The 144179-nt window shown below is 36.1% G+C and overlaps 3 protein-coding genes and 2 non-coding genes across 10 annotated transcripts; all 5 read left to right on the top strand.

The window, feature by feature from the left end:
- Positions 1-4074: 4074 nt before the first annotated feature.
- LOC18050033 lies at positions 4075-10745 on the top strand. Of its 6 annotated transcripts, none has more exons than XR_002906689.1 (7): positions 4075-4622; positions 4899-4962; positions 6355-7015; positions 7955-8032; positions 8804-8958; positions 9073-9463; positions 10337-10745. XR_002906689.1 is itself a non-coding variant. In XM_024189547.1 (5 exons), the coding sequence occupies exons 2-5, from the start codon at positions 8020-8022 to the stop codon at positions 10404-10406; spliced, it is 363 nt and encodes a 120-aa protein (XP_024045315.1). In that variant the 5' UTR covers positions 7493-7852; positions 7945-8019; the 3' UTR covers positions 10407-10745. The 6 variants fall into 6 exon arrangements, 2 of the variants coding, with proteins under 2 accessions (XP_024045315.1, XP_006441756.2); XR_002906690.1 differs by having other exon boundaries at positions 7945-8032; positions 9334-9463; XR_002906688.1 differs by having other exon boundaries at positions 7945-8032.
- An 8901-nt stretch (positions 10746-19646) lies between these two features.
- Positions 19647-21499, top strand: LOC112099700. Its single transcript, XM_024187142.1, has 5 exons — positions 19647-19802; positions 19854-20095; positions 20363-20499; positions 20585-20880; positions 21254-21499. Exons 1-5 carry the CDS (start codon positions 19647-19649, stop codon positions 21497-21499), a joined length of 1077 nt encoding a protein of 358 aa, XP_024042910.1.
- An 11741-nt stretch (positions 21500-33240) lies between these two features.
- Positions 33241-33344, top strand: LOC112100537. The gene has a single exon (XR_002906905.1). It is a non-coding gene; the product is annotated as a small nucleolar RNA R71 (small nucleolar RNA).
- Positions 33345-46624: 13280 nt separating this feature from the next.
- On the top strand, positions 46625-132902 carry LOC18050031 (TMV resistance protein N; the record flags this gene model as incomplete). Its single annotated transcript, XM_024187141.1, has 2 exons — positions 46625-47127; positions 131723-132902. Coding segments are annotated over 2 exons (1683 nt in total), but the record flags the coding sequence as incomplete, so codon positions are not given.
- Positions 70906-71047, top strand: LOC112100581. The gene has a single exon (XR_002906949.1). It is a non-coding gene; the product is annotated as a small nucleolar RNA Z247 (small nucleolar RNA).
- Positions 132903-144179: the final 11277 nt, after the last annotated feature.

Raw genomic sequence — 144179 nt, 5'->3', positions numbered from 1 at the left:
CATGATCAAGAAAACAATGGATGCATTCATCATCAAATAGATAAGATTGTATTAGAGAGCACGTATTAAAGAAAGACAAATACCTGAAAACGTCTTTCAAATGTGCATAAAAGAAAACCCTAGAATTCTTTGCTTTCATACATTTATTTAGTTAAAGAGTTTTAAATTATAAGGAGATAGGAAGAATTTAAGTTTTATAGAAACACTTGCTTTTATAAAAATACATTATACGATAAACATGATAATCCCTTATAATTTATTTTAAAAAATAAATTAATTAATAAATAAAAAGATATTAAACTTTATCTCAAATAATGCTAATTAAAATAAATTCACTCAAACAAAGATAAACAATTAAATAGATAAGTATAATTAAATTCAAACAAACAAAGAACGAGTGTTACAACAACATCTATGGTTAGAAATCTTCTAGAAATTAAAAGAGGAAAAGTGTGAATGATCATAAACTATAAGCATTTGAATGATAATACATATGAAGATCAATAAAAAAATCCTTGATAAAGATCAGTTACTTAATTGCATCCAAAATGCAAATATATTTAGCAGGTTTGATTGTAAATCAAGATTTTGGCAAATTAAGATCAATGATAATTCAATTCCATGGATTGTTTTCAGTTGTCCTAGAGGGTAGGATTGCTTTCAGTTGTCCTAGAGAGCATTTCAAATGGATTGTTATGCCATTTGGACTAAAAAATACCCCTTCTACCTTTTAACGTAAGATGGATCTAATATTTAGAAAATAGAGTAATTTTTGTGTGGTATATATAGATAACATATTAGTTTTTAGTTAGAATTTAGAAAATCATTATAATCACTTGCTTATAGTACTACTTATAGTCTTAAATGAGTTTGTTAATAACGGACTTACAATTAGTAAGAAGAAAATGGGTATATAATCTTTAGGAATGAAAATAGGAAAACGAAATATTAAATTACAAGAACATATAGTAAAAATGATACTAGATTTTTGTTAACATTTATGTATCCATAATGTTGATTTTGATGATAACAAACAAAATTAAAAATGATTAAGTTTTTAAAAGCTCAAATTATTTTTCATACATTTTAAATAAATCATTATTTTCACATTATAAAGGTTTTATATTTAATGGAAAAATGATTTTATGAAATTAGTTTTTTTTCAAGTTTATGGTCTAATTGAAAGAGTTTTGAAAACTTTGAAATGAACAAGTATTGTGTTTGAATTCTGGATTTGGACCTATTTACAAATATTTAAACATTTTGGGCCATAATGTAATTATAGAAAGTTTTGGGGTAAAACTATAATTTATGAAAATAGTTCACTGTAGCAAAGCGGCTAACTGGATTTTGACAAGCGGCAAACTGGATTATAGGCAGTAGCTCACTAGAATGAAAGCGGTTAACTGGATTCCGAAAGCGGCATGCCGAATGTGCAAAAATTCAAATATTTACTGTAATGGTAACATAAAAGTGGCTAACCGAATTCAGAAAGCGGCAAGCCGGTTATCACTAAAAAGTGAATAATGACTAGTCTTTGGGCTCAAACTATATATCCAATTCATTTTTAGCAAGCTTAACTAGTATAAACAAGTGAATACAACATATATTAAGCTTCCATTTCGCAAATCATCATAGATTAAATTTTCATCGAGTTATTATTTGTATATCCACTCTTAAATAGAGTTTTTGTTGTAATATTTATTTTCTCATCAAATTTGTGAGTGTATAAGTGTGAGAAACATTTGGGTGAAGAAATTGGGAGATAATCTCTTTGTTGTAAAGATCCATTGACACCTTAGAAGTCAATTGTAAGAATTTGAAGTCTTGGGAGGCTTGGATAGTGAAATCCTTAAGGTTGGTTTGCTTGGAGGCATGGATGTAGGCGGGGATTACCGAACCACGTAAAAATTCTTGTGTTTATTTTTCTCTTCCCTTACTCTTTTATTATTGTGCTTTATCAAATTTATTGTTTTTAATTTCATTGAGGCAATAGATTGAATTGTTGTGCGATTTATTTAGCTTAAGTTTTAAAATCTCAATTCAACCCCCCCTCTTGGTTTGCCTAGTTAGTATTTCAATTTTCTGGTTAAAATAGAAGGTACTAAGAAATTACAAGCCTTTTTAGGAATATTAAATTATGCTAGGATGTACGTAAATGACCTTAGTAAGCTAGTATGACCTTTGTACAGTAAAAGCAAATTAGGAGGTAAAATATTCTTTAATTCATCAAATATAGAATTAGTTAGAAAAACAAAGAACATTTGTAAAGAACTACTAGCATTAACTTTACCATTAGAAATAAGATAGACTGATTTTAGCGTTGTGTTCAAGCTTGATCGTGATGGAACTACTATTTTAGTTCAACAAGGGCCAAGTTGCAGAAACTATAAACTTAAATAGGCTATAATATAAAATTAGTAAAAATTGGGGCCCAAAGATGATGACTTTAATGGAGAAATCATAATTTTTAGAAATGAGGGGTCCGAATGCAAAATATTCATATAAATTTATAAAATTTCAATTCTATATCCAGAATTTTGTGAAAGCTTGATGAGTCTCCGAATTAGCATTCATCCATAATCTCTAGAAAATCTTGAACTTTGGTTGAGCTCAAATTCTAGGAAGTTTCCGGAGATCTCATCATGTAATATAAATCTTGCTAAATTCTCCTGCATACATTGTAGATGTTTTCAATCATAAAATTAAAAAAAAAGTAGATTAAATCTCATTTTGAAATAGGTATTCTTTGAAGGTAATTTTTAGTTGCTTCTCTAACAATTATTAGTTTGCTGCGCTTTTCAATGTAGGTTGATTTAGAGTGGGTCTTTATAATCATCAACTTTGTCTTGAAGCTAGGACTGGGCAAAAAAACCATGGCCTCAAAAAAACTGAACCTAGTCAGTGGTTTAGTTCCAATTTAGACCGTTTTAATTTTAAAAAATAACCAAAATATATAGTTTGTAAAAAAGGGGAATGCAGGTTCGGTTTTCAGTTCACTCAGCTGAACCGAAAAATCGGGTTATTCTTGGGATTTTATTTAAATCGACATGTGTTAAATTTTAATTGGTTGCGTAAGATAATTAAAATAGGCATGCACACACACAATTACAGGTATATATTTGTTACAATTTCTGCACCCAAAACAAACCCTAAAGGCTAAAATCAAAATTGAAATCAAATCACCCACCCAAGAACAGCTATGCTCACTGTGCAACACCTTCTTCCACTGTGCGACAACCATTATCTTCTTCTCACCGCGCGAAAGCACACAACTTCTTTTCACCGTGAGATAGCTTCAACTCATAGGCAACCGTGTGATAGCTTCTGCTCTGCTCGCCAACCACCATGCACCAGTAGGTATGTTGCATTGTCCTTGCTAGCTTAAGTATTTCTTGACAAATTCTGTGTGGTTGTACATGGCAGTATATAACCCTTTAACCTCTTCTAATCATGATGTTATATTATTAATATAGGGTAATATTTTCTCTGCCCTGGTCCCCTGCTTTAGTTATTTCTTTTCCTCTGTTTGTTATAGTGAGAAACACTCAAAATCAAAATTTATGGAGAAATGGCATATGTATGATTTTATCATTACTTGATCAGATTCAGAGCTATTGATCACCATTTTGATGATGCCATATTTTGTTATTTTATCCATGATAGCAGCACTCATTGATTTATCAAAAGGGAAACCTAAGAACTGTGATGATATATATGCTTGTTTGTGTGTGTGTGTATGTATACATACATATACAATTTTTTTCTATTTTGATGCGATTAATAATTATTCAATTAAGTAATTTAATCCATTTACAAAGCATATATGTTGTTCAATAACAAATGTCTACAATTAGTTGGTGTGTGAGTGAGAGAAAGCAAAATTTTGGCTAAGTGGAGTGCTGGCTTTTTTGAGTGAAACGTAATGATGTCTAAAATTGTGTGTATTATTCATCAAATTTAATCTGTTTAGCTGCTGATTATGTTTATAATATGGCTACCAATTGTTGTAACACCTGTGAATGTAAAATGATATGAGGCGGTTAAGGAGTTTTTAAGCAAAGGAATAAACTATAAACAGAGGAAACTTATGCACGTGTAACACAGAGAGAGAGAGAGAGAGAGAAGCTGTCAACTGACCCAATTTCAGACCCGGAAACCCGACCCGACCCGCGACCTTGACCCGGCCATATCTCCCATTTCCGGCCACCGTTTTGGCCGAGCTTGGTACCGATCTGAAACTTAGAAGCCGACCGTCGTTCCCCTCCCATCCTCGTTGCCGAAAACCAACCGGAACGCCGGCGATCGAAGCTTGAAACCCGCGACTGTTTCACTTTACTTCGTCGGGATTTTCACCGGTTTTGGGTGACACCACCGGTTGGAATTTGTTCCTCATGACTTCCTCTTCTATTTCCGATCATCCATAGGCACTGAGACTCGTTGTTTTGCTGCCGGTCGATTTTTGGAACTCACGGCTGTCGAGCTAGATTCCGGCGTCGTTGTCGCGCGTTGAAGCTCACCGCCGGTACCATTGAACTCAGCGTGATTGACACTTTGAGATTTGAGCTTCCTGGCCAGTGTTGACCAAATTCCGGTGACCGTTGACCGGCAAGGGCATTTTGGTAATTTCACACTATGAGGGCAATTTTGTCATTTCTGAGCCTGTAGATATTTTAGTAATTCCTAGAATTGAGAATTGGGTGTAATTACGATTCCGAGGGTAATTCGGTGATTTACGATTTCGGAGCATGTTAATGATTTACGGACTCAAGGGCATTTTAGTAATTTTATCGACACGGGAGTTGTAATTATGGATAAATGTTCGTTTCGAGTTTATTGCATATATTTAGTCGGAATTCTGACTTACGGAGAATAATTATGTCGTTTCCTTGATTTAGGAGGATCCGCGAGAGAGAACCGGTCCACGGACGTGGACGATAACCAACCGTGAACACCGTCACTGTGAGTGGAATATACGAAACCTATTTTTAGAGTTAATTATGATAGTAAAGCATGTTTGCGAAATAAGTATTTTAAATGTTCTGATTTAATGATTTCTCGAAATGTTTGGTTAATGATTTTGCGTACTGATTTTGAATAAAGCATGATAGTATTTTAAAGATAAGAAAAGTGGATTCAAATGTGGTATGATTTGAAATATGGTTAAGAGGTATGTGAATATGAGTATCATGATTGTTTTTGAAATCATTAAACAGTACCCTTCCCTCCAGATACAGTGATACATATGAGATGAGATAAGATAGAGGCCTTTGGGGCTTGTCTAAACACACATAGAGGCTTTGGGCCGTGTGTTTGGGCGCTTTTGCCTTTTTGGGGGCATATGCATGCGGTATGATTACAGTGATACATATATAAGATACAGACAGACATTGAAATACAAATGATACAGCCATGAGATACAGACAAATATTGTAATACAGATGATATAGATGAGATACAGGCCTTTGGGGCCCGTTTGAGTACACACAGAGGCTTTGGGCCGTGTGCTTGGGCGCTTTTGTCCTTTGGGGACTAGATTATGCATGCAGAGATATGATGAGATATGAGATGGTATTTCCCTGTCTATCCGTGTAGCTCCGAGGTGTGACGTTACCCAGATAGTACGTCATTGCCTGTCCGTTGAGGTCCGGATATGACGAGATTGTTTCCCTGGGTACTTGTTTGGTGATGATTTTCAGATTTGTGAATTCTGTATGATATGGTGATATGATTTTTATGGTTGGTAATATGATTTAAATGATTAATGATTTATCACTGGTTTTTCGCTTATGGTTTAATGAAATCGTGTTTGGAAATGAAATTATTATTTCTTTTAAAGTAAGATTTAATTTTCAAACCTACTATCTACTCACTGATCTCACTGAGTTTTAAACTCACCCCCTTTTTATTATATTTTTCCTCCCTCACTAGGAGGTTGCAGGTACACCAGACCGACCCAGCAACTGTATATATATATTTTGAGTCTTGGCCACGTGATGGTGCTAGAATATATAAATGTTTTTGTTAGGACATCTTGGTCATCTTGTTCTTTTGGGATTGTATAATATAAGACTCGGCATTTTGGTTGAGGATGTTGAGCACTGGAGTTTATTGTATATTGGATTGTATTGGGAGTGTTATATTCATATTTGTAGTTTGGGAGTGTTATATATATAAAGGAGACTCTGCTGAATTTTCGGCAAACTCTTTACGAATAGAATTATTTTCAAGTCTGTTTTGATGAGATTAGATAGACTCGCCTGGGGGGATTCGGGGCGGGTCGTTTCAATTGTATGTTAGACAATGGCTATATTTAGATTTTATTTTGACATTATGATTTTTCTAATTTTGTAGGATGGTTGACAATGTTGGTGAAGTACAAAAGGCTAATAATGAAGTGCAAGAAATTAGTGATGAAGTGCAACAAGTCAGTAGTGAAGAAAAGGTCAGCAGGAGTAAAAAAAGAAAAATTGAGTTGAGATCATTTGTGTGGAAGCATTTTTCGAAGCTACCTGGAGGACAAAGAGCTAAGTGTCATTATTGCAGCAAAAGTTATGCAGCCTATAGTAATTTTGGAACAAGCCATTTGAAGACTCATTTGGGGTGATGTAAAGTGCGCAAAAAATTAAAGGCTGCAAATGATGCAAAACAACATACATTAGTTCGTAAAAAGGGTAAAGGCAAAAATGATAGTACTGCTAAGGTTATACACGTATTATTTAATAGAGAGGCTTGTAGAATGACACTTCTGAAATGATAATCAAAGATGAGTTGCCTTTTAGATTTGTAGAGGCTGAAGGGTTTTTGGAGTTCATGGAAAGGGCTTATGGTGTTAGACATGTCGACTCGGTAGAATTCAACATCTTTGATGTTAGAAAAATCGGTAGCATTTGAGAAAGCATTTGATAGGCTAAAAGGAAGATGATGGCCATTATACAAACTAGTTTGATGAGGACGAGAGTGAAAAAAGGAGGGTGGGGCCACCGACTGATGAGGATTGGGAAAATGAAAAAAGGTTAGTCAAGTGTCTTTCAATTTTTTATCATGTAACTTTAAAATTTAGTAGCTCTTTAACTGTCACTTCCAATAATTACTTTAATGAAATGTGGAAAGTTTATATTCATTTGAAGTCACTTGTTGATTCTAATGATTTTTTGTTAAATCAAATGGGTTACAAGATGGAGGAAAAGTTTGTCAAATATTGGGGTCATTCTTTTGAAAAGGTTAACATGTTGTTGATTGTGGCAAATGTGCTTGATCCTCGCTGCAAACTTGACTTTGTTATATGGTGTTTTAGTAGCTTGTATGATACTAGAAAGGTTGATGAATTGAGAGTTAACATTAAAGAGTTGTTGTTGAAGCTTTTTGAAAGCCATGGTGGTGAGAGTAATCCAAACAGAGGTGAGAGAAGTAGTGTTGTGCATGATGGTGCTAGTAGTAGTTATAGGTCATTTGATCCTTTTACACAATTTAGAAAGATGAAAGAAAGTTCAAATGATGACATTAGTGAAAAACTAATGTTGAAAAATACTTGTCAGAGACTTGTGAGAGTGCTAGTAATGCCCATTTTGATATTTTGACTTGGTGGAAATTAAATGGGCCTTGATATCCAATTTTGTCTCAAATTACAAAAGATGTTTTGGCAATTTCGGTGTTTACTGTGGCTTCTAAATCAACATTTAGCACAGGAGGGCGCATTCCTGATCCTTTTAGGAGTTCTTTAACTCATAAAACATTCGAGTCATTAATCTGCACTCAAAATTGACTTCGCTCAACTCTATTAGGAGAGCGTACAATACAACCAAGTCAGGAGGAAGCTGAATTCTATAAATTAGTGGAAACAGGCAATATTGTAATTTATTATGTTATTTTTTGTGATTTCACTTATAACATTTTGTATATTAGAATTAATTATTTTAATATAATTGTTTCAATTTCTTGAAGATTTTTTTAGGCCAATGCAATCTGACAATCTCAACAACAACAACAAGTCGCTGAGGAGCAAATGATAGTTGATTGATGTTGCTGACCAGTAAGTTTTCTTTTTAAAAAAAAACTAGTATCTTATTTATATAATTTTTTATTTAATTATTTATTGTTTTAATTTTTTTTATATATCCAAATATTGAGTTGGAAAATGCCTAAAGTTGATGCTGATAGTGATGAAGATGGGAGAATGTTGTTGGCGTTCGTTTGCATTTTATTTTTTTTTGTGAAGATGGGAGAATGTTGTTGGCGTTTGTTTCCAAATTTTCTTTTTATTTTGTGTTATAAGTTGTAACTGTTGTTATTTTTATTTGTCTTTGCAACATTATGTTTATATAAATGGAGTATTGGAGTTTGGTTATGTATTTTGAAATCTTAACATTTCATATTTGTGAGTACCTTATTAGTAGTTAGTAAGATATTAGTGATAAAATGTGTTTTGAATACCTTGTATTTATTGTTAATATTTGTAATGAAATTAGGATGAAATAATTGTTGAAAAAAATAATTACATTCATGAGGTCCAATGGGTTAAAAATTTAGAAATTTAAAATAGGCCCAATAAGCGTAGAACCAAAAAAAGGGAACCGAACCGATCTGAAAAGATCCATTTATGTTCGACTTTTAATTGAGTTTGATTATTATTCAGTTCTTTTTATAAAATAACTGATTTAAATCAGTTCTGCTTAATTTCGATCCGAACCGAACTTGCCCACCCCTACTTAGAGCTTCCATTAGCTGTTTTTGACCAACTTTCTTCTACGCAAAAACCCCAGTATGCGCGTTTGACTTTTGAGCATGTTAATGTCATTTGCAGCCCTTCTTATATGCATTGCAGAACTCATTTACACATGTCAAAAGCAAAAAGTTAAGTGGAGCTGGATAATTACATTACCTTGGTTGTACCATTCGCGTAACTTCAAGGATTTCATTGGACCAGTAGCTCGCCAACATGCCGACTCTTCGATTAAGGTATCTTTTCGGCCTATCGTGTTTGCCTCTGGTCTATGGTCTATTATGGTTCGGGTAATTTTCAATTTCCTCCCCTAAAATTTGGTGTATCTTTACTTTAATAAAAAATATCAGGGTATCTCCACTTTGTTCCCCTGCTGTTTGTACACATGTTCGTATATGGTTAGCAATGGAGGACAAGCTAGTAATTGCACAATTTATTGATTAAATATTCAAACTATTTTAAAATTTGCACTTTGGATATCGTGGTAACAAACAAACCAAAAATAAAATCACGGTTCTCTCCATCACAAAACCAAACTGAAGACAGAAGAGGAAGAGCAACATTATCTTAGATTCTGATCGATGTTGTGAATAAATTTGTTTCTAATCAAGAGAAGATGAGGACGAACCATTTGAAATCCATATTAGCGGTGGACGATTCAAGAACTCGAGCTCAGACAGTTCCTGCGAGCATCGCTGCACGACCGGCGAACTATCCCTTTAGAACTGAGCCACGATCAAGGTAACTGTCTCAAATTTGTCATTGCATGTTGTTTTTCTTGCTAGGTTTTTTATTTTACTTGAAATCGAAGATTGTGTTGAAAAGATTGGTGATGGTTGTTGATTATGGTGGTTCGTACAGATGATTTTACTTGAAATGTATCAAATTTCTCATTATATATTGTTTATATTTTTGGGGTTTTTATTTTACTCAAAATTGAAGATGGTTTTGAAAATCTTGGTGATGGTTACTGATTATGGGGGTTTTCTGAGATGATGGGGTTTTTTATTTTTATTTAACTGAAATTATTACAAGGCATGTTAAAAATGATGGATTAGAAGATATATATACTTTGTGCATTTTCAGATTTTTTGACTCAAGTTGAACAGTCAAGAATATTTGGCATGCATTCATTCAAAGTAGAGAAAAATAGAACTTGCTCATTTTTTTTTTTTTTGGTGGGGTTATTTATACATCATCCAGTTCAGTTTCTACTTTTTTGTGTGGTTTTACTTATATTGTTACTGAGAATTATGTTAATGGTTTTGTTAATGTTGAAATTAAGAACTGCATGATAGAATTTGTTGGTGAAAAATAAATTATGCCCGACATGAGATTAGTGTATTTATTCACTAGTTAGAGCTTAGCATTTAGTTAGTTATATATTGCTTGATGTGCTGCTCTACATTTGTTAGGTTAATACAAAATTAGTGGGAGCTTAAGAATTACATCAAATATACATAAGTTGTGGCTTCATTTTACTCGTTCAATAAAAATCAAATGCAAATAAATTTTATCACATTTTCCTTGCTGCCAAACAGCAACTTACAAAATTTCGTTCCTTTAGACATTTTACTGATAATGAATAATTAGTTGAATGGATATTTCATTCAGGGCAGTTAACTCTAAGCATCATATATATGGATCCAGCAGCAACTGCGAAGACAGCAGCTGTGCCTACTGAGAAATTGCAGTAGAGACCAATCTATTCACATACATATAATTTTTTATAGGGAGCAGATGATGCATCAGCTTCTAACTATAAGCATTAAAATGATAAAATGTTTTATCATCTTTTGATACTCAGCCATAGGTATAGGTTTGAGTTTTTTCATATATTTTGTATATTGTGAGATACCATCAAACTCACATCTTTGACAAGGCATGTGTTGCCTTTCAAGGTGTTAACATAGCAATTTTTTAATAGTTGCGGTTATGTATATAGGGCTTATGTTGATCTGTGTTGGCTACCTAAATTATAGCCTAAATTAATTGTCTAAACTGTAATTGCTACTGCAATGAATTAATACCTATAATGTTTTTATTTTTTGTATATTTTTGCTAAGATTGATTCCTTTGATTTGTGTATTGTTCCTGGTTATTGAGCTGGTTTTATGGAATTTGGTTCATTGACTTGATTCTGTTGTTTTGATCTAAAAGTAGTTGATGATTGTGTGTGTAGCTTGAGATGGATGATGAATAAGATTGGTCATGTGATTTTTTTATGTGAATGAGATGTTATTTCAGCTTTTGATTGTAATGAAGATGAGCAGCAAAACAGCTATGAATGTTGAGCTTGTTTGAGGCTATATAAATAGCCAAATTCACTACCTGCAACAGTAATATTGGCAGTGTTCAGTATTTTTTTAAGCTTTTTTGGGTTAAATTTTGATTTGTGAATAGCAAAGACAAATTGATATTTTCGTAAGAATAGTATTCTTATTTGATACTGTTTATACATTTTGGCGCCAATTTTTACAGGAAGCTATTACCCAGCAGATCTTTGATTTTAATGGTCAAGGGTATCTTGGTCATTTAATTCAAACAACAAACAACTCAATTAACAGCGGATTAATGTCTATAAAAAAAAAAGGCAACGGACTAATGGCAGGGGAGGAAAGTGGAGATACGATAATACTTTCTATCAAAGTGGAGATATATGAAACCTTAGGGGAGGAAACTAGAAAATACCCATTATTGTCTAAGCATTTAGAGAAATAATTAATCCAAAAAGGTGCTATTTCCTAAAGATGAGATACTCGATTCAGTATGTTCCATCAGACAATTGCTCCACCATTACTCATTTTTGTGGATAAACTATCTCAATCTATTTATTTTTATTTTTAGGGAAATTATAAGCCATATACCTTTAAATGACACCCGTATCAAACGTTTGTGAACACTTTTGCCCTTGAAACTCAAAATAAGGTAAAAAGATAAATTTACCCCAAAAATTAACATAAATTTTCAATACACAATTTTTTTTTATTTTGTTATTAACAATACATTTTTTTGATTAAAAAATGAATTATTAATGGTACATATTATTAACAATTATCCATAAAAAATATTCATATTATACCATAAAAAATTATTAACAACATATTATTTACAATTATACATATTATACCATAAAAATTTCTAGTTGGAGCTTGGAGGAGTAGATTCGGTTGTAAAGTAGTTTTTTTAGCAATTATTAAAAATTATCCGATAAATGGGATGACATGTCATTTTTATCAATATATATTATATGACATATAATTTTTTACTAGGTAAATAGGATAACATGTCTTTTTTAATTAAAGTTTCGTCAATCTTAAAAGACTAAATTACCCTTATGATGTCAGCACTTGCAAACGGAAGTTAACGGATTGGTGGACGGCAGAAGTGTTTTGTCAGCTTAGGGTATACGAGTGATACACTTGAAAAGTGTTCACACACGTTTGATACAGGTGTCATTTAAGGGTATATGGCTGATAATTTCTCTTATTTTTATTTTGAATGGTGTGTATGTCAACATGGGATTCTTTTTCAGAGTACAAATACAGAATCTTATTGCTTGCCAATTGCGATATGCAACAATTATGTTGTTGAATTGGTATCAGTTAATTTTGAACATTCAATTAATCCTGTTAAAAGTTCTACGCGGTCATTATTCTTTGCCTTTGGTCTACTGTGTTACGTACTTTTGAAGGAATCAATTCACAAACTTTGGCCATATGGAACACTGTCGCTCTGTATATTAGGTTTTAACTAACTTCAGCTTCCCTAAAACTTACTGCCCCCTCAGCCAAGTTAACTGTGTTTTTTATCTTATTGGTTCTTCATTATTGAAGCTTAGTTGCTTTTTACTCCCAATTCTAAACACAATTTGAAGTTCAACGCTGGCTGTATCTTTCGCAGCATGTTTAGAAGGTAAAGTTTCTTTCTGCCTGCATTTTTCCTGTCGTCTTTCTCTCCTGTAACTTCTGTTTCATGCACGTTTATAGGGTAAACTTTATTATGTCTCTGCCTTGTTCTACTTGAAAAAAGACAACAATTGGCATCATTAGACCAAGACTGCACTCATAAGATCTGAAAAGAGACACAGAAAGCCAAATTGCAGCAAACAAACAATTAACAAAACAGATCAAGAAAAGAAGATGATTTTGATGGTTCAGCCACCAACTGGCCTAATTCCATGCAAGTAACAAATCGATTTAGTTATTGATTAAGCGATCTGAAGATTACAAGAATGCTAAAAACTTTACATAGAACAATTTATAATAAGAAATATCTCTATAATCCCTCTCTAAAGTCACGACGTGATCCATGAATTTATGCCGATAGCCAGCCTTTTATAGCTGAGGTCATTAAGCTCAGAAACTGATTTCAGCTCTCTCTAACACACTTAACAGAAGTTTGACCTGGTCAGCATAAGCGACTAACGTGCGTATCACATGTGACGACAAATTTGCCATAAAACCAAACTTGCATTGGACTTGAACGATTAAAGTGCAAAGCTCCACTAAACAAAGCGCAATCGTTTTGCACCTGCTTTTGATTAACCATCAAATACTTGTAATCATCTATGTTAATTATTGATTAACCATCACTACGCCTTAGACAGTTTGACACCAGAACATAATTAGTATGAAGCGCATAAATTTTAAAGTTCGATTCAGACATGGTTTGTTTTGAGTTTGTTAACGCTTCCTAGTGATGCATCTAGGAGTTCATTTTAGAAAATATATCATTAAATTAACCATCTTCACCATGGACCATTGTCTTCCCCCCCCCCCTCCTTTTTCGATCTAGATTGCCATTAATTGTGTGACCAACGTTTGTCTACGCTGTCATTGACTTATTGACCACATTGATAGTGTGTCATTTTGGGTACTGCAAAAAGCACAGCAACGATTAAAGAGCTGCTTCAAATAATTCATATTTCACTGCATACTTTTATTGAGTGAAGTGCTGCATAACCACTCCCACTTTATTAGAATCACCTGAAGAGGGTACGTGTTTGTGTATTTAGGACTATTTATAGTTTCTGGATGTTGGGAGTGTACGGCCTGCCCTTCTGTCATAACAATGGATTCAAAATGTATTTGAATTCCATTTATCATATTAATTATTCTATTCATTATTTTGTTTTTGCTTTTTCGTTTTCATTTTTCATTAATCCTCCCCTCATAAAATGAGGATATAGATATATTTAGCGGGATTGTCAATTTCCCATACTGAAATTAATATATACTACTTATTTCTTATTGTTTTTAAAATACTCAATGATCTCTTTGACCGCATAATTTTACAGTATTATCCTTATTTTCAAAAACATTTTTATTCATATTATTATAACAAAATATTTATAAAATAACAGAAAGTATAAGAATCTTATTATTAATCTTTTATTCACCTAATTTTTTTATTTTAATTTCTATTTATATAATTTATTGTAAAGTATATTTGGAAATAAGGGTAATATTATAAAATTATACTATCAGGAGGGTAATTTTCTATTACAAAAATAATAAGAGATAAGTAGTATATATTAATTTCAGTAGGGAAAATTGGTAATCTCTCATATATATATATGTGTGTGTGTGTGTGTGTGTGTGTGTGTGTGTGTGTGTTTGGTCAACTTTGATAGCATCAGCTAGGAAATATGTGTAAAATGATTATGTAATGGGAAATTGCCATTTTTCCACTTCGATGAGGGCAAAAAGTAAAAAATATTACAATACTTTGAAATGTACTATTTGTGTATTCGAAATTTCTAAATATACCATTTATAACACCTAGTCATATTCTCAAAAAAAAAGAAAAAAGAAAAAATTGCCATTAACATGTTAGAATATGGTACTGGATTTTTACAAAAAGATGATTTCGTCTTTGTAATTTAATGATGTAAAGCATTTTTCAGCATGGGCTAGATTTATGTGTATAATATGTTGTTTGAATCTCTTGACGAGGGGGACAATAGTCATTGCAAATGCATTGACAAATTTTGTGGTTCAGTGCCTCAAAAAACTGTTCGAATATTTTAAAAAGATTTCATAAATTTTTGAGGTATTATATGAAAGAGTTTGACAAAAAATTTGTTATGTTTTTTATCTCTATCATTAAGAAATTCAAAATAATATATTATACACCCAAATCTAACATCAAATTCGTAGCAAACTCACTGCAAAAGCAAAATCCCTAGAAGCAACTCCTATATCTTCATCAACCAACGACTTCAAAAGCATCCCATGATTTTTGTTGATAATTCATAGTTTCATGACTGCATATTTTAATTGAGTGAAGCCTTGTTTAAAATACCCATTCCACGATCTCAGTCCCACCACGCATTTTGTATAAAATTCAATTTGTTAGAATAATTAGAATCATCAGAAGAGGAAATATGTTTGCGTACTTAGGACTACATATAGTTCCTGAACGTTGGGATTTTACGCGTGCCCCTTGCCTCCATGTCAAAACAGTGGATTTAATTAAAGTGCATTTGAAATCCGTTAAGCATATTCTTCACTTCATTATTTTGTTTTTTTCTCTTTTTTTTCCCATTTTTCAATCCTATCTCATTTTTGGACGATATAGATGTATCTGTTTGATCAGTCCCGATCGGTTATATAAACAAATGTACCATTTGGAAATATCACATATTTTATTTCCCAATGCGATAAATTTTCTTCTCCATTGAAGGTTCTCTGGATGCTATAAACCAAAAAATGCAACATTTTGTTCTGTTTATAAATTGGGATTATTTGCTTCTGGCTGTCATTGACTCGTTGACCATTAGCAAAATAGCATTAGGTAGTGCCAGCTCTTTTCTTTTTTGTCTTTATCTTCTCTAATTCGAGCTACAAACCCATGTTCCGATGAAGTCCTTTTCCATCTCCTCTTCATTGTTTGGCTTCAATATTTTGGATTTGAATGGAATCACAATTTCTCACCCATTGCCATACAAAGTTTCGAATACTTTATGATATAAAAGTGTAAGTTCAAAAAATTAAAATAAAATTTAATAATATTATAAAAAAGTTTATATTTTACATCACCCAATTTTTGACAAAAACTCAAGTAGATATCACAAGTATCATAAGGTATTGAATGTTAACGCAGCACCAACATTTGAATTTTTCTACTTTTGCACCCAATTTTCAGCCAGAGTTAAAGTAAATAACTTTTAATTAATTTATGGAAAAATAATAATATGAGATCAATGGGTCCCATCAACATTTTCTTACCTCTTTAGTAAATTTTCTGCATATTTATTTTGCATGAACCTTAACATTGTATGTGAAAACTTTTCTGCATATTTATTTTGTCTACTCAGACAATATTTTGAAATTCATATTCAAGTAACATAAGGCAGCTTCCAAGAAATTACTGGGTGGACTTTAAAATGAGAAAAGAAATTAAATTTGTTGGACCACCATCATGAAATTTTAAATTTTTTGGACCACAATCTGCCTTTGTCTTTTCATCTGATTGCTAGTTACTCGATGACATTGACTGATCATTGACCATTTGGTGCTCTCTTCTCTTCATCTTATACTTCAACTTACCGTCATCAAATTAAACGGTCATTCTAGGCATCTTCATTGAAATTATTTTTTGCGACAATCCCATAATATACGGCAAATATCAATCACACAAAGCATACACAGATAAGTCAATATTTGCGGGGAAAGAAAAAAAAAATGTATTTCACTATTAAAGTAGGGAATACAAATATTGAAATATTTATCTCACAATCCAAATTCTTAATACAATCAAGTTCCCACATCACTCGAGAACATTTTAGTTATCTCAATTACTGGCCTATGAATTTTGCATCCAATTTATAGGCAAATCTAGATTTCAACGTCAAAAATAACGGAACAAAATCAGCTCTAATAGCTCGCAATTAAAGCATGCAAATCTTGACTTTTAGAATGCGAAGTCTCCGACTTTAGGCTTGGTGAAAAAGTGAACAACGAACATGGCTTGTTTCCAATTGCACGATAAAAAATTTGTAGTCGACTGTAACTATCGAAACGTGAATAACTAGAAATAGTGTAGATGGTGTATTTAAAGAAAAAATGTACTAAAAAATCTAAGTGTTGTATTGATGTACACGCGAGTTGTTAGTAGACACAATTGTTGTAGTTAATCGGACGACTCAATGTATCGGCTTTGATTGTGATCTGATGAGATGAAATTACAAATGTAATTGTCGGTGATAAAAGGATTTTTCTGGTCAAAATCTTCAAAAAATACGCCAAAATTTCCAGGGAAAATTTTAGTTATTTTTTTTCCCCCTTCAAAGGTATAGTTTGGGACAAGGAAAGTTTTTTCTCTTCAAAAGTAAATAGGAAAATTTTGATTTTTTGTCATCCACACCCAGGAAGGCTCAAGGAAAATAAGTAATCGTGAGTATGAGTCTATTGGAAAATATGTTGTGAGATTAATTGAAAATTTATTTATTTTTATTTTTATTATTTTCTTTAGTGACAGTGGCGAATAGTATTTTCACCTTTTTTATTATTAATTTTTGGCTATCATTCACTATTTCTTTCTTTTGGAAAACGCGGTTCAACAATAGCCATAAAGCTGCAATTTAAGGCCAGCAAAATTATTGTGGACGGTGCACAAGAGTAATAGAGTGTTTTAGTCTATTTAGTGTGCAAATAACCCAATGTTATAAGAGCTATGAATATATGTTGTATGTATTTGTAATATTTTTGTTTTGGGAGGGATTAAATTAATTTAAGAATTTAACTTAAATCTGGACATCAAAATATGACCATTTATGTCGTTCAATCAATTAACTCACGAATTTAGGATCAGACCCTTGGATTGTTTGTTGATTGGAGAGGCTAAAACTATGATTTGAGTGGGAAAGTAAAGCAATGGAGGAATATAAACGATCTATGACAAAGATCAATGAACAGAAGTGGAGATGAATAGTGAGCACGATTTAGGGTGCGTTTGGGATTGAAGTTGGACAACTGTAGCTTAAAAGCTACATTAGTAAAGTGTTTAGTAAATACTAGCTGCTGTAACTTGAAAGATATGTTGATATGATTTTTTACTTGTATAATAGAGAATCTATTATATCTTTAATAATTTTATCAAAATTATTATTTAAAATTTATATTTACTACATATTTTTAACTTTTATTTTATAGTTACAATTTTTTTTCTACAGCAAGCTACAACACCTCAATCCCCAACGCACCCTTAATGTTAAACTATGGATATGTTGACCTTACGGAATATGTCGTTGACAAAATTATGGAGTATTGATTTCTTGGGGATGAATGTGATTTGTGAGAATGGGGATGAATATTTTTTTATTTTTTTTTCAATTTCGGTTAGGAATTGTTATTACTACTATAATCGTTGAGGAATGAGGAAAAAGAGTTGGTATTCTTTCTCTCTTATTTTATTAAGTTTTAATATGTCATCTATGCTTTTGTTTTCTGAATCTTATTTTGTTAAAGTTTTACTATCAGATAATCAATTATCTCATACCTTAGATTGAATTAAATAAATTTTAAAATTTTGCTGCTTAGATTACAATCAAATTCTTAAGTTAAAATATCTCCGCCCCTTTGTTTTTTATCTTAAAAAAAACATTGTTAGTAAAAAATAAATAATTTTATTTTTACTAAAAATATAATATTTTTAGTCTTCTAATTTGTTTAATTTAAAAGTAACTCTGCTCGTGCACGACCAGGATTCCTCCTCAACAATTGAATTTGTAATTGATTGGGGATGATTTCGTGCTGCTCCTTCTAGATGTATCAGACCATAAGGCTTGCTGCTTTTCCTCTTTAAGCTCCTGCACACAAAAAAATAAGTCAGAGCACACCGGGGATTTTCCCAGCGTAAACCCTCAGACGCTCAAGTCAGCAATCTGGGTTTATTGTGGAAAATCCTTGCCATTAATCTGGTGGCTCTATCACTATTTCTAAAGTACTGTAATCTGTCTTAATTCTCCCAAGGTTTCAATAAGAATGCCCTCTGGATTTTCTTTTAGTTAATTTTTAGTGTCTTAGTGTCCAACCATTTTACCTTCTTTGATTGCCTCTTTTATAGTCTCCCTAAGAATTCGGCCCTCCTTGACTCATGTTCGCCATTATGCCAGAATCCTTGAACGTGGTGGTCGTAGCTAAGTGAGCTTTGTACCTGGGTTCTCATATAATAGCACATGTCCTGTTTAATTACTGTGGACTGGGTCTGCTGATTTAGCCCCCAACAGGAAATGTTCTCGATGCCTAGCAAGGAACCTGCTCGTATTATAGTCCCAACATATGGTCTCCTCATAGACGAGGAGAAGACTCCTGCTCTCGAACATCACATTGTTCATCGCTTACGAGAAGGTCAACTCCTGGGTTGGGTATGGCAGATCACGCTATAATATCCTCCCAAACACCGGTCCCCCAGCTTTTGGCATTGGTAATGCAATGGATCAATACTAGAAACTTAATAACCTTAGTTTGCTCGCAGTATATTTCGATCTCTTGATGTTGGGAGGAGGATCTGCTCACTTTCTACATTCACTCCCCTTTTCAGCTCCTAACAATCATTTCCCTGAAGAATCGAATCGTAATTGAATGCAGGTGAGGTGGCAGGAATTTATCCATTCGTTCAAAATTCAAACCGACAGTTATGAAACCCTCGAAGTGTGCGTCGCTAAATGCCAATAAACCAAGGGTTTTCACATTACTTGGGAACCCTAACTCTCAAAGGAAATTTTCCTCCTTTAGTCTTCTTTTCACCCCCGGTGCCCGAGTGATCTTTCTCCCCCGAAGTTGAAGTCACTTTTCTTACCTCTGTCTTAGTGTGCCACTGTTCCAAGTATTATTTTCTCTTCTTCAATCTTGGATAATTGTCATTTTTCTTGGGTTGAGTGCCGTTTAGTTGTGTTGTTCTAGGTATAGTTTAGGAAATGTCAAAAAGCAAGGAAAAGGTAATCGAGATTGATGACGACGAACTAGATTTCCTCCTTGGTCTACTTGCAGAGCCCGCTTTCGACCCCAGGATCCCCTTAGAGCCGGTAGCACCCTCTAGTGTTAGGAGTAGTGCCAGGAGGATGTCTCCTGAAGTAACCACCTCGCCTAGCAACAGTGATGATGAGGGATCTTCTGGCTAAAAGAAAACCATAAATGGGCACCCAAGTGAAGAATCTGGTGAAGCATCCTCACCAGAACTAGCTCGACCAGAGAAAAAGAGGAAGTTGAGTGGTATAACTCTAGCCGAGCATTACCCTGTTGACCTTATGACCTATTTAACCACAGTAGACGACCTTGAAGAGCTTCAAATCATTTACAAGATATCTGGTGGCATAGAGCTTAGAATTCCCGGGAAAAAAGATACTCCCAGTCGACCTCCCAAGGGGTTAGTTACTTTGTTTTTAGAAAGCTTTAAATTGGGAATGAGGCTTCTTTTGCAACCTTATTTCATCCAAATGCTTAGTGGACTACATATAGCTCCTAGTCAACTTAATCCTAACGGATGAAGGGTTCTCTCTAGTCTGTTCGTTCTGTGGGATAGATATGGTCAGAGTGAGCCTACAGTTGATGAGGTCTCAAACACCTATATCAGCTAAAGAGCAGCCCTAAAAGATGACGGACAGTACTATTTCATGTTGAGTACCAAGGCCAGGAAACCTATAACTGATCTCCCAACAGGTGGTGGTGGGAATTGGAAGAGGAAATTCTTTTTCACTGGGGGTCCTTGGGGTCAAGTGGCATATACTGATGGAGGAAACGTTTACATTCCCTCTCGTTTCATAGTTCCATGTTGCCTGCTCTCCTTAGATGTATTGCACCCTTAGCTGTCCTAGTGACATAATTGTTTTTATCATGGTCTTTGCTTGTGTTGCAGGTTCTTGGGGTGTACATCACGGCCTTAAGCCTAAATTACGGAAGCGGGTTAAGACTGCATTAGTGAATTCTTACTCGTGTAGAGACATGTTGTCTACTTGCAGCCTGGTCGAATCTTGCCTAGTATCCGACGCTTATGCTATGGAGGATGTTGTGATCGGGGCTTTGAGCAAAAAATGTTCTCGCCCTAATGTTCCTAAGGGAGGTGGCAGCAAAGAGGTTCCCCTGGAAAACGGGTCAATACTGCAGAGTGAACTTCCCCTTTCAAGAAATTGCCACCTCCTCCTCCAACGGCTGGTGAAGCTAATGGGGCTACAAGCAGCGCTAGTCCCGCTACTCTCCCTCCCCCAGCAAGACCAAAACATCGATTGCCAAAAGACCGACTAAAGTACCTGACTCCTTACTCAACGAGTTTTCTAAGCTCATGAGCAAAAAGGATTTGGAGGACTTTGATGGCAGTACCCTTGGCGAGCTGGTTGGGCGTATGCAATTTAGCACTTTCCATCTGGGTTGTATGGCTACCTACTATTAGGCAAAGGTCGACCGCTATAACCGTAAGATAAAAGAGGACATTCAATCCGCTAAAAGTAAAATTGACGCTGTTGAGAAAAAAGCTAGAGATCTTATTCCCAAGAACTTAAAATTGATAAAGTAGGCCTTCTTTGCCCAGGCGAAGGCTATCACTCTTGAAGAAGAGTTGAGTAAGGATAAGGAGGATTTAGAGGCACAAAGGGTTTCCTATGAGACTCTACTGGAGTCACTTCATGCCTCTCACCAGACTCAGATCGAGAACTTGGAGAAGGAGGTCGATAATCAATACGACGAGGGACTCAGGTATTCCTATCAATGCATCATGGCCGTTCTCAGGAAGCAGCACCCTGGTTTGAAGATGGATGAGCGTTGCTGGCATAACTGAATACATGAACGAGGAGGCGACAAAAAAAAGGTGGGGAAGAGCTGGAGCCAAACGTAACGAAGGAGGTGACCTCCCGTCCTCGTCCTACTCCTACTGATGCTGCCGAGGCCAGCACCCCCCGCCAGGCATAACTGGCGAGGCTCCCCCTACTCCCCAAGTTGACCACCCAGTAGATGATCTGCTTACTGACCTTCCATCCTCTTGAATGTATCACAAGTTTCTATTATAGACGTTGTATGTCCAGTTTGTTGACTATTTACTATTGCTGCCAAATTATTAATGACATTCCTCAGTTTATTTGCTCTTTCTCTCTTTTTTATTTTTTATTACTGTTGGAGGATTGCAACATTATGTCCTAGATCGAGTAGGATCAGCGATTTTCACTAAAAGAATGCTCGTTTAACTTTGAAATCTTCTTTCAAACATTTGATTGCCTATTCGCAATTACTTGGTCAAAACGCTTCGCCTTAGGAACCTTTTGGAACAATTGAACATTTCTCGCTATTCTTTGGCCGAGCATAATCACACATATTTGAACTTCTTGTCTCGCTATTGAATTAGCTCAAGACTTCAAACTCTTTGCTTTGCTTTGGAAGCTTTTTCAGGCATTAGACTATCTGCTGGCCAATATGTGGTTAAGCGGATTTTGTGAGCTTGGCTTTGGGTCTCACTTATGATAAGGCTTTGAGATCCTGAAGCTTTTACTTACCTTATGAATTTTATTGAATTTATGATTGTCTACTCGCTTTCACTTGGTCGAGCAGATTCTGGCAAGCTTGGCCTTTTGTCTCGCCATCGAGCAGGCTTTGAGACTTTGAAGCCTTTGTATGCCTTAGAAACTTTATTGAATTTATGATTGTCTGCTCGCCTTCTCATGGTTGAGCAAATTCTGGCAAGCTTGGCTTCTTGTCTCACTATCGAGCAGACTTTGAGACTTTGAACCCTTTGTATGCCTTAGAAATTTTCCTTTTTTTTTTTTTTTACATCAGTGCTAGTTGAATGAAATTCCTTCAAACTTCATTGATCACTGAGCTCGTCTTACGTGAAATTGATTGAACAAGAAAAACAAATAGCAACAGAAATAAACAGAAATAACTCTAAGTACTACTAGGTCTTACTGAAAATATTTTTTGAGATGAGCTGCATTCCATGGTCGCTTCACCTCGTGTCCATCCGTGCGAACGAGCTTGTAGGCTCCGAGTCTGACCACCTACTTGACTCTATATGGCCCTTCCCAGTTAGGACCGAGTACACCTTGTGTCGAGTCTTTAGTGTTCTCATTCACCTTTCTAAGCACCTAATCGCCCACCCTAAACTGTCGTACACTCACTTTCTAGTTGTAACAGTGAGCTACCCTTTGCTGGTAAGTAGCTAACCTCTTCGATGCTACCTCCCTCTTCTCAGTCAATAGGTCCATATTTAAATATACCTGGTCGTTGTTATCACTGTTGTGCAAATTTTAATGTACTCGCAAGCGCACGAATCTATTGTAGTATAGACTAATGGTGACGAGTGTCGATCCCACGAGGAGGTGGATTTTAATTGTATGTAGAATTAATTTTGTAAATGGGTTGTTGGATTTATGGTGGAAATGATTTGGAATATGCTAAAACTTAAATTAAAATGGCGAGAATAAATTCTACACCTCATCAGTCAATGCCACATCATCGGTCAATGCCACGTCATCATCCGTCTATGCGATCTGGATCCGTATCAACATGCATCATGGGCTAAATAATCCGTATTAATGCCAATTAAATCATGAGGGGGGAATCCACACCTCATGAACCACGCTCTAATCAATATGGTGCTAAGGGCTTATCGTGCCAAATAATAATAACCTTGTACTAGAGGGCCGGTGAAACCAAGGCGGTACTAGACAAGATTAGTATTATTTGTCGACGAGAAGTCAAAACATCCACAAAAACTAGAGGGGAAGAGAAAATAAATTTACCAAATTAAGCCCATGACACATGTTGAGACTTCACCTTCAACCCAAGCTTGAAAGAAAATTAGCCACTCATAATTGAACTAGGGGCAAAATGGAAATTTATTAAAATACGAAGAAAATACAAGATGGAGAGGGAATTACAGAAAATGGATCCCAACAATGGATTCAGAGATATCAAATTAGGGGGGAGAGGCCCCCTTTTTATAGATACATGGAGTAAATCATGGCCATCGGATTAAAAACAGTTTGGACGCTCAGGATTGCGCCACGTCATCAGTCAACAGTCCACGGTTTGACCACGCGGATGAACAGTAACACGGTTTGACCCGGATGAACAGTAACGCGGTTTGACCCGGATGAACAGTAACGCGGTTTGGTTGAAAATAATCCTGTGTGATGCATGCACCGTACGCGAGATTTTTCGTCCACTGATATGCTGCCACGTCACCATCAACAGTACATAAGAATTTTAGTCCAACAGGATCGTGACACCTCATCAGTCAATGCCACATCATCGGTCAATGCCACGTCATCATCCGTCTATGCGATCTGGATCCGTATCAACATGCATCATGGGCTAAATAATCCGTATTAATGCCAATTAAATCATGAGGGGGGAATCCACACCTCATGAACCACGCTCTAATCAATATGGTGCTAAGGGCTTATCGTGCCAAATAATAATAACCTTGTACTAGAGGGCCGGTACCGTACACGTGAATAGTACCGTACATGTGAATAGTGCCATTTTTCCTTTTATGCTCCTCCTAAGGTTTTTGACCGTCCTGAGTTCAAAAGTGATGTCCGTTTTGCCGTCTGATTTCTCCTTTATTGTGAAATGACTATAATGCCCCTAAAATACATAAAATACTTAATTAAAATAAAACACATGTAATTAAATCACAAAAAGGTTAAATACATAAAAGTAAGGGTTGTTAGTAAGACTTGAAATGTAAAATGACGGTTTTCTCCTTTATAAATATGCATTTTCTAACACTCAACACACCCCCCAACCAGCTTATTGCTAGTCCCTAGCAAATAAAGCAAAAACAAAATTCAAATTCAAAATATTGTTTTTTTTTTTTTAATAGAAACACTCGTATTTATTCCGTCAGATTAATGATAGCAATCAAATAAAAGTATAAGCATTATCTCCAGTCTAAAGCAACATCACACCCACATCAACCATCCACATGAATTAGCCCAGTAGACTTTGTTATAGCTACTTTCAAGAATGACATGTCAAACCCCAAAATCTCACTGGAAGTAGTGACACTCTCACAAATAAATTAAACCCAATAAAAATAGTCACTCCAATGAATGGTAATTGAGAGAGAAAATAATAAAGAAGTGATATCACATGCTCTCACCAAGATGAAATAAATATGCCCTCAGCTTAGAAATAATACGATCTCAAGTCAAATAAAATGTAAGTCAACCCACTTTATTTATCTTTTTTTTTTTTTAATTATGCATCACTACATCTTTTTAGCCCATATAACTAGCTTCTACTTCGAATTATAGTTCCCTAAAATCAAGAAGGACTTTTATTAGGACGTAACGTAGGTTAGGGACATGGTTAACAAAGAAGGGAAATAAGGAAAACAAAGTGTATGTTTGAGAAAAATGCAGAGAATTTTTTTTTTTTTTTTTGGAAATTGCAAGGTGGATTTCACCTATTATTGTTATTTTTATTCTTTTGAAACAACAACTTTTGTTTTGTTGTTTTTTTTTTTTTTTTTTGCTATAACTTCACTGAACAACATAATTATTTACATTTTCTCAAACATAAATAGGTGATGGAACTTATAAGATATCGGGTAATACTCCAAATCGGAGTGGGTCAAGATGATAAGTTGACAAAGAAAATTTTTTTTTTTTTTTTTTTTAAAGGCTCAAAAGGGTTAACTATGGATATTTAATAAAAGGGATGGCTAGAAAGGCTCAAACGGATCAAAGATGGCCTTTCCATCGTCTTTTAGGGCTCTAAATAACCTTCCATATCTACTAGTTAGATGGGCCTCCAAATGTAGCAACACACTTTTTTTTTTCTTTTTTTTATTTTTATTTTTATTAAGGGTTAACTCAAAAGAAATCTAGAGATCGTGTATACAATAATAAACTGTTAAGCTGTATAAAGAATGGGCAAAATGGTTACTCTCCAAGAAAAATGATAGGCTCAAAAACTCACTTGGTACTTATTATGACATGTTCATTCCTTCAAGCAACTCATATATGTCTCCGACATCAACATGTAGAGTAGCAAACATAATGTAACATCACTTAAGACCAAAGATAATACAAATACTAAAATTTAAAATTAATCATGTCACCCAATGTTAAAACAAATCACACAAATTTTTTTTTTTTTTAAACAACATTCTACCCCCCAACCTATTCTAAACATGAAAGGAAAATATGCATGCAGAAATGTGAAAATGATGCATAAAAACTAATTAGAAAAGTTACATGTAAAATGATAGAAAACGAAAATAATTTTTTTATTTATTTATTTTTTTTTTAAAGAAGATGCGTTTCTAGAGGAACTACACTCCATATTCAGCCATCTTCGACTCAAAAGTTGGAAAATGTATATTGATAGAGGAGAAATTAAAAAGAAGAAAAATAAACATAAACATATAATAAAGAAAAAGAAAATGTCTGAAATTTTTTTTTAGTTTTTTAATTTTTTTTTTTACGATGAAGATGCGTTTCTAGAGTCACTACACTCCATATTCAGCCATCTTCGACACAAAAAGTTAGCAACAGTTAGTTTCTACAACAAAAATTAGTAAAAACTTAACCAAAATTCCACAATTGTTGACTATTCCCTCCCCCCAACCAGAACGAAACATTGTCCTCAATGTTTGAAAGGAAAGAAGTAGAGTTTAGAAGACATCACCTGGGTGGTGCAACACAGAAAACAATATTTACAAGCGGAGAGTTAAATCTAATTTGTACTTCTTACTGCGGCTACTGTTACCATCATTATTTGGGCGCTCCAACACAAAGGTCCAGGGGTTTGGCTCCGGTTTATAAGCTTGTAACAGATCAAGTAGCTCATTAGCAGTGTGAGCACAAATAAAGAGTTTTTTCACATTAGCGGGAATGAAATAGTTTTTTATTGCATGGTTAAGAAATGCGATAAAGCCATCATAAAAGTTATTGACATTTAACAAATCGATGGGTTTTTTGTGGATGTGCAGATGGGCCCAAGATGCTAGCGTGATAAGTGCCTCTAGTGTTGCAAGATCTCCTGGAAGGAAAATAAAAGCATCAGCATGATTAAGCATTTCAGTTATTCTTTCTTGCATACCTGAGACGACTAACTCTTCTCCAGTTGATGAGTCAGACGAACTGCCCAATGGTTTTAGAACTCTTGGGATGATGCCTAACACCTGACTTCCTCTGATAAAAGCTGCTTCTGAGACCATTTTTGATAATCCTCGGTTACCTCCTCCATACACCAAGTGTAATTTTCTCTCTGCTATACGTCGACCAAGATCTATGGCTGCCTCAACGAACTCTTTATGTTTGCCATATGTAAATCCAGAAAGCACACAAATGTTCTTGAATTGTCTATTGGGAGTAGCTGCCATTGTGATACTTCGCAAAAATAATTTGTGAGTGATTGACAAAAAAGAAATCACATTTAAGAGTCTTGGTGATAGTGGGTCATGGTTGTGTATGAGGTAATATGTCAGTGTCAAATAACGCGTAAAGCACGTGGCTCGCAAGTAAAAAAGAAAACAGTAAAAAGGAAAAAGCAAACAGTAATAAAATTATTAAAGACAATAATGCAAACAATAAGACAATAGTGAAATAAAATAACAATAAAGTAAAAGGATATTTACAGGTAGTTGCGACTGTGGCTCACATCTTCCTCTGGTTTTACGTCCAGAAACGGCTTGAACGCCCTCTATGGGTCGAGGATAGGCTTCCTATCCAGTTTTCTTATAAACTGGCAAACAGGGTCGTTTATAGTCAGATTCCCGAGACTATATCGGGCATGCTCTTTCTGGAATAATGGCCATAACTGGAGAATCGCTCCTTGCACATATCCACTGGGATGCGTTTCAAGAGACAAAAGGATATCATCCAATGACTCTTTATTCAAGCCATCCCTAATGAATTGAATCTTATCTTCCCTGTTATCAGACACCATTCCTAAAGAACATGGGTTTTTATTGCAACTCATTCTGGCACACTTATGACAAGCAACATAAATTCTTCGAGCTCGTCGTTTTCTTGCATAATTTCCTTTACCACAACCAGGCATGTATGCAATAAATTTTGGAGGTAACTCACCTGCCGATCGTACTTTCGCTTCGATTAACCAACGGATGTCAGCAGGTATGTTATTCCTCATGAGTAATCGCATGCGTTCGGACCGAGCTTTATAAATCGTAAGGAGGGCATTTTGAGGAAGTGAAGGGAATCGCTTGTGAAGCTTCGCTAGAATCTCGTTTCTGTCCATACCTTCGCCTCAGAATATCAGTTATTATGGGAAACTGAAGTAACCGACTTGATTGTCACGGAGTACCGTTATCCGCCACTTCACCGGGGTAACAAACTAAAGCACACAAACAGAAAAACAATTTAAAACACACAAAGAAAATTAAAATCGTCCTCTTATTGAATTTACCTCAAGCTCCAACTGGATGTCGTAAACACTTCTCTCAATGTCTCTGAGTTGGTGTTCTAAACCCTCAACATAGGCTACTAACTCTGGTGGTTGTAGAGCCCAAATGCGTTGTGTTTTACAAAATTGAATCTGCCTTTTGAGATGAGTTTTGACACGTTGAAGTGGTTTAAGAATGTTCAGGAGGAACGGTCTAAGTATGAGACTCATGATTAAAAATGATAAGAGAAAACTTAATGGTAAAATAAACACACTTATGCAAAAACAATTTCAATTAGCAAAAGAATAGTAATAAAAAGAAAGAAAGAAAAATCAAATCAACGAAAAGAAAAAAAATCAATTCAAATTTGGTGGGTCACTCAAATTTATTTCGGTGTCTTCTTCATGTGGTTGGTACTCTAGATATGGCTTTAATCTTTGACCATTAACTTTAAACGTGACACCGTTCTTTGGGTCTTTAATTTCAATTGCCCCATGTGGAAAAACAGTATGAACAATAAAGGGACCAGACCAACGAGAGCGTAACTTACCTGGGAATAGGTGCAAGCGAGAATTGAATAAAAGCACTTTCTGACCTGGAACGATTTTCTCATAATTTGCTTATCATGGAAGACTTTCATTCGTTGCTTGTAAATCTTGGCATTTTCGTATGCATCATTGCGAATTTCTTCAAGTTCTGCCAGCTGTAATCTTCTTTCTGAGCTGGCTTGCTGCATGTCAAAATTGAATTTCTTGATAGCCCAATATGCACGATGCTCGAGTTCCACAGGTAGGTGGCAAGCTTTTCCATACACTAGCCTGTAGGGTGACATCCCAATCGGGGTCTTGAAAGCCGTTCTATATGCCCATAAGGCATCATCAAGTCTTAATGACCAATCTTTTCTGTCCGGCCTCACCGTCTTTTCTAATATGTGCTTTATTTCTCGATTGGATATCTCAACTTGGCCACTGGTTTGCGGATGATACGGAGTGGCCACTTTGTGTGTGATTGAATACTTTGTCAAAAGAGCTTTGAATGCTTTGTTACAAAAGTGGGCACCACCATCACTGATTATCGCTCGTGGGAATCCAAAGCGTGAAACAATGTTGCTTTTCAAAAATGCTATCACCACCTTGTGATCATTGGTCCTACATGGAATTGCTTCTACCCATTTCGATACGTAGTCAACAGCAACCAATATGTATTGATGGCCAAAAGACGGGGGAAAGGGTCCCATGAAGTCGATACCCCATACGTCAAAAATCTCAACCACTAAAATTGGATTTAGTGGCATCATGTTCCTTCGTGTAATGCTCCCCATTCGTTGACACCTATCACATGAAGAACAGAAAGTGTAAGCGTCTCGAAATATAGATGGCCAATAGAAACCACATTGTAAAACTTTAGTCGCTGTTTCCTTAGCACTGAAATGGCCTCCACAAGCTTGTTCATGGCAGAATGAAAGGATATTCTGAATTTCACTTTCTGGGACACATCGTCTAACAATTTGGTCTGCACAATACTTGAATAAATATGGGTCATCCCAAAAGAAATTCTTTATCTCTGCAAAGAATTTAGCCTTGTCTTGCTTGGTCCAATGCTCTGGAAGTTTACCTGTAACAAGATAATTAACTATATCAGCATACCAAGGTAATACTTCCACATTCATTAATTGTTCATCTGGAAATGACTCATTCAATGGTAATGATCCTGTAATTGTGTCAAAATGGAGACGAGAGAGGTGGTCCGCCACAACATTCTCTGTGCCTTTCTTATCTTTGAATTCCAAGTCGAACTCCTGTAAAAGTAACACCCAACGAATTAGTCTGGCTTTTGCATCTTTCTTTGTGAGAAGATATTTAAGAGCAGCATGATCCGTGAATATAATTATTTTACAACCAATGAGATATGATCGAAATTTTTCTAATGCAAACACTATTGCTAGCATTTCTTTTTCAGTAGTTGAATAGTTCAACTGTGCATCATTCAATGTCATACTAGCATAGTAAATAACGTGGGGAATTCGATCAACTCTTTGTCCTAATACTGCTCCTACTGCATAATCAGATGCATCACACATGAGCTCAAATGGTAAGCTCCAGTTCGGGGGCTGAATGATGGGTGATGATGTCAACAAATGCTTTAATTTTTCAAACGCAACAAGACATGAATCATCAAAGACAAAAGGTACATCCTTAGCAAGTAAATTGCATAAGGGTCTAGAAACTTTGCTAAAATCTTTAATGAAACGTCTATAGAACCCAGCATGCCCAAGGAAAGATCTTACTTCTCTGACTGTTTTGGGTGGAGGAAGATTAGAAATGAGATCCACCTTGGCTTTGTCAACCTCAATACCTTTGCTCGAAATGATGTGACCGAGAACAATACCTTGTTTTACCATAAAATGGCATTTCTCCCAATTTAAGATCAAGTTCTTCTCAATACATCTCTGCAGAACTAGTGTTAGATGATGTAAACATTGATCAAACGAGTCACCAAAGACAGAGAAGTCATCCATAAAGACTTCAAGGAATCGTTCAACCATATCAGAAAAAATGCTCAACATGCATCGTTGAAATGTAGCAGGTGCATTACATAATCCAAATGGCATTCTCCTATATGCAAATGTGCCAAAAGGGCAAGTGAAAGTAGTTTTCTCTTGATCTTTTGGTGCTATGGGAATCTGATTATATCCTGAGTAGCCATCTAGAAAGCAATAAAATTCATGGCCTGCTAATCTATCAAGCATTTGATCAATAAATGGTAAAGGAAAATGGTCTTTACGTGTGACAGAATTCAACTTCCTATAATCAATACATACACGCCATCCTGTAGTTACTCTAGTGGGTATCAATTCATTATCAGCATTCGTAACTACTGTGATTCCTGACTTTTTGGGGACAACTTGCACAGGACTGACCCATGAACTATCAGAAATGGGGTAAATGATACCTGCGTCTAATAGCTTAAGGACTTCAGTTCTAACAACTTCTTTCATGTTAGGATTTAACCGACGTTGCATTTCCCTAATAGTTTTAGCATTTTCATCAAGGTGAATGTAATGCATGCAGTCTACTGGGTTTATACCTTTAATGTCTGCTATGGTCCATCCTAATGCCCCTTTGTGCTCTTTTAAAACATCCAACAACTTACCTTTTTGTTCATCATTAAGAGATGATGAGATGATTACCGGCAGAGTACTTTCTTTTCCCAAAAATGCATATTCCAAAGTGTTGGGCAATGGTTTGAGCTCGAGTTTCGGTGGTGATTCTGATGATGGGATGAGTTTCTTCTCTGATGGTGCTAGTTGTTCAACTCTTGACTTCCATTTATTAGTATCCATAGATGGTGCTGAGTCAAGCAGGGCGTTGACCTCATCGACTGATCTGTCAATATCAAAATCCAAACCAAAGTGAGTTAAAGATGTTTGTAAAGGATCATCACTAAGGTTTGAAAGAAAAGTATCATCAACTAATGCTTCAATTAAATCCACATCAACAATTCCATCATCTGCACTGTGAGGTTGTTTGGCAATGTTGAAGATGTTCAGCTCCATAGTCATGTTGCCGAAGGACAACTGCATATTTCCAGTCCTACATTGAATGTGAGCATCCGCAGTTGCCAAGAAAGGTCGGCCTAGGATAATGGGGATGTGCTTCCTTGAATCCTGTATTGGTTGAGTGTCAATTACAATGAAATCAACAGGAAAATAAAACTTGTCTACCTGGATAAGCACGTCCTCCACAATACCACGAGGTATTTTTGTGGACCGATCTGCAAGCTGTAACACCACTGGAGTTGGGTGTAATTCTCCCAATCCAAGTTTCACAAATACTGAATAAGGCAACAGATTTACACTAGCTCCTAAATCCAACAAAGCATTCTCAATTGTGTGGTTCCCTATACTACATGAGATAGTGGGGGAGCCTGGGTCTTTGCATTTTAAAGGAATTTTATGTTGGAGTATAGAACTAACGTTTTCTGTTAAAAATGCCTTCTTTTGAACATGCATATTTCTCTTTTTAGTACAAAGGTCTTTAAGAAACTTGGCATAAGATGGAACTTGTTTAATAGCATCAAGCAAAGGGATGTTAACACTTACCTGTTTGAAGATTTCAAGAATCTCACCTGTGGATTTTCCCTTTTTTCCTTTAGCTAACCTTTGAGGAAATGGAGCTTTGGGAACGTATTCTCGTGGGTTAGTTTCTTCTTTCTCCTCCGGTGATGAGTCCTCAACATTCACAGGTACAATTTGATTTTCTTTTGTCACCGGCATCTCCACTTTGTTGTCGACTTCTTTTCCTTTTCGCAAGGTCATTACTGCTTTGACCTCTCCATGCTGCTATGGTGAACTGGTACTTGCTTCATGCACTCCTTTAGGGTTAGGCACTGGTTGACTTGGAAACTTACCTTTCTCAACGGTCATTGCCAAGGTCTGAACTGAAGAAGCAAGTTGTCCCACTATCTTCTCGAGGCTTGAAACTGATTGAGCTTGTGAGTTGAAGCCTGCTCTCAACTCATTTCGTAGTCCATCAATGGTGCGGTTCTGTTGCTCAATCGTAGAGTGAGTAAGATTCTTGAGATTCTGGAATGAATCCTCCCATGGTCTAGGTTGAGAGTAGTTCTGGTTCTGATTGTATGGTCTAAATGGGGGCTGAGAGGCTTGAGGATTTTGAGAAATTTGTTGCATTGGTGGAGCTGGAGCTGGAGCTGCTGGTCCATTCTGTTGGAATCCTTGAGACCATGAAAAATTGGGGTGGTCTCTCCATCCAGGGTTATATGTGTTGGAGTATGGGTTGTAATTTAATGGCTTTCTCATTACACCTATGGCATTGGCTTGATCTGAGTATGAGTCATGGTCATGTGGTTATGTTGATTTCGCAGTTGATAACGATGCTATTTGTCGAGCAAGACCTTCAACCATCTCCTTGACTTCTTTGATTCCCGAAGTTGATTCGCCAATTTGAACCTCATTCACTCCTTTAATTCTTCTAGTATTCCTGAGTGATCGACTCCATTGTTGGGAATTATCTGCTTGTCGCTGGAAGAATTCCCAAATTTCTGATGCACTTTTTGACATTAGCTCTCCTCCACTTGTTGCCATTAGCCATTCTTGCACATTTGGTAGTAATCCCTCCAAAAAGTATTGACATTGGTGCCATTTCTCGTACCCATGATGTGGACACTTCAAGAGTAGCCCATTGAATCGCTCCCACGTTTCGAAAAACTGCTCGTCATCTCTCTGGGTAAACTCCGAGATTTCCCTGTGAATAGCATTGGTTTTATGCACTGGGAAATATTTATTTAAAAATTTAGTTACCATTTGTTCCCATGATGAAATGCTATTAGCAGGCAAAGCCATGAACGAGCTCTATCCTTTAAAGAAAATGGGAATAATCTGAGTTTAACATCATCTTCTGAAAAATTTTCATATTTAAAAGTTTGACAAATGGCATGAAAATCATTCAGATGATTATATGGATCCTCATTTTCTAGGCCATAAAATGTGGGGAGACAATTTAGCACACTAGGTTTTAATTCAAAGCTCCTAGCAGCTACATTTGGGTATCTTATGCATGATGTGCTCAAATTAGCTAAGGGACTAAAATAGTCCTTAAATGGCCTCTCCTGTGGTGCTTGTAAATCCATTTTATTTTTAATTTGTTTGTGTGTGCGAAGTGTTTTTTCTAATTCAAGGTCTATAGGTTCAAGATTAGGTAATAATGACCTACGACCATGCATGCAAAACAAATAAATAAATAAAAAAAGGATGAGAACAAAACAAATAAAAATAAAGAAGAGGGAGAAATTACGATACTAACCTTATTGCGCTATTAAAACCTTTCTATAAAAATACACAAAAACAAATACGTGAAAGAAATTAACTAAAAATTAAATTAATTAAAATAAAATTACAACGAAAAATAAATTGAAAAATAAATTACAGAATTTTAAAGAAGAGAAAAAATAAAAGAAATACTAACCTTTAAATGTAGATTCACTCTTTTTTTCTTTTTTTTTTTATAATAAATAAAAAATACAAGAAAACAAATAAAAGAAATTATTCACAAAAATTAATTCTATTAATTAAAATTACTTACCTCCCCGGCAACGGCGCCAAAAACTTGTTGTGCAAATTTTAATGTACTCGCAAGCGCACGAATCTATTGTAGTATAGACTAATGGTGACGAGTGTCGATCCCACGAGGAGGTGGATTTTAATTGTATGTAGAATTAATTTTGTAAATGGGTTGTTGGATTTATGGTGGAAATGATTTGGAATATGCTAAAACTTAAATTAAAATGGCGAGAATAAATTCTAAATTTGGAATTGAAATGGCGAGAATAAATTGAAGAAAATTCTATTAAAATGACGTACTTGGGTATCTGGATCCGTATCAACATGCATCATGGGCTAAATAATCCGTATTAATGCCAATTAAATCATGAGGGGGGAATCCACACCTCATGAACCACGCTCTAATCAATATGGTGCTAAGGGCTTATCGTGCCAAATAATAATAACCTTGTACTAGAGGGCCGGTGAAACCAAGGCGGTACTAGACAAGATTAGTATTATTTGTCGACGAGAAGTCAAAACATCCACAAAAACTAGAGGGGAAGAGAAAATAAATTTACCAAATTAAGCCCATGACACATGTTGAGACTTCACCTTCAACCCAAGCTTGAAAGAAAATTAGCCACTCATAATTGAACAAGGGGCAAAATGGAAATTTATTAAAATACGAAGAAAATACAAGATGGAGAGGGAATTACAGAAAATGGATCCCAACAATGGATTCAGAGATATCAAATTAGGGGGGAGAGGCCCCCTTTTTATAGATACATGGAGTAAATCATGGCCATCGGATTAAAAACAGTTTGGACGCTCAGGATTGCGCCACGTCATCAGTCAACAGTCCACGGTTTGACCACGCGGATGAACAGTAACACGGTTTGACCCGGATGAACAGTAACGCGGTTTGACCCGGATGAACAGTAACGCGGTTTGGTTGAAAATAATCCTGTGTGATGCATGCACCGTACGCGAGATTTTTCGTCCACTGATATGCTGCCACGTCACCATCAACAGTACATAAGAATTTTAGTCCAACAGGATCGTGACACCTCATCAGTCAATGCCACATCATCGGTCAATGCCACGTCATCATCCGTCTATGCGAACAGTGTCGTGAACAGTAACGTATACAGTACCGTACACGTGAATAGTACCGTACATGTGAATAGTGCCATTTTTCCTTTTATGCTCCTCCTAAGGTTTTTGACCGTCCTGAGTTCAAAAATGATGTCCGTTTTGCCGTCTGATTTCTCCTTTATTGTGAAATGACTATAATGCCCCTAAAATACATAAAATACTTAATTAAAATAAAACACATGTAATTAAATCACAAAAAGGTTAAATACATAAAAGTAAGGGTTGTTAGTAAGACTTGAAATGTAAAATGACGGTTTTCTCCTTTATAAATATGCATTTTCTAACACTCAACAATCACGCTCATCAAAGTGCTTGGTTCGATGCGTGGTTGCCTCTATCTCCGCGGGCACGACTGCTTCATGTCCAAAGGCTAGAGCGAACATGGTTTCTCCGGTAGCTGTTTTATGAGACATCTTGTACGCCCATAATACTTCTGGTAGCTCATCAACCCATGCACCATTCTTCTCTCCTAATCTGGTCTTCAAAAGCCTCTTTATAACCTTGTTAGCTGCTTCTACTTGTCCATTGAACAGAGGGTGAGAAGGCGAGTAGAATTTCAGCTCTATTCTAAGGTTCTGGCAAAACTCCCTTAAGTTATGATTGTCAAATTGCATATCATTGTCTGCTATCAAGGCATATAGGATCCCATATCGACAGACTAGGTTCCTCCAAACGAAGTCGGTCGTCTTCTTCTCTGTGATCCTGCTGTAGGCTTCTACCTTGACCCATTTCGTGAAATAATCGATTGCTACCACTGCATGCGTGGCTGCTCCACGTCCTTTTGGCAAAGGCCCAATCAGATCGATTCCTCATTAAGCAAACAGCCACAGCGAAGCCATAGAAGTGAGTTTTTCTAGTGGCTAGGTGGGGAAATTGGCAAAGCTCTGATAGCTTTTACAGCTCCTAGTTTTTTCCTAGGCGTTCTGGTGCATCGTTGGCCAGAAATACCCTTGCCTAAGTGTTGTGCAAATTTTATTGAACTCGCAAGTGCACGAATTTATTGTAGTGTAGATTAATGGTAACGAGTGTTGATCCCACGAGAAGGATGATTTTAATCGTATATAGAATTAATTTTGTATTAGGGTGGTTGGATTTGTGGTGAAAATAACTTAGATTATCCTAAAATTGGAATTTAAATGGCGAGAATAAATTGAATAAAAATCTATTGAAATGACGTACTTGGGTATCTGGATCCGTATCAACATGCATCATGGGCTAAAATTCCTTATTAATACCAATTAAATTATGAGGGGGGAATCCACACCTCATGAACCACACTCTAATCAATATGGTGCTAAGGGCTTATCGTGCCAAATAATAATAACCTTGTATTAGGGAGCCGGTGAAACCAAGGTGGTACTAAACAATATTATTATTATTTGTTGACGAGAAGCCAAAACATCCACAAAAACTAGAGGAGAAGAGAAAATAAATTTACCAAATAAAGCCCATGACACATGTTGAGACTTCACCTTCAACCCAAGCTTGAAAGAAAATTAGCTACTCATAATTGAATTAGGGGCAAAATGGAAATTTATTAAAATACATAGAAAATACAAGATGGAGAAGAAATTACAGAAAATGGATCCCAAAAATAGATTCAGAGTTATCAAATTAGGGGGGGAGGCCTCATTTTTATAGATACATTGAGTAAATCATAGCCATCGGATTAAAAACAGTTTGAACGCTCAGGATTGCGCCACGTCATCAGTCAACAGTACGCGGTTTGACTACGTGGGTGAACAGTAACACGATTTGACCCAGCTTTGAACAGTAATACGGTTTGGTTGAAAATAATCTTGTGTAATGCATGTACCGTACGCGCAAGTTTTGGTCCACTAATATGCTGCCACGTCACCATCAACAGTTCATAAGAATTTTAGACCAACAGGATCATGACACCTCATCAGTTAATGCCACATCATCGGTCAATGCCACGTCATCGATCCGTCTATGTGAACAGTGTCGTGAACAGTAATGTAGACAGTACCGTACATGTGAATAGTACTGTACATGTGAACAATGCATTTTTCCTTTTATGCTCCTCCTAAGGTTTTCGACCGTCCTGAGTTTAAAAGTGATGTCTGTTTTGCCGTTTGATCTCTCGTTTATTGTGAAATGACTATAATGCCCCTAAAATACACAAAATACTTATTTAAAATAAAACACACATAATTAAATTACAAGAATCTTAAATACATAAAAGTAAGGGTTGTTAGTAAGACTTAAAATGTAAAATGACGATTTTCTCCTTTATAAATATATATTTTCTAACACTCAATACTAAGAGCCTTGTAGGCAAGAGATCTCGCACTAGAATGGTTTCCACAAACCCCTTCATGTACTTCTCTTAGCATGTAATCCGCGTTGTCTTCGTCTAGACATCGAAGGAACGGTAGAGTGTATCCTCATCGATACAGCACCCCATAAATGATCGTGTACCTCGACGCTGACAACTGATCCTCTGTGCTCGTAACTTATCTACTAGTAACGCCCCATCCCGTAGTTCTCACTCCTTGGAATTTGTACTACATCCACTGATTCGAACTTCCCAATCATTTATCTGACCTTCTTTAGATCCTGTTCCATCTTCTCATTTCTGGGCTAGAATCTTTTACTGACATGGCTGGCGACCAGTTAGGAATCGGTCCAAATTTTCACCCTATTTGCTCTTACTACTTTAGCTAACTCTAACCTTGCAATTAGGGCTTCGTATTCGGCCTGGTTGTTTGTGGCCGTGAACTCTAACTTAATAGCGTAAGAGATATTCTCCTCTTCTAGGCTTTCCAAAACAATCCTTGCTCCGGCACCCTATTCACCTGAGGATCCATCCACCGACACCTGCCAGACTAGGCCTCCGCTGTTGCCTGCAGCAGCACTCGTTTGGTCAAAGTCTACTTCAGGCCCAATGAACTCTGCCACAAAGTCTGCCATCGCCCGGGCTTTAATTGCTGCTCGGAGTTTGTAGCTTATATCGAACTCGTTTATTTCTATTGCCCACTTCACTAGCTGATCGGAAGCATCGGGTTTGTGCAGTGTCTGCCGCAATGGTTGGTCTGTTATTACCGCAACTGGGAATGCTTGGAAGTACGGTCTCAACTTTCGAGCAGCCATTACAAGGGTGAGTACCCACTTCTCCAATGGTGGGTACCTGGTCTCGGCATCGAGCAGAGCTTTGCTTGTGTAGTATATTGAGTACTAGACCTTTTCTTCTTCTCTCACCAGAACTGAGCTCGTAGCATGATTAGATACAACTAAATATAGGAACAGTATGTCCTCCTCTCATGATATGGACAATAAGGGTGTTTGTTGCAGGTATTGTTTCAGTTTCTGGAAGGCCTCTTCGCATTCAGGGGTCCATTCTGTTTTTCTTCCTCTCCTTATCACTTGGAAAAAGGTGTGGCATTTGCCCGTGGCCTTGGATATGAATCAATTCAACGCTACAAGCTTTCCCATGAGGCTCTGTATCTCCTTCAAATTACAAAGAGATCTCATTCCTACAATTGCTTGGATCTATTCAAGATTCGCCTCAATCCTTTCGATGGCTTACCATGAACCCAAGGAATTTTCCTGATCAAACTCAAAAAGCACACTTCTCCGGGTTGAGTTTCATCTTATATTTTCTCAAAAGCCCAAATGTCTCCTCGAGGTGCTTGACGTATTCATTCGGGCTTTTTGATTTGGTTATCATGTCGTCCACATAAACCTCCATCGTTCGCCCAATCAATAGCTTAAAGATTTTGTTCACCAACCTCTGGTATGTAGCACCCGCATTTTTAAGGCCGAATGACATTACCCTATAACAAAACAAACCCTGGTTAGTGATAAACGCAGTACTCTTCTCGTCTTGCTCGTACATTGGGATGTGGTTGTATTCCGAGAATGCGTCCATGAAGCTGAGCAGACTATGCCCTGCTATTGAGTCAACTAGCTGATCGATCTTCAGTAGGGGAAAGCTGTCTTTCGGGCATGTCTTGTTGAGGTCAGTGAAGTCAACATACATTCTCCATTTACTATTGGCCTTCCTTACCAAAACGACATTCGATATCCATTCGGGGTAGTTCACTTCCTAAATGAGCCCTGCCTTCAAGTGCTTCTCCACTTCGCTATTTATAGCTTTTTATCTCTCCTGGTTGAAACACTTTCTCTGTTGCCTCACAGGTCGGGCACCCTTCTTTATCACCAACCTGTGGTAAACCACCTTGGGGTCGAAACCACCTTGGGGTCGATCCTCGGCATGTCATCATGCGTCCAGGCGAACACACTTGTGTGAGATCACATGCAGTGTATCAACTCTTGCTTCAGCTCCCTTCTATTTTCAACCCAATCCTAAGTGTTTTCCCTGTGCCATCATAATTCAAGTTGACAGTCTCCAGCTCCTCAACCGGCTCCTGTCTGCCCCTCATAAATTCTACCCGGGCATCAAATGAGGTAATTTGCATCTCCTTTTTCGCTATTGTAGTGTAACAACTTGAGCAATTCTCTTGTCTCCCCGTACCACGCCAACCACCCCATTTACCTAGTACTTGAGAGCCAAGTATTGATTGGATAACACTGCTTACTCATCCTCACGAAGGGGCGGCTTAAAATCATCTAGTAGGAGCTCTCTTCATCGACCACAATAAAATCCAGGATTATTGTCTTTTCTGATGGAGTAGAGCCTATAGTAATGGGTAGCTTGACCACTCCAAGTGGGGTTAACCTTCCTCCCCCGAACCCCTTTAATGATGTGTTAGTGTGTTCTATCCTCAAATATGCTATTCCCATTTCCTCTAAAGCTGACTTGAACAGGACATCGACCGAGCTTTCAGTATCTACCAGGATTCGATCAAACTTCTTGCTGGCGATGGTGGCTTTAATGACAAGTGCATCCTCGTGTGGGTATAACACTCATTCTTCGTCCTCATCCGTCCACATGATCGGCACCTGCTCGGTCCTTGCTCGTTTTGCCACCGGAGTGTTAAAGAATACTTCTTTGCTAGTCATTGCATACCTGGCATAGTTCTTTATAGATGTATTGGAATCCCCAGCCAATGTTAGGCCCCTAGCGAGAACTCTAACGATGGGCTGCCCATGGCCTGCATTTTTAGTGCCCTGCTTTGCTCCACATGATGAGCCTGCAATTAAGATAGCTCTATCTACGAACTCGTCCAAGTAGCAATTCCTCACTAAATCTTCCAACTGATTTTTAAGATCCCTGTATTGGGCCGAAGTATGACCATGGGTGCCATGGAATTCGTAAAACCGGCCCTTACCTCGTCTGCTGGGTAGTTTTGCTATTGGGATATAAGGATACAGCAGACCACGGTCCTTTATCTCATTGTACACCTCGTCCAAAGGCGCCTTCGAGGAAGTGTACGACCCATAGCTCTAACTCTGATCGATCATGTGCATTGCCCTTTCTCTGTGGGCGTTGTTTTGAGCAGGAGGTGGCATTGGTGCCTTTAGTTTGCCAGCTCTCATACCCTGCAGGTGCTGAGCCATCGTGGGATGATGATAAGGATGATTGTACACCTAGTCAGGCTTTCCCCGAGAATCTATGGCTGGTGAACGAGCAGGCTGCATCATACTGCCAATTGGGTATAGTGGTCCTTCCGTTTAATTGGCCCGCTTTCCGCTAGGACTTTTTTTTTCTTTTCTCCTCAACCCCTCCAGTTGGTCCGTCTTAATCCTCACCTCATTTTCCTCCTCGATTTCTATGTCCCTCTTGGCCTGCTCATAGGCCGCGAAATATGACTGAACTACTGGACTCCTCAAGTTGTACCACAGACGTCCTATTCTTACTCCTTCCTTTAGTCCCCTCAAGGCTTGGGGATGATTGAAGGCTCTAAGATCGAGGACAACGCGATGGTATCTTTTAATAAATTCCCGAAGAGTCTTATTTTCTCATTGCTTCATACTCGTCAGCTCCATCATATTATTTTCGGGTGCCATTGCCCCCCGAAATTGCTCTGTAAATTCCTGGCACATCTACTCGAATGTTCTGATGCTCCCTCGAGGAAGCCTTCAGTACCACTCATGTGCTCGTCCCTCTAAAGACAGTGGGAACACCCTGCACTTCTGGGCTTGAGATAATCCCTGCACTCTGGTTATGTCATTAAAACACTCTATGTGCACCAATGGGTCGATTCGTCCCGCGTACTTGAGGTTAGGGAAACGGAAGTCCCTTGGGATGACAACACTCATGATTTCTGCTGAGAGGGGGGATTCACCGTCGAGCATTATTCTCTAATCGGGTCCTCTGTTTCGCCCATGCATGTCGTCTATGATCTGTGCTAGTCTCTGCACTTCTTCCTCCAGCTGTATGGCTCGACCAGTATCACATGCCACAACCTAGTCTCGCTCTTGCTCAATATCACGCAGGTGCTGTCGAAGTTCCCTTTCCTCTTCATTCACAGCTCTATCATTATTACCATAGTTCTGCTTGCCCGGGGATTGATCCCCTCCTTCCTGACTTCCTCTCCGAAGAGATTGATCATCCACTCCACCACCAAGCCTCCCGGTGGTTCGACCTCTCATTGCGGTGGTACCTTCACCGTTGTTCCTTTTGTTAACGTGCCTCGGTGTAACTCCGCCACTTCTCATCCCTTCCTCTTGAATTCCTTTTTGTTCGTTTCTCAGCTCGTGCAAGATGGTTGTCAGAGTCTCCATTTTTTTTTATCTGTTCCATCCACTCATCCATTGCCTTTTCTCGCGCTTCGTTAGTTATCTCTCTCAATGTTACGGACTCGTTCAGCCCCAGATCTCCTCCTTGGGCACTACTCCTACCTACGTCCATAGTCTCCCTGCTCTTCTTCCCTTCCTTCTCTCTATTAAGGGAAGCTTTTTGTTCAGCTCCCCACAAATGGCGCCAAAATATTGATACGGGATTTCGGGTCTGCTTGTGCACAACTAGGATTCCTCCTCAACAATTGAATTTGTAATTGATTGGGGATGATTTCGTGTTGCTCCTTTTAGATGCATCAGACCATAAGGCTTGCTACTTTTCCTCTTTAAGCTCCTGCACACACAAAAACAAGTCAGAGCACGCCGGGGATTTTCCCAACGTAAATCCTCCGACGCTCAAGTTAGTAATCTAGGTTTACTGTAGAAAATCCTTGCCACTAATCTGGTGGCTCTATCACTATTTCTAAAGTACTGTAATCTATCTTAATTCTCCCGAGGTTTCAATAAGAATGCCCTCTAGATTTTCTTTTAGTTAATTTTTAGTGTCCTAGTGTCCAACCCTTTTATCTTCTTTGATTGCCTCTTTTATAGCCTCCCTGAGAATTCAACCCTCCTTAACTCACATTTGCCATTTTGCCAGAATCCTTGGAAGTGGATGCTTGAACGTGGTGGTCATAGCTGAGTGGGCTTCGTGCCTGGATTCTCGAATAATAGCGCATGTCTTGTTTAACTGCCATGGACTGGGTCTGCTGATTTAGCCCCCAGTAGGAAATGTTCTCGATGCCTAGCAAGGAACCTGCTCGTATTATGGTCCCAGCAGATGGTCTCCTCATAGACGAGGAGAAAACTCCTGCTCTCGGACGTCACATTGTTCCTCGCTTACGAGAAGGTCAACTCCTCGCTTGGGTATGGCAGATCACGCTATAATATCCCCCCAAACATAACTCATTCACTGCTTTGCAAAATCAAAATCTCTTGTGGCAATGAATTGATTTTATAAGAAGTAACTTTAATGTTTTTACCAAACACTTATATTAAATCATTAGCTTCTTAATATCACTTTTCAACATCCCAATAACAGTTTCAAACTGGTTAATAAATTACTTCATTTTCTAAGTAGTAAACGTAAAATGATGGAAATAATTTTTATATCATAAAAGTAAAAATAATTTTATTATTTTTATCAAAATAATATTATTTAGATATATTTATATTTAATTATTATATTAATAAATTAATAAATAATAAAAATAATATTTTTATTCATAATAAGACAAATATAGAGAAAAATTAGATGGTATTCATTAGGAAACTTCAGAGAAAAATTAATATGGAACTGTCCCACGACTTCGGATTCTGTCGCGTAGCCTTTAAGTGGATCTCATTAAATTTTATTTTGAAAAATCAACTGATAATATTGGGATGTATAGCCTGGTAGGGTGATACTCTTAGCGGTCCCTCTAGCCTCTTTAGTTGTCGTACACGATTTATTTCTTCACTTGAAATAACAGTCAACAAAGCTGCATCTTCACTGAAATTATTTTAATAATTTTAAAGAAACTTCCAGGAAGGTTCCAAGCGTCAATAATTATTAAATTTACTCATAAGAAATTACTTTTATTAATAATAATTTATACCGAGTATTTTTATGATAAAATTTTTATATAAATTTAAGTGCTTAAAATAGTTGTCTCGGGTGCAAATAATCTCGTCTAATGGATAATCCTCCCTACACAAATACAATTTCTTAATAGGGCACATGTCAGTAGGTGGATTGTTGGGAAATTTACGCCCTCTCCACCTTTTTGGCTGCCTTCACTATTTTCTTTCTTCGCTTGATATGAAAGTCAAGAAGAAAGCTGCATCTTGAGTAGTGCTATTCGGCAGGAATGCCGAAAGAATGGCGAGAGAAACGGCAGTACTCTTAGCGTTTTACCCTCAATTTAAAAAAAAAGCAAAAGCATTTTAAAATCTGCATGTATAAAACGAAAAAAAAGAAAAAGAAAACAGTGTTGTTTTCCCTCTCACTCCTCTCCCCCTCTCGCTCCGTTTTTCCTCTCACTCCCTCCAGCAGCAACTTTACTCGGTCTCCATCTACCCTCTTCCTCTCGCTCCGTTTTTCCTCTCACTCCAACAGCAGCTCCGTCGCCGTCTCCCCTCTCGCTCCAGCAGCAGCTTCGTCTCCGTCTCCGTCTCCCTCTCTTTGTTGGTAATTAATTTTTTTTATATTTATTTTGATAATTAATTTTTGTTAATTTTTTATAATTGCTCATCAAAATCATATTTTAAAGCGGATATGAACCCATTCTCCATCAATCCAACCCTCATTCCCCTGCTTCACCACTACCGCTGCATCATTTCCATTCCTCTGTTTCTTCCCATCATTACCATGTTTCTTCACCAAAGACGCCGAGTCATTCGATGCCACTCCATCCTTCACCAATGAGCTTGAATTAGTGCTCCTGCTAGCAGGTGCAGCACTCTATTTGCCTTCAAATTTTGATCTTTAACAGAAATTTCGAAACTTTGAGTTTGGTTCTTCACACTGGATGGTGCCTTATTGACAACTGAGGTTTGATTCGCCTTCAAAATTTGATCTTTATCAGAAAATTCCGAACTTTGAGCCTGGTTTTGCACACTGGATGGTGGCTTATTGACAGTTGAGGTTTGATTTGCATGTAAAATTACAGATTTACCAGCATTCTGGGTATGGTTTTTTGTGCTGGGTGGTTCTGAAAATTTTTTGGTATATTGCCGGTTGGGTATAAATTTTTGTCGGTAATTTCTCGGTGAAAATTGTCGGTTGGTATATGTATTATACGTTGAAATATTTGTTGGTAATTATTTGGTGAAAATTTCTGGTTGGGTATAAATTTTTGTTGGTAATTACTTGTGCAAATACATGTTCATTGTTGAAAATACAATTGTGTAATTACATGTTCATCACTGTAATTAGTTCGATTTAGCCAAATTTAAGTGAAATGCTAGAAAAACTTATTCGAACAAAATATAAGTCAAACATCAATCACATTCATTGTTGTCTTCATTACATTGTTGATGTAGCAAATGTTGGACACTTCCACTTCCAGATCCTTCGTACGTCATCGAATGAGAAGGATAATGTGGTTGCAAAACATACGGCGGGAGCGGTTGCTGTAATATATAAAAAATTAAAACATGATATGAGATTTTAGATATTAAAAAAATATAAATATACACTAACAAATTGTGATTTTAAGATGAAATCTTACTTGGTGCCAATTATAAGGAAATGGTTGAAAAATATTGTGCACACCACCTTAGGTTGGGTATATAGGTCCCTACAAAAATTAAAAATTATATATGTAAAATCAAAAATAAAAATTTTAAACTAAAATTTCTTTACGAATTAACTTTTTACATTATAGTAGCCTAAAGCCCCGTATTGGTTGAAACAAAATCGAAACAAAATTTTAAATTAAAAAATTCTAAATCCCACACATCATTTAAATTAAAAAAAATCTAAATAAAAAGATTTCTAAATCAAACACAACATTTATATTAAAAGAAATTCTAAATCCAACACAAAATTTAAACTAAAAATTTCTTAATCAAATTTATCATTATCATTTCATTATCATATAACAAAAAATAATAGGAAAAATAAAAAATCACTCTTTACCAGCTGGGTGTTTTACTTCAAGCTGGTGATGAACTACTCCTGCTAGGCTGCTAATGAATGAGCAAATACTCCTGCCCTAATGCCGTTCTCTCTGCTTGTGAAATGAGAGAGAAATCCCAACTCAATCCTTTCACGTGAATGAGCAAATACTCCTGCCCTAATGCCGTTTTCCTGCTTCTGAAATGAGAGAAAAATCCCAACTCAATCCTTTCACGTGAGGAGTAGTGCTTTTCAGCTAGAATCAAACGTGAGGGACAAAGAGTAAAAAATGTGGAAAAAGCAAAAGGAGCAAAAGTTCATGTGGGGGGGGGGGGGGGGGGGGGCAGCGAGAGAAACGGCATACAGTAATGCTGTTTCTCTCGGTATTCTCTCAACATTCTCGCTGAGAAGCATTTTCCAAAGGTTAAAAGCCAACAAAGCTGCATGTTCTGTGAAATTAATTATCACGAGACTTTCATAAAGATTCCAATTTCCAAGCATAATCTGTTAGTGAATAAAATATTACTACCATAAATTCAGATTATTATCTATAATTTAAATAGATAATTTTTGGGTGATAAGGTTAGCATGCAGGAGATTAAAATGAAGACAAGTGTAGTTTGGCTTGCTTGACACCTGTATTAGATAAGCACAAAATTATCTATAAAAGGGGCAAGATTGTGACAGTAAAGGGGGCCAAAACAGAGGCAACAAGGAAGCGGCAAGTGCAAACACAGAGAACAGCAGCAACAGCAAATAACATAGAAGAGCAGCAACAACGAAAATAAAGAAAAGAACGAAAATAAAGAAAAGATAAAGCATAGAAGAAGAGCAGAAACAAAGAAAATAAAGAAAAGATGAAGCATAGAAGTTAAAGGCGCCAAGGGGAATTCAATTCATAGAAGCCAAGGCAGGAAAGAAATTCAAGAACTCAAACAGAGGAAGAAACAAGGAAGAAGAAGACAGCAGCTTATTTGTTTACAACAACATAATCTAGCCTGCATTGTCACGCTCATTTTAGTAATTGATTTCATCTCGTCGAAATCTCACTGTCTCTCTTATGGCTTCTTCTTCTTCATCTCCCCGAAACAGTAATAAGTATGAAGTTTTTCTTAGTTTCAAAGGAGAGGACACCCGTGACAACTTTACCAGCCATCTTTATTCTGCTCTGTGTCAAAATAAAATTGAAACTTTCATTGACAACGATCTTAAGAGAGGAGATGAAATTTCACAGTCTCTGCTTGATACAATTGAAGCATCAACCATCTCAATTGTCATTTTCTCAGAAAGATATGCTTCCTCAGGATGGTGTCTCGATGAACTCTTAAAGATCCTCGAATGCAAGCACGGTTATGGACAGATTGTGATACCAGTTTTCTATCGCGTTGACCCGTCACACGTGAGAAGGCAAACGGGGAATTTTGGAGATTTTTTTTCGAAGCTCGAAGAACGATTTCCACAGAAGTTGCAAAGATGGAGGAATGCTTTGACCGCAGCAGCCAATCTTTCTGGCTTTGATTCTCATGTAATTAGGTAACAACGATCTTCTATCTAATTCTTACTATCAATTAATCTAGTATGCGCAATAAATTACATTAGTAGAATGGGTTTAACTTAACAATAGTTTATTCATTAAATCATTTTTGTGAAGATTAGGTTATTATCTTGCATATTTAATTAATTTTTTCAATTGTTTTATTTGATGAAATTGTTCTTCACATTAAATTAGTTATTTTCTAGTGCAACTAATTACAAAAACATGATTCTTTGTCTCGTTTATATATATTTGAACTAGTTGCTGCTATTTTTTTACTAGGCCTGAATATAAACTTATTAAGGAAATTGCCAATGAAATTTTGGAGAGGCTTGATGATACTTTTCAAAGTGATAACACAGACTGGTTGGGGTTGAACCGCGCATTAAAGAAATTGAATCATTGTTATGCACTGGGTCTGTGGGTGTTTACATATTGGGGATTTGGGGCATCGGTGGTATAGGCAAGACAACAATTGCTGATGCTATTTTTAACAAAATCTCTAGACGTTTTGAAGGTTCTTACTTTGTGCATAATGTTAGAGATGCAGAAGAAACGGACAGAATAAAGGACTTACAAAAGCAACTTCTGTCCAAGTTATTGAATGATGGAAATGTGAGGAACGTCCGGTTTCAACTCAAGAGACTTGCTCACAAGAAGGTTCTAGTTGTTTTCGATGATGTGAATCATTCAAGACAAACAGAGTCATTAATTGGACGCCTTGATCGGTTAGCTTCAGGGAGTCGAGTAATAATAACAACAAGGGATAAACAAGTTCTTCAAAATTGTTGGGCTAGTCAAATATATGAGATGAATGAATTAGAATATGCTGATGCTCAAAAGCTTTTCTGTCAATATGCTTTTAGAGGAGCCCATCTCGATGCAAGTTATACGAAGCTCACACACTGTTGGAAAATTTTAAAATAAATGTGTCTTATGATAAAGACATGTCCTATTAATTGTGCCTTATAGAAAAGGTACCTTTCACTAAAGACATGTCTAATTAAATGATGTCTTGTTGTAAGGACATGTCCATTTAATTGTGTCTTGTAGAATAGGTATCTTTTTACTAAATGATATAACTTTTCATGGCAACATTTCACTTGGAGATGCATCATTTCATGGTGACATTTCATTTGAAATGGTGATGGTACAATTTGGACCATTGATTAAAATCAAATCTAGATCCAATGGCCATGAATGAAGGGGTATCATGAAAGATGATAACCCAAATGAGGGGGCACAAGCATATCTATAAATAGGGGTCATGTTTAAGCCATTTAGACATGAAATTAATGATCCTACACCACTCTTTTCTTAGCATTCCTTTCTAGTACGAATTTCAACACAAAACACCCATTTCTTTTGTGCATTCATAATCCAATATATTGTTTTCTACAGGAACAATATATTGTTTTCTTGGCAGGCTTGCAACATTCAAGAGTATTCTGGTTTGCTTTCGTCGATGCACAACACAAGCAAACAAACAAGTGCTTCATTGTATCCTGGAGGCGTATTTGCTTAACCCATGTGCATCACTCAATTGGTGGGGGCAAATAATGTCTTAAGGAAAGCGACATTTGTAACGTGCCTTGAAGCACACAAAATTTCTGCAGTTTACTTATTACTATCATTTTTCTTCCTACATATAGAGTTAGTTGTAAACACATTACTTTACATAATAAAGTTCCACCATTATTGTTGTATTTCTCTACATTTGCCATTCCCCACAAGTTCAACCTCCAACACACACAAGGCAATAGAATATGCGCAGGGAGTTCCTTTAGTTCTTAAAGTTTTGGGTCGCCACCTATGCGGAAATAGCAAAGAGGTATGGGAAAGTGCAATGAGAAAACTGGAAATAAGTCCTTGTGTGGAAATCCCTGAGGTGTTAAAAATAAGTTATGATAGCTTGGATGACTCTCAGAAGAATATTTTTCTAGTTATTGCATTTTTCCTGGAAGGAGAGCGTAGAGATGTGGTGATAAGCTTTTTTGATGCCATTGGCTTCGAAGCTAAAATAGAATTAAGTGTTCTTGATGGCAAGTCTCTCATAACTGTAGACTTCCTCGACCAGATAAGAATGCATGACTTGCTACGAGATATGGGAAGAGAAATTGTTCGAAAAGAATCTATCGATCATCCAGGAAATCGCAGTCGGTTGGGGTATTACAAGGATATTTATGAAGTTTTGAAGAAAAATAAGGTGAGCAATAATAGATTATAAATTGTCTCTTATTTATGTTAAATTTGTACTAGTAGTTTGTCTGGATTTTTCTTTTTGAATAAGAATAGAATTAATTCTGTTTAAAATTAATGGAAGAGTAATATTAAAAAGTTAGTAAAATAAAATAGATAGATCCCTTGTTCCCCGCTCAGTTTGTAACATGCCCTTGTTGGGCTAAGTTTAAAATCTCCATAGCAAAGAGCGCTTTTGGAGAGAGGGGAAAAAAAATTAACCCACTCAATGTTTTTCACTGGGGGAAAAAAATTGCTTTTCCATTTTAACTCAAGCCCAGCCCCTACCGTTAATTTTTACTGGAAAAGAATTGTTATTCCTTTTCAACTCAAGCTCTGCGCCGACCCTTAATTAAAATAAAATATTAAAATACAGCGCTTGTATTTCTAATTGAATGGAATAATATTTCATGGAAATGTTGTAAATTAATTTTACAATTTACATATTAAGCATTTTCTTGAATTTTATGCTTTACAATTTTAAAGAACTTACACCAATAGTTTATTATTAAGTAATTGTTATATCTTTGTTTGTGTTTGACCACTTGAAAGTAATTGCTTACTTGTTTGCTTCAATTATATACCAACTTATGACCTGCTATTTAATGGTTAGGGGACTGAAGCAATCAAGAGCATCTCTTTAGATATGGACAAAGTCAATAGTGAGATACAAATAAATCCATATACTTTCTCAAAGATGACTGAATTGAGAACCTTAAAATTCTATGGATCTGAGAACAAATGTATGGTGTCTTCTTTAGAGGGTGTGGCATTGACTGAGGTAAGGTATTTCGAGTGGCATCAATTTCCATTGGAAACGTTGAATATAAATGGGGAGAATCTTGTTTCACTTAAAATGCCGGGTAGCAAAGTTAAACAACTTTGGAATGACGTTCGGGTATATATTTATTTGAAATTTTTCAGTAATAAATTCTAAATACAGTTGGTGCTATAATTAATATTCGTGGTGGTATTTGTTAATTTATAATAATAAAAATTGTTTTTTTTTTTGGGAGGGCAGAATCTTGTAAACTTAAAATATATAGACCTCAGCCACTCCGAGTCATTGACGAAACTCCCGGACCTCTCCCTGGCCCGAAATCTTGAGATATTGGATTTAGGTAGCTGTTCAAGTTTGACGGAGACTCACTCCTCTATTCAATATCTAAATAAGCTTGAAGTCCTTGATCTACGCCACTGTGAAAGCCTAGGGAGTCTACCAACTAGCATTCATTCGAAATATATCAAGGAGCTTGATTTTGTGGGCTGCTCAAAGTTGAAGAACCACCCAGCGATCTCATCTTCTCTTATACCTCTTTTATTTTTAATAAAATTTGGAATCAAAGAACTGCCCTCATCCATCGAGTGCCTATCCAAACTCGATAGACTGTCGATTCAAGACTGTACAAGGCTTGAGAACATCTCGAGTAGCATATTTAAGTTGAAGTCTCTTCAATATATTGAAATCAAGAGGTGTTCAAATTTGAAGAGGTTTGCAGAGATCCCATCTTGTACTATAGATAGAAGTACTGGAATTGAGCGACTAGCCTCATTTGAGTTGCGATTGGAAGACTGTTCCAGTCTTGAGAGTCTCCCAAACAACTTGTGTATGTTCAAATCTCTTGCATCTCTTGAAATCATTAATTGCCCAAAACTTGAGAGATTGCCTGATGAACTTGGAAATTCAAAAGCATTGGAGGAGTTGAGAGTTGAAGGAGCTGCTATAAGAGAAGTACCAGAAAGCCTCAGTCAATTAGCCTTATTATCTACGTTGGTGTTGAAGAACTGTTCAGAGCTTGAGTACATCTCAAGTAACATATTTAAGTTGAAGTCTTCTATATATATTGAAATCTCTAATTGTTCAAATTTGAAGAGCTTTCCGAAGATCCCATCTTGTAATATAGATGGAAGTACTGGAATTGAGCGACCATCCTCATCTACGTTGAGATCGGAGAATTGTTCAAGTCTTGTGAGTCTCTCAAGCAGCATGTGTAAGTTGAAATCTCTGAGTTCTCTTCAAATCATTGATTGCAAAAAACTCGAGAGATTGCCTTATGAACTTGGAAATTTAGAAACCTTGAAAGAGCTAAGAGTTGAAGGAGCTGCTATAAGAGAAGTACCAGAAAGCCTCAGTCAATTACCCTTATTTTCTAGGTTGGTGTTGAAGAACTGTTCAGAGCTTGAGTACATCTCGAGTAACATATTTAAGTTGAAGTCTTCTATATATATTGAAATCTCTAATTGTTCAAATTTGAAGAGCTTTCCGAAGATCCCATCTTGTTATATAGATGGAAGTACTGGAATTGAGCGACCATCCTCATCTAGGTTGAGATTGGAGAAATGTTCAAGTCTTGTGAGTCTCTCAAGCAGCCTGTGTATGTTGAAATCTCTGAGTTCTCTTCAAATCATTGATTGCAAAAAGCTCGAGAGGTTGCCCGAAAGCCTCGGCCAGTTAGCCTTATTATGTGAGTTGAAAATGATCAAGTGTTCAAGCTTTGAGAGTCTCCCAAGCAGCCTGTGTATGCTTAAATATCTTACATCACTTGCAATCATCGATTGCAAAAATTTCAAGAGATTGCCTAATGAACTTGGAAATTTAAAATGCTTGGTGGTGCTGATAGTTAAAGGAACAGCAATAAGAGAAGTACCAGAAAGTCTTGGTCAGTTATCCTCAATAGTAAGGTTGGACCTATCTAATAACAATTTGGAGAGAACACCAGCAAGTCTCTATCAGTTATCCTCAATAAAATATTTGAAACTATTCGACAACAATTTTAAGCATAGATTGTTCACTTTATCTGTCGACTTGAATTTGGTTCCGAATGTGCTCAGTGAAATCATCAATGATAGGTGGAGGAAGCTGGTGTGTCTCTTAACTCACTCCTTTTATTCTATTTCCTTTTTCTTTTTCTTTTTACTTTAATTAAAGTTAACATTATTTTCAAAAATTAGTAATTCTTTATTTTTGTGTTGCAGTCATTTCATGGTCAAAGTTGGATCAAGAGTATGTATTTCCCTGGGAATGAAATTCCAAAGTGGTTTAGGCATCAAAGTGCCGGGTCTACTATAACCTTGAAGATGCCGCAACCCCCATCAGCAACCTATAATAAATTAATGGGCTTTGCTTTTTGCGCTGTTGTAGCATTTCCAGTTTCAGACTGCTTTAGGCATGAAAGTGTGGAGGATGACTGGAAATGCAACCTGCTTAATGTGTTCTGTGATTGGAAATTCAAATCCAAAGGATTTCTTTACCCTCATTTTTTGGGGAAAATTAGTCCTGTAGAGTCAGATCACGTGTTTTTAGGATCCTATCCATTCGACCGTGAGTATTCGTATGCGAATTACGACGAGTTCTCTTTCCATATTAAGGGTTCATATGGTCAACATCGGGAGTGCTGCGAAGTGAAAAAATGTGGGATTCATTTTGTGCACGCTCAAGATTCTATGGAATCAACATAAGAGGAAGAGGAAGAGGAACCACACCCCAAAAGACCGAAATATTCCTCAACTCCATCGCAGCTAATCATTCCGTAGACCTCGTTGTTGTCTCCTTTTTATATATGCGTTTCTCAATACGTTCGTTTATGTACTATTTATTAATTGTTTGTTATTGGATGGACGAATCAATGAATTCAAAATAAATGGTAATTAATTGACAATGTACGTGTATGAATTCTTTTTGTTTTGTCTTTAGTTTGTGTTCATATTCATGTCTGGAATATCCCCAAGGTTACATATCCGTGTAATAACTAATAGCGAGCTGATTAAGATTATTTCAATTATACTTAATCAGTTTTCAAAATCTATAATAATAAAATCGTTTTTTTTTTAAGTTTTGAGGTTTGAATTTAAAAGAAAATACAAATTTACTCTTGAGAATTAAATTTATCTTACTTTAAATTAATTACTAGTTAGGTTTGACTTGGTGTGTGATGCTGTGAGAATAAGTATTCGTGTGAGTATTAATCATATCAAGACAGCAAAGTACGTATTTAATATATACTTGTGATAAATTATCATATCAAGACAGCAAAGTACGTATTTAATATATACTTGTGATAAATTACAGGATCTGTTTAACTTATCAAATACCAAATTTTAAGAACTATAAAAAATAACAAACAGAACAGAGCCCTTGGTTATCTGTTTCAGTAAATAAACTCCACCATTCTATTTCAAGTTTCCATTTCCATTTCCAATGATCACGTTAATGCTACGGTGAAATGATACACTGTTGTATAGGTCCCGTCATTACATTCTCATGTGCTGTATAAATCATCATTGTTCTGTAAGTGCTATACGGCATTTTTTACTAGACAAGCTGGCCCAGGTGCCTCAGGGTGCGTTTGAAATTGAAAGTTTGTGCAGCTGTAGATTTTAAGTTATCGCACTAAAGTGTTTAGTAAACACTGGCTATTGTAACTTAGAAGATATAATGATATGATTTTTCACTTATATGATGAAAAATCTATTATATCTTTAATAATTTTGTTAAAATTATTATTTAAAATTTGTATTTATTATATATTATTAATTTTTGTTTTACAATTACATTTTTTTTTTACAGCAGTATAGCTTAAAAGTTATAGCACCTCAATCGGAACCAAGACCTTAGAGGCAAGATTCGAGATGGAATGAAATACATCTAAAGCTACACAAAATTAAGGTTGGTCATTTTGTTATTTATTAGTCTTTGATGTCTTTTACCTTAAATAGTCTAACATCCTGTTGGACCCAAGCATGATTCATTTCACAGCGGCTTGACATGCTACATGGTCCAAAATTCATTTGAAACATTGGAAACTCTTTGGTAACGTTGTTTATATTGAAGATTCTATCGCTTAATTTCTTTTGCTGTGCAGTTAGGCACGAGTAATGATAGACTTCAAAGTAGCTTTTGCTAGGCAAAAGACAGAGGAACCATTTTGTATTTTGCTGGTCTGATAGTGCTATGCCATAAAGCAATTTAGCAGGCATGCTTTAAAAATGGATTGCAGAATTATTCAAGGTTTTCTGCATCTTTCATTATTGGACCAAAGGACTATTCACGAGTCGGTGGTGAGCGTTTGTTAATGTTTCTATGTGTTGGTCTGCTTTAAATATTGAAGGAAAAATGTGCTCCATTTTTCATGTGGTGTGGAGGTAAATCAGAAGTTTATAGCTGTAGTCTTTTCTTATGGCCCTTATGTAGGTCAGTTATATGTCGAGCACAATGATGCTATTGTACTAGTCATAATTCCTGCTGCAGCCCAAGCACCTGAAATTGCTTCATCAGTTTCATCGATATGGTAATTGACTTAGTGACCTTTCATTTATTTTTAAGATAATTTTGTTGGTACATTTTGGATTTGTAACCCAAGAAGTAATGAGTTTACTTTTCATAAGCTTTAGTGCATTGGTGCATTCTTTGCAGTGCTCTTCAAATGACAGGACATTTATTGGCATCTTACTTTGATGATGACAGGCTCCGAAACAGTTGGTGCAATAAGCACCACAAGAAAAGGAGGTTTGTGTGTCCGCTACTTTGCCGTTACATATTATCTTTTGTGACGGCCACAAAGAGGGTTTACATACACGGCGTTGCAAAAGCTTCATGATCGCAGATCTGGGGCTACAGAGGGTCTTTTGTAACAGCTATTTAGCCATCTTAGAAGGCAGAATCGGTAAAAAAAAAAAAAAAAATTGACGGCTTACTGCCGTCGCGAACTCACAATTCCAAGACGTAGCATCCATAAGATATCCAGTGTCCTGCTTTCTATTGATTAGAAATCTAATCATGCCAAATACCAACAAATAACAATATATTAAGAGGAAATAAAATCTATTATGCATTCATTGCAGACATTAGATGGCAAATGACAGCTGTCATTCTTTCACCCAAAAAAAAAATTGTAAATCTTAGTTTATTAAGCGTTAATTTCTCAAAATTGCGGATCAACAATAATACCTTACATTTCAATACTAGCAAAGGACGGCCAATCCTATAATAAAGCTTACAATTGAATTAAAAGCTTATAACCTAAGTAAAACAGGAATAAAAATAAAAGTTATAAACTTTATTCCAAATTTAAAAATAGTGAATTAACTATGATAGTTACTTTGGTTAAGCGCTCTTCATATGTGTAACAGATTACTAACAAATTGTAACAAGCATCTCTCATGAGATACATATATTGGTGTAATCTTGTACTGATCAGTTTTAACAAGAAAGTTTCTAAGAGTTTTTCGATATGAGTTTTTCTTTCATTTTCCTTTAGCTTTCTCGCTTCCCAAACACAAACACTTGAATTTCTATCATGGTATTAGAGCCATCAATGGCAAACATGATTCAATCCAACACTTCCTATAGCTTCGTTACACCTGTAAAATTAGATCAGAACAATTTTATCTTGTGGAGAACACAAATTTTAGCATCAGTCAAAGGGAACGGTTTGGAAGGCTTCATCAATGGTGATCTGAAGTGTCCAGAACAATTTCTTCCATTTGCTAGCCCTGATGAAGCTTCAACATCAAATGCAAGAGAGTCACGATCTGCAAATCCTGATTTCATTACTTGGACAAAAATGGATCAACTTCTCTTGAGCTGGATGCTATCATCTATTCACCAGAGCTTGCTGACAACTGTGATCGATTGTGCTACTTCAAAACAACTTTGGGACTCACTTAACAGTATGTTCATTTCTCGGTCTTAAGCTCGAATTCAAACTCTTAGAATGCAGATCCAAACTATTAAGAAAGGATCTATGAGTATGGTTGAGTATTTTACTAAAATAAAACGAATAGCAAATACCTTACCCTTAGCAGGAAAGCCAGTTGAGTTGAATGATTTTGCTATGCATGTGTTGACTAGCCTTGACTTTTCTGATTATGAATCCTTGATAACTATTGTTCTAGCTAGAGAAGGAACTGTTACTTTAGATGGTATGTATTCATTGCTTCTAAATCATGAAAATAGGATTGAACAAAAGAAAGGAAAAATTGTTAGTGATGTTATGCATCATATGTCAGCAAATGTAGCTCAGAAAGGTCCATATTCTGGTAAAAATAACAATGGCTTTCAGAAAAATTTTGGAGGTAACTTTGGTGGTGATAATGGTCAGAATTTTGGTGGTAATAATAATGGATCTCAATTTGCTAGTGGAAGAAATTTCTCAGATGGTATCTGTCAAATTTGCTTCATTCCTGGTCATGGAGCAAATCGATGCAAGAACATATTTAATCCTTCTTTTGTCCCTCAGAAGAATTTTGGTGGAGGAAATTTCAGAGGTCAGTATGGTAGAGGAGGCAGATCTTTCAATGGTTTTGGAAGGGGCTCAGTGTTTCCTAGACCCAACTTTGGTTCAAATTTTGGAAATTCCTATATGCCAAGGGGAGCTGCTTTTCAAGCGAATATGGCATACTCAGATCCTACTATCATTTCTGGTTATCCTCCTCTCAACTACATTAATAGTTTCAATGCTTTTACTCTTAGGTGCACACATGGTTTTTCTGCTCCTAGATTCACTAATAGTTTTTCTCCATATTTTCCTGGAAATGTTCCTAATGGAGTACCTAGCACTTTAGCTCCATCAACTCAGGCAAACTGTGCTGCAAATCCTAAGATCATTGAAGATCCCTTATGGTATATTGATAGTGGAGCCATAAATCACATCACAAATGATTTAGGCAAGCTTGTTAATTCTAAAGCTTATGTTGGTAATGAACAAATTGTTTGTTGGTGATGGAAATGCATTGCTTATCAAACATATTGGATCAGTTCAGCTTGTCACAAACACCTTTGAATCATTATTTCTTAGTCATGTCTTACATGTACCAAAAATCACCAAAAAATCACTTAGTGTTTCCAAATTGCTTGCTGACAACAATGTTACACTTGAATTTGTTGGAATTTCTTATTTTATTAAGGCTAGGAGCACAGGGATCATCTTGCTTGAAGGAGTTGCTAAATGAGGTCTCTACAAAATTCAAAGTCCAAGTCCCTCCCATTCTCAGTTTGTCACTTAGTCTGTTGCTGTCAATTCAGTTCTTCTTTGTTAGAATAAATTTCAGTCTCTTTTTGCTTATCTTCCTCATTCAACTTGTGGAAAACTTAGCTCAAATTTCTGTCAGGACAATGAAAAAGTTTGTTTTTCTGCTGTTGCTACAAAGTCTTTTGATGTAAATCTTCTTCATAGAAGATTGGGGCACCCTACCATTCACACATTAAAAACAACTCTAAACTCATGTAAAAAGTTTGTTGATATTAATAAAATTCAAGAGTTAGAATTTTGTGATGCATGTTAGTTTGGCAAGAACTATATGCTTCATTTTAATTCTGTTCCAACCACATCTACAACACCTTTACAACTTCTTTATGTAGACCTTTGGGGACCTTCTCATGTTGTTTCCAGTTAAGGTTGCACTTATTACTTGTCCATACTCGATGACTTTAGCAGGTTTACTTGGATTTTCCCATTAAATGCAAAATCTGATGCCCTATTTGTATTTGTTAGTTTTAAGAGCTTAATTGAAAAACACTTACAAAAAAGTATCAAGGTGTTCAAACAGATTGGGGTGGGGAATTCAGGTCTTTTTCTTCTCGACTCAATAACTCATGGATACATTTTAGGCATCCGTGTCCTCACATTCATCATCAAAATGGAAAAATTGAGAGAAAACATAGACACATTGTTGATATTGGTCTTACCTTACTTGCTCAAGCTCATCTACCCTTAAAATTTTAGTGGGATGCTTTTCATACAGCAGTCTTTTTTATTAATAGACTTTCTACACCAACTCTACACAATATCTCTCCATATCAAAAACTTTTTCATCAAACACCAGATTATTCAACCCTTAGAATCTTTGGCTGTGCATGTTTCCCTTATCTTAGACCTTATAACAGACACAAGCTTAAGTTCAGAACTAAAAGGTGCATTTTTATTGGATACAACTCTCATTATAAGGGTTATAAATGTCTTCATTCATCTAGGAGGGTTTATATTTCTAATCATGTAATCTTTGATGAAAAATCCTTTCCTTATCTTCCTGGTGTAGACTTTTCATTAGTTATACAAATTGTTCCCATCAGTTCTTCAGTTGAGTCAAATTTTGAGTCTTTTTTGTCCTCTCCTGTAACACAATTCCAGGCTCCTTTAGCAGCAACTTCAGCAGTCGATTTTACATCTCCACTTCCCAACTACAATAAGGTATTGTCTCAAAACCTTAATACACATCCCTCACTATCACATTCAACTACTGCCACACCTGATACCTCAACATTTACTTCTCCTTTAAATAACTCCCCACCTCATATTCTTCCTGCCCCTCCTCCCATTGGTCATTCTATGATCACTAGATCAAATAATGGCATTTACAAGCCAAAATCTTATCTTTCTATCCTTTTAGCTTAGACTTCTGAACCTACCTCTGTTTCTTAAGCTTTATCTGATCCATTATCGTTCTAAGCTATGCAAGAAGAGTTTAAAGCCTTAAAAGCCAATCACATATGGGATTTAGTTCTACCTACTGCTCCTGTTAAAGTAGTTGGTAACAAATGGGCTTTCAGAATCAAATATAACCCTGATGGATCTATTTTGAAGTACAAAGCACGGCTGGTTGCTAAAGGATTCCATCAAACCCATGGTGTTGACTATACTGAAACCTTTTAGTCCAATAGTCAAAGCATCTACTGTCAAGGTTGTTCTAAGCATTGCTATTACGAACAATTGGGTTTTTAGGCAAATAGATGTCAATAATGCATTCCTGAATGGTATTCTTGATGAGGAAGTGTATATGTCACAACCTAAAGGTTTTATTGATCCTCATAAATCTGAGCACATTTGTAAACTAAAGAAAGCTTTCTATGGTTTGAAGCAAGCTCCAAGAGCTTGGTTTGCTAGACTTAAAACATCTATGCTTTCTCAGTGGCATTTTCAGAATTCCAAGTCAGATAATTCACTCTTTTATAAGAGAGAAAATGGTCACTTAATTTTGGTGTTGGTCTATGTGGATGATATTATTGTTACTATTTCTTGTTCAGTCAAAGTTCAGTAAGTCATTCAAGATATGCAGAAGACTTTTGCCTTAAAAGATCTAGGAGAACTCACCTACTTCTTAGGCGTTGAAGTTTCCAAACTTCAAAATGGCATTCATTTGTCACAGGCCAAATACATTGTAGATATCTTAGCAAAGCATGATTTAGTTAACTGCAGTCCAGTGCCAACACCTATGTCTATAGGTCAGCAACTTACCAAAAATTCAGGTTCTGAAATTTCGAATATTTCTCAGTATAGAAGCATTATTGGAGCACTACAATATGGCACTCTCACTAGACCAGAAATAGCCTTCACTGTAAACAAGCTTAGCCAATTTCTATCCAATCCGAGAACTACACATTGGGAAGCATGCAAAAGGTTGTTGAGATATCTCAAAGGCACAATTCATTTTGGTCTTCCGTTCTACAATTGTGGAGCTATGCAGATCAATTGTTTTACTGATTCAGATTGGGCTTGTGATCGAGATGATAGGAAATTAGTTGCTGGATATGGTGTTTATCTAGGTGCCAATCTAGTTTCATATCATCTAAAAAGCAATCAGTTGTCTCAAGATCTAGTACTGAAGCTGAATATAGAGCTTTGGCTCATGCTGCATCAAAGGTTATTTGGATACAGTCTTTGTTTGCTGAGCTAACAATTCAACTAAGTACTACACCTATTATATGATGTGATAATCAGCTTACAATATAGTTTATCATGCCAAAACAAAGCATGTTGAGCTGGATATTCACTTCATCAGAGATAAAGTAGCACCTAAAGAATTAGTTGTTTGTTATATACCCAGTGAAGATCAAGCATCAGATGTCTTAACTAAAGCTCTTACTTTCACTCAGTTTCATTATTTACGCAACAAGTTGAATGTTCATCCTCGAATCTCCAACTCAAGAGGGGATGTTAGTGAGACTGATAATTTGTAGAGAACAAAAGAAAAGCTTAGCTTAAGAGGAGATGTTAGTGAAGCTGCTAAATATGAAGAATAGAGGAATTGAGTGCAGCCCTTTACTATATGCTTGACAGCAACTAGTTTACTCTCTCAGCTGACGTGGCCTAGTTAGTTTCGTTGGTTAAATGCTCTTCATATGTGTAACATATTACTAACAAATTGTAACAAGCATCTCTCATGAGCTATATATATATATATTGGTGTAAACTGTACTGATTAGTTTTAACAAGAAAGTTTCTAAGAGTTTTTCGTTATGAGTTTTTCTTTCATTTTCCTTTAGCTTTCTCGCTTCCCAAACACAAACACTTGAATTTCTATCACTTATGAACACATTTCTTCAACTATATTAAAGTTTAATCAATGCAAAAGGAGTTTTATGTCATGTGGGACTAGAATTTCTAGATAGTGGGAAATGATTGAAGCTAGGTTGTTAGCCAACAACACGAGTCAGCAGCACTTGTCTTTCTTTTTTGTTTCTCCATTTCTTAATTAGTTTCAATTCTTTTTCGGATGCCTAAAAATTCGACTTTTGGATAAGAATTGAAAGAGTAAACTAAAATGAAATACCTGCCATTCTTCAAATCCTTGTATGCTTTGGGGGTTCAATTTCTTGATAGCAACCACCTTTGTACACTTTCCCAAAGCCACTTCACCCAACTAAGTATCAGACTTGAAGTTCTTGGTTGCAGAATTCAAATCCAAGAAACTGAACACTTTGAGATTTGGTATCTCCATAATATGTTGGGTGAAGTGACCTTTGCCTGCATTGCTGCTAGTGGCTGAGAAGTCCATGGTATGCCTATAATAATAATTATTATTATAATTATATGTACCCAAGCAATTCGGAAATCGACAATTTAATATAAGCAAAAGATTAACGTGAAATAAATAAAAGTTAAAGGAATCCAAAAAAAAAGGTACCTACAGAACTATATGAAGCATCTATATTAATGTTATTAAGAAAAAAGGTACCACAAACAAGAGGGATCCAAAATCTTATGATTAACTCGCGCACCAAAAATTGAAAATCACTTAGTTAATCTGGTGGTTTCTTCACCCTGGTAAACATAAATAACATGATAACAGATGCGAGAAGCAGGGTCCCCAACTTTTAATTGCAGCTAGAAAGTGAAGATAACAAATGTGACAGGAAATATTACCTTCAGTCAAAAGAACATGTTGTAAAACCTTCGTAGTCGAAGAGCTAAAACATGAAAATTAAGACAGTAACTTACGTAATAACCCATTTCAAACAATTAATTATGTAAATGCATCTCCAAGAGGTTTAACCTACACAGAATTATGGAAATATCAAGTCATAATATAATTCAATATATTATTACCAAGAAGCAGCAGAAAGGCTAACTTGAAATAGAACTCCACCGGAAACCACAAAGCAAGGACAGTGGTTGGATTGTATTCATTTTCATACTTCATATTTGAATAATAGAACTGATATCAGCATCGTTGTTTCTATCAGGCATTTCATCAAACAACTTGAAGACTCTTGTTAGAAAAATTTCAGCTGACATCAGCAGTTAAGTGCCAATGTACAGGATCCAAACACAAATTTAACATATCAGTAAACCATTAAAATATAAATAAATAAAAATAAAACCAGAATTGAAAAATGAGATGACATAAATACTTGAGATCCAATCTTAATTCCACAAACCCAAGCAAATGTAGAATGAAACCACCGCTGTAGGGCATAAGTATCAGCAAATCAGATCGAAGAAGCTAGAGAAATTATAAGATGCGAATCAAATACGGAACAGTAGAAGCATCGGTTACGTACTGTTTATGGCTGCGTGTTGGCGATCAGCTCAAACGTCGGATTTTTCAGCAGCAACGAAGCAAATCGTCTGTCTAATGTTTTGGGTTTGGCGGATTTGGGCTTTTATTTATTTTTTAAAATTAGATGAAATGACTTCATTTCTTTCGTCTCAATATGTTACATATTTTTTTTGGTGTTCATTTCAGTCACATATGCAAAGTGATTCTCATTCTCAGTCACATACGCAAAATAATAAATAAATTAAATTCAAAATATCAGTATTTTGTATAACTGGCGATTTCGCCCACACAAACAGCGTCACTTATGCCCCATTTTCTTGTAGTGAAGTAAAATTGACCTTATGCAAACTAGAAACCTCTGCTTGCTGTGAAGGCTCTCCTATTAAATGGAGGTCCTTTAAAAGCTGCACAGTCTGAATCAGAGAGCTCCTTAGAAACTGCATGGAGGGCAGAGTGTGAAAGTCACCAGTCCATATTCACTGGTTCTCCTCATAGCAAATTTGGCAGAATAGCTTGGCCAGATGCTCTAGCTCAGCAGATTTGCAAGTGTACGAAAGTCCAAATCGTAAAACTTTTTCGCAGGTTACAAAGAAAGTCCAAAATATCTCAGGATTAGTTAGCACAACTTGGTGAGCAGATTGTCTAGAGTGCTGAGGGCACGAGATCTTTAGATTTGCAACTTTGCTGTAAATTTGAGGATAAGTTTCCGCAATGCTTTACAACTGTGTAGGTGAGTTTAATTTGTTTTAGATGTTTATTCTTAATTGAAGTTTAACCACGCTATTTATGCTTGTTTGGTTGCAGAGAAAATGAAGGAAAATTCAATGAGCAATAAGAGAAACTATAAGAAAAATAGATCGAATTTTATTCAATGAATTATGAATACAGAGGTTGATCTTATATACTAAGATCTAGAACCTTCTGCAATGCTCACACACGTGTTGAGAGTGAGCTGTGATTAACAAACTTCTCAGCTCTATAACAAACTTACAAACTAACAAATAACAGCCTTGCTTACTCAGCTGCCACATCAGCAGAATCATTACAAAAATATTCTTTATATTTATAACTCTAACATCCCCCCTCAAGCTTGATGTCATGAAAGGACATTAAACTTGCTGCGCAAATAAGCAAACTGATCAAAACAGAGGGGCTTAGTAAGAACATCTGCTAATTGATCTGAACTGGGAACATAAGTGACTGAAAGCTGTTGTTGAGCAATATGATCTCTGAGAAAATGGAGGTCAAGCTCAATATGTTTAGTACGAGCATGATATTTAGGATTACTGGCCAAAGCTTCAGCACTCTTGTTATCACAATGCAGAAGAGGAATCTGATCAAAAGATATGTTAACCTCTTGAAATAAGTATGTAATCCAGAGAACTTCAGAGGTAGCCATAGCAAGAGCTCTATACTCTGACTCAGCTGATGATCTGGACACAATGGGCTGCTTCTTAGAGGACCAAGAGATGAGATTGGAACCTAAAAACACACAATAACCTCCAACAGATCTGCGATCATCAGAATCTGCTCCCCAATCAGCATCAGAGTAGGCAGTTAACTTTAAAGAACCAGAACTGAAAAATTGAAGACCATAATCAGCTGTACTTTGAAGATACCGTAACACCCTCTTGCAAGCTTGCCAATGAAGAATGGTGGGAGCTGATAAAAACTGACTAAGCTTGTTGACTGTGAAAGCTAAGTCTGGTCGAGTTAACAGAACATATTGAAGAGATCCCACAATGCTTCTGTATAAAGATGGATTTTCAAATGCAGCACCTGTATCCTTGTGCAGCTTCTCAGAAGTACTCATAGGTGTAACACAACCTTTACTGTCCAGCATATTTGCCCTTTTAAGAATATCACCAATGTACTTAGTTTGAGATAGATGAATACCTTGAACAGATGGAGTAACTTCAATACCAAGAAAGTAATGAAAATCCCCCAGCTCCTTCAAGGCAAACTCAGAATGTAATTGCTGAATAACATTTCCTATGAGCTTTGAATCTGAACCCGTGACTAAAATATCATCCACATAAATGAGAATGAGCAAGATATCTTTCCTTGCATGCTTAATGAACAGAGAAGTGTCAGATTTGGAGACTCGAAAACCCTATTGAACTAGGGACTCCTTTAATCGATCATACCAGGCTCTTAGAGCCCGTTTGAGACCATATAAGGCCTTGTTAAGCTTACAAACAAAAGAAAGGTAAGTGGAATCAACAAACCCTTGTGGTTGATGCATGTACACATCCTCAGTAAGAATGCCATTGAGGAAAGCATTGTTTACATCCAGCTGTTTAATAGGCCAGTGATGCATGACTACTAAGCTTAAAATGATTCTGACAGTACAAGGCTTGATCACAGGGCTAAATGTCTCAAAGAAATCAACCCCATAAGTTTGATGATATCCCTTGGCAACCAACCGAGCTTTATACCGAGAAATACTGCCATCAGCATTATACTTAACTCTGTAAACCCACTTGTTGCCAACAATTTTCCCAGCTGATTTAGGAGGCACTAAAGTCCAGGTGTGATTTCTTTGGAGAGCTTCAAATTCTTCTTTCATAGCTGAGTACCACCTAAGATCTGTCAATGCTGTTTTGACATTGGATGGTTCAAGGTCTTGAGAAACAACTAAGTAGGTTTTGGGTTTGTAGATACCAGCTTTAGATCTGGTAACCATAGGGTGAGTAGAGATTACTGGTGGAGAAGAATTTGAAGATCTTGAGGGTTGATCTAGAGGTTGTGAATGAACAGAATGTGGCAAGGAATGAGACTCTGATGCAGGAGACAGAGCAGAACTGGAGACTGCAGCTGATGGCTCTTCATTGCTACTGTGACTAAGAACAGGTGTTTGAGGAAGAAAAAAATGAACTGAAGATGGAGTGGAGGTAGCATAATGAGATAAGGTGTTGGACTTGGTTTTCAAAAACAGTTCAGAATATGGAAATTCCAGTTCATTGAAAGTAACATGTCTGGCAACAAAGACTTTCCCAGTTCGATCAAGACACTTGTAGCCCTTATGAATGGGGCTATAACCAATGAAGACACACTTTTGAGTATGGAAATCTAGCTTATGATGATGATAAGGTCGAAGAAAAGGAAAACAGGAACAGCCAAACACTTTAGGAAACTTGTAATCTGGAAGTTGATTGTATAGTTTCTGAAAAAGAGATAAATTGTTTAGAACATGTGTTGGCATTCTATTCACTAAGTAAGTGGCTGTATGAAAAGCTTCCCACCAAAAAGAGAGAGGTAAATGAGCTTGAGCTAAGAGTGTGAGTCCAGTTTCAACAACATGCCTATGCTTCCTTTCCACCACACCGTTTTGATGGTGAGTGTGGGGGCAACTATATCTAAATTGAATACCCTCTTGTTGGAGAAATGATCTGAAGGCTATAAACTCACCCCCCATATCAGTTTGTAGTGTTTGGATGGATAAAGAAAATTGTTTTTCGACAAGAGATTTGAAATATTTGAAGGTGTCAAATGCATCAGATTTGAGTGTGAGTGGAAATACCCAACAATATCTTGTGAAATCATCAACAAAAGAAATATAGTACTTGTATCCATCCATAGACAACACAGAAGCTGGACCTCATAAGTCAGCATATAAGAGTTGGAGTGGAAATTTTGATTTTATATCAGTGACTGGAAAATGGAATTGATGTAATTTACCATATTGACAAGCATCACAAAAATTAAGAGATTGAGAATGGGTTGAATGCATAGGAAGACTTTTCATTATTGTTTGCAAGACATGTTTGGTTGGATGACCAAACCTATTGTGTAGCAACTGCATAGACTTACTACTGGAAGCTAGAAAACTGACAGAATTCTCATTATTGGAATTGATCAAATTTGAACAGACATTTGTTTGGTGATTCAACTCTTTCAAAGAGTGTACATTCTCTTTATTAGAAAAAACAGACAACATTGAACTAGGTTTGAGACCCAAGCTTTAGAATCAGAAAGAGGTGTATCTTGAGTCAGTAGCTTAAAGAGACCATCCTCAACAATCCCCTGTGCCAGCAAAGTTCCTTGCATCTTGTCCTTAATGAAACAAAGATTAGAAACAAATTCAATGATTAAATGATTGTCAGAGAGAAGTTTAGATAAGCTAATCAGATTCTTGGTAATTTTGGGAACACACAGAACATTGGAAAGGTTTAATTGATTACTAAAGGATGTAAAGAGACAGATATTGCCTATGGAAGTAATTCTAAGACCTTGTCGATTACCAACTAATAGCAACTGAGATCCAAGATAAGGTTTACCTTCAGCTAGGTTCTCCATATTGTTTGTGAGATGATGTGTTGCTCCACTATCCAGATACCATTCTTGGTCAGCAACTCCTTCTGATGTAGCCATGAAAGCAGCTCTGGAAGTTTGATTCTGATCTGGAAAGTTTCCTTGCACAGAAAAATTAGGAACAAAATTTCTGTTAAATCTGTCTTTGCAATTAGCTGCAGTATGATTGTGTTTGAAACAAATCTGACAAACAATATTTCCTCTGCCTCCTCCTCTTCCAAATCCATTATAGCCACCAGGAAATCTACTAGAAAAATTTCCAGCAGCACCAACAAAATTGCCTCTACCCTGATTTCCATTCCAGTTATTCCAATTATTATTCCATTGTCCTCTACTTGAATTTTGTCCCCTTCCTGGATTGAAACCTCCTCTGTTTGTAAAGTTTCCATTCCAATTATGAAATCCAGGTTTGTTTCCAGTGTTTCCATTCCAGCCTCCTTGACTATTATTATTCCAGCCTCCCTGATTGTTAACTTTCTTTTGATTATTCCCAGCCTGAGCTAAGTTAGCAGTATAGTTCTGTTTCACTTCTTTGAAAGAATTAGATTGATTGCTTTCTAAACGTGCCTCATGTGTCAATAACATTGAATAAGCCTCATTAATACTCATTTTTAGAACATTTGCTTCAATATACACAACTACTGGATAATAAGGTTGACCTAATCTAGAGATGAGATGAGTTATAAAATCCAAAGAACTAACAGGACTTCCAGCAATAGCAAGCTCATCTGTAACTAACTTCAACTTACTAAAATATTTTGTCATAGTCATAGATCCTTTCTTCAGATTATTCAACATCATTTTGAGATGAACTTTCTTAGCAGCAGTTTCAGATCCAAATTGTTGCTCTAAACTAGACCACAGTTCATAAGAGGTTTTAGAGTTTACCACAAGGCTGAGGATTTCAATGCTGATAGAGGATAACAGCCAGCTCAGCAGCATCTGATCTTGCTTCTTCCACACATGAAACTCAGGATTCTCTTATGAAGTAACAGTTGAACTTGCAGAAGCATTGAACATAGCATCTGAATTTCCTTGAGTGCTTGAGAGAAATTGATCTGGACAGATTCTGGATCCATCAAGCAAACTCTCAAGCTCATTTGCTCGAACTGAAGATAGAATTTGAGATTTCCAGATTAAGTAATTTGATCGATCAAGTTTTATTGGAGTTGTGAAAGTAAAGGTTGCTGCTGAAGAAGAGATGTTTGTGGTCAAGCTTGATAATGCCATGAGATTAGACTAGATGTGGCTCTGATACCAAATTGAAGTTTAACCAAGCTATTTATGCTTGTTTGGTTGCAGAGAAAATGAAGGAAAATTTAATGAGCAATAAGAGAAACTATAAGAAAAATAGATCGAATTTTATTCAATGAATTATGAATACAGAGGTTGATCTTATATACTAAGATCCAGAACCTTCTGCAATACTCACACACGTGTTGAGAGTGAGCTGTGATTAACAAACTTCTCAGCTCTATAACAAACTTACAAACTAACAAATAACAGCCTTGCTTACTCAGCTGCCACATCAGCAGAATCATTACAAAAATATTCTTTATATTTATAACTCTAACATTCTTGTCCTTGCAAATTTCCAAGTAGCATATTAAAAAGTTTGATTCTCTAATGGCTTTACTTATGTTCTTTTCATTTATATAATTTGAGAATTGTAAAAGGAGAAAACTAAGACGTAAATGAGAATGTGATAATATCCTCTCTAGCTGTCATAATGCAAGGATTGTCTTATGCCAATTCTCTTTGTGATCTTTTAATCTTTGCAGGATTTGCAAGTTAAGCAAGCTTCTCGTATACATTATCAAATTCTACTCGATTGTGTTAGAAGCTGATGGCTACCCGCCATATCTAATATCCCTTGAAAAGGGTTTGGGATCTCTAATAAAAGTTTCCTCGAGCTTGCGAAAGAACTATCATGTCTTTACAGTAATAAGGCAATCGAACCATCTGAATCTAAAGCTTCTTATTTCTAATTCTTAAAGGCTTTTGCCCTTTTACCCTTTTTATGATGTTGGATGTTTGAGTTTTTATTTTAGTCATAGTTTAGATTCTTTACATCAGATACATTGATGGGTCCTACATAGATAGTATTGCTCCCTGTTGGGTGCATGATTTGGATATTCTTATTCTACACTAATATAATACCAAGGCAATTCTTGGTTCTATTTATTGATGAAGTTACTGGCTGACTTATTAAACAAGTACATATAGTTCTGGTTAAGGTATTTTGTGGTGCTGCAAATGCCAAGTTCAAGAGAGAGGTTATGTCACATAATATTTGTGTACGTACATGCATAATTTGACGTGTATGTGGTTCAAATTTCCTTTTCTCCTTGCCACAATAGTATTGTTTGGAAATGAGGCAGAGCAAACTAACTATCGTGAACATTGTCATTTTTCTTTTGTTTAACATTTTGGGATCAATGGTTCGATGAAAACTGTGAAATGGTTGAGAAGATGTTTTCCCAAAGTCCTCTGAAATCTGTTTGCTTTTACTAGAATGGAAATACAGTGCCATGAAAAGGAGGTCAAGGCCCGATCTTCGAGGAAAGCAAGCTAGCAATTCTGAACAGGGTATACATGCAGGACACGATGGCTCGTACACTTGCGAACGTTGAAGAAGAGCTGTGATGGATATGTGTCAAGAAGTAGGTAGTTATATCATAGAGAAGATTTCAATATTTTGGCTGCTTTGCTAATTGAATTTTCACTACAGTTACTTACTATTTCTAAGACTTATGTGACTGTTTGTAGTTGTTTTTTTCCAAGTTGAAAAAGCAAAGGAAGAAATGTTGAATCAGTTATATATTTGTGTCAGGTTGATGCTCTCTGCATCAATTCTTGTAAGGGGAGGGATGTATTTTATTTCATATACTTACTTCTTTATCCATTCTGTGCATTGATAAATATGTCAGAACAATGGATTCAAAGTGTATTTGAATTCCCTTTATCACATTCCTCTATTCATTATTTTGTTTTTGCTTTTTTGTTTTCATTTTTCAATCATTGATTGCCCAAAACTTTACAGATTGTCGGATGAAATTAGAAATTTAAGAGCCTTGTCCTATTTAAGAGTTGAAGGAACTGTTATAAGAGAAGTACCAGAAAGCCTTGGTCAATTAACCTCGCTAGCAAAGTTTGATTCTTAATAACTAGCAATTTGGGGAGAATACCAGAAAGCATTAGACATCTTTCTATTTTGGAATTTCTCGAATTAAGCTGTTGCACGTCACTGGAAGCATTATCTGCAGGTTTACCATCAATTTCATTTGAGTTATTTGCAGGTTTAATACTTATGATAAATTTAGATGGTATTTCTGCAAATTACAAGATCTGTTTGACCTACCAAATACCAAATTTTAAAAATTACAAAGAATAACAGAACAGAACAGAGGTGTTCTACATCATTTTTATTTCTATTTTGGTGCCATGTCTAGAGACTTCTTCTAGCAGCGAATTTTAAACAAGGTTGAGCATTTGTTAATGTTTCTAGATCTTGATCTGCTTTAAAAACTGATGTGGCTTAGATAATTTATTTTTGGTAAATAAATAGCTTCGTCAGTGTTAAGGAAGCTCATCTTGCTTGTAGTACGATAAGCCAAATAAAAGATAAAGCAGAGGATTGCAGCAGCTACAGCACGGTTAAAGGTTGATGATTTAGCTGTCCAATGGTGGTTATGTAATTACTAGCACACGTGAAGATTCGTTTTGATTAGTTATAGTTAGTAATAAGTTTGAGCTGTTATCTTCAGCTGAGTATATAAACAAATGATGTAATCACTTTGTAATTCATTCAGAATAAATCAAATGATATTCTAGAATTCTCTAAGCTGCAGTTTTTACTCTTTTAACTTTCTTTCATTTTCTTGTTAACCAAACAATCATTTGAACAATTTCAACTTGGTATCAAAGCCAGTATGGCTTCAGCACATCTTGCTTCATCTTCTAATACAGTCCATAATGCTACCATTAATACGAGCACAGTTACCTTTTCATTTAACACTCATGTTAAGCTGGATCAATCAAATTACTTGATTTGGCGATCTTAAGTTCTTGCTTCTATTCGTGGAAATAGACTTGAAAAATTCATTGATGATTCAGTAACTCCTCCACCTTCTCATACTGCTCAAAGAATTGGTGATGACCTCAGATCTATTGAAAATCTAGAGTATGTCACCTGGAGATCACAAGATCAGATGCTGCTTGGATGGCTGCTTTCTTCAATGAGTGAAGGCATCATCAGTCTGGTCTTCAGTCTAGAAACTTCACTTGAGGTATAGAAAGCTATTGAAATACAATTTGGTTTACAGTCTAAATCTAAATTGTTACATCTGAGGTACATGATGAATTCAACTAGGAAAGATGATATGAAAGTCACTGATTATTTCATTAAGATGAAGAACATAGCTGATAATATGGCTACTGTTGGAAGTGCTTTAAGTGATGATGATTTGATTTTGCACATACTTTCTGGTTTAGGACCTGAATATAATTATGTTGCTACTTACATAACTGGTCAAATAGGTGTTGGAAAAATGAATGTAAATGAGGCATATGCAATGTTGTTCACTCAAGAAGCTAGAATAGAACAACAAGCACATATGCTTGTTGGTATAGATGTGAAACAGAATTTTGAGGCTAATTTAGTCCAGAACAGAGGGTTTAAGAAAGGTTTCATATCAGGAGGTAAGAATTTTGGTGGCTATGGTTTTGGTAATGTTGGAAATTATGGCTATGGTGGCTACAAAGGAAATTCTAGAGGTGCTGGAGCCAATGGAGGAAATTTATCTAGTGTTAATTTTCAGCAAAGAGGTGATTCTAGAGATAATCAAAGAAATGGAGGGAACTGGAATCAGAATTCTGGAGGATATGGCAACTTCAATAATAACAAGACACCTGGAAATGTTAAACCTCAATGGAATGCTTCCAAACCTACCTGTCAAATTTACCTTAAGACAGGTCATACTGTTAATATCTACTGGAAACTTGAAGAGTTCATTACTTCAAGAGCTTATAAGCCACCACCAAACAGGAATCCAAAGTCTGCTTATCTTGCAAACATGGATGGTGGTTCAGATACCAACTGGTATCTTGACAGTGGGGCAACACATCACCTCACTAATGACATGAACAACATGCACATTGCTGAGCCTTTTGCAGGTATATCTAAACTTGTAGTTGGTAATGGTGCTAGTCTAAACATTACACATCTTGGTCATGCCACTTTAAAAATGCATGATTGTAATACAAAAGCTTCATTTACACTTAACCTGAACAATATACTGCTGGTTCCTCAAATCACCAAAAATCTCATTAGCATATCCCAGTTAACCAAAGACAATAATATGGCAGTTGAGTTCACTGACAAATTTTGCTTTGTGAAGGACAAGGTGAAGAATTTGATCATACTGCAGGGCAAGGCTGACAAAGGTTTATACAGATTACTGTTGATGTCATCGAATAAAACTCATTCTCGAAATCATTTCACAAATGTCGAGTCAGCTGCTCAAGTTGTTCCTCTTTCAATGTTTTCTGTTGTTCCTTCTGATTTACAAAATAAAACTTCATGTTCATACACTGTCTCAGCTCTATGTATGAATTCTAGATGCTTGTTAAGTACTTCTGTTTTGCATCAAAGGCTAGGACATCCAAGTTCAAAAATTTTAGATCATGTAATCAAAACTTATCCAGCCTTGAAGGCAATCAATGGAAGTAAATCTTTTGAATCTTGTGATGCTTGTATGTTGGCAAAGTTACATAGATTACATTTTCCAGCTAGCTTCATTAAAACTAATAGTCCTTTAGAACTTTTACACATTGATTTATGGGGACCAGCCCCTGAACTTCCTTCACAAGGCTATAGATATTATGTAAGCTTTGTTGATGACTTTACAAGATTCACCTGGATATTTCCATTAAAAACCAAAAGTGAAACTCTCTTTGTCTTCAAAGTCTTCAAAACTCAGATTGAAAAACAGCTAAACACATCCATTAAATGCCTATAATCTGATTGGGGTAGTGAATTCAGATCCTTTGTCACTTATCTTCATCAAGAAGGCATTACATTCAGGCATTCTTGTCCTTACACACATAACCAAAATGAAACAGTAGAGAGAAAACATAGACATATCACAGAACTTAGTTTAACCTTGCTTGCACAAGCAACCTTACCTATTAAATTCTGGTGGGACTCTTTTCATACAGCTACTTACATCATAAATAGATTGCCCACTCCTACATTTTCCATGAAAATCACCCTATGAAGCCATTTTTCATTTGAAACGTGATTACAAATTTCTTAGAAGCTTTGGCTATTCATGTTTTCTTTTTCTCAGAGATTATAATAAACACAAATTCTCTTTTCATACACCCAAGTGTATCTTCATAGGCTATAGTCCTCTCCATAAAGGATATAAGTGTTTGCATCCTTCTGGAAAAGTGTATATATCAAGCATGTTCTCTTTAATGAAAACTCTTTTCCATATTCATCACTTTTCAATCAACATTCTTCACAACAAAACACTTCAGTTTTTCAAAACAATCTTATACAGACATATTCCTTGCCAACATCTAACAGCAATCTCAACACCTTTGGAGCTTATGCAACAGGCACTGATCTCATTTCTCCTTGTCTAGATACAAATACTTTATCCAATTCACCTAGTACAATACCTATTCCTTCATTTTCAAATTCACAAAGTGAAAATCCATCTCACTACCCATTTGAAAATCCATCTCACTGCCCATCATCTTCAGATCAAATGCCTTTATCTCATCCACTTTCTCCTACTCCAGTCCCTAGTTCTCAGACCAAATCCATTGGCTCAACTCACCACATGATTACCAGAGCAAAGGCTGGCATTTTTAAACCCAAGGCCTTTTTAACATCTCACAACAGCATTGAACCAAATACCCCTTCTGAAGCATTGTCTGATCCAAATTGGAAGGCTGCAATGCAAGCTGAGTATGATGCCCTTATTAAAAACAAAACCTGGAGTCTTGTACCCATGTGTTCAGATTTCAAGGTTGTTGGTTGCAAGTAGGTATTTAGGACTAAATATAACACTGATGGATCAATCTCCAAGCATAAAACTCGTCTGGTTGCAAAAGGATTCCATCAAACTGCAGGGGTTGACTACTTAGAAACATTTAGCCCTGTGATTAAGTCCTCAACAGTTAGAGTTATTCTAAGTTTGGCTGTGATGCAAGGCTAGAAGGTTAGGCAAATTGACATAAATAATGCCTTCCTTAATGGAGACTTAATAGAAGATGTATACATGACACAACCAGAGGGTTTTACAGTTAAAGAAGATTATGTATGCAAGCTCAACAAAGCCCTTTATGGGCTTAAACAAGCTCCAAGAGCCTGGTATGACAAGCTAAAACATTGTCTTACAACCTGACACTTCTTCAATTCTAAAGCAGATACTTCTTTGTTTATTAAGCATGACACCAAAGGGTTGATTATAGTTCTGATTTATGTTGATGATATCCTAGTCACAGGTCCTGATTCTGATGTTTTGGAGGAATTTGTTGCTAAACTAAGTAAGGTCTTTGCTTTAAAGGATTTGGGTTTGCTTGTTTATTTTCTTGGTGTGGAAGTGTGTTATACACATCATAGGATGCACCTTTCTCAAACCAAATACATTAAGGATCTGTTAAATAGAGCTTCAATGAAAGATTGTAAGGGTACTGGCTCACCTTTCAGTACAAGTCTTAAGCTGGAAAGGCAAGCAAGAGGACCTTTAGGACATGAATTTGAAAATCCAACTCTCTATAAGAGCATTGTTGGAGGTCTTCAGTACTTAGTACTAACAAGACCTGATATTGCATATTCTGCACACAAACTCAGTCAGTATCTGAGTTCTCCCACAATCCAGCATTGGTTAGCTTGTAAAAAGGTTCTCAGATATCTTCAAGCTACCATTACTCATGGTCTTTATCTACAGCGGGGGGGATCACTTGGAGTTACTAGTTTAAATGGCTATTCCGATGCAGATTAGGCTTGTGATATTGATGATAGGAAATCCATTGGAGCATATTGCATTTATCTCGACAACAATCTAATTTCCTGGTCTTCTAAAAAGCAAGGGGTTATAGCAAAGTCCAGCACTGAGAGTGAATACAGGGCCTTATCATCAGCATGTTCAGAACTTTCCTGGCTTTAATCTTTGTTTTCTAAATTAAACATAGCTCAGTTGCCTACTTCAGTGCTTTGATGTGACAATCAAAGTGCAGGGGAACTAGCTAGAAATCCTGTTTTCACTCTAAATCAAAGCATATTGAATTAGATGTGCATTACATTAGAGATAAAGTTCTCAGCTAGGAATTAGAAGTCAGATATATTCCTACTGAAGAGCAAGTGGCTGACATTCTCACTAAACCTTTATCTCCACCAAAGTTCAGCTATTTCAGATCCAAGCTCAATGTCATCAACAGACCATTGAGCTTGAGGGGGGATGTTAAGGAAGCTCATCTTGCTTGCAGTACGATAAGCCAAACAGAAGATAAAGCAGAGGATTGCAGCAGCTACAGCACACGGTTAAAGGTTGATGATTTAGCTGTCCATGTGGCATCCGGTGGTTATGTAATTACTAGCACACGTGAAGATTCCTTTTGATTAGTTATAGTTAGTAATAAGTTTGAGTTGTTATCTTCAGCTGAGTATATAAACAAACGATGTAATCACTTTGTAATTCATTCAGAATAAATCAAATGATATTCTAGAATTCTCCAAGCTGCAGTTTTTACGCTTTTAACCTTCTTTTATTTTCTTGTTAACCAAACAGTCATTTGAACAATTTCAACTGTCAATTATTGTCAATTGCTTGAAATGTTTGAATCTTAGAGAGCTCCATAGAAACCTCTCGACGCTCTCAAGTCCACACTGACCAGTGATTAGCAGAATAAGTTAGGCAAAATAGCTCTGCTAGATGCTCTAGCTCCGCAGATTCGCAAGTGTTTGAAAGTCCGGGTTCTAAATCTGCTCCGCAGGTTATAAATGAAATCTCAAATATTTCAGGATGAGTTATTGCAGCTGTTAAGGTTTAAGAGAAAAAGATGGAAGAAATTCTAAGCTTAAACCAAAGTACAAGAATAAACAACAACCAATCAAGAACTAGAGACTTAAAGAACAGCACAATACAACCAATTTGAAGGAACAATCAGTACACTTTTATTGATAGAATCACACAGAAATTGACCAAGAATAGAGTAGAAAAGTTTTACAAAGAAACAAATTTTTCACAAAATGGCTAAGTGATTATAGAGAACAATGCGAAGAAACAGGGCCCAACGCTCAGCACAGATTTTTGTAACAAACTCTTATTAGATTCTTATTTAGTCGGTTATGCACCTCAGTTTGGATAATGTAACAAAGGCCCCAAACTATATGCCTTTATGACATAATCCAGCTGACTTTCAATCTTTTGCAAAACAGCCCAGCAACAATAGCTGGGTGAGTTGATGGTCCGGAGCGCTAGGGGACGAGATCTCTGGCTTTGCAACTTTGCTGCAAATTTGAGGATAAGTTTCTATAACACAATACGACTGGCGGGGTGAGTTTAATTTCTTTTTGTTATTTCTTCTTGTGCTGGCAAATTTTCAAGTAGCTTAGTAAAAAGTTTGATTCTCTAATGGTTTTGCTTACACTCTTTTCATTTATATAACTGGAGAAATGTGAAAGGCAAAAACTAATACGTAAACGAGAATGTGATAATATCCTCTCTAGAACTGAAGCCTTGTAGAAAGTTTCTTGATTTCAAGATATATAGTACTTGTTTTAAATTTGTGATACAGGGGAATTTTCTGAGTAGGATCTAACAGCTCCATTTGCATGCAACTGCAATCAAAGAGCTGCCGTCATCCAATGAGATCTTATTAGTTAAATTTGAGCTTATTTACTGTTCAAGGATTTAGAGGCTTTCGAGAAGCATATGAAAGTTGAAATGTTTTTGAGATATTGCTCTTTCCGATTGTTTAAATCCGAAGGGGTTTCCAGAGATCTCATCTGGTAACACAAAAGGGTTTTATTTTGATGGAACTGCAATCGAAGAACTGTCCTCATCCTTAGTGTCTATCCAGTTTAAATTTGAAGAGGTTTCCAATGATCTCTTGTTGTAATATAAAAGTTTATATTTACATAGAACCGCAATCGAAGAACTGCCTTCATCCATAGAGTGTTTATCTGGACTTGTTGCCTTATCTTATGAACAGTTAAGGCTTGACCATCTCTCGGAAGCATATTTAAGCTTAAATATCTTGAAGATCTTAATCTCTCTAGAAGCATAAATCTAAAGTGGATACCAGATATGTCATCTTGTATATTAAATTGTTATATTTAGATGGAACAACAATCAAAGAATCGCATGCCTTGATCCACGGCATGTTCCCCCCGACCAGTTACCTTGAGTCTTTCAAATTTTAAAAGGCTTAAGAGTCTCCCAAGCAGCCTATACATGTTGCAATGTCTTTGAGATCTTTATTTCAAATGGTTGTTCAAATCTTCAGAGATTTTCAGTTAAACATGGATTTAGTCATTTAGAAGGTTCTGAAGGAAAATGCAGTGACAGAAGTACCTTGTTAATTATATTTCAAGAGATGCAGAGGTCATGAGCAAATGGCTTCATCATTGCCAATTTCACGGACTTACCTAAAAGTCTTGATCGATTACTATCTCTATGGGATTTGTATCTAGATGAAAACCATTACAAGAGAATATCAGAAAGCATTGATGAATTGGTTTATGTGCCCTACGCCAAAGTCCTTGCTCATTACGGGAGTTAATTGTGCTCATTAAGATATTCCTGTTACTAAAATCTCTATTTATTCAAATCTTCTTTGCCTCTGGCCATTTTTTTCTAAATTTTTATAGGATTCAGGAACATATATGAATCATTTAACAAGTGTTGACCACATGTAATAACAAGTGTTAACGTTGACTGTGATTTGAGAGATGAATTTACAAGCAGAGCAGGGCATTGATCATGACAATGTTCCTTCACTTGCACCCAAGAAATGCTTCAAATGCAATGCTAGTAAGCTGCTTTTTGATACAAGACGTAAGATTAATTCATATTTTATCTGATAAAACTGCTTACCATTTCCTTTCCGATATTCTCTAACTCCGGGAGGAGATTCTCTATATATTCTCTAACATATGGATAGATATCTAACTTCATTTCACTCAAATACGTACTCTGCATCACAGAGTGCCGGAGAAGATAATTGTTACAAAATTACATAAATGTTCTCTAATCAAATATGGCACGCGCGAGTTAGTAAAAGCATGTGGCACGCACGTGAGTCAACAAGATTGGTTCCAATTTCCAAACAATGTCCTCTGGCTGTCGGTTCTTCGGATTAGCTTCCTGTATGTGCTGTCGTCCATTTCCAAATAATATACGTCAGCTAATTCCAAAACCACAGACGACATTGTCTGTCGCTCTGTTTTGAGATCACAGATTCAACTTTTCAGTGTTAAAAATTTTTGGAAATGATACGTCTTTCCATGGAAAATATGTGTTGCGTCGTGTTATCATTCATTATTTCACTATTCTTTAGTGAATTACTATTTTGGTATTTATATGTATATATTCCGTTGTCAAATACTTTCGGATCAATTGAACTACTTCTGTTATGGCTTCTTCTTCTTCTTCTTCTTCTTTATCTCCTCGAAACATTAACAAGTATGATGTTTTTCTTAGTTTCAGAGGAGAGGACACCCGTGACAACTTTACCAGCCATCTTTATTCTGCTTTGTCGCAAAAAAGTATTCAAACTTTCATTGATGACCAACTTAATAGAGGAGATGAAATTTCACAGTCTCTTGTGTATGCAATTGAAACTTCAGCCATTTCACTCATCATTTTCTCTGAAGGGTATGCCTCTTCCAGATGGTGTCTCGATGAACTTGTAAAAATCCTCCAATGCAAAAGAGAGAATGCACAGATTGTGATTCCAGTTTTTTATCGCGTTGATCCATCGGACGTGAGAAACCAAACAGGTCCTTTTGGGGATTCATTTTCAAAGCTTGAAGAAAGATTTAAGGAGAATTCCGAGAAGCTGAAGAGTTGGAGGAATGCTTTGAAGGAGGCGGCCAGTTTTTCTGGCTTTGATTCTCAGAACTTTAGGTAATTAAAGTTCTTTCCTCATACCATAATGATGATGCCACATAATGTTATTTTCTGCTCAATTAATTACCAGCACTCCTGGTAGTTATAGTGATATTTTTTGTCAAATATGCTGAACTATATACTTCAATTTTATTAGGTATCCTAATGCTTTTCTCAAGTGATTTGTGGTATTGATCTTTGATAGTGACAATTGGTGTGTTGAATTCTGTACGTGAACAACTTGTAGATTTTTCGAAATTTAAATTCTTTTAAAAGAATTTTGAAGGATTAATAAAAACGGTTTTTATGTGATTTCATTGGGTGTCCTGTCATATTTTAAGTAGTTTCAATATGTCACTCATATTCTTGAAATTTAAGAGTTATTGATTCATACTTGGTGCAAATCCATCCTATTTGATTTTACTGCTATTTAACATATTTGTTAGGCTTGAATCGGAACTTATAAAGAAAGCTGTTCATCACATTTTGAAGAGACTGGCTGAAATGTCTCCACGTAACTACAAAAACCAGTTGGTTGGAGTAGAATCAAGAGTTAAGGAAATTGAATCTCTATTAGGTGCGGAGTCAAAATATGTTTACACTTTAGGGATTTGGGGCTTCGGTGGTATAGGGAAGACAACAATTGCTCGAGTTATTTTCGATAAAATCTCTAGTAACTTTGAAGGTTCTTGCTTCCTTCAAAATGTTAGAGAAGAATCACAAAGACCGGGAGGATTAGCTTATTTGCGACAAGAACTTTTTTCAAAATTATTAAAGGAAGAAAATGTGATTCTTGATATTGATCAAAACTTTAGAAGGCTCAGCAGCAGGAAGGTTTTGATTGTTTTTGATGATGTGACTTGCTTCAACCAAGTAGAATCCTTAATTAGAAGTCTCGATTGGTTCATGCCTGAGAGTCAAATCATTATAACCACAAGAGATAAACAAATTCTTAGGAATTGGGGAGTGAAAAAAATATATGAGATGAAGGCATTAATGTTTAATCATGCCCTTGAGCTTTTTAGTCGATATGCATTCAGACAAAACTATCCGGATGTGGGTTATGAGGAACTATCAAGGAAGGTAATGGAATATGCTCAAGGTGTTCCTTTAGCTCTTAAAGTTTTGGGCTGCTTTCTATTTGAAAGGGAAAAAGAAGTATGGGAAGATGCAATAAACAAATTGAGAAGGATTCTCCATCCTAGTATCCAAGAGGTACTAAAATTAAGTTATGATAGTCTAGATGATAAAGAGAAAAACATTTTCCTAGATGTTGCTTGTTTCTTAAATGGTAAGGATATATATTCGGTTATGAAGTTCCTTGATACAAGTGGCTTCTACCCAGAAATTGGTATTAGTGTTCTTATTGATAAGTCTCTCATTGCTGTTTCGTGCAACAAGATAACAATGCATGATTTGCTACAAGGATTGGGTAGGGAAATTGTTCAGCAAGAATCAATTAATCGTGGAAACCGTAGTCGATTATGGCATCACGAGGATATCTATGAAGTTCTTACACATAATATGGTAAGCATTTTGTTGGGATTATTATTTCTGAATTATCTTGCATTTACTAAGTTGATATTGTACATATATTTATATACGCTGAAACTAAAGAATCATAGAATCTATAGAAAAGTGACAATGATTTAAAAAAAAAAGTTTTTAGATCATGTAATGTAGCATTAATAAATAATAAATACCATGCCAACATTTATATTATCTTTTGTACGAATATAAAATTTATATGTCACTTTTGTATAGCAAACATACATAGTTTATATGTTTGGTGTTACTTGTATGATTACCCTTTTTTTGTAGGTTTGCAATAACGAGTTTGGCCGCCTAACAATAATTACCAACTTGCGTTACATAATTGTATCCGAATTAAGTATTTAAACTAAGCACACTTAGTACTATTGTTACGTAATTTTGATTTTAACTTTATGGTCTTTCATTGGTTATAAGGGGACTGAAAAAATTGAGGGCATCTGCTTGGATATGTCTAAAGTGAAGGAGATCCATATAAATTCCAATACTTTCACAAAGATGTGTAGATTGAGATTTTTGAAATTTTATAGCTCAATTGAAGGAGAGAACAAATGTAAGGTGTCTGATTTCCAAGGCCCTGGATTTGCTGAAGTGAGGTATCTTCACTGGCATAGATATCCATTGAAATCATTACCATCGAATATTCAGCCAGAGAAGCTTGTTTTACTTGAAATGCCTCATAGCAATATTCAACAACTGTGGGATGGTGTCCAGGCATGTATATGTTTATATATATATTCATGTTTCAGTGATAATGTTATAACTATGATCATACATGCTAATATTTTTCTCTGACTCTTTTTTCGAGAGCAGCATCATGGTAAGCTAAAGCAGATAATCAGTGTTGTCTGTAATATTTTTACCAACACTCCAAAGCCCTTGCTGATTCCACATCTGGACATGCTAGTTATCTTGAATCTAAGCGGTTGCTCAAAGCTGAAGAGGCTTCCAGATATCTCATCAGCTGGTAATATGCAAAAGATATTTTTAAATGGAACTGCAATAGAAGAATTGCCTTCATCGATCGAGTGTCTACGTGGGCTTTTGGGCTTATTCCTTGAAGACTGTAAAAGTCTCAAGAGTCTCCCAAACAGCCTATGTAACTTGAAATCTCTTGCATATCTTAACCTCAATGGTTGCTCAAATCTTCAGAGATTGCCTGAAAGTCTTGGTCAGTTATCCTCACTAGTTGAATTGTATCTGGAGAAAAACAATTTGGAGAGAATACCAGAAAGCATTGTACACCTTTCCAAGTTGAAATTTCTCTTCTTAAGGTATTCTCAGAGGCTTCAATCCTTACCAAAGCTTCCATGCAGTCTATTTAAGTTGGATGCCCGTCGTTGCATGGCACTGGAATCATTGTCAGGTTTATTCTCAAGTTACGAATCTTATCGGCAAAATTTTGACCTGAGCAATAATTTTAAATTGAACCAGAATCAGCTCAGAGGAATTGTCGAAGATGCTATGCTAGAAATTCAGATTATGGCGACTACTCGCTGGAAAGAAGAAGAGCAAAATGTCTGTGCGTGTGGTTATTTATTTTTTTTAAAAAAATCTGCACAAGGCTTTTTTTTTGGTTCTTTAATAACTTTAAATAAAAATTAACATTATTTTTTTAATTATTATTTTGGTGATGCAGAGATATTTCCCATCATGTGATGGTCTCGTCATTTTACCTGGGAATGAAATTCCAACGTGGTTTCGGTTTCAAAGTATGGGATCTTCTATTACCTTGCCACCAGGTTGCTTGAGTAATAAAAAATTACTCAGCTTTGCTTTTAGCGCTATTGTAGCATTCCCACACCATCATTTCACGGAAAGGAAGTTTCGATTGTTCGGTGAATTCAAAGTCAAATCCTACATAAAAAAGAAAAAAGAAAAAAGAAAAAAATCAATATTTCGATCCGCATGTCATAAAGATTTCTTTGGGAGTTGTTAACTTTGTAGATTCAGATCACTTACTTTTGGGTTACTATTTCACTATACCTCTTACCATCACACATCCTCATGATTGGGAATACAATATCGTTCCTGGGCAGTCCGGTTCGGTGTTGAGAAAGCTACGGGTTCCGAATCGTTGGAGATAGAGTGCAAGTGTTGCGGGATGAGAAAATGGGGGATCCATTTTTTTTGAAGAAGAGGAACCAGACCCAAAAGTCTGAAATATTTGTAATTGTAATTTTATTGTTTTTCTTTTGCTTGCCACTACTAAAATTTTTTTTTAGAAAAAAACCTCAGTGAAATGAGGGAAACAATGATTCAAATATTAAGGATTGCCTCAAACTTATATTATTAGTCTAACACTATTCTCAACCAATGTGGAATAATATTTTCAATACAATTTATATGATTCCTCGTAGGAGGTATCTTAAGTCTTCATTATCGTCAGGATTTCCTGAAGTTGTTCATTCCTGTAATCTCGGCGGTTGCTGGTTACTTGGAAATGGATCTAAAGTAGAAGCCGACAAGCCTTGTTAATTATTTTGGGTAATCGCTATTAATATGCTACTGCACAACCTTTTATCATTATTAATAGGAAATGTCAATATGAGTTGTTGGGGACAAAATTCATTTATTCACGTGGCTAGTATAATTTCACATTTAAAGATACAATAGCCACTGATTATTAAGACAAATCAAATGAACGGTATAAATGTATAATATACTTAGCAACACTGTGATATTGCTTGGCATCCTAGTTCCTGCACATTGCTGAATCTCTCAAATCGGTGTGTTATTTTTTCTATTAATTAATAGAGGCAGAGCAACCGAAAAGTATTGATAATAATCATTGTAAAATTTTAAAAATCAAATATATAGCAAATTTGTAGCATTTTCAAGGAAATAATAATTAAACAAGAGAAAAACTTTACCTACCACACTCCATTGGTACCATCACCACTTGGTTTAAAATTCACTGTATTAGAATCATTAGAAGAGAATGTTTGTGTACACAGGATTGTAGCCCCTGAATGACAGGATTTTGAGGCACCCCCATGTCATGTCAAAACTGTCAAGATTGGGTGTCTTGATATTCAAAGTTTGAATATCAAAATCAAACTTCTAGATATTCAAACTTTGAATATCTAGAATTTTGAATTTGATATTCAAACTTTGAATTTTGAAATTTTGAACAATAATAAATAATTAAAAAAAAATACGTGAATAGTAGCCAAGATTTTGGCTATAAATAGAGGGACTCATTCCCTCATTTGTTTATCCAATTTTGAGAAGAGTTTTCTTGTATTTAGAGAAAGTTTAGAGAGCTTGAAATTATAAGCTCTTGTTTTAGTGTTTTGAGAGTTTGAGTGTATTGGGATTTTGGGAAGTGAGCTAAAATATTACAATACTTGTAACTCCTTTTCACTAGTAAAATATTTCCTTTTGTCTTCGCCCGTGGACGTAGGCTAAAAGCCGAACCACGTAATTTCTGGTGTCCTCTTTTTGTGCTTGTTCTTTATTTTTCTTCCAATTTACTTTAGCTGCGTGTCTGCTTCACCCACCAATTTCCTAACAGTGGTATCAGAGCTATTAGTTGTATTTTTTGGAGTCAGGAACTGTTCACGTAAGGGGTACTATTCATGTATACGGCATTGTACACGTATATAATACTATTCACGTATACGGTACTGTTCACATATACGGTTTTGATCACATAAATGGTACTATTCACGTATACGATACTATTCACGTATACGGTACTATTCACGTGAAACGGTGGAAGCGATCCAAGAATTTGGCAGTGCAAAGCAGGGAATAGTGGTGTGAGTAAAGCAACTGTGTGGTGTTGTACATGTCTAGGAAAGTTCTGTCACAAAGGCGATAAGAGCTTAAGGAGTCTGGGTTTTAAGTGGGACCATTGTGACCCCTCAGTCTTTCCTGGGAACTTTCCTGGTGTGCATTCTCACACATACTCACAACTATTCAAGGTGGTACACTAACTTGTGTGCAGTATTTATCAACAAAATGGCGGCAAAGTATGAAATTGAGAAATTTAACGGAAATAATTTTTCATTGTGGAAAATGAAGATGAAAGCTGTATTGAGGAAAAATAATTATTTGGTAGCAATTGGAGAAAGGCCCATGGAGATAACTGATGACAAGTGGAACGAGGTAGACGGCAACGCCATTTCTGGTCTACACTTGGCACTTGCGGATGGAGTATTATCCAGCGTGGCAGAGAAAAATACGGCGAAGGAAATATGGGATACTCTCACAAAATTGTACGAGGCCAAATCACTACACAACAAAATCTTCTTGAAGAGGAAACTCTATACTCTTCGAATGGCGGAATCTACAATAGTGACTGACCACATCAACACCTTGAAGACTCTATTTTCACAACTCACAACGTTGGGTCATAATATAGAGGAAAATGAACGTGCAGAGCTTCTACTTCAAAGTCTACTAGATTCGTATGATCAACTCATCATCAACCTGACGAACAATAATCCAGCGGACAGTCTGGTTTTCGACGATGTTGCAGCCTCCGTATTAAATGAGGAGAGCAGGCGGAAAAATAAGAAAAACAGACAAGCAAGTTCGCAACAAGCGGAGGCGCTATCGGTGACGAGAGGGAGATCAACAGAATGTGGCCCCATTGGGAGTCAAAATCATGGTAGATCAAAATCTAGAAGTAAGAAGAATGTTAAATGCTACAACTGTGGCAAGAAAGGGCATATCAAGAAAGAGTGTTGGAGTAACCAGAAGAGAAGAGAGGGCAAAGAACCTGAGTCATCAAATGCTCAGGGGTGTGTAGCAAGTACCTCGAATGATGGCGAAATTCTCTACAGTGAGGCAACAACTGTTTCAGAAGGCAGAAAACGACTTTCTGATGTCTGGCTTATAGACTCAGGAGCTACCTGGCACATGACCTCTAGGAGAGAATGGTTCCACACATATGAACCAATCTCAGGAGGATCTGTATATATGGGTAACGATCATGCCTTGGAGATCGCTGGTAATGGTACTATCAAAATAAAAATGTTTGATGGTACAATTCGCACAATTGGGGAGGTACGACATGTCAACGGCCTGAAGAAAAATCTATTGTCTTTGGGACAAATAGACAATCATGGGTGCAAAACTCATGTGGAGAATGGAATTATGAAGATCGTTAAAGGCGCGCTTGTATTGATGAAGGCAGAAAAGATCGGTGCTAATCTATTCATGCTTAAAGGAGAAACACTACAGGAGCCTGATGCGTGTGTCGCATCAAATGCAAAAGAGTCAACTATGGTGTGGCATCTCAAACTTGGCCACATGTCAGAACAAGGTTTGAAGATTCTCTCTGAGCGAAAATTGCTTCCGGGCTCAAATCGGTAAGTTTACCATTTTGCGAGCATTGTGTTATAAGTAAGCAGCATAGGTTAAAATTCAGTAGATCTATTGCTAGAAGTAAATGCATTCTACACTTGATTCATTCTGATGTTTGGGAATCACCGGATATATCCATGGGAGGTGCAAGTACACAGTGACTTTCATTGATGATTATTCCAGAAGATGTTAGGTGTATCCAATTAAGAAAAAGTCAGATGTATTTCCTGTGTTTAAAGAATACAAAGCGCGGGTGGAACTTGAATCTGGTAAAAAGATCAAGTGCTTGAGGACAGATAATGGTGAAGAGTATACAGACGGCGAGTTTCTTGCTTTCTATAAGCAAGAAGCTATTCAGAGGCAGTTCACGGTGGCATACACTCCTCAACAAAACGGAATGGCAGAGCGGATGAACAGAACTCTTACAGAAAGAATAAGAGCTATGTTGAGGACTGTTGGTATACCCAATTCATTCTGGGCAGAAGCAGCCAAAACTGCCTGTTATATAGTAAATCGATCACCGTCTACAGCAATTGGGCTGAAGACAGCGATGGAGATGTGGACTGGAAAGCCAGCTGATTATTCCTACCTACATGCATTTGGATGTCCTGTGTACGTGATGTACAATGCCCAAGAAAGAACAAAGCTGGATCCAAAATCTAGAAGATGTATCTTCTTAGGGTATACTGATGGAGTAAAGAGGTATCGTCTGTGGGACCCCACTGCCCAGAAGATCGTCATCAGCAGAGATGTTATTTTTGTAGAAGATCAACTGCAAAGAAAAGATAGAGATGATGGCACTGTAAAAGAAAAGTCAGAGACTGTGCCGGTATGTGTCGAAAATAATCCAGAAAATTTAGATTCTTCTGAAGCAGCACCAGAGCACGAGGAACAAGAACCAGTCGAGTCCGAGGCTCCAGAAGTTCGTCGGTCAACTCGTGAGAGACGACCACCAACATGGCACTCGGAGTATGTCACAGAGATCAACGTTGCATACTGTCTTCTAACGGAGGATGGAGAGCCATCAACTTTCTATGAAGCTTTAGAAAGCTCAGATATCGCTTTGTGGATGACAGCAATGCAGGAAGAAATTGAAGCTCTACACAAGAACAAGACATGGGAACTTGTACCACTACCACGTGGAAGAAAAGCCATTGGAAACAAATGGGTCTATAAGATCAAGCGTGATGGCAATGACCAAGTGGAGCGGTATCGTGCAAGATTGGTGGTGAAAGGATATGCTCAGAAAGAAGATATTGACTTCAACGAGATATTTTCACCGGTAGTTCGACTCACAACAGTCAGAATAGTCTTGGCGATGTGTGCTACATTTGACCTACATCTTGAGCAGTTAGATGTGAAAACTGCATTTCTTCATGGAGAACTTGAAGAAGAAATATATATGCTCCAACCAGAAGGTTTTACAGAAACAGGAAAGGAGAACTTGGTTTGTAGGTTGAACAAATCTCTTTACGGTCTCAAACAGGCGCCGAGGTGTTGGTATAAGAGATTTGATTCCTTCATCATGAGCCTTGGATACAACAGACTCAGTTCAGACCATTGTGCATATTACAAGAGGTTTGAAGATAATGATTTCATTATTTTGCTGTTGTATGTGGATGACATGTTGGTAGCAGGTCCCAACAAAGATCGAATCCAAGAATTGAAGGCACAGTTGGCTAGGGAGTTTGAAATGAAGGACTTGGGACCAGCAAACAAGATTCTAGGGATGCAAATTCACCGAGACAGAAATAACAGGAAGATTTGGCTTTCGCAGAAGAATTACTTGAAGAAAATCTTGCGACGCTTCAACATGCAAGATTGTAAGTCAATTTCTACCCCACTTCCTGTTAATTTCAAATTATCCTCAAGTATGTGTCCTAGTAATGAAGTAGAGAGGAATGAGATGTTTCGAGTACCGTATGCATCAGCAGTGGGAAGTTTGATGTTCGCTATGATATGTACTAGACCGGACATTGCACAAGCAGTGGGAGCAGTCAGTTGATACATGGCGAATCCTGGTGGAGAGCATTGGATAGCTGTGAAGAGGATTCTGAGATACATCAGAGGAACCTCAGATGTTGCATTATGTTATGGAGGATCAAAGTTTACTGTCAGGGGCTATGTGGATTCAGATTTTGCAGGAGATCTTGATAAAAGAAAATCCACTACTGGTTATGTGTTTACACTTGCGGGAGCAGCTGTAAGCTGGGTTTCGAAACTGCAGACAGTTGTGGCTTTATCTACAACAGAAGCAGAGTACATGACAGCTACACAAGCTTGCAAGGAAGCTATTTGGATACAAAGATTATTGGAGGAACTCGAGCACAAACAAGAGAAAATTTCTGTGTTTTGTGACAGTCAGAGTGCCTTGCACATTGCAAGGAATCCAGCCTTTCATTCCAGGACAAAGCACATAGGAGTTCAGTATCACTTCGTTCGAGAAGTAATGGAAGACGGAAGTGTGGATTTGCAGAAAATCCATACCAAGGAGAACCTAGCAGATGTGATGACCAAGCCGATCAATACTGACAAGTTTATCTGGAGTAGATCCTCTTGTGGCCTAGCAGAAACGTAGGCAACATAATTCTGGCGAAGCAGAAAGGATGGTGTGGAGATTGATTGGTTCTCAATCAAATCTCCAAGTGGGAGAATGTCAAGATTGGGTGTCTTGATATTCAAAGTTTGAATATCAAAATCAAACTTCTAGATATTCAAACTTTGAATATCAAATTCAAAATTCTAGATATTCAAAGTTTGATATTCAAACTTTGAATTTTGAAATTTTGAACAATAATAAATAATTAAAAAAAATACGTGAATAGTAGCCAAGATTTTGGCTATAAATAGAGGGATTCATTCCCTCATTTGTTTATCCAATTTTGAGAAGAGTTTTCTTGTATTTAGAGAAAGTTTAGAGAGCTTGAAATTATAAGCTCTTGTTTTAGTGTTTTGAGAGTTTGGGTGTATTGGGATTTTGGGAAGTGAGCTAAAATACTACAATACTTGTAACTCCTTTTCACTAGTAAAATATTTCCTTCTGTCTTTGCCCGTGGACGTAGGCTAAAAGCCGAACCACGTAATTTCTGGTGTCCTCTTTTTGTGCTTGTTCTTTATTTTTCTTCCAATTTACTTTAGCTGCGTGTCTGCTTCACCCACCAATTTCCTAACAAAAACAATACAATGAAAGTGTTTTCAAATCCATTAATCAAACTCTTCTATTCAATATTATTTTCTTTGCATTTTTTTTCAATCCTCCCCTCATTTTTGGACGAGATATAGATGTATTTGCTTTGTATCGGTTCTGGTTATGTACATACTTTTGGACTATGATGGCACTGTATCATTTTGAAATATTTTCTCCTTTGTTTGGCTCAATTTTTGTAAAAGTATCTGTGGAATTAGTTGTAATTTCATCTAAAATAGTTATAGCAAACTTGATTTATGGCCATTATGAATTGTCCTTTACAAAGGACAGTTTCACATGCTTTCAAATAGAAATCCTCATGACCTCTAGAGTATTCTGATCAAATACTGATTCATCCAACACGTCATCACAATTTCTTATTTATGCCACAATACTGTCTGATGCGCACGAGTCGTCTTCACGATAGAGCTTTGGATATGAGGGGTTCATTGAGGCATTTTGTCGAGCACTCTGTCTATTCTATCAAACACCTTGCATTGCCTATCATTTTCCAACAATCTTAATGTCCATTCCCTGGAATTTAAATTCCATGTTCAAATTTCAAGGTATTGCTGTTTTTCTACTAATGATGTTCATAGAAATAATACTTTCTCCTCCCCCATTGAAAATATGCCTTAAATAGAATGTCCGGATGAATTATACGTAATGCACTTTTACCTCGGCATTATCAAATGAGATTACTTACCCAATCGGTCAATTACGTTGGACTTATGGCTCCTTATGATTTGGAAAAATTCTTGTAAGTGGAGGGATGCATTTTATTTCATATATTTATTTCTCTATTGAGGATTCTGCTATTATAACCAAAAATACAATTTTTTGAACTATTTCGGTGTTGGTATGATGCTAGGGCTTGGGGCAATTAATTTTTTTTGACAGTTCAATTGGTGTCTCATCATATAAATTTTTTTTTTTGTCTTAGATATTTAATGAAGCAAGGCTGCTAGGGCAACACCGAAATTACTTAATAAGTTTTCCTTCGGCATTATTTGTTTGAATTTTATTTTATTTTTGTTTTCAATGCCCAAGTTTGCATGAGAACAATCCGGCGCATTTTTTTTGTTACCACTCATCTTTTAACAATAAATAAATAAATAAAAAGCCTAGAACAATCTTTGCCAATCAATAGTTATGGTTAGGGATCACAAATTGTGGTCAGGAATCGGCTTTCACATATTTTTTAGGGAAATTATCTTTGTACTGTCTTTATTTTGTCATATATATATCTAATCACCGTAAAATTTTGATATGTTCTTTGCACCATTTTTGTTTCTCAACTTGTATCGGTCAACCACTTTGATACTACAAATGACTATTTTACCCCCAAATAAATTAAAATATTATTTTATTCTTTAAAATTTTGAAAAATAAAAATATAATTACAAGAATACCCCTAAATTAATAAAACAAATAAATCTCAAAATCTAAGATGTCAATGTTTTATAATTATAATTTCATTTAATTTTTGTAAGTAAATTAAGTATGGCAAAGTTTACAAAAATTAACATGAAGAAAAAAGTACCTTATAATTATTGTAAACTTCTCTATAATTAAAATTAACAAATTTTTCTATACAAATTGAAGATTCTGCTGTAAGAATAACTACTTTTGAAGTCCAACAAAAATACACTCACTAGTTGTGTTCTTGGAATATCGGCTTACAAAGTAGGACTTGTTACAAATATAACATATACAATCACCAACATATAGGTTTTCTATTAACCATCAGCTGCAGATACAAAACTTCCAAACCCATAATTAGATAGTGTTATACATGATCATATTAGGCAAGGATTTGTGACAAATGTCAAATAACCAAAGTTTAGATATAAGCAATAAAATGAAAATATTATTAAAATAGTTGTAAAGCTGACCTATTGAAGGAAAATTACAGCAAGAAACAATCACAACATATTCAAGTTGGAGTTGGATTGCACTTGGAGTGCTGATACTTGACCCTCTCATTATATTTCACTAGCCCCTATTTTTTAGTTAACCCTATTAAAAATTTTAAATTAATCTTTATCTCTCAACATACCCCATCTTATATCGAATTTACCCTTATTATAATTTTTATCTTTTTTCCAAAACATCGTATAAAACTTATAAAATCTATTCTAAAAAGAAAAAAAATTTAGAGTTACTATAATCTCTCTCTTTCTTTTTAAAAGTTTTATTCACCGTGACCATAACCGTAAAAAAAAATTGAGTTTTCTTCATCATCCTCTATTGAGTATTGTAAATTAAGTTCTTTCATGATTATAAAAATAGAGTATACAATAATTGAGAAGAGACAATAATTTAAAAAAGTTAAAATAAATTAAGGTTAAAGAAATTAGATTAGCTAAATTAGACATTAATAGAAATTATCATGTGAGTGCACTTAAAAACTATTTATCCTTTTAAGTTATTTTATATAAGGATAAAATAGTTATGAGTATAAAAGTGATTAGTGAAAGTTGGTGAGATATAATGAGGGAGTCAAATATGACAACTCCTGCACTTAAAGAGCATCCAAGCACACAAATAACAATAATAATAATAATAATAATACTAGTTATGTTCTTTCCCATAGCTTTTACAAGTTTTCCTGGCCCAAGCATCCCTTCATTAGTAAAGCACCCATATGTGATATGTGTATTTATGGGTCCCACGCATATTTCAGTCAATTGATTAATTATCTTTGCATTCCGCATCATTGTAACCCAGTGTAAAGAGAAAAATAAATTTCTCCGTGCTTTTTTTTTTTTTCAGTGAGAGAGTTGTTTTCTCTTGTTTTTTTTTTCATTTTTAAAAAAAAAATTGTTTAATCCTCTATTCTTTTGTTTATCGGTAATTTTTTAACCCAATAAGTTTAAAAATTTTCCACATAAAGTGGTTGTGTATAATTTTATCTTCAATATTTTTTCAAATTTCACTATAATTATTGCATGTCATAATTCCCTAACAAACACAAAATTCCTCTGCAGCTAATATAAGGCAGCTTCTGAGAAATTATTGGGCGTACTTCAAAAAGGAAAAAGAAATTAAATTTTGAAATTTTGTTTCAAAATAATTTTCACAGATATTTATCATAAATCTTTTTTTCTAAGTCTTCTAATTCCAACTCACAGTCAGCAAGTTAAACTGTCATTCTAGGCATCGTCATTGAAATTATTGAATCGTTAATTCGAAGAGGGTGTTTGTGTACTTAGGATTTTATGGCTTTCTTCATGCCAAAACAATGAATTCAAAGTGTATTTGATCATTCCCTTTTTATCATATTCTTTATTCATTATTTTGTTTTTGTTTTCACGGACGAGATAGGGACTTAGCTATCTTGCAACAGTTACAAGGTACCATCAAGTTTTGTCTTTTCTTGATTTCAGTCTTTTGTCATTAGATTTAGTGAAAATGTAGTTTCAATAGTAGAGATTTGTACATTTAAATATTAACATTACACTTTCTGATATTTATTAAAAGCACAAACAAGTTAAAAATGTAAAAGTTTTAGCACATAAGTCCAGATTGTTTACAATTTATATTGTTTAATTAGTAGTGAGTATTAAAAATAAATTTTATTTTTAATATTATATATTTTATTTAAAAGAATAAATTTTTAATATTATTTATTTTATTAAAAATAAATGTTATTTAATATTATTTATTCCATTTTATTTAATATTATTTAGTCATATGCTTATTATTATCTTTATTCTTTCAAAAAACTAAATAACATTAAATAAAATAAAATAATCAATAGGGAGCCTTAAAAATAAATATTATTTTTAAAATTTTATTTTTTTATTTAATATTATTTAATCATAGGCTTATTATTATATATTTATTCTTTTAAAAAATAAATAATATTAAATAAAATAAAATAATCAGTAGTGAGCCTTAAAAATAGATATCATTTTTAATATTATTTATTTTTATTTTATTTAATATTATTTAGTCATAGGCTTATTATTATATTTATTCTTTCATAAAACTAAATCATGTTAAAAATTCAATAGTGTCTTAAAAACAATATCATTTTTAATATTATTTATTTTATTTAAAATAACGTTTTAATATTATTTATTTTTTAAAAATATTTTTAATATTATTTATTTTTTAAAAAATATTTTTTATTTTATTTACTTTAATATTATTTAGTCATAGACTTATTATTATATTTATTCTTTTTTAAAAAGATAAATAATGTTAAATAAAATAAAATAACATTTTAGAAAGTTACTAGTCAAAGTATATAAACTTATAAATAAATGAAAAATAATAATATTAAATAAAATAAAATTACATTTTAAAGAGGTGCTATTTCGTAGAGAAAAGATGTCTCTGCCTTTTCCTACTTGAAAAAAGATAGCCACTGGCATCATTAGACCAAGACTGCACTCATAAGATATGAAAAAAGACACAGATATCCCAATTATAAACAAAGAATTAGCAAAATAGATCAAGAAAAGAAGATGAACACGTGGCCTACTTCCATGCAAGTGACAAATCGATTGATTTATTGATTTAACGACCTAAAGATTACAAGAATATTAAAAACTTTACATAGAACAATTTATAATGGGAAATATCCCTGTAATCGCTCTCTTAAGTCAAGAAACCGATTTCAGAGATTTGCCGCTCTTTCTAACACACTTGACAGAAGTTTGGCAAAACTTAGGTCAGAACAAGCGACTAACGTGTGTATCACATGTGACCACAATTTTGCTATAAAAACAGACTTGCATTGGACTTGAACGATTAAAATGTAAAACTTCAATGTACAAAACTCAATCGTTTTGTAGCCGTTTGATTAACCATCAACAACTTGTAATCCTCTGACAGTTTGAAACCAGAACATAATTAGTATAAGCACACAAATTTTAGGATCGATTTAGACATGGTATGGTTTGAGTATTTCTAACACTTCCTAGTGATGCATCTATAGGAGTTTCTTTTAGAAAATATATCATTAAATTGACCATCTTGACCATTGACCATCGTCTGATTATTATTTTTTTTTATCTCGCTTACCACGTTGATAGTGCGGCATTTTGGGTACTACAAAAAGCACAACAACGATTAAAGAGCTGCTTCAAATAATTCATCTTTCACTTTTGTTGGGTGAAGTGCCGCTTAACTACTCCATGATCCCCCCAGCACTTGAAGAGGGTACGTGTTTGTGTACTTAAGACTATCTATAGTTTCTATTTGTTGGGACTGTACGGTCTGCCCTTCTGTCATAACAATGGATTCAAAGTGTATTTGAATTCCACTTATCATATTAATTATATTGTTCATTATTTTGTTTTTGCTTTCTCATTTTCATTTTTCATTAATCCTCCCCTCATTTTTTGAGGATATAGATTATTTATTTGATCAGCTCTAGTGGTATGTACATGTTAAGGAAGCTCACATTTGCAGTCAAGCAGAGGATCACAGCAGCTTCTATAATCAGTTGCAAGTTGATGACATGTACTGCCAGCTGGCACTAGGTGGTTATGTAGCTGTTTGCACTCATACACGTGATAAGTTTGTTAATCAATTAGTTATTAGTTAGTTAGTTTAGTAACCTTTAGCTGAGTAGCTCTACTTGCATATATATATGCTTGTAATCGTTCAGTAGCAATTTAAGCTTGATAAATAAAAGAAGAAAGTTTTCCAGATCTCAGTTTATTTTCTTATTAGCCAAACACTCATTTTCTATTTGTTTTCAACTTGGTATCAGAGCCTTGTCATGGCGTCTCTGAATATTGCCTCATCAAATCATACTTCGAATATTCATACAAACTCAACAAATTTCTCATTCACGTTTAATACCCCTGTGAAACTGGATCAGGCAAACTATCTGATCTGGAGGTCTCAAGTTCTAGCTTCCATACGCGGCAATAGGCTAGAGAAATTCATTGATGAAACTGTCACTCCTCCTCCATCTCATGTTGCTCAAAGGATTGACGATGAACTTAGATCTGTTGAGAATCCAGATTCGTCAAGCTGGAAAGCACAAGATCAAGTACTTCTTGGCTGGTTGCTATCATCGATGAGTGAAGGTATTATAAGCCTGGTGTTTAATCTGGAAACTTCTCTTGAGGTATGGAAGGCTATTGAAACTCAATTTGGATCACAGTCAAAATCTAGACTCTTACATTTGAGATATCTGATGAATTCAACTAGGAAAGATGATCTGAAAGTAAATGAGTATTTCATTAAAATGAAGAATATTGCTGATAACATGGCTGCGGCAGGAAGTGCCTTAAGCAGTGATGATCTAATTTTGCATGTACTCTCAGGACTAGGACCAGATTATAATGTTGTTGCTACTTATATTACTGGTCAAATAAGTAGTGATAAAATGAATTTGAATGAGGCTTATGCTATGTTGTTGACTCAAGAGGCTAGAATTGAGCAACAAGCACATATGCTTTCTGGAATGGATGTTAAGCATAATTTTAAAGCTAATTTAGCTCAGAACAAAGGTTTCAAGAAAGGAAACTTCTCAAGTGGTAGAGGAGCTGGTAATCAAAACTATTTTACTGGATTAGATAATGCTGGAAATTTTGGAAATAATTACAGAGGTGGCTATGGAAGATCTGGTTTCTTTGGCAATAGTTCTGGAAATAATCATAATAACCAGTTCAGAGGATTTCAAGGTGATAATCAAAGGGGATCAGGCTCAGGAAATTGGAACAATCACTACTAGAAAAATAGGCTTTACTGATACTAAATTAGTGTCACTAATTACTTTTCCTGACACTTGTTAATTGTGTCAATAATGCTCCAGCCAGAACACACTGACAGTGAAAATTAGTGTCAGTGATTTTTGTGTCAATAATTTTTGTCACAATAGTATCACTAAAATAATGACACGATGGTATCAGTGTTTGATGATATTATTTACATGTCAATGATTAATGTGACTACAGTATCAGGAGCACACTGATTCATTAACGTAAAATATTATTAATGTCATTTTAAAATATTTAGTGTCAGTATTTATTGATGTTATGCTACTTTTGTTAATAGTATATTTTTATTTTAATTATATTTTTTTTTCTACAATCAAAAGAAAACTCAAAATATATTAAATATACCAAATCTCACAACACAATTCACATAACAAACATTTCAAATACATCATTTAAATTAATGTAATTCAACTACACCACTGTTTGGAAAAGAAAAACATAAGTATCAAATTAAGCTTTCGACAAGTTCTAAACAGTAAAGTACTAAATTAAGTTTCAACAAACATTAACGGACAAAAAGAAGCACAAGAGTGTCAATAAATATCCATATGTGGCTTCATTTTTTTCCCACCTACAAGTACATAAAATCAATTAGTACACAACAAATAATAAATCTTGGATATTTGGAAGAAAAAATCATCATAAATTACTCATATATTACCTTGCAATTTTGGGCTATAATTAACTTGGCAACATATGTAGTCCATTGATTATGAAGTCGCAAGAGCTCTTTTGTGACGTACAAGCAACAATATTGTAACATATCCCCACTAATAACAACCTCGCAATTAATCCATATAATTGTTTTGTACATCTCATGGTTATTCACATAATCTCTCCAACAATACGCAGTGTACCAATCATTAAATGTTCATTAGTTAATTAATATAGAGAGAGACAAAAATTTTAAAAAAGAATCTAGCTACCACTTTTTTTATTGCTGTCATTAACCTCTCTTAAATCTTAAGTGAGTGATGAGCAGTAAGATGGGCCTTAGTGGCTTTTTAATAAGTCGAGCTAATTCATAAGTGAAGTAACTAATAAAAATTAAGACTTAAAATAAACACAACATCAGAGCTGATATTGAGGTCATACCGGCCGACTATGTGAACACAGCCCTGGAGCGCCTTGCTAAAGCCGATGTTAGATATCGCTTTGTCATCGACGTTGCAAACACAATGAAGTCCACCCCTTAAATTTTCTTCCTTTGATAGCACTTATAAGTTTGGAGGGATATATCAAGTGTTCAATTGTATAGTTACCATATGCCTGGAAGAACATGTCCTTTATTACCCTGCTATGCACACTCTATAAACAGTTAAGACTTCTTGTAGATTTGACTTCAATCACAGCCCCCCCCTGGGGGTGTTAATAAAAGATTGTATGCTACAGAAAAAGATTTACAAAGGGTGAACACGTCCACTAGCCCCAAAAGCACTCCGAGAATTTACAATTACGAGAACATCTCCAAAAAAAAAAAAATTCTATGATGACTAGAATAAACAATGTGTTACGACTTCAAAAGGCCTATTACAAACATTGATCCTTATAAGCTTATAACTTCAATCATGGTCTTATAAAGAACAATGTTTCTGATATGTATTGTGTGCCTTGGCCAGGTGATTCCTACTACAAAGTCAAGGAAGTATTCCTAAAGGCATTTTTTCAAGCCAGGTAAGTAACATAGAAAGGTATCATGCATCTTTCTTGGTGTATTTCCCCAGGAACTCATATTGTGAATTACATTTCCAGGTTTAGCTATCTTTTGTACTTTAGTAGAAAAAACAACTTATTTATTTGGGCATTTATGCACATATTTCTATTTTCATCCAACTATATACAGTAAATACAATCAATGCCATTACAAAGTGAAAAATGACTCAAAAACAGGAGGAAGCTAACATACCTGCTGTATACGTGTCCTCTTCTGAAAGATTTGATCTTCATATACGGCAACAGACTGGATAAATTTCTCTACTCTATCCAATAAAACCTGAAATTATAATTTGAGCTTGTTCAGTATTTGTTACACTGGCTTCTGTGATAGCCAAACAAAAAGGAGGATTCATGACATGAATTAAAGACTGGGAGCAAGCCTTTTTCAAACAGTACATAAGAATAAACAAACAGAGAGAATGATGCATAGATTTGATGTGCCGAGTAAAACAGAGATGTTGTGTTTATTTTTAAAAATTGTAAAGGCATATCATTTACACAAACAGGAAAACTGCATACCATGATGAACCCCTTTCAAAGTGTAAGCTGGTCAGCACAAACCACTTTCAAAGTGTAAGATAGTCAGCACAAGCCACTGAGTGCCCAAATTGGCAGAAGAAGCAGGTCTACAAGTTGACAAAACCAGTAACCTTCAGTCAAAATTATGATACCAATGCACGCAGTTAGAGGTATGATCATAGCTATCAAAAATAGAGGTATGCTCTTCCAGCCACTTAAACATGAGGTTTGATTTCTGAAGGTAATCAATGATTACTATTAAACTAATCGCATAGTTAATTATTTCTTTGCTGCCCAAAAGGCTGTTTCCTTAATACTCCTAACAGTATCCTGGCTAAAGATTTCATTTCTTCACAAATAATTTTATATGCAGTAGAGTTGGCTTAACCAACTTCTCATCCAGTGAGGAGAAAAAAAGAAGAAAAAAGCAGTTTAATTTTACTGCTATCCATAGCACTCCACTTAACTTTATGAGAATCTCATTCTAGTTAATTGAATCATGAAGAAGAGTAATTATATTACAGCGAATGGTAAGGGCACTGCCCTACTTAGTTTCTAGTGTAATGTACAGATTCCAGAAACATCTCTTTCTCTGAGCTATTTTCTCAGCAACCAAACAACATCTCTGTTTTCTTTCATGTGCAAAGAGATAAAATGGATCAATTTAAATGGAGAAAGAACGAAAAGTCCTAACATACCACCCAGATGAGCAATTTATTCGAGGCCAAAGGATTCGATGTATGATATTTGACAATGGTTGTTTGCCTTGTATTGTCAACTCTCTTGCAATTTCTATTCCAGAAAAAAAAAATCAGCTGCTCATTTGTGATAAAAAAATTTTTAAAATAAAATCAATAGATCTAAAATCAATTGTGGCTTCAAGGAACCTAAAGCCACAATGTTAATAGATCTTAAAAGTTTGTTATAAAATCATATGTAGAAGCAGTTAGTTTCAATAAGAAGTACATGACATTTAGTAGAGCAATTTTAAAGAATTCTCTATACAAAAAAAAAGGCATGGACACCCGTTGAATTCTCTTACTAGTCACAGGACACTTAGGTCCATTATCTTGTTTCTTCATGCTCTATTTATCCATTTAAGCTTACCTTGAACAGAGATTGTGGCGGTATAGCAGCGACGACGGAGATTGAGGCAGTGCGACAGTGACGGCAGCAACTGACAGAGGCTGAGAAGTTATTACCAGTGATGAATGACTGAGTATTGATGATAACTGGAAGTAGTTACAGCCTATTGGTGATGACCGCAGTGGATTAGTTACCGGTGATGGTCAAAAATCATAAGTCACGACAGTGGGTTTCCAACTTTGGTGCACGAGATATGACAGGAGATGACGACAGCAAAAGAGACAAAAATATAGAGAACAGACTTTGGTGCATCGAAGATGACGGCAATGGCTAGTCGAAAGTAGTGACGGTAGTGGCTAGTCGAGCGTAGTGATGACATTGGCGGAAGAGATTTTGGGTATGTCGGCGGCGTGGTGGTGATTTGTTTTGTTTTTGATTGACAAGATGATGAAATGGGGGAAAGAGATTAGGGATTTTGCTTTTGCTATTATATTTTTGTTTTTAATTCTTTTAAAAAATACTTGTATCTTGAATCTATAGGTCTTGTGGTCTTTGGTTCAAATGTAAAAATTTTAAATTTTAAAAGTCTTTGGTTCGAGTCGGAAGATTTACAAATCATAGTAATTTTTTTTTTAACCTCTGATACTTCAGTGCCAGTGGTTTTTGATACTTAATTTACTGACACACTGATATCAGTAATTTATGATACCTATTTGTTAAAAGCGGAAAATGGTGCATATGCATACAATTACTGATACTTTTTAAAAAATGTCAGAAACTAAGTGTCAGTAAAGGTCATTTTTGTAGTAGTGAATGGTGGGGGTGGTAACAATAACTCTATCAGGCCACAAATGAATCCTAAACCTCGGTAGAATGCTTCTAAACCAACTTGTCAAATCTGCTTCAAAACTGGTCATACTGCATATGTCTGCTGGAAACTTGAAGAATTCTTTACTTCTGGTGCTTACAAACCTCCTCCAAACAGAAATCCCAAAGCTGCATATCTAGCTGATATGGATGGTGCAGCTGATGCCAACTGGTATCTGGATAGTGGAGCTACACACCATCTTACCAATGACATGAGAAATATGACTATGGCAGAATCCTTTGCAGGTAACTCTAAACTCATCATTGGAAATGGTACTGGTTTACACATAACACATGTTGGAAATGTTGTGTTGAGAATGCATAACTCTTCAGCTCATAACACACTCAAATTAAACAACATGCTTCTTGTTCCACAAATATCCAAGAATCTTATTAGCATATCTCAGCTAACCAAAGATAACAGCATTGTTATTGAATTTACTATAAATTCTGTTTTGTGAAGGACAAGGTGAGGAATTTGATCATACTGCAGGGCAAAGCTGAAAAAGGTTTATACAGATTGCTATTTTTTCCCTCTAATAAAGTCTCTTCTCAGTCATTTCAAAGGTCTCTTGAAGCCACTCAATCCAAAATTTCAGATGTTCCTCTGTCTATGTTTTCAGTTGTTCAGTCAGTTGTCAATAATCAAACAAGTCCCTGCTTGCATACTGCAGCAGCACCTTGTATCAGTCCAAATTGTATGCTGAGTGTTTCTGTTTTGCATCAGAAACTTGGTCATCCTAATTCTAAAGTTTTAAGTCATGTAATAAACTCTTGTTCAGCCTTTAAGAATTTTAATGGAACTAAATTTCTTGATGCATGTGATGCATGTAAAATGGGCAAAATGCACATATTACATTTTCCAGTTTCTACTACCAAAACAAAGCATGTATTAGAAGTTTTGCACACTGATTTATGGGGACCTGCCCCTGTGCTTTCAGTTCAAGGTTACATATATTATGTGAGCTTTGTGGATGATTTTTCGAGGTTCACATGGATATTCCCATTGAAAACTAAGGATGAAACACTAGCTGTCTTTAAAATTTTTAAGAAGCAAATTGAAAAACAGCTAGATAGATCCATTAAGTGCATTCAATCAGATTGGGGTGGAGAGTATAGATCATTTGTTAATTTTCTTCATGAGGAAGGTATTCAATTCAGGCACTCATGTCCCTACACTCACAATCAGAATGGCTTAGTTGAGAGAAAACATAGACACATAACCGAACTAGGTCTCACCTTACTTGCTCAAGCCACTTTACCTATCAAATTTTGGTGGGATTCCTTCCATACAGCCACCTATATTATCAATAGACTTCCCACACCCATACTATCTATGCAGTCACCTTATGAATGTGTCTTCAAAACCAAACCTGATTACAAATTTTTCAAAGTCTTTGGTTGTTCATGCTTTCCATTCTTAAGGGACTATAATACTCACAAATTCCATTTTCATACCTCAAAATGTGTATTTCTTGGTTACAGCCCTTTACATAAGGGTTACAAGTGTATGCATTCTTCTGGAAAGATTTATATAGCCAGTCATGTGTTATTTGATGAAACCTCTTTTCCTTACACATCAGATTCACAATTCTTAACTTCACCATCTAAACCCTCTGATTTTCATTACAGTCTTCTTCAAACTTATACTGTTTCACTTCCCAATAGCAATCAAGAAACCTTTGAAGCTAGCTCTGCAGAAGATGAAGCTCCATCTCATCATTTCAGTGATCATTCCTCACCTGACAGCCATAATACAATCCTTAATGTTTCACCTTCTCAAATACATCTTCAACCCTCTACCATAGCTACTTCACATACACAACAGCCATCATCTTCTCTTATTCAATCCACACAACCATCCCAACATTCTCTGCCAAATCATCCCATGATTACCAGAGCAAAAGCTGGTATATTCAAGCCTAAAGCATTCTTAACATCACATAACAGCCTGGAACCATCCACTGTTGATGAAGCTTTGTCTGATCCTAAGTGGAAAACTGCAATGCAATCTGAATTTGATGCTTTAACCAGAAATAATACCTGGACTCTAGTACCTGTGACATCTCAGCACAAGTTGGTTGGATGTAAATGGGTTTTTAGAACCAAGTACAATACAGATGGTACAGTTTCTAAACACAAAGCAAGATTGGTGGCCAAGGGCTTTCACCAGACAGCAGGAGTGGATTATAAGGAAACTTTCAGTCCTATGGTAAAATCTTCTACAGTTAGAACTATACTGAGTTTGGCAGTGATGAAAGGTTGGAAAGTCAGACAAATCGATATAAATAATGCCTTTCTTAATGGAGATATTTCAGAGGATCTATACATGACACAACCAAAGGGCTTCATCACCAAAGAGGGCTATGTCTGTAAGCTTAGCAAGGCTCTTTATGGCTTGAAGCAAGCTTCTAGAGCTTGGTATGACAAACTCAAAGGGTGTCTTACAAGCTGGAATTTCTTCAACTCCAAGGCTGATACATCCCTGTTCATCAGGCATGACACCAGAGGTATCATTCTTGTTCTTATCTATATGGATGACATTCTCATTACAGGACCAGATTCTTCCCTGTTGGAAACATTCATCATTAAGTTTAGTAAGGTTTTTACTTAAACGATTTGGGATTGGTATCCTATTTTCTTGGTGTTGAGGTGTGTTATACTGATAGTGGGATGCACTTATCACAAACAAAATATATCAAAGACCTCTTGAGTAGAGCTTCAATGCAGAACTGTAAAGGTTCTGATACACCTCTCAGCACAGGTCAAAAGTTAGAAAAGGTAGCAAATGGCTGTTTGGGGAAAGAATTTGAAGATCCAACTCTCTATAGAAGTATTGTTGGAGGGCTCCAATACCTGATACTCACCAAGCCAGATATTGCATACTCAGTTCATAAACTCAGTCAATATCTAAGTGCTCCTACACTTCAGCATTGGCTTGCTTGTAAGAAGGTACTTAGATATCTTTAATCAACTGTCACTCATGGAATATATATTCAGAAGGAAGGGGAACTTGAAGTTACAGGTTTGAATGGGTACTCCGATGCAGATTGGGCTTGTGATACAGATGATAGAAAGTCCATTGGAGCATATTGCATCTATCTTGGCAACAATTTAATTTCATGGTCCTCTAAGAAACAAGCCATAGTGGCAAAATCCAGTACTGAAAGTGAGTATAGAGCACTGTCATCAGCAAGTTCATAAATCTCTTGGCTGGAATCTCTATTTTCTGAGCTCAACATTGTAAAACTGCCAACACCAGTGCTTTGGTGTGATAATCAAAGTGCTGGGGAATTAGCCAAAAATCCTGTTTTTCACTCCAGGTCTAAGCATATCGAGTTGGACATTCATTACATTCGAGATAAAGTACTTCAAAAACAATTAGAAGTGAGATACATTCCTACAGATGAACAAGTTGCTGATGTTCTCACAAAAGCTTTATCTCTTCCAAAATTCAGGTACTTCAGGTCCAAGCTCAATGTCATTAGCAGACCCTTGAGCTTGAGGGGGGATGTTAAGGAAGCTCACATTTGCAGTCAAGCAGAGGATCACAGAGCAGAGGATCACAGCAGCTTCTATAATCAGTTGCAAGTTGATGACATGTACTGCCAGCTGGCACCAGGTGGTTATGTAGCTGTTTGTACTCATACACGTGATAAGTTTGTTAATCAATTAGTTATTAGTTAGTTAGTTTAGTAACCTTTAGCTGAGCAACTCTGCTTGCATATATATATGCTTGTAATCGTTCAGTAGCAATTTAAGCTTGATAAATAAAAGAAGAAAGTTTTCCAGATTTCAGTTTATTTTCTTATTAGCCAAACACTCATTTTCTATTTGTTTTCAACTGTACATCTACATACATACATACATACATATATATATGAATTTTTACAAAAAGATGATTTTGTCTTTGTAATGTAAGTTTAACAAAGGTTATATTTGTTGATTTATACATATAATAGATTGTTTGAATCTCCTAACAAGAGAAGCAAAAGTAATTACAGATGATTTGTCAAATTTTGTTAAGTTACAAAATAGTATATTATACACTCAAATCTAACATCAAATACATAGCAAACAACAACTTCAAAAGCAAAATCCCTAGAAGCAACTCTCATATCTTCATCAACCAACGGCTTCAAAAGCATCTGATTTTTGTTAATAATTCATAGTTTCATGACTGCATATTTTTATTGAGTGAAGCCTTGCTTAAAAAACCCATTCCACGATCCCAGTCCCACCACGCACTTTGTATAAAATTCAATTTTTTAGAATAATTAGAATCATTAGTAGAGGAATTCAACCAACAACTTCAAAAGCATCCCATGATTTTTGTCGATAATTCATAGTTTCATGACTGCATATTTTTATTACGTGAAGCCTTGCTTAAACAACCCATTCCACGATCCCAGTCCCACCATGCACCTTGTATAAAATTCAATTTATTAGAATAATTAGAATCATTAGAAGAGGAAATATGTTTGTGTACTTTGGACTACATATGGTTCCTGAACGTTGGGATTTTACGTGTGCCCCTTTCCTCCATGTCAAAACAAAAATATTTAATTAAAGTGCATTTGAAATCCATTAAGCATATTCTTCTAATCTTCTCTTCATTATTTTGTTTTTGTATATGTTTGATCAGTTCTGGTCGGTTATATATACACATGTACCATTTGGAAATATCACATTTTATTCCCCAATGCGATATATTTTCTTCTCCATTGAAGGTTCTGATATGTTTGAATTTATAAAGAAAGAAGTGAAGAGAAAGAAGAGATGGTTTTATTTTATTAATTTCCCCCCCTTTATTGAAACACTTCCGACTATATATAATAGTCTTTACAATACTGAAAATTAACAAACAATGCCAAAAAATAGGAAACCAACTTCCCACTTCGCTGAAAATCAGCACATCACGGGATTATTGAACAAAACCCACAACTAAAAAAAACAACTAAATGTAACACGTGCATGCATGGCTCCATGAATGATGGCGTGAATAATGGCTTGCATGGCTCCATGAGTAATGGCACGTATCATTCCTCCCCGCTCAAGGATCCTTGTCCTCAAGGACTGTAGTGATTTAGTACCCTTTAAGATTCAAGATACTAAGCCACTGCCCAGGAGACTCAAGTTCTTGATCAAACAAGTTGCAGAAGAAACCAAGATTAGATGCCAAGTTCTCAACTCAATCTATGTATGCTCTAGATCTAATGATTAATAATAGTGTTTAACTAATAACTAAAACAAGAAACAACTCACAAGAACAGAATATTACGTGGTTCAATTGTGCATTACATGCACAATTTACCTCCACGGGAAAAGCCACAGGAAAAGCTTTATTGATGAATCAAGAAGACAAATACAGAGCTCCTTAACAAGAGATTACAAGCAACAAGATTACCCTCTCTTACTTTCTGATCCCTCTCTAAAGCTCTATCAAAACCACACGTATTTTCCCCTCAGCAACAAGTTTTATATCCCTGATGCTGAAACCCAGATTGCACAGAATCTGGACACGTGTGTAACGGCTTTTAACAGCCTTGATTCCCTTCTTCACGAGCTGACTCACGTGCATCACTTTAGTTTCTCCAAAACGACAGTTGCTGAGTCGTTCAGCTTTTGGATTAAAACACCACGTGCAGCATGTGACAAAAGACTGAATCACTTAATCAAAACGAACAGTTTTGGGACTCTGAGTTTTGGATTCATTGCACTCAAGTCTACATTCTCCACCTTGAATCAAAAAACTCCTTTTCCTGCTTCCTTCTCCTTCTGCTTATCAACTTAAAGGCTACTCAAACCAGCTAAGTCCAAGCATATGTTGAACTTTGCAGAGGGAACTGCCTTAGTCAGCATATCGGCTGGATTCTCATCTGTATGCACCTTGGCCATCTTTACATCTCCTTTAGACACTTTGTTTCTAATGAAATGAAGCTTTATGTCTATATGTTTAGTCCTTTCATGGTGTGCAGGGTTCTTGCACAAATGAATGGCACTGGAACTGTCACAATGTATAGTCACTGACTTCTGCCTCACTCCTAATTCACCAAGCAGCCCCTGCAGCCATAAAGCTTCTTTTACAGCTTCTGTAGCAGCTGTATACTCAGCTTCTGTTGTTGAGAGAGCAAACACATGTTGCAGGGAAGCTTTCCAGTTGATAAGGCATCCTTCATACATAAACATGAAGCCTGTAAGTGACCTCCTTCTATCCAAGTCTCCTGCATAATCTGAATAAAAAAAACCCAGCAGCCCATCACTTCTTCCTTTGGATCTTCCATATACCAGTCCATGGCTTAAAGAGCCATTCAAGTATCTCATGATCCATCTAACAGCTCTCCAGTGTTCTCTCCCTGGTTGTGCCATATATCTGCTAACCACACTCACTTAATGGGATAGGTCTGGTCGAGTGAGTACCATAGCATACATTAGGCAACCTACAGCATTTGCATAAGGGATATTTTTCATATCAAGCTTCTCTTCATCAGTTTTTGGACACAACTGATTACTCAGCCTGAAGTGAGCTGCTAGAGGAGTTAGTACAGGCTTGGAATCCAGCATCTTGTAGGTTTCCAGAACCTTAGTCAAATATCTCTCTTGACTGAGAAATATTTCTCCCTTTGTTCTGTTTCTTTTAATTTCTACACCCAAAATCTTCTTAGCAGTCCCTAAGTCTTTCATGTCAAATTCTGAGCTCAGCATTACCTTCAGCTTTTCTATTTCATCCCTTCTTTTGCAGGCTATCAGCATGTCATCTACATAGAGGAGGAGATAAATGTAGAGATCATCTTCCAGCAGCTTGAAATACACACATCAGTCATAATTGCATCTCATGAATCCATTTGTTATCATGAACTCATCAAATCTGAGATACCACTGGCTTGGGGACTGTTTTAAACCATAAAGAGATTTCTTGAGTAGGCATACATGTCTAGGTTTCATGGAGTCCACATACCCCTCTGGTTGAGTCATGAAGATTTCTTCTTGGAGTCTTCCATGCAAAAATGCAGTCTTGACATCGAGTTGATCAAGTTCCATGTCTTGTACTGCAGTCAGAGCTAGGATTACTCTTATGGAGGCATGCCTGACCACTGGTGAGAATACCTCCTTGAAATCAACCCCTTCCTTTTGTGTATACCCTTTTGCCACCAGCCTGGCTTTGAATCTCTTTGGTTCATCTCCTGTCAATCCATCTTTAACTTTAAAGATCCATTTGCAGTCTACAACTCTCCTCTTATCAGGTTTCTTAACCAGTTCCCAGGTGTTATTCTTATAAAGGGACATAATTTCTTCATCCATGGCTTGCTGCCACTCTTTGCTAAACTTACTTTGGACTACTTCTTTGTAGGCTTTTGGTTCATCTTCATCAATCTGATGTGCAGCTGCTAGAGCATATGAGATAAGGTCTGCATATCCATATCTTCTAGTCTGTTTGATTTGTCTCTTGGCCCTATCTCTAGTTAGTTGGTATCCTTGCTCATGTCTCTGAGACTCTTGTTCTTGTTGAGGAAGTTTTGGATCACTTGAGCTGTCAATGACTCCACCTGAATCTTCAGCTTCCAGAAAGTCATCAGACCTAGGAAGCTCCACCTCAAGTTGTTGCTTTTTACCAGTCTCAGTATCTTTCTTAGTTGGATGTTGTGCTGACTTCTGATTCAGTAACTCTTTTTCATTAAAGGTCACATCCCTGCTTATGATACATCTGGGTGGACTTAAGTCTGTGCACCAGATCTTATAGCCCTTTACTCCCTCTGGATATCCTATGAAGAAACCTTTCAAAGCCCTAGGAGCTAGCTTTCCTTGGCTTGTGTGAGCATAGGCTGGACAGCCAAATGCTCTCAGGTTCCCATAGTTAGCTGGTTGTCCTGTCCATCTCTCATAGGGTGTTTTGAACTCAATTGTTGTAGAGGGACTCAGGTTAACCAGATAACAAGCAGTTAAAAGTATTTCTGCCCACAAAGTCTTTGGAAGCTTGGATTGAACCAGCATACTCCTCACCCTCTCCATGAGTGTCCTGTTCATCCTTTCAGCTAACCCATTCTGCTGAGGTGTTAACCTCACTGTTTTATGCCTAGCTATTCCTTCCTTTGCACAGAAACTATCAAACCTTTGATTACAGAATTCTAAACCATTGTCTGTCCTGAGCTTTTTAACCTTCTTACCACATTGATTTTCAACCAAGTTTTTCCATTCAAGAAACTTCTTAAAAACTTGGTCTTTGCTCTTAAGAGTATAAACCCACACCCTCCTAGAGTAGTCATCTATAATGGATAAGAAGTAACTGTTACCACCTAGAGATACTTGTTGAGCTGGTCCCCATAGGTCAGAATGTATGTATTCCAGCTTGTCCTTTGACTTGTATACTAACCTATTAAAACTAGCTCGAGTTGCCTTCCCCAAGACACAACTCTCACAGAATTCCAGATCACCAATCTTATCACCTTCTAATAAACCTTGCTTATCTAATTCTTTCAGCCCTCTCACCCCAATGTGCCCTAACCTCAAATGCCATAGCTTGGTTTTATCAGTATTGGCATCTACTGATACCCTAACTTCACCAGTAACTACTTCCCCATCTAAGACAAATACTCCATTTTTCCTTAAACCCTTCATGATGATTTCAGTGCCTTTAATTATCACCATTTCACCAGATTCAATCTTAACACTATATCCCATTTGGTCAAGCATTCCTAAAGAAATCAAATTTCTTTTAAGTTTAGGTACAAACCTCACCTGTTTTAGCTCCCTTATGGTTTCATCATGAAGTTTAAGCCTTATATTTCCAATACCTATGATCTTACACATGGCATTATTACCCATCATAACTCTACCCCCATCTAAGTCATGATACTCAGTTAAGTAATTTTTATAAGGGCACATATGGAAAGTACAACCAGAATCAAGCACCCATTTACCTCTGTCTGTGCTCTCTGTTGCTACACACACACCAGCAGATTCATATCCTTCTTCCTCTACAACAGCTGCATCACCATCCTTTCCCTTTTTCTGAAACTTCTTTTCTGGACAATCCTTCTTGAAATGCCCCTCCTTGTGACACAAGAAGCATCTCAAATTCTTTTGCTTTTCTCTATTCTTTCCTTGCTTCTTTTTCTTCCATTCTGGTTTTGCTTTTGCAGTTAACCCCTCACCAGAGCTATTACCAAGGCTTTCTTGCTTCCCTTGCAATTCTTTAGTGCTAAGAGCTGACTTCACCTCATCCAGTGACAATGTCTGCCTTCCATACATCAAAGCATCAATAAAGTGCTCGTATGACTTAGGCAAAGAGCTTATCAGAAGCAAAGCTTTATCCTCATCTTCCAATGCTGCATCTATGGTTTCAAGGGTGTCACACACTTTGTTAAACTCATCGAGATGTTCGTCTAGAGATGAGCCTTCATGCATTTTCAATGTGAACATCCTTTTCTTGATATACAATCTGTTAGCCAAGGACTTTTTCATGTAAATGCTCTCTAGTTTTGCCCATAGGTCAGCAATAGTAGGTTCTTTAGCTACTTCTCTTATCACAGAATCTGCAAGACTCAAGATGATAGTTCCCTTGGCCTTCCTATCAATCTCTGCCATATGTTCTGGAGTTTTTGATGTAGAGACATCTTTCCCCTCCTTCTTGGTAACTGGTAACAGGGCATCTCCAAGACCATGGGTTATTAACACTGCTTCCATCTTCACCTTCCACATATTGAAATCGTTTTTTCCATTGAACTTTTCGAGATCAACTTTGGTAGAAGTCATACTTGGATCTTTGACTTCAAGACTCCAGCTCTGATACCAAGTGTAGTGATTTAGTACCCTTTAAGATTCAAGATACTAAGCCACTGCCCAGGAGACTCAAGTTCTTGATCAAACAAGTTGCAGAAGAAACCAAGATTAGATGCCAAGTTCTCAACTCAATCTATGTATGCTCTAGATCTAATGATTAATAACAGTGTTTAACTAAAACAAGAAACAACTCACAAGAACAGAATATTACGTGGTTCAATTGTGCATTACATGCACAATTTACCTCCACGGGAAAAGCCACAGGAAAAGCTTTATTGATGAATCAAGAAGACAAATACAGAGCTCCTTAACAAGAGATTACAAGCAACAAGATTACCCTCTCTCACTTTCTGATCCCTCTCTAAAGCTCTATCAAAACCACACGTATTTTCCCCTCAGCAACCAGTTTTATATCCCTGATGCTGAAACCCAGATTGCACAGAATCTGGACACGTGTGTAACGGCTTTTAACAGCCTTGATTCCCTTCTTCACGAGCTGACTCACGTGCATCACTTTAGTTTCTCCAAAACGACAGTTGCTGAGTCGTTTAGCTTTTGAATTAAAACACCACGTGCAGCATGTGACAAAAGACTGAATCACTTAATCAAAACGAACCGTTTTGGGACTCTGAGTTTTGGATTCATTGCACTCAAGTCCACAAGGACAAAATCAGGAAATGACTTGGAGAAGCGCCATTCATTCTCCCAGGTGGCGTCTTCCATTGGGGCTCCCTTCCACTTAATTAAGATCTCAGACCTTGGACGATATTTCCCTTTACGAATGACACGACGGTTCAGAACAGCTTCAGGTTGAGGAAGAATGGTAGAATCCTCTGCAACTGGAGGAAGTTGAGTAGAGGTCGGAGCGTTGGTTCCCGCATGCTTCCGTAACAAACTAACATGGAATACATTATGAATTTGAGAACCCGGAGGAAGAGCCAACTTATAAGCCACAGCACCCACCTTCTCAATTATCTGATATGGACCATAAAAACGGGGAGCCAGCTTCATGGAACGTCGAAAAGCCACGGAAGTTTGGCGGTATGGTTGAAGCTTTAAATACACGTAATCTCCTACCATGAAAGAGACTTCACGCCGATTCTGATCTGCTTGGCTTTTCATTCGATCTCGGGCCACTGAAAGATTATGCCGTAACTCTCGTAAAATAGCATCACGATCACGTAGATACTCATCAACAGCTTGGACACGGGATGTGCCCGAAACATAGGCTAGCGGGCTTGGAGGTGGGAAGCCATAAACAGCCTCAAAAGGGGTCATTCTAGTAGATGAATGAATGGACGTATTGTAGCTAAACTCAGCTCATGGAATCCATTCTGTCCATTTTCGTGGTTGATCTCCTGTGAAACACCGTAAATATTGCTCCAAGGTGCGATTTACTACCTCGGTTTGACCGTCGGATTGAGGATGATAACTCGAACTCATGCAGAGCTGGGTTCCTTGCAGCTGGAACAGTGCCTGCCAAAATGAGCTAATAAACACCTTGTCTCGATCACTGACAATGGAGGTTGGAATGCCATGGAGGCGAACCACATTTGCAACAAATGCCTTGGCGACAGTGATTGCAGTAAATGGATGCTTCAAGGCTACGAAGTGCGCATATTTTGTTAATCGATCGACGATTACCATGATGACAGTATACCCATTAGATGGCGGTAATCTCTCGATAAAGTCCATCGAAATTTCAGTCCATGCTTGAGTTGGAATTGGCAGTGGTTGGAGTAATCCAGCAGGCTTCATACAATCAGTCTTATAACGTTGACAGATATCACATTGCTGTAAAAATTCTTTTATCGTTCGGCGCATATTAGACCAAAGGAAGTTATGTTTGATACGAGAGAGAGTTTTATGGAAACCAAAGTGACCACCAATTGGAGATGAATGACAATCCGCCATTATTTTTGGAATTAATGTTGAGGTGGGGCTAAGATAAATTCTGTTGCGCTTAAACCAAACTCCATCTCGTTGGTACAATTGGTGGCGTGATTGAGGAGGGCTCTTTTCAAGCAAATCTTTGTAAAATGAATCCCGGTGAACTTCTTCTTGGAGAGTTGGCCACCACTCTGCATGTGACATAGAAATTGATAAGAATTGGAACTCAACTACACGTGACAAAGAATCTGCACCCTGATTTTCGGCTTCCTTTTTGTACTCAATTTTATAATCATATCCAAGTAACTTTGGCAACCATCTTGCTTGTGCTGGTGTAGTAATCCGCTGCTCCAGAAAGTACTTGAGACTTTTTTGGTCAGTTCGAACCGTAAAGGGTTTCCCAATTAAATAAGGACGCCATTTCCTAATAGCTTTGACGATTGCCAACATCTCTTTTTCATAGGTGGATAAGGCCAAGGCTGACCCTTTCAAGGCTTCACTGAAATAAGCTACTGGCTGATTTTGTTGGGAAAGGATTGCTCCAACTCCAGTGCCGCTTGCGTCGCACTCAATCACAAATTGTTGGGTAAAATCTGGCAGGCGTAAAATCGGTGGTGAAGTCAACGCCTCTTTCAATTGTTTGAAAGCCACCTCTGCTGCTTCATTCCAGTGAAATCCCTCCTTCGTCAAGAGTTGAGTTAAAGGCGCTGCTATGCTCCCAAAATTACAGATAAACTTCCGGTAGTACCCTGCTAGCCCCAAGAATCCACGCACTCCTTTGACTGACACCGGTTTAGGCCACTCAATGACAGCCTGAATTTTGATTGGATCCACTGCTACTCCCTGCTCAGAAATTATATGTCCCAAATATTCGACTTGTGAAACACCGAATTGACACTTTGATTCCTTTGCAAACAAACTGTTAGTAGATAAAATATGTAAAACAGTTGGCAAATGACTGAGATGATCTTTCCATGACTTTGAATAAACCAGGATGTCGTAAAAAAAAACTAAGATAAACTTCCGGAGATAAGGACGAAAAAGATCATTCATGAGACTCTGAAAAGTTGCGGGTGCATTCGTAAGACCGAATGGCATTACCACAAACTCATAGTGCCCTTCGTGTGTTCGGAAGGCTGTCTTTGGAATGTCTTCATCTTTTACTCGAATTTGGTGATAACCTGATCGCAAATCTAGTTTGGAGAAAAATTTGGCACCATAAAGCTCATCCAACAATTCATCAATTACAGGTATTGGGTACTTATCTTTAACTGTAATATTGTTTAGGGCGCGATAGTCCACACAAAATTGCCAACCTCCGTCTGACTTCTTTACCAACAGAACAGGTGATGAGAATGGGCTCTTACTAGCCCTTATCAACCCCGACTGTAAAAACTCCTGCACCATCTTTTCTATCTCAGTCTTTTGGTAGTATGGGTAACGATATGGTCGTACACTCACTGGTTCTGCACTTGGCTGTAATGGAATTTGATGATCATGAGAGCGCCTAGGTGGTAAGCTGGTGGGCGACTCAAAAACGTGAGAAAAATCTGCTAGGAGACGACTCATATCTAGCGAATGCACCTCTAGCTTGCTAGTGCTTGTCATAATGATTTGAAAAAAAAAACCCATGCCATGTATTCCATTAAGTTCCTTGTCAGTTAAAGCTGCGATGCTAGTTTGGCCCAAGCCTTGAAAGGTATGAGAGACTCCTCCAACTTGGAAAGTCATGGTTAGCTTTTTGTAATCAATTTCAACGGGTCCGAGAGTTTCAAGCCACTGTACTCCCAAGACCATTTGGCATGCGGTGACTGGAAGGACATAGAAATCCGTTGTGACTGGAAGTCCTTGAATGATGAGCGTGAGCGCTTGACACTGCCCAACACACTCTATCTTTTCTCGGTTTGCAACCATAACTTGAAGCTTCTTGTCTCTGACCACTGGTAACCCAAATTTGGAGACTATGGATTGATCAATGAAGTTGTGAGTGCTGCCGCCATCGATCAATACAGTTACTTCCTTATTTTTCAGCTTGCCCGAGACGCGAAGGGTCTGGGGATGTTCAGTTCCTGCCATTGCATGAAACGAAATCTCAGGTATGGTTTCTTGAGTGTTCTGTTCGAATTGAACGCCGTTAACATCCTCACTTCCTAAATAGGGCAGGTCTTCGATCATGAATAATTGTGGTCGTTCGCAGCGGTGGCCTGGTGTGAACTTCTCATCACAATAGTAACATAATCCCCTTTCACGCCTTTCACGTGCCTCTTGATTGGTGATACGACGGAATGTTGCTGGCGGTGTCACAGGATTTTGGTTTGGGCGCTGGTTTGGAGGGGGTCCTAGCACACCAGCCGTTGGGTTGAGTCCTGGTCTTTGCGTGATCACAGTGGATTGGGAGCGAGCTGCTTGGGTCGGTTTCCGTTGTAATTGGTTTCGCTCCTCAATTAATCGCGCCACACCTATCGTGTCCGACAATGTCCGAGGTTGTTTAATTTTCACGTCCAACCGGATGTCATCGCGAAGTCCTGCAACAAAACAACCAATCAAGAAATTTTCAGGTAAGCCATCAACCCGGTGTGAGAGTCTTTCGAAAGCTTCTTGATATGCGGCCACCGACGAGGTTTGTTTAAGGCGAGTCAAAGCTTCTGATGGGTCCTCGTAATCTGTTGGACCAAAACGAAGGTGTACTGCCTTGGTGAATTCTTTCCATGTGAGTGGCCCACGAAACTTTGTCAACCACCTATGCCACTGTAAAGCAATGCCTTCTAAGTGAAAAGATGCTAGCTGAACTTGTTGGTCTGGGGAAATATCTTCGAAATCAAAATATTGCTCTGCCTTGTAAACCCAGCCGGTTGGGTCCTCGCCGTTGAACCTTGGAAAGTCCAACTTGAGGTGGTGATGGGGCCGCTCATGGTGGATGGAACGTTCATTGACAGCATTTGAACGAGAGGTTTCTTCAGGAGCAAATGGGTTGGTATCGGGTTGACTGGAACTTGGGTTCCGAGAGTGACGAAGAGCTTGAAGTTCAGTTAACACAGCTTGCAAGACATCATTAACTTGGTCAAAACTTGCTTCATGTCGAGCTAAAGTCGTGGTGACGTCATTGCGGAACTCTGCATTTGTTTTGCCGCGAGTGTCCATGGTTGGAACCTGGCTCTGATACCACTGATATGTTTGAATTTATAAAGAAAGAAGTGAAGAGAAAGAAGAGATGGTTTGATTTTATTAATTTCCCCCCCTTTATTGAAACACTTCCGACTATATATAATAGTCTTTACAATACTGAAAATTAACAAACAATGCCAAAAAAATAGGAAACCAACTTCCCACTTCGCTGAAAATCAGCACATCACGGGATTATTGAACAAAACCCACAACTAAAAAAAAAAACTAAATGTAACACGTGCATGCATGGCTCCATGAATGATGGCGTGAATAATGGCTTGCATGGCTCCATGAGTAATGGCACGTATCAGGTTCTCTGAATGCTATTAACCAAAAAATGCAACATTCTGTTCTGTTTATGAATTGGGATTATTTGCTTCTGGCTGTCACTGACTCATTGACCATTAGCAATATAGCATTAGGTAGTGCCAGCTCTTTTCTTTTTTGTCTTTGTCTTCTTTAATTCGAGCTACAAATCCATGTTCCGATGAATTCCTTTTCCATCTCCTCTCCATTGTTTGGCTTCAATATTTTGGATTTGAAGTAAATTTTCCGCATATTTATTTTGCATCAACCTTAACATCGTATGTGAAAAAATTCTGCATATTTATTTTGTCCTACAGAGACGATTTTTTGAAATTCACATACAATAACATAAGGCAGCTTCAAAGAAATTACTGGGTGGACTTCAAAATGAGAAAAGAAATTAAATTTTATTGGACCACCGTCATGAAATTTTAAATTTTTTGGACCACAATCCGCCTTTGTCTTTCGTGTGATTGCAAGCTACTCGATGACATTGACTGATCATTGACCATTTGGTGCTCTCTTCTCTTCGTCTTCTAATTCAACTTACCGTCATCAAATTAAACTGTCATTCACATAATATACGGCAAATATCAATCACATAAAGCATACACGGAAAAGTCAGTGTTTACGGGGAAAGATAAAAAAAAAATATATTCCACTATTAAAATAGGGAATATAAATATTGAAATATTTATCTTACAATCCAAATTCTTAAAGAATTGCATTTTAGTTATCTCAGTTACTAAAGATTGCTTCTCATAAAACACACGTTAAGTTTTCAAATTGTTGGAGAACTTTTCTCACACTGGCTCATGAATTTTGCATCCAGTTTATAAACAAATCTAGATTTCAAACATCCAGGAAGGCTCAAGGAAAGTAAGTAATCGTGAGTATGAATCTATTGAAAAATATGCTCTGAGATTAATTGTTCTTTTAGATTAATTGGTCTTTTATTTTATTTTTATTTTTATTATTTTCTTTAGTGACGGTGGCGAATAGTATTTACGCCTTTTTTTATTATTAATTTTTAGCTATCATTCCCTATTTCTTTCCTTTGGAAAAACGCGGTTCAACAAAAACTATAAAGCTGCAATTTAAGGCCCTACTCTTCAGCAAAATTATTGTGGAGGGTGCACAAGAGTAATATAGAGTGTTTTAGTCTATTCAGTGTGCAAATAACCCAATGTTATAAGAGTTATGAAGATATGTTGGGGTCCAGTTATGGTGCCACAATTATATGGTACCACAGCTAAATCCAGCCTTTGGATCTAATTCTGGTGACAATTGTGGGCTAGATCCAATGGTTGGATCCAGCTGCGGTACCATACAACTGTGGTACCATAGCTTTGCCCTATATGTTGTATGTATTTGTAATATTTTTGTTTTGGGCGGGGGTTATATTAATTTAAGAATTCAACTTCAATCTAGACATCAAAATATGACCATTTATTTCGTTCAACCAATTAACCCACGAATTTATGGTCAGACCCTTGGATTGTTTGTTGATTGGAGAGGCTAAAATTGAGTGGGAAAGTAAAGCAATGGAGGAATAGAAAAAATCTATGGCAAAGATCGATGAACAGAAGTGGAGAGGAACAACAGTGGGCATGATCTAATATTGAATTACAAATATGTTGGCCTTACGGAATATGTCGTTGACAAAATTATGGAGTATTGATTTCTTGGGGATGAATATGATTTGTGAGAATGGGGATGAATTTTTTTCCCCCCAATTTAGGTTAGGAATTGCTATTACTAGTATAATCATTGAGGAATGAGGAAAAAGAATGAGGAAAAAGAGTCGGTATTCTCTCTCTCTTCCTTTATTAAGTTTTAATATGTCATCTATGCTTTTTGTTTTCTGAATCTTATTTTATTAAAGTTTTACTATCACATAATCAATCATCTCATACCTTAGATTGAATTAAATAAATTTTAAAGTTTTGATGCTTAGATTACAATCATATTCTTAAGTTAAAATATCCCCTCCCGTTTTTTTTTATCTAAAAAAAAAATTGGTACTAAAAAATAAATAATCTTATTTTTACTGAAAATACAATATTTTTAGTCTTCTAATTTGTTTATTTTAAAAGTAACTCATTCACTGCTTTGCAAAATCAAAATCTCCTGTGGCAATGAATTGATTTTACAAGAAGTAATTTTAAAAGTTTTTACCAACCATTTAAATTCATCATTAGCTTCTCAATATCACTTTTGAAAGTCCCAACAACAATCTCAAACTGGTCAATAAATTACTTCATTTTCTAAATAATAAACGTAAAATGATGGGAATAATTTTTATATCATGAAAGTAAAAAGAATTTTATTATTTGTGTCAAATTAATATTATTTAGATATATTTATATTTAATTATTATGTTACTAAATTATCAAATAATAAAAATAATATTTTTATTCACAATAAGACAAATTTAGAGAAAAATTAGATGGTGTTTGCTAGGAAACTTAAGAGAAAAATTAATATGGAACTGTCCCACCACTTGGGATTCTTTCACGTAGCGTTTCAGTGGATCTCATTGAATTTTATTTTGAAAAATCAATTGATAATTCTGGGATTGTATAGCCTGGTAGGGTGATACTCCAAGCGGTCCCTTTAACCTTTTTAGTTGTCGTACACGAATTATTTCTTCACTTGAAATAAAAGTCAACAAAGCTGCATCTTCACTGAAATTATTGTCCACAGTGCTTCCTGGAAAATGAGATAAAGATAATTTTAAAGAAACTTTTAGGAAGATTCCAAGCATTAATAATTATTTATATTTACTTATAATAAATTACTTTTAATAATAATAATTTATATCATGAGTATTTCTATTATAAAATTTTTATATGAATGTAAGTGCATAAAATAATTGTTTAGAGTGTAAATAATCTCGTCTAATTGATAATCCTCGCTAATCAAATACAATTTGTTAATAGGGCACGAGTCACTGCCCCCTTGAGAATTGAGCACAGAAGCATTTACTATTTTCTATGGTGGATTGTTGGGAAATTTACACCCTTTCCACATTTTTCCCTGGAAGGTTCCAAGCATCGTTTTACTCTGCACAGACACTGCAGTCACCAACGTTTGCTCGAGAAAAATACGCCGAATTTTCCGGGAAATTTTTTGCTTTTTCTCTTCAAAAGTAAAGTTTGGGGGCAGAAATGCTAAAGGTTTAAAGGTGGGTACAATTATTCTTCTTCTTGTTATTTACGCATTGCCTTCCATTCACATTAGTCGGTCTTCAATTAATTTTAGATAAGGAGATGAAACTACCACAAAATTAACTCCAAGTGAGGGACTACTGAATAGGGGTGGGCAAAACCGGGTTCGGGTCGGGTTCGGATCAACCCGATCGGATTTCGGGTCATTCGGGTTTAACAAAAATCAATCCGAATACAACCCGAACTTCCCACCCGACCCGATCCGATCCGATTTATATTCGGATCGGGTCGGGTCGGGTTGTGAATTCAGGTTGAAATCGGGTAGGATCGGGTTGGCCAATTTCCTTGATTTTGTTACAACCATTTAAAAACACATAATTACAACAATTAAATACTAAATATTAATTGTTTAATTTAACCATATACACCATCAATTCAAATCTTTAAAAAAAAAAAGCTTAAAAAAAGTGTGAAAACTCAAGATTCAAAGTCAAAGGTGAGAAGCTCGGGTTGAAGGCTTGGAGCAGCAGAAGCACCTTGCAGCAGATCCGCGGCACTTGCAGTAGATCGGTGGCCGCGGCACTTGTAGCAGCAGACTGACGGACGCGTAGCAGCAGATCGGCGGCACTTGCAGCAAATCAGGCATGGAGACGCGCGGCAAATCGTCCATGGAGATGCGGGTGAGGCTGTGACTTCTGCGGCGGCCTCCGTTGGCGGCTTGGCGTTGGCCCAACGCCGTTGGGGGTGACTGTGTATGTGTTTTGTGTAGTGAGATTGGGGATTGAGGAGAGTTGTGAGTGTTTGTGTAAAGTAACCGTGTATTGTGAAAATGGGAATTGTGATTTGTGTGTGCGGCGTGTATGTGGCTGCTTGCTTTAGGTTTAGTTTTTTTTTTTTTTTTATAGCAACCCGATCGGGTTTCGGATCGGATCGAACCCGATCCGATCATAACCCGATCGGGTTTCATTGTTTTGATCCGATCGGGTTTTCTTCATAACCCGATCCGATCCGAACCCGAAATTTTTCGGGTCGGGTCGGATCGGATCGGATCGGGTCGGGTAATTTGCCCACCCCTACTACTGAAGCAGCCATATATTCCACGCGCATTTTATTCATTTAAATAATTTATGATCACATCCCACATCATATTATTATTGTATCAACTTGCACGGTCGTAACAATTAATAGAAATTTTCATTTAAATTATTACATTAATTTTAAAATAGAAATAAGAAAAAAAAATCTTAATACTGAAAAAACATAAGATGAAATCGTGTGTCATTTGTCACGAGTCAAACTTTTGAGAAAAATACACGAATGAATGTGGCGCGTAAAAGGTGTTGATGTACTATCAACATTTTCATTTTATTTTTATTTAACTTTCATATATTTTTTTATAAGCTGTCATCAATTATTTGTTTCTTGCTCTGCGCGTGCACGACAAGACCTACTATTTGCACCCTTTTAACCCTTTTAGTTGTCATGCACTATTTTCCTTCTTCAATTGAAATGAAACAGTCGGTAAAGCTGCATCTTCATTGGAATTCTTATCCGCAGTGCTTGGAAAATAAGACGAAATTGATTATTAGTTGGGTCTTCCTAAGCTACAACTCATGTAATTTGATTTTTACATGTTTCGCATGAGTTGTAAATTACATATTTTTACATGTTTTGCATGGATTGTAAATTATATGAATTGTAAATTAGCAAAACCCTTGAAATGAAAATAAGACGAAATTGATTATTTGTATACTGAAAATAAAGAATTCTGTACCAACATGTTTGTTTTGGCGCCAAGGAATGTAAATACAATTAAAATACCAAATCACCCCCCACTACTTTTTAAAATGACTTTGATGGATGAAACAAACAAAAGATTTGACTTATGTCAAATATCAGAGAATTCGAAAGGAAGCTTTTTCGCACTTTGCCTCATTGCTCTGCTTTCTACATCAAATTTCTTTCAATCTTGGTGAAGATTTTGGTGTCCCGATTTGTGTCTCTCTTTCTAATTTTCTATTTTTCATTTCATGAGCACATCTTCCCTTAAAATTGTAGAGATACTATATGAAATCACCAAACCATGAAAATATTATGTTAGAGAAAAAAACAATTATAACTTAAACAATATTTGTAATCAGCATTTGCACTTTCATTCATGGTTAATTTCTTTTATACATAACGAAAGCTTGATTAGGGAGAGAGAATTTTAGTCGATCCCAAAAGATATTCATAAGAAAAAAAACTTATTGGCTAAATTCAAGCCTTGAGCAATAAGAACTTTTTGGCCAAATCAAAATATATAACAACTTCATGCAATCTTAATTCAGTTGAAAAATATATGGGTTTTCATGATCACGTATGAATTTTCTTCCGTAATCAATTATCTCGCGTAGTCAGCTTTCTGTTATCCATTCTGCATTCAACCAACCTGTCACGTTCTATCTCTTCAATTAATTTATTTCGTGAGCTTGGTCAAACTAATCAAATTCATTAGAGTAATAATATAAGCACAAACTCTTGTACAAACTGATGTGGCGTTAATTCATTGGTTGAATTAAATATCTCTTGGTCTACATGATTTATTTCTATTATTTTATATTTTTATTCAACCAATGAATTAATGCCACATCAGTTTGTACAAGAGTTTGTGGTTGTATCATCACTCAATTCATTAATGGAGCAAAACCGTGAAGGATTATTTTTCAAACTTTTTAAGAAAATAAACATGTTAGCAACCAATCCGGGGTATGAAAATGGTTGTGCATATATATCTTTGCTGACAATTCCTCTTTGAAATTAATCGTCTTTTATATTATCTTTCGAGGATATATAATTTAGAGGATATATAATTTCAATGAAAGACTGCTAATCAAGGTCAGTTTCAATTCTGATTGAATGGTAGATGTATATGTTGGGAAAATATGCTCTTTAAAAGCATATGTGTTTATTTAATTGTAATAAACTATTTTTCTGATTAATAAAATAAATGAGATATTTTATTCAAATATCTTAATTGCATTAATACTTGTATTAAAGTCCATTTAATCATATTATATGTATTTATGTGATCACCATGTGGATTCACAGAAGACATAAATACAAGTTATCTTATGATTAAATAAATTTAGTTCGCAGTTGATAAATAAAGTTGGGCACTTTATTTAGGTATAGACTGTAATAAATTCATTGAATGATTTGTCTTAATCATGTATGAATTTATTGATGTAGTATGACTACATTGAACAGGATCACATATGAGATTTAATTAACTTTGTAATAACTGTCAGACTTATTAAATCTCATAGGCGTTGATTTTACTGTAATCTTAATCTTGAGTTAATTATGATTTCATGATTGTAATTGTTATTCCATTTGAGTTACCAATGGGCACGACACATCCTTGTGGTCAAGATTACCCGGTATCTTGGTGGGAGCAATTATGAGTATTGGAGTTATGGATTAACAATATAGAATTTGTACAACACATCTCTTGATGGGTTTTCGGCACTTGATTATAGAATTCTCTGGCCAGAGTGTGTCAACATATTTAGTATGTTGAAAATGATCATTAGAGAAAACCAGTAAGGATCAAGAAATAAGATGTTATTAAATTGATTGGACAGTTGAGATATCAATTTAATTAACGATGTGATACAAAGGATTGTGCAGTAAAGAAATCAATGTGGCTTGGGACGAATTATTATTCGAGCATACAATTATGGAAGTCAGTTCCAATCTTTTAGTGGAGTAGATTTGGAATTAAATAATTGGGCTAGTTTAATTACAGGCCTAATTATTGTAGCCACTATTGTATGTTCCCAAATGATCCCCGGGTTAGCTCATTTAATTGACTGCACCACTACTGGACTAATAAGTAAGATAACTAGCTATTTGGGTCAAAAGCCTAAATATATCATTTAGTGAGAGGCTCCATTTAATTAGCTTTTGTATAAGGGGCCTTATGTTATTTTACAAGGTGGGTCCCCTATTGAAAAAGAAAATAACGTGAGTTTTATTTAGAGCATTATTTGGAGCCTAGGGTTTTCACTAAAGGGTGATATAAAAGGCTTATTTTTCCCTAAAGAAAAATACGGAAGCCACTTTATACAGATCATAGAAAAAGATTTTTCTCTCTATTGTTGAGAGAAAAATTTTCTCGTGCTAGTTGCTTTGGTAGTGATAAAGGCGCCCACACGTCAAGTGCAGATCGAACCTGAGTCATAACCTGGAAGATCATTGGAGACTGTTCGTGATCTAACAAGCGTGGTGGTCACGGATCGTGATCTAACAGGAGTGGTGGTGGCGGATCGTGATCTAGGAGCCTAAAACACTTCAACGGAAAAAGCCAAATCGGATTTTCAAGGTACGATTTCTGGATTACGTATTCTTATATATTATATGAGAGCGATCTTCAAAAGGTTTAATAAAAATTTAAAAACCTAATTTTTCCCCAACAGTATATATGAGCATCATTGTAATCATTAAATTGCTAAAATTAGAAAGTTAACTTCGATCCAACAATTAACTTTAATGGAGCAGCAGTGAGTTGCTTTCTTGTTTAATTATTTTGTTTAGGTTATAATAGTATTTTATGTTGCGGTTATTTTATTAATAAAAAACTTAATTAAAAAGGATCTAATGAATATTTTGGAGGATTTAAATAGCCTCATCCCTTTTTCTAATCATTGATGGGTGCTTTTATGATTTTATCCTCACCAACCTAATTTATACAAAATAGTATGCTGACATTAGGGGAGGTATTTGAGAATACATGAATATAATCTATCAAACTGAGAATACGCTAAAACTTAGGGGAGATTTCTGATAATTAATTACCCTTTTAGTTATCCCTCCTCAATCCATCCAACGTTATGAACTTGAGGAAAGGGTCAGGTTCTGTGGTGGTGTTATTAAAAAGCCGATAACAGTGACTGCCAACGGTCCCGCCAATTTGAGAATTGAGCACGGTCAAATGCAAGGATAAAAAGTAGTATTGGACATTGTTGGAACGAAAGTAAATGGCGTTTGTTGGGAAATTCACACCATTTAACTTTTTAGCTGTCATTCGCTGTTTCCTGATCAAAATGAGTCAACAAAGTGATTCAACTTCCAAGCATCGACACATTCCACGGTTCTTTGATTCAATTAATGTTTTATCTGATCAAAATCTATCTAATCAATTGAACTGTTTCTGCTATGGCTTCAGGTTACCAGTACCACAATTAACATATAAATTTAAATGATCATACTACCTTACAAATTATAAAATGGGGTGTCCGATCCACTTAGACCCACCACCAGTTAATCCATTTGGCTTATCTTAATTGTGCCTAACATAATCTGTACGGTAGGCGAGCCCAAGTTTAAATAAATCATGTGTTTAAGAAGAAGCGTTAAAAAGTTGTTAAATAATTCTACATATTGTGGAAGTGGCGTAAATCGTGTATTTATAGAAAAAATGTATTGAAAAATCTAAGTCATATATTGATCTACAAGTGAGTGGTCCATAGACACTCTATAGTTAATTAAATGAGCTGTGATTTGAGATATGAATTTACAAATGTAAATTTGGGAGGAAAAAAAAATTTATGGTCAAAATCTTTGAACTCTCTGTCGTTTTTTTTTTAAAAGAAAGTAAACCTTTCATTAATCACAACACCTTGAAAATACCATATAATTCAGCTGGAATATTTCCCAGCCACATACAGGGAGAGATTTTCCCCAAAGCTATCTTAGCTAGGAAATGGGTACAAGCATTACAATGTCTTGGAATGTGATTGACAACCACTTTCTGGAAGTTCTTCATCTGTTTTTGGATTGCCAGAATTGTCCAAAAAATTTCTGATCTACTGCCCTTGGTGTTGTTCACTAGCTGGACCACCTCTAAACAATCAGACTCAATAATCAAAGAGGATACATCCGCCTTTCTTGCCAGCTGAAGGCCCCAAAGCACCGCCTCTGCTTCAGCCAAGCTAGCTGACCCCTTTAGGAGGTTCTGATTTACCCCAGCCGCAACTATCTTTCCATTAGAGTCTCTAATCACAGCCCCCACTCCTGCACTTAGATTCTTTGAATTAAGAGCAGCATCCACATTAACTTTAAAAACATTCTGGGGAGGGGGGAGCCACTCCTGCTGCTTCTCTTTTATGAAGATAGAGATGTGAGCTTGCTGGGGCTTCCTAACTCTCTGAAAAGCTGACAAAACAGACTCCGCTTTAGCAGCTGATATAATAGGATTAATCTCCCTTCCATCGAAGATACATTTGTTCCTAGCATACCAGGCAGACCAACACAGAGCTACCATTAATTCCAGATCTGATTTCCTCAGCTCCTTAGCCATATTTTGCAAAGTGCTGAAAATGTCCTGAGAATTGGCTTTTAATCTAGGGGCTGAAAAGGGGGATTGGAGCCAAATTTTTCTCGCTGCCTTACACTCCAAGAGAGCATGGCTGATAGTCTCAACACTTAGTTTGCATCGCTTACAAGTTGGCTCCTCCACTATCTTCCTTTTCCATAGATTTTCCACCGATGGAAGCAGATTATTAGAGGCCCTTCACATGAAAATTTTAAGCTTCTCAGGCAACTCCAGTGTCCAAAGGGCACTCCAATACTTGTGGGAAGCCTCTGTGCAGCTGGTGGAATCTAGAAATTTTGATCTCAATGCTAGCTGATACCCACTCTTGACAGAGTAGATCCCTCTTTTGTCGTAATGCCAAAGCACTTCATCTTCTTCTTTCTCAGCTGGGAGGGGAATCTTGAGGATCTATGCTGTGTCTACATCCATGAAGTGCTGTCGAAGCTTTATTTCATCCCATTGATTATCAGCCTTAATTAAATTTGCAACAACTGAGCTTACGGGTAAAGATGGAGGGAAGATAGGTCTGAAGGTCTCTGGTCTTGGCAGCCAGTTATCTGAGAAAATTGCTACCTTCTTGCCATTACCTATCCGTCATCTCATACCCTTCTTAATCACTTACCTACCCCACATGATGCTTCTCCAAATATACGAGGCATTGGCTCCTGCCTTTGCACATAAAAAGCTGGAATTCCTGAAATATCTTGCTTGAAGGACTCTGGAGACCAGCGAATTTGGGTACTGCAGTAACCTCCAAGCTTGCTTAGCTACCAGCGCTTGATTGAAGCTAGAAAACTCTCGAAATCCCAGCCCCCCTCTAATCTTTGCCTGGCTGAGCTTCTCCCATTTCCGCCAATGGATTCCGCGCTTATCCCCTTTCGAGCCCCACCAGAACTTTGCTATAGCTCGCTGAATATCATCACAAAAGCCTCTTGGGAGCTTGAAAACACTCATTGCATACGCCGGAATTGCTTGGGCTGCCACTTTGATCAGAACTTCCTTCCCCCCACTAGACAACATTTTATGCTGCCATTCTGCAATCTTGTTCAGCACTTTCAGCTTGATGTCGTTAAAAAAACCCCATCTTCTTTCTCCTAATCATTGATGGTAGACCGAGGTATTTCTCGTGCTTTGAGACTACATTTAGATTAAAGATACCCCTTATAGCAGCCCGTTGATGCTCTGGAATTTTTCCACTGAAGAACAGTGAGGATTTATGGAAATTAAAAATCTGCCTTGATGCTGCAGCATATTTATCAAACATTTCTTTTAAATGCTTGCATTCATCCACTGATGCACGAGAGAATACCAAGCTATCGTCCGCAAACAGCAAGTGCGTAATTGAAACTTCCCGCGCAAATTTGAGCCCTCGGATTAGCTGATTCTGTTCTGCCACAACCAGCAAATTGGAGAGAGCATCTGCACAAAGGATAAAAAGGTACGGGGATAGCGGGCAACCCTGTCGCAAGCCTCTTTCTGGCTGGATCATTCCTTTTGGCACACCATTAATTAGCACCGAGAATTAAGTGGAAATAACACATCTCATTATCAAAGCTACCCAATTACTAGGAAACCCCATCTTTAGCATAGTATGTTCCAAAAAAGGCCACTCAACTCTATCATAAGCCTTACTTATATCCAATTTTAAAGCCACAAGTCCGTTCTTCTTTCCTTTGCTATGCCTAATTTTATGAAGGCATTCATAACCAATAATAACATTGTCGGTAATGAGCCTATTGGGGATGAATGCACTTTGCATAGGGGAGATGATTTGGGAAAGGATCGGCTTCATTCTATTTGCAATGGCCTTAGCTACAACTCTATAAATAACATTACAGAGGCTGATAGGTCTATAATCACTCACTTTCCTAGGATTTGCAATTTTTGGAATCAAAGCTATAAAGGTGTGATTGAGGGTAGATGGGTTACCTTGCTCATTAAGGACATTAAGGCACGTTGAGATCACTCTGTTACGGACAGATTTCCAATGCTTCTGGAAGAAGGTAGCTGGAAGACCATCAGGCCATGGGGCCTTTGTGGGACACATGTTGGCAAGGGCTTCCTCAACATCTTCAGTGGTGAACGGCTTCTCCAGTTGAACATTCATCTCCGGAGTTACTTTTGCTGTCATGCCTTGAAGGGTTGCTTGGATTTGGCTTGGAGTTGGGCTGGAAGTAGTGAAAAGCTTTTGGAAATGGCTGCAAATCTCCTCCTCTATTTCATCCCTTTCCTTTAACCAAATGCCCTGGTCATTCTCAATCCCCCACACCTTGTTCTTCCTTTTGTGGGCAGATGGTTTGTTTGGCGTGAAAATACTTCGTGTTCTTATCCCCTTCTCTAAGCCAGTCAGCCCTCGAACGATGTTTCCAGTAAATCTCCTCATCAACTAGCATAGAGTTAATCTGACTTTCCAATCTCCTAATTTCCTGGCCATCATCCAGCTTTGAATTCCCTCTCATAGCATCCTGGAGGCTCTGTATCAGCTTTTCTTGCTTTCTTTGCCTACCATGAAATTAGGTTTTGCTCCAAAGTTTTAGCTGGGCCAAGGATTTGGCTATTCGCTGAAATTGCTGAACAGGGGCTTCCCAAGCTCTAGCCCCATACCGGCTCCACTCTTCCTGGACTATACTCCTACAGCCTTCGTGGGAGCTCCACATATCCTCATAATAATCTCGGGGGAGAGATTTGCCCGCATGTCTCGAATTTTTGCTTCGCTCATGGAAATCTAGAATGATTGGGCAGTGGTCTGAAGACCAGTTCACTAGATTTGTGCCTACAGATTCTTGAAATTAATCCCCCAATCTTTACTACACAGAAAACGGTCCAATCTCTCCTCAATAAAATGATCTCCGTATCTTTTGTTTGACCACGTATAGGGATATCCCTTACACCCCATATCCTGCAAATTGCAGCTTTGCACAGCTTCCCTAAACTCGGCAACCCTATTCAGGTTTCTCTCATTGCCCCCGTTTTTCTCATGCATATGCATTATCTCATTGAAATCACCAAAACAGCACCAAGGATAGGAAAATAGGCTGGCTAACTTTTTCATGAGAGTCCAAGTATTATGCTTCTGGCTGAACTCAGGATGGCCGTAGATCCCGGTGCATCTCCACCTCAAACCACTTTCACTACTCACTATTGCATCTATATGATGTGAGCTGTACGAGGTAATGCTAACATTAACATCTGCCCTCCAAAGCAAAGCTAGACCTCCCCCCATGCCCGTTCTATCTACAGCAAAATAATTCTCGAAGTTAAAATCTCTACAAACCGATTCAACCTGCCTAGCCAACATCTTGGTTTCACAACAGAAGAAAATTTGAGGCCGGTGCAGGTGGAGAATTTTTTTGAGAGTTAGGCGCGTTCGAGGCTTCCCCAGACCTCGAACATTCCAACTTAAGAGTTTCATGGTTGTCGGCGGGCCTGAAATTCAGCACCCGCCGATACTTCTTCTTCCATAGCTGCCACATAATCCCCTTCATCTGATATCTGTTCTGTTATCTGTAGCTTCCGGGCTGGTCTGTTTGAGCTAATGAAGTTGCTGTAGTCTGAGTTAATTGCTAAGCTTGTGTGGTTTCCCACGTGTGATTGTTTTGGTGGACTGAGAACTCTTTTTTTTTGTGTTGTGGGCTGAGCTGATGGTCATCACTGCTAAGTCTTTTTGCTCCTATTAACCCATGATTCTTCGCTCCTTTGGCTATGGGAATTCTTGCCTTAAGTTTCCATTTTCTCGCTTTGGGCTTCGCATTGGTCTTACTTGGCCCACTATCCATTTCTTCCACATCAGATCTAGCACTCTCGTCAATCTGCTTCCTTTTATCTTTTGGTATTGCCCATCCTATTTTATCCACAGGATTTTCGTTCTCCTTCAAAATCTTTTCTCCCGCCTTTGTACTTTCATAGCTATAGTGGCAATCATTACTTGCCACCCTATTCTGCACCTCGTCGATGTCACAGCCCATACTCTGACTCCCCACTTGCTGGTTTTTCGTGTCTGGAGAGGTCAACATTAAATGCGTTTTGTCAGAGATCAGCAGGTTTCTTGTATCCTCTGGTTCTGCTCCATCTCTTATTTCTGGATCCGAATTGTTTAATTTTGACCCGTCTTGATCAATCGGGTTGTTTGAGCTTGGACTAGTTGGTACTTGCACATTTTCGTTGAGATTGGATTGCTCTCGATTGCCTTTCTCCCTACTACGTTTTTGCTTTATCCTGTCAGTTTGTGTAACAGCTCGCATCCAACCACCATACGGCAAGTCCTCCTTTTGTTGTCCTTTGTATCGCAAGCATTCCCTGTACTGGTGACCGATATGCGCACAACAAAAGCAAAAATCTGGAAGTTTTTCATACAAAATTGGCATTGGAGTTTTGCCGTCCGCTTGTTGTAGGAATACAATCTTTTTTAGAGGCTGTGAAATATCAATGGATATCCGGGCTCTAGCAAACTGCCCAAAACATTCCCCAGCGTCGTCTGTCTCCACTTCCTTGACTATTCCAATTTTTTCTCCCAACTTTTGGATGGCCTCCTTGTTCATACACATTATTGGTATGTTATGAATCTGAACCCAAAATGTGACATGTGTAAAAGATTGATTTTTGATGTCTCCAATCCCTGTTGGTTTGGTCAGAATTATCAATGCTCTGTTGAAATGCCACGGCCCTCCCATGAGCACCCTTTTCTTTTCTTCTTCAGATGCGAACTTGAACAGGAAAATATTATCCCCCATACTTTCTATTTTAACCTCTTTGACAGTTCTCCAAGCCATTTGCATTGCAGCTTTCAAGCCCTCCTTGTTTATACTTCTTGATGTTAGCACTTTGCCTACTAAACAATTTGCAGCTACCTCCTCTCCCTTTATCTTCATCCGCCCCATGAATGTTACTATGTCGGTCTCCTCTTCTTTTGAAACACTCGCCTGACACTTGCGTAATAATTCCTCAGCATCCATTAGCTACTGTGATTCCATGAATAAATCTTCTCACCAAATTTCTAACCACCGAAATTAAATGCGTTGCAGAAATAAAATTGTAGAGAACACCCAACTAGTGGGTGATTGAGAAAGCCACAGGGGCTTCAGTCATCTTTCATTCCTATACTTTTTCAGAGAAAAAGCACTGTGGAAGAGAGAAATATATGAGGAGATCTTTGAACTCTCTGTCATTAACTGAACGAAACACGTCGCATTTTCTGGGGAAATATTTTAGTTTTTTGTCATTGCCTCACATTAGTCGGTCTTCAGAAGTAGTGAAACACCCATATGTCTCACGCGCATTTCATTCAATTAATTAAGTATTCTTACATCCCACATTATTGTTTCAACTTGCACCGTCCGAATAACTAACCAGAGTTTTTATTGAAATTATTGTGTCACTTATTAGAAAAGAGATAGGAAAAAAAGTTTAATTCACAAGCCAACTTTAAAAAGGCCGAAAAAAAGAAGAAGACTGGAGTAGATTACAAGTATTAAATGTATTGATGAGGTTTCAACATTTTTTTAAAATCTTTTTATATAATTTTTTTACCAAAGTTCAAATAACTATTTTCAATTAGTTTTAAGGTAATATAAGATGACGATGATAATACGGGATGAACATCAACATAAAATTTATTGGTGCTTCATCAACACTGATTTTCCCATCTCTTCAGTAAATGTTTTACATATTTATTTTGCATCTAATTTCATATTATTGACAGTTAATAGAAGTGATTAGTAATTAATAGAAGACTTAAAAGAATTAAAGAAAATGGGCTCAGCGTGCATGAAAATAAATACAAGAGATTAAATGAAAAGAAAAGATTGGGTGGTGGACTTCAAAATGGACACATAAAATAAATTTTGTATTTTGTTTCAAAATAATTTCCAGCATACAAATTTAATTATATGGTAACTCCTTTTTCTGTGTCTTATAATTTCAACCTACAGTCAATAAGTTAAACCGTTATTCTAGGCATCTTCATTGGATTATTGCATCTGTACTTTACCAAAGGGAAAACAAATTGTCACGAAACAGCGTGTTTCTTTTTGTTAAATTTAAAAGAAAACTTCATTACAAAACTTCCCGGTAGGTTCCACGGAACTATCTAATAAAGCATCTTTATATAACCTCCATTGACACAGTCGCATTAAATTATTTTCACATCCCAAATTTTCTCATCTGATCAAATCTCTCATCCACTGAACTGTTATGGCTTCTTCTTCTTCCTCTTGTCCACCTCGAAACGCTAAGAAGATGTATGATGTTTTTCTGAGTTTCAGAGGAGAGGACACCCGTGACAACTTTACTAGCATTCTTCACTATGTTTTGTCTCTGAAAAGTATCAAAACTTTCATTGATGACCAACTTATCAGAGGAGAGAACATTTCTCATTCTCTTCTTGATACAATTGAAGCATCAAGCATCTCAATTATCATTTTCTCAGAACGGTATGCTTCTTCTAGATGGTGTCTCGATGAACTTTTGAAGATCCTCGAATGCAAGCACGATTATGGACAGATTGTGATTCCAGTTTTCTATCAAGTTGATCCATCACATGTGAGATCGCAAAGCCAGGATTCTTCTTTTGGGAAGTATTTTAGTGGGCTTGAAAAACTTTATCCAGAGAAGATGCAAAGATGGAAGAATGCTTTGACCGAAGCAGCCAACCTCTCTGGCTTTGATTCTCATGTCATTAGGTACAATAATTTTCTATCTGATTCTTAGTATTACATTAACTATGACAATGAGTTTAAATATTTATCCATAATATATTAAATAAATCATTCTTTTTTTTTTTTTTTTTTTTTTGGTTTAAACCACCCGATTTCCGGCGACCGCATTGGGCCCCGACTAATTCGGATTCGGGGTGTAGTCACAGTTAAGGCTCTTTACCCCTCCCAAATGGTGTGTTTAGTGGGGATCGAACCCGAGAGCTCTTCCCACTTACCCAGCCTGCGTTGCCAACTGAGCCACAACCGTTTGGTTAAATAAATCATTCTTAATAATGGGGATTAGGTTTTTTTCTTGCACATTTGAATAACTTTCCAATTATTTTATTTGATGAAATTCACATTATATTAATTAGCTATTTCATATTGCAACTAATTAAAAACACACGATTCTCTGTCTCGCTTACATATATTTGAACTATGTTAAGAAAATGTAAGCTGAGTCAGATTGCCACGTCATCAGTTGCCAAGCTGTCATTCTGTTATGCAGAGTGTCATTAGATTCGAAGTTTGTTAAGTTCCTTCCAAAAGTTTGTTACTATCAGCTAGTTCTCAACTCATGCTTTACACGTTGTAGAAGAATCCAGATCACACTATAAATAGCTCTGTAATGTTTACATTGTTATGTGAGCTTAATAGAAACAAATTTTCCAGCTTCTAGATTTCTCTCGTTAAGCATTTTCTTTCTCTTTCTTCTTTATTTTCTTGTTAAACAAACAGAGTCTGGTACTTCTTAACTAACTATATAATTGCTGTTATTTTTTTACTAGGCCTGAATCTAAACTTATTGAGGAAATTGCCAATGACGTTTTGAAGAGGCTAGATGCGACTTTTCAAAGTGAAAACAAAGGCTTGGTCGGAGTTGAATGCCCCCTTGAAGAAATTGAATCATTGTTAGGCACTGGGTCTGAGGGGGTTTGGAAACTAGGGATTTGGGGCATCGGTGGTATAGGCAAGACAACAATCGCTGATGCTGTTTTTAACAAAATCTCTAGACATTTTGAAGGTTCTTACTTTGCGCATAATGTTAGAGAAGCAGAAGAAACTGGCAGAATAAAGGACTTACAAAAGGAACTTCTGTCCAAGTTATTGAATGATGGAAATGTGAGGAACATCGAGTTTGAACTCTACAGACTTGCTCGCAAGAAGGTTCTAATTGTTTTTGATGATGTGAGTAATCGAAGACAAATACAATCATTAATTGGATGCCTTGATGAGTTAGCTTCAGGGAGTCGAGTAATAATAACAACAAGAGATAAACAAGTCCTTAAAAATTGTTGGGCCAATCAAATATATCGGATGAAGGAATTAGTATATGCTGATGCTCATAAGCTTTTCCGTCAGTGTGCTTTTGGAGGAGACCATCCAGATGCAAGTCATACAGAGCTCACAGACAAGGCAATCAAATATGCACAGGGAGTTCCTTTAGCTCTTAAAGTTTTAGGTTGCCATCTATGCGGAAGGAGCAAAGAGGTATGGGAAAGTGCAATGAGAAAACTGGAAATAATTCCTCACGAGGAAATCCAGGAGGTGTTAAAAATAAGTTATGATAGCTTGGATGACTCTCAGAAGAATGTTTTTCTAGATATTGCATTTTTCTTTGAAGGAGAGCATGGAGATGAGGTGACAAGCTTTTTTGATGCTAGTGGCCTCGAAGCTAAAATAGAATTAAGTGTTCTTGAAGGTAAGTCTCTCATAACTTGCTTCCATAACCACATAAGAATGCATGACTTGATACGAGATATGGGAAGAGAAATTGTTCGAAATGAATCTATCGAACATCCAGGAGAGCGCAGTAGGTTGTGGTATCACGAGGATATTTATGAAGTTTTGAAGAACAATTCGGTGAGGAATAATAAGTTTTTAATTGTATCTTATTTGTGTTACATTTATATTAGCAATTTGTCTGAATATGTCTTTTTGAATAAGAATAGCATTAATATAGCTTAAAATTAATTGAAAAATAATATTAAAAAATTGGTAAAATGAAATAGATAGATCCGATGTTTCCCCAAGTCAGTTTGAAACATGCCTCTAAAATCCCCAGCAAACTAGCGCCTTCGGAGAGAGACTCAAAGAGAAAAAAAAAAACACCTCAATCTTATTGCATTTTCTTTTCAACTCAAGCTCTGCCCCTATCCTTATTTTTCACTAAAAAAATTTGATTGAATTAATTTTACAGTTTACATATTAAGCATTTTCTTGAATTTTCTATTTTACACTTTCTAAAAGTCTTACCCAAATAGTTTATTATAAAGTGATTGTAATATCTCTATTTGGGTTTGACGGCTTAAAAATAATTGTTTATTTGTTTGCTTCAATTATATACCAACTTATGATCTCCTATTTGATTGTTAGGGAACTGAAAAAATCAAGGGTATCTTTTTGGATATGAATAAAGTCAATAGAGAGATACACATGAATTCCGATGCTTTCTCAAAGATGCCTAACTTGAGATTCTTGAGAATCTATGGAGATGAGAACAAATGTATGGTCTCTCATTTAGAGGGTGTGCCATTTGCTGAAGTGAGGCACCTCGAGTGGGCTCAATGTCCTTTGAAAACGTTGAATATATGTGCGGAGAAACTTGTTTCACTTAGAATGCCTTGCAGCAAGGTTGAACAACTTTGGGATGATGTTCAGGTATGTATTTATTTGAAATTCTTTCAGTAATAAATTCTAAATACAATTGATGCTATAATTAATATATGTGATAGTATCTGTTTATTTATAAAGATGATGATGATAATAATAATAATAATAATTTTTTGGGGCACAGGATCTTGTTAACTTAAAAGAAATAGACCTCAGTGGATCCGAGTCGTTAACGAAACTCCCAGACTTGTCACAGGCCAAAAATCTTAAGATTCTGATGTTAGGCGGCTGTTTAAGTTTGATGGAGACTCGCTCATCTATTCAACATCTAAATAAACTTGAAGTTCTTTATCTACGAAAGTGCGAAAGCCTGACGAGTCTTCCAATTAGCATTCCTTTCAAAGATATCATTAACTTCCCAGGTGGAATCAAAGAACTTGAATATTTGAATGCATTCAAAGAACTTCAATGTTTGACTATAATGCAACAACTTCAAAATTTGGCTCATCTTTGATATTGAATAGATGAGCGAGTCTATTCAATAAGGTAACATTTTTCAAGATTCAATTAAATCCCATTGCTTTTTTTCCGAGGATGTTCATGAGATCTTTGAAAGTTGGAATCAAACATAGATCAAGTTCTCAATCTAAAAGGACAAAGCACAAAAAATTAAACAACTTGTGAAATCTCCCAGTGTTGTCTTAAATGTCTCCATAAAAAACATGGTCGGCCAACTTTGCTCCATCACCATCACGCCAGCTCGCTATGCCACGAGACACCCCCAGCTTCATCACCATCATGTCACGCGAACCACAGCTCCTCCACCATTGTACCGTCTGATCTCATCAGTGCACAACACTGTTTCATTGCCGCCGTGCCTCTTCTTCATTGTCCTGATCATCAAGCTGAAGGTTTGACTCTCAGTTTGTACTTGATTACTGAATTTGGGTTGGACTTTTAAATTAAGGATTGATTGAATTGGTTGGTGGATGAGGTTTTTTTTTTTTTTTTTTTTTTTTATCAGTAAACTTTGTTGAATCAGTGCTAGAATTAATAATTTTCTGTTTCTTTTGTTGGAAACTATTATGAAAGGAAAATGAGTTTTCGTCTCTTATCTTGCCTCGATGTTTGGCTGTCGGAAGAAATTTTATTTGAACTTATTTCCTTTGTTGGGCTACGAGGACGCAGAGGCCCAAAATTGCTAGTTGCTTGATAATTTTGGGATAAAGATGAATCTTGAAAAATGTGCGAGGATTATATCATGTGCCAAATGGATTCATCTTAACCTTCCACATAACTAAATCATTCTTGCTATTGAACTTCTCAAGATCAATCTTTGAATAGTCATACTTGGATCCGATCAAAGCACCTTGCTCTGACACCAGTTGTAGTGTTTGATCTGTTGAACTTAACAAGACCAAAAACTGCCCAAGATATTTGAAGAGACGAAATCAAGTTGTATCAGCCAAATAATGATTTGAGATGACTCAATGTGTAATCAAGAACATTAACCAAGATCTCCGTAAAAAGAAAACATAAGAAACATTCTGGAAATCAAAGTAATTACAATCAAAAGAGACTGACTTACGTGGTTCAGTTGAGCAAGAATGCATAACCTATTTCCATAGGAGAAGCCATTAGATTGAGCTTTATTGATGAATCAGTGGAAAATTTTCAGAGCTTTACAGGACGGTTACAAAGAACAAGATGGAAATTTCTTTCGCTATTGTCTCTCTCGACAATGCTCTCTAGATTGATAACAAACTGACTCCATGAACAGCTTTCTTACCAGCTATTCTTAGAACCCAGATTGCACCAGATTCGACCACGTGTATAACGGCTTTTGTAACGAACTGAAGCAAGCTTCTCACGTGCTCTTCACGTGCACCACTTAAACTTAACGCAAAACGGCTCCAAATGTTGCCATTTTGATGCTTGCAAGACAATAACTGGAACATGTGTGCTCCTCGTGACCACCTAAGCATATAAACAAAACCCAAAAACGCTGTCGTTTATGTATGTAAGTTTGGATCCATCACATTGCTTCACAGGTTTATTTTTCGAGTTGTTCAAATTTGGAGAGGTTTCCAAATATCTCATCTCATCTTCTACTGTAAAAAATTTATTTTCAGATGGAACTGCAACTGAAGAAGTGCCCTCATCCATTGATTATCTATCTAGACCAGCTATGTTGAACCTTAGTAATGATTGTAAAAGGCTTGAGAGTCTCCCAAGCAGTCTATGTAAGTTGAGATTTCTTCAATATCTTTGTCTTTGAGCTGGTCGTTCAAATCTTCAGAGACTGCTCGACAAACTTGGAGATTTGGAATTTTTGAAGGTTTATGCTGAAGGAACTGCTATAATAACAATTCCCTCATCCTTTGTGTGGGATTTATTTTATTGACAGCCAAGATTCTAGGAGATCAAATGAAGATTAAGCAGAAGTTTCAGCTGATCTAATAAGGGGAGAGTAACCACACCCCAAAAGGTTGAAATATCTTTCTAAGAAAGTACATGAGGTGAGTACTCTTCGTTATTCAATGTGTGTATTGGATTTTACCTATATGGCTGTATCATATAAGTTTTAATTGAAAGTTTTGTAAAGTTTACGAGGTTGTGGCCATTGATAATGCTGCATTTTTAGTGGCTCTAAAATAAAGCATTAAAATAGCGGGATTTATTTTATTGACAGCCAAGATTCTGCATTTTAAGTAGCACTATCAGATATATCGTAATGAGAGGATTCGAAAAGATGCCCTAACCACCGGAATGATAGTTTTTCGTCGCCAGCGGTTACCTGTTGGTAGTTCTCCGGTGATTGTGATTTTATTTCAATATTTTAATTAATTTTAGTAGCGAAACACTAATCAGTATAAATAAATTAGTCCATATAAATTATAAAAAATAATAACCTTAACTTTCATTTACAAAATATTATCTAACTTTAGACGTTGTTTCGTGTTGAGGTAAAATATATTACTATGAAATAAACTATAATATTGTATAATGAATATAATTTTTAAGTAATGATTTTGAAAAAAATGAAGATATTATAAGTTTTAATAGCGTTTACAACAACTAATATTTACCAAATACTTTAGTGCTGTAATTTTTAAAATACAATTGTCCAATCTCAATATTAAACAAAGTCTTAATAGTGTTTAATGTTTACTAAACACTCATTAATTTTACTTAAAAACTATAGCATTTATTTCACAGCAGCATATTTCATAACACCCTAAATGACGATGGTCAAATGATAAAATAACTAGTGTTGAAGTGCAACAAAAATACACACATTAGATATGTTATTGGAACATTGGCTTACAAAGTATCACATGTTACAAATAGAACATGTACAATCACCATCACATAGATTTTTTATTAAGCATCAGTTGCAGACACAAAATCCGCCAACCCATAATTGGATAGTGTTATACATGATTATATTCGGCAAAGATTTGTGACAAATATCAAATAACCAAAGTTTAGATATAAGTAATAAGAAGAAATATTATTAAAAGAGTTGTAAAGCTCACCTATTGAAGCAAACTTACAGCAAGGAACAATCACAAGTCATTCAAAACATAATCAGGTTGGAATTGAAGCACTTAAAGCGCATCCAAGCACACGCAAATACACACATGCTAGTTATGTTCTTTCCCGTAGCCTTTATAAGTTTTCCTGGCCCAAGCATCTCTTCATTCTTGGTTAATTCTTTTCGGCCCTTTCCCCCCCCCCCCCCCCCAAGTATTTGAGCCCATTGAGCCCACTCCAGCTTCAATCACCATTTCCTGCTGCGGTCTTCCGCTCTCTGGACACCAAGTCCATGCCAGCGGCAATATTGTCGGCCGTTTAGTGTGCCTGAATTATACCTTTTTCAGTTTTTCTTGTCATTTACTCATCTCACGGTCTTCAATTAACTTCGACAAAAGTAGACATATCACAAAATTAAACTCCTAGTGAAGAGTGAAGTAAAGCATCCGTATGTATGTATATCGGTCCCACGCGCATTTCATTCAATTAATCAATTATCTTCACATTCCACATTATTGTAAGCTAGTGCAAAGAGAAAAATCAATTTCTCATTTGAAAATGTTTTTTTTTTTAATTTTTAGTAAGAGAGTTGTTTTCTCTTAGTGTAAGAGAGAGTGTACCTGTTCTATTATTTTATTTAGAAAGAAAGTCTTGTAGTCCTCAATTCTTTTTTATCAGTAATTTTTTATCCCAATAATTTCAGAAATTTTTCGCATAAAATTCTTGTGTGTAATTTTGTCTCTATTATTTTTTGAAATTTCTCTCCAGTTGCATATTCGTAACAAACTCAAAATTCCTCTGCAGCTAATATAAGAGAGCGTCCAAGAAATTATTTGGTGGACTTCAAAATGGAAAAAAGAAATTAAATTTCGAAATATTGTTTCAAAATAGTTTTCGCAGATATTTATCATAAATCTTTTTTCTACGTCTTCCAGTTGCAAGTTAACTGTCATTTTAAGCATCTTCATTGAAATTGCTGATTGTTTAGAAGAGGGTGTTAGTGTACTCAGGATTCCATACTGCCTGGATGTCAGGATTTTATGGCTTGCATCATGTCAAAGGGAGCTGCTACCTTACATGTAATGTAAGGTACAGCCTCTCACAAACTCAATTGTGGGTTCCACTTAGGCCCGCCAGCCTTGTGAGAGGTTGTACCTTACATTGCATGTAAGGTAGCAAAAGCCCATGTCAAAACAATGAATTCAAAGTGTATTTGACATGTTGCGGCTGTCGTACCATACTACAGCTTTGTTCTTTTTCAGCAAGATCGTTGGATGCTTTCTTCTTCAATCGAACGGTTGAAATTAATTATTGAGTAATTGATGCAATGACTAACATGTTTTTTGTCCTTATGTGAGGCAACCATTAGATTTTCTGTAGATAAAATCGGAAAGGACAAAAGTATGACACGTAGCAGTGTTGAAGACCTGATTGGCCGGTAAATAAAAGGTAAATTGGAGGGAACAACTTATCACCCATAGGGAATAACAATTTCGTTGAAAACTACTTAGTAGGGGTGTTCGCAGATCGGATTTTACGGATTAGACATCAATCTATATCCGATCCATGATTTTACGGATTATAATTTTTCAATTCAATCCAATCCACGAATTGAATAAATTCAATCCAAATCCAATCCATACATCTACGGATTGGATGCGGATTTAACTCAATCCATATCCAATCCATACGTCTGTAGATCGGATGCGGATTTAACATTATCCATATCCAATCCACCATTTTGCGCATTAGTTTCCGAATTAAAAATTTTTAGTTCTCTACAATTCATGAACTAGGGTTAGCAATGGGACGAGATGGGATGGGATTTAACAATCCTAGTCCCATCTCATATATGTAAGTGAGATGAAAAAACGTCTCACTCTCGTCCCTATATTTGTTTTGGAATAAAAATATGCTCTGATCCCGTCCCAAAAGAGATGGGATCCCGCCAATTGAAAATATTCTCATTCTGAGTCGGCAATGAGACGGATGGGACGAAATTTGCCAATCTCACTCCCGCTATGTGTACTATGTATGCAAGTGAGATTAAAAAAAGGTCTCACTCCCGTTCCTAAATTTTTTTATGGGATAAAAATATGTCTCAATCTCGTCCCAAATGGGAGGGATCCCATCGGGAAAAATTGACATCTCTACCATGAACTAATGAAATAAAAAAATCTAATATAAAAATAATTTTACTACTGATTAAATTTAAAATTGAATAAAATTTAAATAAATTAATTGTTTAAATAAAGATAAAATAATACATTCATAGTTTTAAAGTATAACACATCGAGATTAATTGTTCAAATAAAACTACAATAATACGTTCAAAGTTTTAAAATATAACACAATACGATTAATTGTTCAAATAAAGTAACAATAATACATTAATATAACACCGAAATTAATTGTTCAAATAAAGCCACAATTAATTGAAATGGCGAAGTTTCTGAAACCAAACACAGTTTGATCTTTCACCAGGGCTGTTGTGCCTGTCGAAAAGTGGTGATTACGGAGCCGTCAACGATGGGAACCAGGAGAAGCCGTACGGGTTGTGATCTTGAAGGTTGTGATAGTGCAATTGTTCGGCTGGAACATGTGATTGTGAAGTGGCTCGATGGACTCGAGGAAGAAGATGACTTGCTCTAGCCGACATTGCACGGCCGACGTCCTTCAAATCGGTGTTGAGAGTGTATTGAACCAGTATTGGGTGTTGCTAGTGCGTGTGATGGCGGGAAAGCTTAGGGTTTTTTGTTTGCAAATTATTGGTGACTTGCATTATGTTACTTTGTTTTTGGGTGACTTTGCAAATTGTTGGTAACTTGGTATTATCTTAGGTTGCTTTTGCTAGTGCGTGTGACTTTACTTTTATTTTGTTTTACAATTTTTACAAGTTATATTTGAAATACAAGTATGCAACCCAAGAGGGGGGTGAATTAGGATTCTAAAAATTATTTGATTCTAAGACAAATTATCATGCAAATCTAGAATGAATTTAAAGCAATAACAATTAAGTTGATCACAATATAAAAAGATAAGGGAAGAGAAATTCAAACATAGAGATTTTTACGTGGTTCGATCAACCTCGCCTACGTCCATGCCTCCAAGCTTTTCGGGCTTGAGGATTCCACTAAGCAAGCCTCCAAGGCTTCAAATGCTTACACTTGACTTCCAAGGTGTCAATAACCTTTACAACAAGAGATTATCCCAATCTCTTTAACCCAAGTGTATCCCAACACTTACAATCACTCAAAACAAAAGATTTCAAATTTGGTTTGCCTCTCACAATATATAAGATTACACAATGATGCCCAATATATGAATAGATGAAGCAAGAATGTGTTCTAAGCTCTATGAAGATTGTATTCTCGAATATAAGCTCAATAGTCGTGTTGTGATCAATCTTCTTTGAATTTGAATGGGCATATTTATATTTGGAGTTGAAAAACTAGTCGTTACAAATTGTTGGCCCGAAAACAATTCACCGTTAACCATTAACGGTTAACCGTTTAGGCTGGTCAAAAGTTACCGTTGGGCTAAAATTCAAATAAACGGTTTGCCATTTCATGATTACCCTTTCGCCGTTAAATTCCAGAGACCTGCAAGATGAACATCAGTTATCCGTTTACATTAAACGGTTAAGGATTTGCATGAAATGACTTCTCTGGATATTATCGGTTAACCGTTTGTGATAAACGGTTCGCCGTTTGTTTCCAGTATCCTGCAAAGCAATTTAGCCTTATCCGGTTTTGTTAAACAGTGCCAAAGGAGTACAACCTTCAATTCTGGATGTTATCGGTTAACCGTTTCTATAAACAGTTCACCGTTAAATTCTAGTAGCCTTCCCATCTTTTGTGTTTTCCGTTTTTCATAAACGGTTAGAGCTTAGGCAATATGTTGCTCTCTGGTATTAATCGGTTAACTGTTTAAAATAAAACGGTTCACCGTTTATTTCCAGAATCACATTTTAAACCAGATTTTGCAGAGAATCTTTTTCTAATTTGAAAGTCCATCTTTTATGAATATGAATGGAATGATTATTAAGGCTTTCGTTTATTAAGGAATAGCTCCAACATTTTTATCAAAAACCATTTAAAGTTTGTTATCATCAAAATCAATATTATTAACATATTCATGTTAACAATATTTGTATATTTGATTATTTAATTATTTTTCATTTTATATTATTATTGGGTAATGACTAAGATATGTATAATGCTTATGTAACTATGTAATGTCACATTTATAATATTTTTAATTAAATTTATAATAATTTTTAACTAAATAAATAATTTTTTTTTGTGAATTCACGGATTTTTACGGATTTACAGAAGTAAATCCATATCCAATCTATCGACCGCGGATTTTTAAATTTTCAATCCATATCCAATCCACCAATCTACGAATCGAATTTATACGGATCGGATTTTCACGGATCAGATAGATTAAGCGGATCAGATTGGATTCTGCATACCCCTACTACTTAGAGGGAATCATGTAAGTGCATAAAAAAAATGTTTTTCTTTTTCTCTTTCCTTTTCCCTTTTTTCTTTTTGGAATATGAGCCAAACAAAGGCTGAAAAGTGCAAACAATTAATAGGAGGGAGATATAGTAAAGAGCTAAATAAGAAAAAAAATAGTATATTTAGGGCCCGTTTGGTTTTAGTTATATATCATGGGATTGGATAACTTTAGTGTAAAATAATTCTTATATCATGTTTGGTGTTAAAAAAAGTAAGGGTAGGATAACAATAATGGGCCCACCACTTACTCCCAATAGTGGTAAAATTTCATCCTAAGGGGACCCTTGGGATTACATTTTCTAAGATAAAACTTTGTCCTCTACTATTCATGGAATTAAAAACTATAACATGTTAAGTATTAAAAAAAAATAAGGGAAGATTTTGCATTTTTTTAATAAATTTACCAATAATTATTGATTTAAATTAGATTATATTACATTTCATTTTAAAGTAAATCTACGATGATTTTAATAAATTAATATATAAGACATATTATTAGTTACTAGCTAATCTCATGGCATACAAAATACAACATAGTATTATATATAATCCAATATTATCCAATCCAATTCTATCTTATCTAATCCAATCCGATCCAATCCAATCCAATCTAATCCGGCATACCAAACGAGCCCTTAATGTAAGGTACAGTCCTCTCTATCGGTGGTGGGTCTTATTAGTGCTCATGGCTCAATTGTCTGAGAGGCTATACTTTATGTTAAACGTAAGATTGTCAAATCTAAAAAAAAAAAAAAATGTGTTGAAAACGATTAAGGAAACCATAGAATTATATAAGATAAATGTTTTTTTTTGTCCTTATTTTTTGACTTGTATATACATTTACTTACTATATTATAAAAAATATTTTAAAACACTCTTACTGTTAAATATATTACTATTTTACTCTTATTTTTTCTTTTTTTTATAATAATACTCTTGTTTGAGAATATTAATGAAAAGAAAAAAATAATAATCTATCAAATTATCCTTAAAAGTAATATAATAATTTTCATAAATTTTATGTTATTATTTTAATTTTAGAATTAATTTTAGAATTAATTTTTTAAGAGAAATAACTATAAATAAAATTGTTGAGATCATAAGCTGCGCTTAAGCTGAAGCGGCAGGACACGATAATTATAAAGTAAATAAATAAGAAATGAAATTAACCTTGTTTTGGAATCTTGTTATCAACGTCTGACTCTGACAACATTTCTAATCCTTTTTTTTTTTGTGCACATGGTAACGCTTTCATTGCTTCAACTTTGTGAATACATCCAAAACGGCCTGAGGAATTTCATTGGCCCATACAACTGTCTCTTGAAAGTCTATGGCAAATTTCGCCATACAGAATGATTAGATAAGCATTCGGCACACAAAAGAGGAAAGAAGAGAAAGAACAAAATAAAATAACAAAACAAAATAGACTTAACTGAAATTACATCAATAAACAACCCGCTGCGAATTACCAATAATTAATTTCAGCCGCTAGATTCAAGAAGGAAGCATTCAACGACCATGCTAAAAAAGGACAAAAACTGTGGTATAATACCCCAGTTGCAACATAGCTAAATTATTTTTATCACGTTCTTTATTTATTATTTTGTTTTTGTTTTCATTTTTGGACGATATTGTTGTGTTTGCTTGTATCAATACTGGTTATATAATACTTTTGGACTCATGCCTCTCTATGATTTGGAAAAATTCTTGTAAGTGGAGGGATACATTTTATTTCATATATTTACTTCTCTATTGATGATTATGCTCCTATAACCAAAAACGCAAATTTTTGAACCATTTTTGAGTTTGTATGATGCTAAAGCTTGCGGCGATTATTTATTTTGACAGTGCAATTGGATGCGGTATACGTGTTTTCGTTTGTATGTTTTGGTTATGTACGTACTTTTGCAATGTGATTACGCTCTTTCATGTGGAAGAATATTATTGTAAGGGCAGGGCTAGGGATGGCAATTGTACCCGCAAACCCGCAAACTCGCCCAAACCCACCCGCCAAAATCTGCCCGTTGCGGGTAATTTTACCCGTTGCGGGCGGGTTTAGTATTATAAATTAAAACCCGCACATGGATGCGGGTGGGTTTGGTATTAACATTATATCTGGTGGATACCCGCATGGATATCCACCAAACCCGCAATATTTTTTTCAAATATTTTTAATTTAATTTTAATCTAAAAATGTATAAAGAAAATAATGTCATTAATTAAATTACCAAATAGCCAAAGGCTCAAAGTTGTGTATGTGTGTATGTGGCCTATATCCTATTCTAAAGTCATAATCTAAAGAAAACTAAAGGCATTTTCCTTCGAATTAGTATTTGAAAATATTAATCTTAATTATTATTATAGGCATTGTGTTGGATGGGTGCTTATGGTGGTGAATGAAATGAATATCTTCTCTTGGAGCTTGTTTTAAATGATAATATGAAATGTAATTATTATTTTTAGATACTAGTTTGTGTTTTTTAAATGGATTTGTGTAATTTATACTTAAATTTGAGAATTTGTGTTGAATTGATGTGGAAATTTTAATTTTTCATTTACATTATTTAAA

The sequence above is a fragment of the Citrus clementina genome, unplaced genomic scaffold (genome assembly GCF_000493195.1).
Source record: "Citrus clementina cultivar Clemenules unplaced genomic scaffold, Citrus_clementina_v1.0 scaffold_3, whole genome shotgun sequence".
Lineage (NCBI taxonomy): Eukaryota > Viridiplantae > Streptophyta > Magnoliopsida > Sapindales > Rutaceae > Citrus > Citrus x clementina.
This window is presented reverse-complemented; position numbering and strand designations above follow the sequence as displayed.

Bases quoted from the DNA above. Each gene is read 5' to 3' on its own strand.
- LOC112099700 (XM_024187142.1), top strand. From the start codon at position 19,647: ATGTCAAAAAGCAAGGAAAAGGTAATCGAGATTGATGACGACGAACTA. The intron at 19,803-19,853 runs GTAACCACCTCG...TCTGGCTAAAAG, and splicing joins CCAGGAGGATGTCTCCTGAA to AAAACCATAAATGGGCACCC. The intron at 20,500-20,584 runs GTTGCCTGCTCT...CTTGTGTTGCAG, and splicing joins CTCTCGTTTCATAGTTCCAT to GTTCTTGGGGTGTACATCAC.
- LOC18050033 (XM_006441693.2), top strand. From the start codon at position 8,785: ATGTTAATGTCATTTGCAGCCCTTCTTATATGCATTGCAGAACTCATT. The intron at 8,959-9,338 runs GTATCTTTTCGG...AATCAAGAGAAG, and splicing joins ATGCCGACTCTTCGATTAAG to ATGAGGACGAACCATTTGAA. The intron at 9,464-10,336 runs GTAACTGTCTCA...TATTTCATTCAG, and splicing joins AGAACTGAGCCACGATCAAG to GGCAGTTAACTCTAAGCATC.